This window comes from Martes martes, assembly GCF_963455335.1.
Source record: "Martes martes genome assembly, chromosome: 6".
Taxonomy (NCBI): Eukaryota; Metazoa; Chordata; class Mammalia; order Carnivora; family Mustelidae; genus Martes; species Martes martes.
The window spans coordinates 100,701,271-100,845,449 of record NC_137893.1 but is presented as its reverse complement, the minus strand read 5'-3'; the positions used below and the strand labels follow the sequence as shown (position 1 = coordinate 100,845,449).

The 144,179-nt window shown below is 35.8% G+C and overlaps 1 protein-coding gene across 1 annotated transcript; it reads left to right on the top strand.

Moving 5' to 3' along the window:
- Positions 1-30,049: 30,049 nt before the first annotated feature.
- Positions 30,050-141,296, top strand: BMP5 (bone morphogenetic protein 5; the record flags this gene model as incomplete). The annotated part of the gene is made up of 7 exons (XM_080807099.1): positions 30,050-30,539; positions 85,755-85,947; positions 103,947-104,095; positions 124,489-124,683; positions 135,627-135,703; positions 137,039-137,149; positions 140,731-141,296. 7 exons carry the CDS (start codon positions 30,050-30,052, stop codon positions 140,878-140,880), a joined length of 1,365 nt encoding a protein of 454 aa, XP_080663225.1. The 3' UTR covers positions 140,881-141,296.
- Positions 141,297-144,179: the final 2,883 nt, after the last annotated feature.

Sequence of the window (144,179 nt, the reverse complement as noted above, 5' to 3'; positions counted from 1 at the left end):
CTGAGCTAAGTGGTTTACAGAGTAGTTTTATAAGAAATCTAGATTTACCAAATAATAATCCCTTCTTCATTTAGACAATACTGTGTGTTATGAATCATGCTGCAGACAGTCAATAAAACATGTTTAGGATAGGGGCCCTCGGATCAGAGACCTGGGTTCAATTCTTTGTCTGCCAAGGAGTAGGTGTGTGACCTTGCATAAACTATTTAACAGTTTGATCCAACAAATATTTTTGAAAATATACATGCCATTATTCATTTTTAAATTACCTTAAAATTTTTTTTTGAAGATTTAATTGTCAGAGAGTGAGAAAGCACAAGCAGGGAGAGTGGCAGGCAGAGGGAGGGAGGGGAGAAGCAGGGTCCCCACTGAGCAAGAAGCAAGGAGCAGGACTGTCCCCTGGAATCATGACCTGAGTTGGCAGATGCTTAACCCACTGAGCCACCCAGGCGTCCCATAACTTAACTTAAAATTTAAAGTTGCTTGTTGAATGTGTAAGTTTCAGAACTTAAGCTACATCATTAATCCAAAGAAATGATAATATCTAATTCATAGAGATATTATGGAGAGTGAGTAAGATTATACACGCAAAACATGTAGATTAGTGCTTGGCACACAGCAGTAGTCCATAAACTATAGTTACCTCCCCCTACCCCCGCAGTTCTCAAACTGCTAAATTCCTGAGGTCAGGAAACTGCCAGAATCTCATTCTTTGTGCATCACAGTATTTTATCAAAACGTCTAGCATTAAACTGCCTGGGATAGAAAAAAAAATGGAAAGTTATAATAAAATGATAAAAAAATAATTCATATATATATTTAATCAGTCTTAAGACAATGTCCAAATGTTTATACTTTTCCATTTCATTTTTTATTTTTCAGATAAAATCATTATTTTATCTGATGAATTAAGTGGTTAATCATGGGTCCGATTCTCTCCTTTCTGGTAAAATTTAAAAGGCAAAGGCATTCAAGATGTAGCAGAGCTCCTGGCTAGTCCCTCAGAGTGCTGATATTTTTAGAATACAACAGAAGAAGGGCATTATAAGCTTAGAAAATTTTGAGAAAAGTAGCCTAAGAGAGTACAATATATTCTGATTTATAATGATATCAGGAAGCCCTAATCTATCAAGGAACAAAGATGAGGAAGCAGTTTTATTATTTTAGACATCCCACATGTAATTATTAAGATTAGGTCCAAATTCTTAGCACTGAGTTCAAATTTCCAGTCTGCTTTCTTTTTTTTTCTTGTTTTTTGTTTTTCGTTTTTCCACACAGCACACCCAGGTGTGGGACCTCTTGCTCCTCCAGGAACATACTATAAAAGTTGATGCTTTTGAAACTTTGCTTATGTGAGGCATTGGGTTAAGACTGTCACCTTCTCTCTTACTACCCCCCCCCCCCCCAGTTGTCCTTTATCAACAGTTCACTCACCTTTCAAATCTTAAGTCAGGGTTGCAACCTCTGCTTTTTCATTTCTCCTCAGCAATCCTAATCTTCATATTTCCACAGTAGTTTTGTCAGTATCTCTAGCATAGCATTTACTTGAGTCTCTCTTTTCTTATGATTTTTTATTTTTTTAAAAAGATTTTCTTTATTTATTTTCCAGAGAGACAGAGAAGAGAGCACAAGTAAGTGGAGGGGCAAAGGGGGAAGAAGTGTCCCTGCTGAGCAAAGAGCCCGAATTGGGACTCGATCCCAGGACCCTGGCTGGGATCATGACCTGAGCCAAAGGCAGACGCTTAACTGACTGAGCCACCCAGGTGTCCCCTTATGATATTTTAAAAATAGAAAATCTGAGTAGTTTATCACCTTGAAAGAAATTAAATTATTAGTTATTCTCTCCACAAACAAAATATCAGATTTAGGCAATTTTATGAGTGAATTCTCTAAACTTTCAAAGGAATGGATCATTTCAGTTGTATAACATTTTTAGACAAAGGAAAACCAGGGAATACTCTTCTACTCATTGTATAAATAACCTTGATATCAAGATTAGATGTAGGCAACAAAGAAAAGTTAATAATGGACAAATCTATTCCTGAACATATATGCAAAAAAATCCTTAGCAAAATATTAGCAAAATGAATTCAGAAGATATGCAAAAAGTATTAACTGAAATACTTATATTCCAGAAATTCAATTTGCCTTGGTATTAGAAAGTATATTAATGAACTTGCTGCTTACCAGATTAAGGAAGGGAAAAATCTAGATGCATTTCTCAATAGAAGTACATAAATTATTTGATAAGAATCAAAACCCCAGGAACCTGGGTGGCTCAGTGGGTTAAAGCCTCTGCTTTCGGCTCGGGTCATGATCCCAGGGTCCTGGGATAGAGTCCTGCATCGGGCTCTCTGCTCAGCGGGGAGCCTGCTTCCTCCTCTCTCTGCCTGCCTCTCTGCCTACCTGTGATCTCTGTCTGTCGAATAAATTAAAAAAAAAAAAGTTTAAAAAAAAAAAGACCTTAGCAAATTGGGAATAGAAGATAGTATATACTGACAGTCTAGAGCAAATATTGTACTTAATGGAAAAATGTTAGACACATTTGTTTTTGAATCAGGACTAAGGAATGCCCAGTGTCACTGTTTATATTCAACATTGTGTAAAATCTCTAGGTTGTACATCTAATTGTACATGATAATTCCCACTTAGAGCACCACATGTCCCTGCCAGGATCTGGTAACTGAGGTGTTCTAGGGTGGAAAACCAGACAAGCCCAACTGCGCTGTATTGAGTATCTTTTCCTACCTCAGTTTTCCCATGAGTATCAGATGTCTAGCACTGTGCTGTGCACTGTGGCAGCTTTCACGCACATGTGGCTGTTCAGCACTTAAAATGTGGTTAGTATGCACAGAAATGTACTGTAAGTGTAAAATAAAACACTATATTTCAAATAATGTAAAAAATGAAAAATATCTTACTAGGAATTTTTCAATGACATGAAGTGCTAACATGTTGGATATATCATTAAAATTAATTTTACTCATTTCATTGTGCCTTTTAAAATTGTAGCTACTAGGAAATCTGAAATTATGTGTGCAGGTCACAGAGTTGCATTATGTTGCTAGTGGACAGCTCTGGTCTAGAATAAATCCAAATTGAATGATGCAGGGGTGGAGATTGGAGAAATCCTGGCGGGATGGAGGAACAGCCCTGCTCTCCCTGTGATGGCAGCAGCCATCACACCTGGGAGGCTCCCAGCTCTACAAAGAGAAGACAGAGCTGGGGACACAGGAGTTGTCCAATGGGGGATTTCTGGTTCCTACCTGGGTTGCTGATTTGGTGCCACCTTGGCTGCCTCAGACTGCAGCCAGCTGGAGACTGTAGTGTGGCCATGACTGTCATCTTTGGTGACTGCCATGAGCATCTTATGTTTGGTACCAGGCCTTTGAGACTGAAGTGATAAGTGTCCTGCTATTAATAACTTCTTGTCTCTCTCATTAAACTCTACGATTCTTGGAGAGGTCTTCTGTCTTACCATCTGTCTGTTGCACACTGTGTAAACACAAGATGTTTCAGATGTAAAATATACTCCAAACTTATTTTCTGAATCAAAGTCAAATTATCTCTTAGTTCAAAAACTTTCCATGAGGCTACTATTCTTAATCTTCTCATTTGCTACTATGTGTCTCAGGATGATAAGCAAGGATGCTTTCTTTAGGTCTGCATTTCCCAGAGGACACAGAGTCCTTTCACAGTGCACAGGTCCATGGTGCTCTTAATGTATGTTGCAGAGCCTACTGTTAATATCATTATTATTCGTGTATATTGAATTCATGTTTTTAAACTGATTTTTATGGTTCTAATTAAGAAGGCTTTGTGTAAGTGATCTATGAAATTCCATCATCATCATCATCATCATCATCATAATGACATTTGAATGTCTCAGTTACTGAATAGATAGTAAACTAATTTTTTTTTTTTTGCAACTGCTTTTTTCTCGACTCTTCTTGCCTCATACTGCTAACAAATGGACTCACATATTTACTGGTGTTTTTGAACATGTACTGTATAGGGGAAGCTCAGTTAAGGCTGCGAGATACACTAGCCATGTTCTCTATCTCTAAACTGTTTACTGTCTCACAAGGGAGTTAAACACACCAATAACTTTAGCACACGCTGTGTGTGAAAAGTGTGAAAGGAGCTATCAGAATTCAAGACTGTCAGATTGGGAAAAAGGGATCTCTTCCACTTGAGGAGATCAAAAGCAAATATCATTGTTGAGATGATGTCTGGACTGGGTCTTGTATGGTGAGTGGAATTTGGAAAAGTGGGGAGGATATTATCTCTAGGCAGAGGGAACGGTATGACAAATGGTAGAGTCTTGTAAAAAATAAAGTTTCACCGTATGAGCTGAGCAATAATTTGGAGGTTTTTTTTTCTCCATAAGTGTCGTGTTTGTTTTATGTGATAGGCAATAGGAAAGTACTGAAAAAAAAATGTGAAGTTGTGTGAGGTGATCAAAGCAGTACTTTAGTAAGATAATGTAAACTTGTTGTGTAGGGTGATTTAAGGAAGGTTAAGAAGGTATTCCACTTCAGAAGAATGTTAATAGGACAATGAAATAAGCAATGCGAAAACTGCTTCCCAGACAGAACTGACAGAATTTAGCAAATGATAGTGATATAGGTAATGTAGAGAATGAAGGGATGGTAACCAGAGATCTGAAACTAATATGCTGACTAGTGGAAAAAATGATGTTTTGCAATTCTAAATGCAACCAGAACGCTCCAACTTTTTTTTTTTTTTATCTTAACGTTTCCTTCAGTAGCAGACCTATCTCTCCCCTTCTTTTACACTTCAGATTTTTTGTAAAATAGTTGCCTTCATGCACTATTTCATTTTCTATACACTCTGAAATCTGTTTTCCATCAAGGCCACCCCACCAAAATTTTGTAGGTAAAGGTCTTTGAAGATCAATCTGTGGCTTAATACAACAGGCAATTTCTATTCCTTATCTTACTTGACCTCACTGAGCTATTTGAGAATGGTAATTAATCCATGCTTTTGAACCCTCTGGTATCTTGGGTTCTGTGATACCACTATCTCTTTGTTTCTTTTCCCACATATGTGGCTGTTTAAAGAGCAGTGCTTCCTCAACCTGTTTCATAAACTTTGGTGCTTCTAATCTTCTATTTTCAGACCTTATGTCTTACTACTCTATACTTGCATATCCCTGGTTTCACTCACTTCCAGTGCTTTTTAGATGAGAATTTATTGAGCACCTATCTTTCACAGGCATTCTGTTGATGAATCCCAAATCCACATCTCCATCTGTAGCTCAGCCCTTTCTCCTGAGCTCCAGATCCCAGATGCCTGTCTGCCTGCTTGAGTTAATCTCTTGATTGTCTCTCAGGCTCTTCAAAGATAGTGTTCTCCGCTCTGATCCTTCCACAGACCTGCTCTTATTCCTCTATCTTTTTTCTTGTGAATGGTGATATCATCCATCCAGTTAACCCAGTTAGAATCCTGGGAACTGTGCCTGACTCTGCATTTCAGTAAATGATAGTATGGAGAGAAACCAAAGGCCAGAGACCAGATGCCTTCCTTTCATGACATAGAATTAAGAAGCCCCTGCAGAAATGGGAGTACAAGGTAGGAAAATTTTGACTAGAAAGCATTTAAATGAGAAATAATGGTGTTTCCATGGTATTGGAAATGGCATACTAGCGATTAAAAATCAAGACTGAAGTGAATTGTAGAAAATGAATGTTAAAGTTTTGCCCACCTGAGTGTATGGCTTAACATTATGACTTAAATTTGTTCAATTACAATATACTTCTTCATATTTTTCAAGAGCGTCCTTGTAACCTTTAGGATAAAGGCTCAAAACTATAGCGTGAAATCCAAGACCTTTTCAGATCTGGGTCATACTTACCTCTCCAGCTTTATCCTTGGCTACAACCATCTTTGCATCCTACCCTTGAATATACATGCTTTTTTTGACCTCTAGGGTCCTGTATTTGCTCTTACATTTTCCTAGAATATTCTTTAGCCAGGGTCCATTTGGTTCTCATTAATCAATTAATTCATAAATATTCACCAAACAGCTAACCATTTACATAGCATTACCTAGCACTGAAGTCCCCAAAATGAAAAAGCAAAAAATCCCTACTTTCAAGGAGCTCCTTATCTACTGGAGGAGGCAGGCACAAGAGGTAAGGGTATTGATGGTAAGGATACTGATAGAAATATATCACAGGTGGTATCCCTGGAATTGAGGGAAAAGTTTGGGAAGGCTTTTCCTAAGAAGTGAGCATATGAGAACAGCCCACGGTAGTCTCCTAATTTTTAATGGTCAGGAATTGCTTTCCTATGTTTAGAAAAAATTTTCCCCTCTGTAATTGACCGTTCTTCTTTCCAATGAAGGAGCTATCAATAATATTCTAAATGAGTATGGAGGTTTATAGTAGAGAAATTCGGAAAGATAAAATGGTTTGAGTTCCACTGTGGCCCTGCTGAATCAAGATCTTCAGTTGGAGTCCAGGCACTTTGATTTCAAAAAACAGTTCTAGAGGTCATAGTGATATACATACAAGATCAAGTACTATGGTTAAATAATCTCAAAGAAAAATGAACAGGAGCTCTCTTAGTCATTTGCGTTTTGTTTAGAACACAGCAGCTTAGAGACCATCCTTCCAGAAATTCTTCTAGGATTATCTTAATTCTGATATAGGCACCCACAGCAATCTGGGCTAAGCTCTATCAAAATACACAAAATTGTGTACTTCTATCTTCTCTACTAGACCTAAGGGTAGAAACTATTTGCTAGGGGTAGAAGCTGTATCTTATATCTTGGTATTACTAAGTTTTCTATAGTATCAGAGTAGAGAACACTTAACGATAATGACTGTAATGTAGAACACTTAACAGATTGTGACTGTTTATGGAATAAAGGGGACTTGGGTCTTGAAGGAGAACAAATAAATTTCATTTTGCATATATTGAGACCAAGGTGCCATGAGTTTATTGAGTTTTAAATACTCAACAACCAACTACAAATGTGGGTCTTGAAGTGAGAAATAAGTCAGAACTAAAATTGTTAGTTTGGTAATAATCTTCAGGATGATATTAGTTGAAGTTGTGAAAAATAGACATTATCTGTTTGAGAAAAGTGAGTCTAAAAGAGGACACATCACAGAAATCTGGAGGAATATATATAGACATATATGTACATATTATACATATATTATAGAAATTATAAGTATTACATATATGTACACATACATATATATTTAGGGGGGCAGTAGAAGATGGAAAAAACACATCAGAAGCTTTCATAAATATACAAAGTGAAGGAGAATCAGTGGCATATAATTGAACAGATGAAAAAGTATCATGGTGAAATACTGCAATTACAGTGTCAAATGCTGTTGGGATATATCAGAAAAGCCAAGAGTGGAGGAAATCCATTCTATAGTATAAATAGGATATTAGAGTTGACATGTAAAGAGAAAGTTTCAGCTCTAGGTGGTGGGAACAAAATTTTAATACTAGCACTTGGCAAAATGCATAATGATAACTAAGTGGAAGTTTAGATAGGAAAGAGAGTGAATGATAATTTGAGGGATTGATAGGTGAACACAAGAGTTTGTATTATATTGAGACCAACGTGTATTTGGAAGGAATGTCTATTTGTCCAACAGTTGACAAAGGCAGATGGTGGAAAATATTAAAAAGGGAATTGGTGGTAGAAGATGATCTTAGGCAAAGTAGGATATAGTATGGAATCATTCCAAGTGTAGGAGATGGGAAAGGTTCAAGGCAACTTTTTGCATGACAGAGTAAAGACAAAATGGATGAGATTACAGAATCATTTTAAGATAGAAAGGGAATTAATTTCAGGTTTGTGAAGAGTTCTCAGTAAATTATGACATCAGCTGAAGAAGGTCTTAAATTAGCATGGGAGGTTGAGGTTACCAGGTTAGCCTGGAAAAGCCACTGTAAAGATGGTACTGTCAACAAGCTGGTTATAGTAATAAATGCCGTGGGGTGTAGTGAGGACAGCCCAACTGCTGCGGCGTGACTGTGAACAGAAGCAGGGAACACATTCACTTGGCATGACCCAAAGAAAGAAATCTGTGAGATGAGAACAATAAAAGTGGAAGGAGATGAGGAATTCAGAAACTTTACGAAGGGTAGTTCGGAAGCACGTGATCATTTGGACTGTGATGAGTAAGACAACAGTGAGCGAATGGGTTGAGAAATAGGGTATAGGAATCAAGGGTAAATGTAGAAATAATAGGTTTAGTAGCTGTGAGGGTAACAGTAAAATACCCAAGTTAACAGGCAATAGTAGTGAAAGGAGAGTACTTTTGTTGTTTAATGAGTATTTTTTCATGTTTTCACTCCTCTAGTGGCCTATATGGAAGTCTTATCATTAGATTCTGTGTGATTCCTAGACTTTTTGATTTCATAAGCCAATAAAATTTCTAATTGTACTGATATAAATTTGCCAGCTTTCAAAATTTTTATGTATTTTTGACAATTAAGGACAATAAAAAAAAATTCCTGCCATCTGCTAACACTATAATGTGCTAACATAAAGTGTACTTTCATATTATAAAAATGCAAGAAAGGCAAAATCTCAGAATAAAAAAATAAAAGCAGTCTTTCTCAAGAAAGCACATCTTGCGATTACAGTAATGCCTATGCTTAAATTTATATACACATGCATATGCATCTATCCATCCATCAATTTATTGATCTGTATTTTTGTACCATGATTACCATAGCTCCTTAGCTAATGTTCTATTTTGTCATAAAAACCTTGTCATGGACTGGTTCTAGACTGATAACCAGCATTTGGGTCCCGAGAAAGTGGTATTTCATACAAATACTGAGGGAATGGGCATAATTTCAGTGCAGAGATATATTCCAGAAGAGTAATCCAAGAAGAAGGATCAGCAGAGTAAACGTCCTGTGGCAAGAGAGAGTATGGCCAGTTTGAGGAGCTGAAAGCGTGGGAACACGACCGAAAGGCCAAGGCTGGCATAAGATGAAAATGTAGAACTGAGCCAGAAAGGAGAGTGAGGAGTCAGGGGAGAGGTTGAAGGGGAAGTGACCAGAATGTTTTCTTCTCATTGACTGCTCACCTCCTGCACCACTACCTACCTTCTCTGACCACTCTGGGAATTTAAATGGTGGGAAGTAGGGGAGTGTATGGGGTTCAGTGGTGTCCTCCAAAATTCATGTTCACTCAGGACCTCAGAATGCCTCTTTAGTTGGAAATAAGGTCTCTGTAGGAGTATTTCATCATAATGAGGTCATACTGGATAAATCTAATATGACTAGTATCCTTATTAGAAGAAGAGAGACACATACACGAGGGAGAAATCTGTGTGAGGAAGGAGGGAGATATTGGAGGGATACATGTACAGACCAAGGAATGTTGAGGATTACTGACAACCAGGAGAAGCTGGAAGAGGCAAAGAAGGATCCTCCCCCTACAGACTTTAGAGAGAGTAATGGCCTTGATTTTAGACCTCTAGCCTTCAGGACTGTGTTGTGTGCATTGTTATAAACCACCCAGTTTGAGGTAATCTGTTACAGCAGCCTTAGGTAACTAATGTAGGAAACTAAGAGCAATAGATTGCAAGTTTCCATGTGCTTGCTTCCTGTTCTCTGGGCCTACAGATGTTCAACATGGACCCTTTATTTTTGAAAAGCACATTTGTGTATTATTTAGGCTGCTGCTACTGTCCATCACCAGGGACCTCTCACTTAATATCTTGATGTAAGTGGTGCTTTCACTTGTGGTTTCTTCCTTTTGTAGGTGCTGAGAAGACTGCGGTGGCTTTTAAGTTCTACTGACTGTAGCCAGGTCATTCCTTAGGTAGCCTTTGTGGTCTGGGCTCTAACACAGCTCAGCACCCTGACTCTCCCCCCTGTGGCCCAGATACGGTCTACAGAAAACCCACAAAATATCGTTTGCTTTATATCAACTTCTGGGAATACAGGCCCATCTCAACTCAGCCACCTCCCTTTGCCCATCCTCAGAGGGGTTAGCCTGCAGATTCTTGCTTTTATGTTTTCTAGATCATAGTAGTGTAAGGGCCTATTTAGCCAGAGTGGCCCCACCTCGGTTGAACAGCCATTTTGTTGTTTATGCAGTAAAACTTAAATTGACCCTGCCCACCCCCAGGGGAACTTATTTAAAAGCAAGTCCGCAAAACCAGTCCCAGGTAACAAAGCCCAAATACAAGGGTGGGTCAGGTCAGGTAGAGATAACAGCCCGAATGCAGGGATAAGTTGGGTCAGGTGGAGACATCCAATCAGTAGAGCACGCATACTGTCTCCCTAGCTACCAAGGAGTGTGGGCCCCGCCTTTTGGGTGCCCATTCTCACCAAGGTGATAGGCTAGTACAAATGTCTACTATGGGGTGAATTGTAGTTCAATTGGCCACCCATGTGTGACCTAGCATGGCTGTAGCTTTCTCTGTGTATTGCAATTTCATTGGCCACCTGTGTGTGGCCAGGCTCAACCACATGGCCTTTGCTCTATAAAAGTTCGTCTGTGAGGCAGGGAGGGGTCGCACTCTCTGTAAGAGGTGGCCCTGACCGGTCTGTTTGACGGTCGGTTTGATTCTTGATGCTTGGTGCGAAATAAAGCTTTGCTTGAACTTCGCTTTGTATCAGTCTTGCTCCTTTGACCATGGACCCATTATTGGGGGACCCAACATTGGGGACCCAACAGTAGAAGACCGGCGACTGTAACTGTCAGCTCTAAGGCATACAGGACTATGTTCTCTGAGGGGATTCCCTGAAATTCTTGTAATTAAGTTTGATGTTAGAGGCAGACACCCTCCCCAGTTCTCTCCCCTAAAAAGGAGGAGAAATTCACAACACACCAGCAGGTTTTTTTTTCAACTTTTGATCCTTGTTGATTCCTAAGGTAAGGGACTTATGGGATGTTTAACTTGTTTTTATAAACCTCCTTTGAGAATTTTTATATTTAGTACTTCTTGTTGATGTCTGATATCTGCCATCTTAAGGTGTTGGTTAAAACTTCCACCTTAGTTTTTTTTTTTCCCTTTTGATCCATGTTTAATGTTTGCTTGTTCCTTAGACAGCTACTTCTGTGAGAGCAGACACTTTTTTTCTAACAAATGTATTCTCAGTACCAACTTAAAAGCTTACCTTATGGTAGGACAATAAATAAATTATTTATGGTATGAATAAATGAATGCAATTATGGAATAAACATATTTCCCTGGTACTAAATTTTATTTTGTTTTGTTTTTATTTAAAAAAAATATTTACTTATCTTAGAGAGAGAGAAAGAGAGTGTGTGTGAGTAGGGACAGGGGCAGAAGGAGAGAATCTTTAGGCAGACTCCCTGCTGAGTGTGGAGCCTGTCCGGGGGCTCCATCCCACCACCCATGAGATCATGATCTGAGTGAAACCAAGAGTCCGAAGCTTAACTGACTGAGCCACCCAGGTGCCTCCCTGGTACTAAATTTTAAAATAAAAATGTTATGTGATGTTTTAAATAGGGACATATTTAGATGGAACAGCATTTTCAACATTAGTGTTATGGAAGTTCTAAGCTAACATTCTAAGCTTACTTCATACCATATCTTTAGATTAATTTTTTAAAAATTTTCATTAACATAGAATGTATTATTTGCCCCAGGGGTTCAGGCCTGTGAATTGTCAGGCTTACACATTTCACAGCACTCTAGATTAAATTTTCTAAAGGAATATATGGATGGCATGTCCTTTAGATTATCTTTTTTAAATAGTTTGTTTCTTAGCCATTTTTTAATAGAGAAAACAGATTTTGGTACTAATTTCTTTGACGAGTAAAAAATGTTGATATATGTAGCTCTTTCCACCATCTTTCTGCGCCACCATACTGGTGTGCATAAATGTGCTGGTAGACGCTCTCCCAAGCATTAACAATGCCATAAAGAGAGGTAGATGCCAGAGTCTTATTAGGCCATAGTCCAGTTTCTAACTGTGATATTGAATCTTGGTTACATGGGTGAATTTGAAATTGCCAATGATCACTAGCTGGGAAAATTGTGGTGAACCTCATGGACAGGTTAAACAAGTGTGGACTGTTCAGCCCCTGATTTGATGCACAACTCAAGGTTTAGAAAAATGGCAGAATAATCTGCTCCTGTCCTGCCAGTTTGGTTTTCATCCCTGACAACCTCACTGGCATCAAGGATCATGAAGAAACAAAACAAAAACAGGAGGGAAAATCTCGGGATTTTTTTTTCTAGGAATATAATACATGCAAATAAGATGCTTCAGGTGAAAAAAATTGTTAATATCTCTAGAGCTGATAGATGGCAGACCCATATTCTTGAGAAACTGGATTATCAAGTATTGCCATTTAACATTCTAATATAAATGTTGAGATACTGATACCAATAATTTTCCTAAGTTAAAGGAAGTATTACTCATGTAAGAATCAAGTTAAATGCAATCTGTATCAAAATACCAAGAACATTTTTCAGAGAACTAGAACAAACAAAACAAAAATGTGTATGGAACCACGAAAGACGCTGAGTGGCCAAAGCAACCTTGAGAAAACAACAACAACAACAACAACAACAAATGACAGCAAAAAACCAAAGCTGGAGGTATCACAATTTCAGATTTCAAGACCACAAAGCCATAGTAATCAAAACATTATGATAACTGGCACAAAAATAGGTCCATAGATCAATGGAACAGAATAGAGATCCCAGCAATAAACCTATGCTTGTATGGTCAATTTATGACAAAGGAGGCAAGAATACACAAAGGGGCAAAGACAATCTCTTCAATAAATGGTTTTGAGAAAACTGGCTGACTACATGAAAAAGAGTGAAACTGGATCACTGTCTTATACCATACACAAAAATAAACTCAAAATTAAAGATCTAAATATGAGACCTGAAACAATAAAAATCCTAGAAGAGAGCACAGGCAGGAATTCCTCTGACATTGGTCATCACAGCATTTTTCTGGATATGTCTGCCAAAATAAGGAAAACGAAAGCAAAAATAAACTATTGGGAATATATCAAAATAAAAAACTTTTACACTGCAAAAGAAGCCATCAACAAAACAAAAAGGCAACCCACTGAATGGGAAAAGATATTTGCAAATGATGAATCCAGTAAGTGGTTAATACTTAGAATATATAAGGAACTTATACAAGTCAACACCAAATAGATAATCTGATTAAAAAATGGGCAGAGGACTTAAACAGGCATTTTTCCAAAGAAGATATAGAGTTGGCCAATAGACACATGAAAAGTGTTCAACATCACTTAACATCAGAGAAATGAAAATGAAAACCACAGTAAGATACCACCTCACACCTATCAAAATGTTAAAATCAAAACCACAAAAAATTGCAAGTGTTGGTGAAGATGTGAAAAGAAGGAACCTTTGTGCACTATTGGGAATATAAATTGGTACAGCCATTGTGAAAAACAGTATGGAGGTTCCTCAAAAAATCAAAAATAGAAATATCATGTGATCCAGTAATTCTACTATTGGGTATTTACCCAAAGAAATTGAAAACATTAATTCAAAAAGATATATGGACTGCTATGTTATTGTAGCATTACTTATAATAGTCTTTGATAGATGAATGGATAAGGAAGATGTGATGCTTGTGTGTGTATATGTACGTATGTGTATAAACACACATGCACACATAAATGCACACATATCTATACTGGAGTATAATATAGCCATTAAAAGGATGAGATCATACCATTATGACAACATGGATGGACTTAGAGGTATTATACTAGGTGAAATAAGTCAAACTAAGAAAGACAAATAGCCTATGATCTCATTCATACATAGAATCTAAAAAAAAAAACAAAAACAAAAACAAATGAAATAACAAGCAAGCAGAATCAAATCTATAAATACAGAGAAAAAACTGATGGTTGCCAGAGAAATGAAGGATAGGCAAAATGGGGGAAGGGGAGTGAGAAGTGTAAGATTTGAGTATGGAATGAATATGTCACAAGAATAAAAGACACACATAAGTCAATGGTATTGTAATATGGTGATAGATGATAGCTACACTTATGGTAAGCATAGCATAACATATAAAGAAGTTGAATCACTACGTTGTACACCTGAAACTGAGTACGTTATATGTAACTAATGTGTAATTTAATGTATTTAAACTAATGTATTAACTACTATATAAAATTAATGCATTAATTATACTGAAATAAAAAAATTAAAAAAAGAAGAAACTATCCATTGCTACATAATAACCCCCAAATTTAGAAGCTTAAGACAACATTTATTATTTTATACTTTCTGTGGGTCAAGAATGTGATCCCAGCATAAGGAGATTCCCGTGGCTCAAGGTCTATCATGAGGCTGCAGCTGTTGGTGGTACCTGTTGGTGGTACCTGAGCTATCATCCAGTAGTTTGATGGGGATGGATGGAGGGGAGAGATTTGCTTCCAAGATCATTGATGTGATGTGGATAGGCCTCAGAAGATCTACTTCCAAGTTCACTCATGCAGTTGCTAGTAGGCCTCAATTTCTTACTTCATAGGCTGTGTGAATGTCCTCACAATGGGATGGTTGGTGTTTCACAAGAGAGCTAGACAGTGAGAAAGAGAGAGTAACCCAGATAGAAGCTACAATCCTTTTTAAACCTAATATTGGAAGAAAGATCCCATTACTTCTGTATTTTATTCCTTAGGAGCAAGTCCATAAGTTCAACCCACACTGAAGGTGATGCTTATTCAAGGGCATGGATACCAGGAAGTTATTTCTGAGGCTGTCTATCATACTCATGATGACCTAAAGCAGAAGCTAGAATTTTCACAAACAATTCAAGTTTCTCCATTGTAGAATGTGTGAAAATTCTTAACTTTAGTAGTTTGAAATCCATGTTTACTATTTGACAACTTGAACATAAAAGTTTTTCTACAATTATTTCAAGCAATATTTGAAAGTATAATAGTAGTGGATACTAGGATAGTTTGTCTTGAAATTGGTTCATAAATATTACACTGAGACATACACCCTAAGTTTGTTGAAGAGAAAGCTGCCATTATGTTTTGCAGAGATATCCACTGCTTCATTTTTATGTATCTTCTTTTTCTTCTTCTTCTTCTTCTTCTTTTTTTTTTTTTTTTTGTAGTATAGATGGGTAAGCTTCCTAGATCATCTTGTTAAATTTTTCTTTCAGCTGTGTCCATTTGGTCATTTAAAATCACTCATTCATTTTTTAAAAATTTTGTTTAAATTTTTAAAATTTGTTTAAATTTTTTATATTTTTTGTTTCTATTAATTTATTTTTTAAATCCTCCTCCCCCTCTCCCCCCCCCCCCACAATGTCCTGGTGTGTATGTGTATAGATTGTGGTTTCTGGTTCTTTTGTTGTCTCTATTTTAAGCATAGTTTTGTTTTTGCTTTTTTTTAAGATTTTATTTATTTGACAGACAGAGATCACAAGTAGGCAGAGAGGCAGGCAGTGAAAGAGGAGGAAGCAGGCTGTCCGCTGAGCAGAGAGCCCGATGCGGGGCTTGATCCCAGGATCCTGAGATCATGACCCAAGCTGAAGGCAGAGACTTTAACCCACTGAGCCACCCAGGCACCCCTTAAGCATAGTTTTTAAAATAGTCTATTTCAGATGATTTCATTGCCTCCAGTTTTGGGGTATGTTATACTACTTGCTGTTTTATTTGTTGACTCCTGCTTATGTTAGATCATTTCTTTATATGGTTTGTAGTTTTGATTTTGAAGTTTTCTTCAAGAAGGATTTTACTGCCTGTTGGAATACTGTGGACTGTAAGTTGTTGAAGGGATGCTATGTACTCATAGCATGTGTTCATGTTTGTTCAATTGGTTTAGGACTAGTTTTTAATTTGTTGACTTGAGGAGTCTACTACCATCCTGAAAGGCCACCTTGAAGTCTTCGGTTTTCATCTCTAGAGGAGAATTTTATTCCCCCCCCTTAGATCCTCAGGCTAAATTTAATATCCTTATTACTTCTCCAGACTTCCCTAGGTGTAGTGATGCTATTTGTCCCCTCTACCATTCAGGAGTCACTCTTCGAGTCTTTAGCTTTTTACAGGGAGTTCAGATTCTACACATAACCTCATATAAGTCCCAAGGTCATGTTCATATCCCAAATGGACTTTTAATCTTCAACCCCGAGAAATGAGGCTTTTCCTGAGCCTGATAAACCCTTGAACGTTCACTGTGTCACTTTACAGATCTCTGATTTTACATTTCTTCTCTGTTGCTGGCACCTAAGATTTTCTACATCTTTTATTTAAACTCACATGTATATATTTTTTTTCTTATTATCTCGACTATATGTTATTTACTGTTATTCTACTTTTATAGCCGAGAGGCTGTTTATCAGTAGAGTCAACCAGGTTGTGGGAACTAGACTGAAAAAAAAATTGTATGATTCGCTGTTCAACTAATTCCTTTATTTACCTTATTTATTAAGGTGCTGTTTGTTCTCCCACCCTTAATTCTCCTTGTTTTGTTTTGTCCCCAAACTTAGACATCAAAACTTCAGATCTTGCCCTAAATGAAATCTATGTCTATATATAGCCCTTCATTTCTTCTCACCTACCAGTTATTCCTTATATGTGTCTAGGCACCTACTGTATCATTTTTTTTATCCTATAATTTAAAACTGTATACATAGAACACTTCTGGGGTGAGAAGGCATAAATCCTTCTAGCTGAAAGAAATGCAATTAGTGCTTTGGGGAATTTGAGTGTGTCACTGCAAAATCCTGTTCTGTAAGGTAGTGGTATGGTTTGGTATAAAGAGAAGTAATAGAAATGTTCAAGACATGGCCCTAGGATATAAAAGTCTCTTTGTGTTTTTCATTTTGAGGTCATTATTCGCCCTTTACAAAATAAACAGGAAGAATTGTTTCCAGGTACTAAAGTTCAAAAGTTTGGGGAAAAACTTGCAAAATGAAAACTGAAATACTTAAAGAATTACAACTGAGAAACAAAAATTTAAAGATGGGTACTTTCATATCAACAAAGATAGGATTACTACTTCTAAAAGCTGCAAGTATGTCTAGATATTTTCATTGAAAAACCCTACAGTAAATGTCTGCAACTTTACAATTTATGTAACCAAAAGGTGGCAGTGTTCCATTTGGTTTCCTTTGGAACCTCATTTGCTAGAGGTATGAATTTAGACATATACTCTGCCTCTAATTTGCTTTTAAAACAATATTAAGTAATACTGCTATTATCACATGTGCCAAAAAACTAATTATGATTAAGAAGACAAATATTTTTGGCAATAGGAGTTTGAAGGAATTAATTGTATCAAACACTTTAGTTTGAACAGCCCCAAAAGAGACATTTCCAAAATCAGTATATGGGTGTTTCACATCTCAAAATATTTCATCTGTTGTTAGATTATCTCTTTAATGTTCTACTCTGTCTTGACTACTGATTGATATGTTTCATAACACTATGCAAGCATTGAATTATGTTCAGCTCTAAGTAATTAATGAGGGAAACAATGTGGGTTTTGTGTTCATAGAAGATAATACATTTTTATCAGTACAACTAAAAGTTGTCATGGAACAAATAAATATTTATGGCCATTGATGAGTAGGTTAGATATCTACACAAATATATAATCTTATCCTGTTAGTGTGACAATGAAAGCTAAAATAAATGGCTGAAAAAGATTTCAATCCCCAATTTTAAATCTGGTCCAAAATCTTAAATGAAAGCTTACTTGAGGCAAAAATTCTCTTTTACAAGTATATCCTGGCAAGAACTGACCTAACAGTCAATTATTATAAACAAAGTCCAGGTTTCTTAATTAAAATACAAAATATTGGCTCGCCTGCTTCGCCTGAAAGAAGTTATGTCTTGAGGAGACTGCAATTATGGTGGCGCCTTCTAGTGCCACTGATGGTCAGGGCCTGTCAGTGTTTGTATAAAACCCCATTTTTTCCCCTTTTTTTTTAGCTTTGCAACAGTGCTGCGGATTGTTACTTCATTAGCTCAAAATTGGCATCAAAATTCTAAAACAGAAGTTGAGGGATTTTGTTTTGAGTTTGGTCTGGACACCGAAAAAGTTTCATTTTTATTCTCATAAATGTGGGAAAAAATAAACTCTTCCATTTATTATGGTTACATTTTTGGACTTGGGGATTTTATCTCCATCTGCCTACTGTATATAAAAGTTAGAATTGGCTCTATTTGGCAAATAACACTAAATACAAATTAGTGGACTGTTCATGGCACTTTAAACTTTAAAACAACTTTTACAGAAAGTCTTTATGTGTTTGAATGATAGCTATTTTTAGCTGCTGAACCAAAATTTGTTTTTATGACTGATTTTATCAAGATGAATAAAAACTCATTTTTCGGTTATCTGTGTTAGTGGCAAGGACTTCTTAAAGGGGTTTATTCATTCCTTTAAATCTCCTTTACTGCCTAACCTAGGAAAAATGTCATGGATAGGACAGGTTTGACTAATTTTAATTCCATCTTTTCTATTCCCTCTCCATCCAATGGAATGAATGCAAAGGGCAGTGAAGCTGTCTCCCGCTGGTCAGTGAGAGGAAAAGGAAGAGTCACGAACTGATTGTTTTATCTTGGGCTCGTATTACGGTTGTTTACTTCCACATAGTATTCTCAAGACATCTGTAATAACGTGAAAAACTAAAACTGTATCTCGTCATTTCCAGAAAACTGCTGTTAAAAGCACATACTTCTAAATTCATATGTATTATAGTTCATCTGGTGAGCTTGGCTAGTGTTGTTATGGGTCACATCGGCATGAGAAAATGTCTTCCGGGAGATCAGCATTTTGACCTTTTTTGTTTTAAATTGCAGGATGCGTTTTTTGAGTTGTGTTATCAATGTAATAGCAGTCTGTGTGGACCTGCAATTGTGACTACATTTCTTAGACTTTAATACTATGTTGGTAAAGTGATAAGATATGTGAATATTTACTAATGTTTCTTTAAAAGTGGGTGTTGTTTAGCTACAGGTAAATGCTTAGTAAATATGTTTTAAATAAATGAATGCGCATTAACTCTCTTGGACATCTATCTGCCAAACACTGTACTAGGCAGGGGGATACAAGGATACATTAAAAAAAAAAAGTCCTGTCCTCTAGGAATTAGTCACTAAATAGTGAAATCTAATGGTACCTGGCATTTGTTATGTGCCAGGCCCTATGTTGAGTCTTTTCACATTTATTAACTCATTTAACATCGTAAAACCCTGTGTGGTGGGAACCGTTATTGTCCCCATTTTAAAGATTGGAAAACTGAGGTTGAGTGCGGTTACATAGCTACAAGATAGGGAAGCCAGCATTTATGTTCAGTCTGGTTCCTGAGCATAGGCTCTTAGTCACTGTTTTATCTTGCCTCTCCAATTATAACATACCAATTAATTCTTTCCCAAAATGTGCTAGTCGAAGGTCAGTCCTAGGATGTGTTTTACCAAATAGCAATCATTTTCTTAAATAAGTGACTCCATGATAAAATTTGCTTGGAAAATACTGTGTACTACCACCACTGCCATTAAAATATCTTTATTTATTCTAAATGTGTACCAGCAAGCAAGTTCTTTGGACAGTCTTATAAAAATTGTTCGGTATTCCTCTCAGTTACAGTGTTCTGAATATTAAACTTGCCAAATGCTATCATAACAATTGCTTTGCATTTATGGAAGAATATTCACATACTGTGTCATTAAGGAATCATAACAATATTCTAGAATACATGTTGTTATTATTATCCCAGTTTTGTTTTGTTTTGTTTTTTAAGAGGGGCACTGGTGGGGAGAGGGAAAGAGAGAATCTTAAGCATCCTCCATGTCTAGCACTGAGCCTGATGGGGGGCTTGATCTCATGACAGGAGCCGAAATCAAAAGTTGGATGCCTAAATGAGCCCCAGGCACCCCAATATCCCACTTTTTTTTTTTTTTTTTTAGATTTTACTTATTTATGAGAGAGTGAGAGAACACAAGCAGGGGACCTGACAGAGGGAGAGGGAGAAGCAGGCTTACCACTGTGCAGGGAGTCCAGCCTGGGGCTTGATCCCAGGACTCCGGGATCATGACCTGAGCCTGAGGCAGACGCTCAACTGACTGAGCCACCCAGGCGCCCACTCCCACTTTTTTAAGATGAAGAAACTGAAGTGGAGGTGTTGAGTGTCCTTTCTTACATGTAACAAAGTAGGCAGAACCAGAATTACTGCTTGAAACCACTCTGATCAAAATCTAATGCTGTACATTGTGAGAAGTAAATGTCCCCATAGTGGAATACATTTTTATAGGCATGACTATATCCTTTGGACCATCCTTTTTCCTTTTCATATATTGCTTACTCGAGTCAAGGCTTAGCAGTCTAACTCTTCCCCTCTTTTCACCCACCAAGTTCAGATGTGGACTACCTGATTAACACTAATGAAAGACCTCAGGGTAGATATGCGTTTAAAACGTTCTTCCTTAAAAAAAAAATAATAAAGTGTTCTTTCTTGTACAGTGGAGGAATAGTTAGTTAATCAAACTTATTCTTCTGCCACTGCAGTGGTCTACCACAAGAGCAGATTTGAGATGGACTGATAAATAAGAAGGCAATATCACTACAGAGAGATATGCTTTATGATCCTCAAGATGTTAATAGATTGTGCATAAAGATAACAGCATGAAATTCCTGGCTTTGTCTAACTTGTCTATCTGTAGACATAACATCTGTAGACATAACATTAGGGAATAATATTTTCATGATAATTTTTAAGTCTTTTTCTCTCCATCAAGAGACTAAGCAGGAATATAAACACTGAATCTCAGTGTATCAGTGAGGACCAACCACTGGAGAAGCTTACAGGAATCTAAATTCTACTGTGCCATGTGCTTATGATAATAAGCTACAAAACACGCTGATTTTTATGAAACAGTTTCTCCTACAGTCTGTCATTTTTTTTAAAAAGATTTTAGTTATTTATTTGACAGAAAGATCACAAGTAGGCAGAGAGGCAGGCAGAGAGATAGGGGGAAGCAGGCTCCCTGCTGAGCAGAGAGCCTAATGTGGGGCTTGATCCCAGGACCCTGAGATCATGACCTGAGCTGAAGGCAGAGGCTTAACCCACTGAGCCACCCAGGTGCCCCCCAGTCTGTCATTTTAATGGGTTCAACAACCCCATAGTGAGGTATTTTTCCCATTCACAGGTGAAGAAACTTAGATTAACAAAAGTAACTCCATCCTGTTACTCTTAGTCATATGATTGCAAATGACTTTTCCAAGGTTATTCAGACAGTAAGTGGCAAAATCAAGATATAAATCTAGTTTCCTAGTTGACATTCTTCGAGTACATGCTAAGTGATAAGGTGTAGTCAGTACCTACTAGAAGATTCAAGCATCCAATTACAAGGTTACTTGCAAGGAAAACAGTATACATGTTATAGGGCAATGAGTTATAAGCTGATACCCCATGATTTTACTGATTTTATTCTTATAAGTGATTCTGATTCAGTATATTTAGATGATTCAATAATTATGTTTGGTAGAGGAATCACACCCACGTATTTTTGGGCTATAGTTGTAGAATCAAGCACCCATTGATATCTATAGATTTAGAACAGAAAAAGCTCAGACTCGCCAAACTGTTCCAGAGTTCCATGGAAGTTAAGTTTTACCACCTAGAGAGTGCTTGAAAACTTGACCAGTTGTGAATGTTGACATCTGTATCATTCTGTTTAAGGGACATTATCAGATTGGTCTTTGTCCAATGAGTCTTTTTCAATGATTTAAGAAGCATGTTTGAAAATATATGGAAATGAGTAGCATATCCATATATGAGGAATTCCTGAATTGCATTAGAAATTATAGATGATTTCACTTAATTTTATTTACTTAAAAATGGTTGGAGGATAACATATAATTGATAAGCATTATTTCTAGAGAATTTTCTAGAAGTCTTAAAAGACATTTTAGAAGACAGTATTGAGTAGTACTGCATGTTGGATTAGAGCCTCCTATTTAGAGAGCTGTGTTTCATGCTAAGAATATAAAATGTTGAGAGTAAAATGTTCATACTTTGGAATCAAGGTAATAATCCAGTATGCTAGGTGTGGATTAGCACCTGGATATAATTTCAGTTACTGGTTAGGTTATTTATTTATTTATTTTTTGTACTTTCAATGTAAGGCTGAATTTTAATATTTCATTAAAATTCCTTCATTTAATATTTCATTAAAACTCAGTTATTATTCTTGTTATTTTTTGGCCATGAATGTTAAAAAGTGAATGTTTCAAAAGGATTTATATATGCATCTGAAAACACCAATCTAGTGTTGAGTCGATAGGCTACATATTTGCATCCATTTCTACAGAAGCAGTTTAAACATTAAATGCATTTATCGATGGAAAATGTATTATTGTACTGCAATTTGATGCTATCAATGCCTTGATAATAAACATGCAGTGATAGAAAATGCAACTGTTCCAGAAGGAGGAAGAAGGAACTGGAGATTAGGAGGGGGAGGTAGGATTACCCTGAAGGAAGAGAGAGCTGGTGAAAGGTGAGAGATAAAGAAAACAGTTACACACTTGAAGAGAGTTCTAGATAAGAGACCTAGGAGGATAGGCTTTTGAAAATGGAGACACAGATAAAGAGTTTATTGTAAAATGGAGGAACAAAGATATCAAGAGAATGCCAGGTTGCAGAAGTGAAAATCAATAGCATTTAAATATAGAAAGTAACTGGGGAACAAAGATGGAAAGGAGATCCAGTGCAAGAGGGAACTTCAGAGGTACACATGCACACACGAGGTGCATCCAAGCACGCACACGCATGCGCACAAACACACAGGCGCTTCTAAAAACCAAGGAGGTAGGAAAGTTTGCTAACTGAACATTTCCAGTGTAGGCAGGAAAGACACCTGTTATGTGATCTCAGGTGACTGTTTTAGTTGAATTTAAAGAGTTATGTTGTTGTGGTTCACACTATGTTACAACCCAAGAAAGAGCTGCATGCAGGGGCACCTGGGTGGCTCAGTGGGTTAAAGCCTCTGCCTTTTGCTCAGGTCATGATCCCAGGGTCCTGGGATTGAGCCCCACATTGGGCTCTCTGCTCCGCAGGGAGCCTGCTTCCCTTCCTCTCTCTCTCTCTCTGCCAACTTGTGATCTCTGACTGTCAAATAAATAAACAAAATCTTTAAAAAGAAAGAAAGAAAGAAAAAGCTACATGCATAGAAGAGCAAAGAGGACCCTGTGATCACAGGTACCACTTTAAAGAATATATTCTTATTCCTTCTGTAATACAATAGCATTTTCTGTATTAGAAATGGAATTTTAGTCAGGAGCCTGGGTGGCTCAGTGGGTTAACGCCTCTGCCTTCGGCTCAGGTCGTGATCCCAGGGTCTTGGGATCGAGCCCCGCATCAGGTTCTCTGCTCAGTGGGGAGCCTGCTTCCCCCTCTCTCTCTGCCTGCCTCTCTGCCTAGTTGTGATCTCTGTCAAAGAAATGGAATTTTAAGCTCGGTGTCCAAATACAAATATCTAAGGAGGTTGTTCTAGAAACAACTGACCTCTAAATTGGCAAGAGGAAGGATGGCGTTTTATTATTGTAGTAGGTGCTGAATAAGCTGTACTTAGTGTCTAATGAGTGCAAATGTTTTCGTGGATATAAGCATTGTGTATTTGTTTAAGGAATTTATTGCTTAGGAGCAATCAAGGAAAAATCAAAGGTCTTGTTCTAATTTGGAAACACTATTATGACACTGAAACATACTCTTAATATGTGTGTAATGGTTTAGATGTTTCTAAGACTATTTGTTAGTGGTTCTTAACTCTGGCTACGTATTAATCAGTACTAAAAAATACTGGCATCTGGGACTGTCCTCGAGTTATGATTTAATTAGTCTTTGTTGTGGTCCAGTCATTAGTATTTCTTAAAAATTCTACCCGTTCCCCTTTGTGATTGTCATGTGCAACTTGATTTGAGAAACTTTGCGTTAAAGGAATTTTATATGTTTATAACTTGAATATTGATAATGGTTATCTATCCTCCTCATTATCAGTTATATTTCCTCAGCATGTTATGTCTTAGGAAAAATAGTTCATATCCTCTCATGTTACAGAATATTAATGGGTTTTGGGTGACAGATGCACACATTTTTTCTGTTGCTAATGGACAATTTTTGTGATACTGTTGGAGTTAATTTATTAGGCTCTAAATTTACCCTAAACCTTTGGATGTGGATTCTGTGAAATACTGTCTGTTTTGTGGGAAAAAAAAAAGATGTTATGGATAAGTAGAGTCATTTATTTAAAAGCATTGCAGATAATAGTAAATATGCTATCGAGGCAATTTTGCATTAGGTAATTTTAAAATTTCCTTCAGATTGTTTTATTGGACATATCATGACTAGCACCACTTATGTATTTTATTTTTCACTGAGGGTTAATTTGCTCTTCATGAGAATTATTGGGGTAAATTGGCAGGTGTGCTCTTCCTTGAACTTTAATACTCCCACAGATTTTGCGTCTGTCAGTATACTGGTAAAGTTTTTCATCTGCAAAAGTGTAAGCTGTAGAAAGTATGAATTTAGGGACACTTGGGTGGTTTGGTCGGTTAAGAGTCTGTCTTCAGCTGAGGTCAGGGTCCCAGGGTCCTGGGATTGAGTCTCCTTGCTCAGGGGGGAGCCTGCTTCTCCCTCTGCCTGCCTCTGCTTGGGATCTCCATCTCTCTGACAAATAAATAAATAAAATCTTTTTTAAAAAGCATGAATTTAGAAACTTTTATTTTGGTATTCTCCAACTTGTCTTATCTAGTACCTTTCCCCATGTCCAGGCTTTTTCAGATCTCACCTCATCCCAGAGTCTCCTGTGTTTCTCAACTCTGTATATACCTGTTTAAGGCTTAGCAGGGGTAGTGTTAATGGTTAATGGTCACTTTCAGGGTCTCTTGCATTACAATATAGGCCATAAAAACAGCACACACCCAAAAAAACAAACCACCTGAAACAAAACAAATAAGCCATTGCAATTCAAAAGAATGAGGTATTAATTGACCAAAGTTGCTCTTTTGGGTCAAGGACAACATTAATTTAATAGACATAACCTAATCAGCTCTTTTGTAATGATAGACTGAGGCATTTTGCAATTGTTAACGTAATGATGCTTTTCCTTCTAAGTCACTTTGATTGTCTAGTATTGACAGAAGTTTGTACTTCAATTTATAACTGGGAGGAGGCTCCTAATAAACCAATTTCTTCATGAAAGTAGTAACCTTTAGTGTATCAGGCGAGCCTACCTACTAAGAGATACAGTGATTGCTCAACTTACGTGCCTAATGAATCCTTATTCCTATGTTTCCAGAGAGCACTGTTTAAAAAAAAAAAATCTCTGGAATATTGTTCATCTTTGTTGAAAGATGTGTTGTGTGACCTGTATTAATTGAGTTGTTAGTATGTACTATTTGACATTGGTGAACCAAGTAAACCAACCCCCTACTTTTACACAACATTCATTCTAGTTAATCTCTCAAAAAAGGTAGAAATAGCTTGATTAATAGCCATTTTTAAATAATTTTATGCTATTAAATCAACTGAAATGATAATGTATGATTATCAACTCTGAGGGGACAAGAGCTTTGTTTGAAGTTTTTGATATATCTAAAGATAGAGCACACAGTAGTCACATAGTAAGCATTTAGTAAATATTCATCAAACGAATAAATAATTCCAAATGGTGGGGTATTCTGATGGAGTTTTTAAATTCTAAATTGCTCTGCCAATGAAGACATTCTTTCATGGCTAACTATGTAACTAACTGCTTAATTGTCACCTAACTACTTAAAATATTCTGTCATATGGTTGAGGGATAAAACATCTAACCTAATTATCTTGACCGGTTGTTCTCAAGTCAGTCAATTGGGAGTCTATTTGTTAGATACAGTCCTTAGGCCTTACATTAGTAGTGTTTGATTCAGAATAGTTAAATGTTGGTTTGTTTTCCCTTAAGTAACTATTAGGAAGCCTACTCATGAAATGTTGCAAAACAACCTTAGGAATGTATAATAATACAAAGCATATTGAAAAAATCCTCTTTTCACTTCAAAATATTCACTAATTTCATCATTTATTAAAAATAATACTAAACGTTGAACATTTCTGGTGACTGTATTTTATTATTAATTTCCAAGTTTTCCTTAAAAGATATTCCTTAGACAAAAAAGTGTAGGCTGCCCATGATTGCAACCCCTTTCACTTACTGCAGGCAAATATAAGTCTGGTGGGGGGGGGGTGGTGGTGGCGTAGCACCACTCAGGACCACTGCTATGTATGCCATATTCTCTCTTTTACATGTGCTATGTTTTTTGGCTCAAAAAGAGTGAGCTGAAGGCAGTTTAATATCACAGAAGCTGCTGTATTCTGCCCGTGCGTGTGTATTCACCAAGAAGATTCTAGAAGGAGATGTTTTACTGGCAGTCTTTCCAATCTCCTCAGCAATCTCCTTTCCACCCTTTCTCCTCACGCCCTCCAACACGATCCAAGATAGCTGCTGCTTAAGGATTTTATGATTGCATTAACATTATTTTGGACTATTTTCCAAACTTGAAAGATAATTTAGGAATGCAGATATCATGTATATTGGGTATCTGTCTTTAACTGCAGTCATGTCTTTCACAGAGGAACTTTTGTTTCAAGGAGAAACCAACAACGAAACCAGAAGTGAAATATAAAGACCCTTCCAGACAAAACAGATTTACAAATGTTTCAACTTTCTTTTGAACAAGTTTCTTCTGAAGCTTGTCTATTGGATGTAGGTGGTTTACATATTCGTGGACTAAATGCGTCAAATTTTGGTGAAGGAAAGAGAAAATGAACGGAGACAATGACAGTGGAGAAGTACCTCTTAGCTGGATTCAGTTGTCTCTGTACCCCTCCAGAAGGTCGCTCCCATTAGTATATAGCCCAGGCAAATATTACATTATGAGAGGTAGGTTTCTATGCAGGCTCCTCTTCTTGAAATGTAATTATCTTTAGGAACAATTCTTGAGATGCTTTGGGTGTTTCTCCAGTCCCAACTTCTTTCTCAGCATATATTTATTCAGTATGTTCAATGACTTATACAACTTTTAAATACATACTCTGAAATTTGGAATGTTTATACTTTGCAGTTACAGATACTTTATCTTTCAAATTGCTCTCATGTATATAAATACACATCTACCTGGGAATCCAAATTATGTAGTAAAATACATTTAATTGAAAATGAATCTGGCTTTTCATTTGGTGGTTAGCATTTCCCCTTTATTCCTGGCAAGTTTTTTTCTTCTTTATTTTCTTTCTCTCATTGCACATGTTGATCCTTTTGAAAAATGAATGTTTGCCAAATCTAGTCTGAGTTGGAAGGGAAGGTGGGGGGAGGGTGGATACTAAAGATTCTGACCAGAAATATTGGCAACTGATTTCCAACACAGAGGTAGGCTATATATGCCTGGTTAAGTGGTTAAATCACAATGACACTGATTGATATTATAAATCATGCTTTGGGAAAATGAGTTTTTGTGACTCGTGACACCTAAACTCACTTTTATTTTTCATTTGTATCTTAGGGGGGAAAAAGCATGTGTGGAAGATAATAAACGTTGTTTCTTCCTCTAGTGTGGCCAATTTTTACTTGTAACTTTATGCTGTACTCTAGAGACATGAAGCATATTCAGAACCTTGATCATTTATTTAAAAATGTAGAGAGAAACTGTAGGCTTTAGTTGGGATTGGTTTTCTAAACACAGAGAAAAAGGTTTTTGTTTTTGTTTTGTTCTTTTTTTGGTCTCAACGTACTTGATTTGAATCCATAGCAATGACCAAAAATTCTTAGGTTGGTTTGGATAGGAAATAAACAACTTCAAGAATTTTAGTGGTTTAAACCCTTTCTTAATTGAAATAGTATTCCTTCACTTGCTAACAACCTGCACTATCACTCTCCATGTGATATCGATTTTATAAAGGTGCTCCATGTATATTGGTTCTTGGATCTGCCACTGTGTGTCCGACATGGCTGCTAATAAGGAATCTTCAGTAGGGCAAATATGAAACAGTATTGTCAAGTTTTGGGGCAGGGGTTTGTATAAGAAAAATGAGGCACACAATAAGATTCTGCCAGCTCTTTCAGATATCTTGCCTTCACCAACAAACTGAAGACTTGTGAAAAACACGCCTTCACTTTAGACACTCAGAGGAAATATTTAAAAAAGAGATTAAACAAGAAACCAGGCGCCTCTAGGTAGAGTAAAAGAAAAACATTAAAATTTCATAATAGTTCTAGAATTTGCTCGATAAATATACACTGGTATCAGAATAATATCCCAGACAATGAAAGTACTGTGAGCCCTAAGGTTAAGTGAGAGCTTGTAAGGAAAATTATAGCTGCACGAAAACATTGTAGACTTCTAAATTTTAAAGGCATTAAACATAAAGGATAAACACGTACTTTGCTCATTTCCTTGGATTAAGTATGCTATTTTAGAAAGGTGTGCACTTTCCCCATTATATCCATCAAATTTTGAAAATGCAAATTTCAATCTGCATGGAGTCATAGAGAATATTTGACTTGTGTTTATTTGCATGGGTTAAAACAAACCAAAGTACTGAGTATAACTTATGGGAAAAATCTAATTTGTAAGTCTGTTTACATTTCAACTGAAATGACTTAGGAGTTAAGAATCATGACACTGTATCTTGGGGTATTTGTCTTTCAACCGTAACTGACTTAATAAGAGAAATGGAAATATATTTTTCTGTTTAAAATTTTTGTATTTAAAGATCATTAAAGCTGGGCTATCTCATCACCATTATTAAATTACTATAACTACTGCTTTGGGAGCTAGAATATATTTACTGCTGATTAATTCTCTACTGTATTTTATTCTAAAAAGATCTGACTGTCATCAAGAAACAACAAATTAACCTCAATTTACAACTCTTCCTTTTATTTTTTAAGAAGTAAATTTTAGTAACTCATAAAAGCTAGAAATAACCTCAAATATAGAACTGAGATTTATGTTAATTTAGCCACAACCTGAGACTTAATATAAGAGTGTATTAAATGTGTACTATGAAAAGAAAGATATAAAAGAGTACTCTATAAAACTGGTGGCAAAAGTTTCAGTGTGCTGCTTAAAACTGGCTTTGCCCCCACCCCAGGACTTCTATGCCCCATGTATCACTGTGCTGTGTTAGATGCGTGGTTATAAAATTGTGAAAATGAAGACTTTTCTGGTAGCAAAAGGGTTAAGTTCTTTTTGCTTTACCAGTTTCAAATTACAATGAGAAGCCTCTTCTTTCCCAGCAGGGTTGTGCTTACATTACTCTTTAGATCTCCCTTGAAGAGGGCTGGTATATTTGTGCCTGCTGGAGGTGGAATTAACAGTTAGAAGGAGAAAGGGATTGAATGGACTTACAGGAAGGTTTTCAAGTAAATTCAGGGAAACACATTTACTTGAATAGTACAACCTTGAGTCTTATTTTACACTAAGACGACACAAAAGATGTTAAAGTTATCACCAAGCTGCCGGACAAATATATATTCCAACACCAAGGTGCAGATCAGCATAGATCTGTGATTCAGAAATCAGGATTTGTCTTGGAAAGAGCTCAAGGGTTGAGAAGAACTCAAGAGCAAGTGAAGATAACTTTGGGAACTACAGTTTATCAGAAGATCAACTTTCCTTGATTCAAATACCAAAGGCCTGATTACCATAAATTCCTATAGGAATGCATAGGTCATCTGATCAAATAATTTTATCCGTCTTCTGCTACATCAATGCAGCAAAAACTCTTAACAACTGTGGATAATTGGAAATCCAAGTTTCAGCTTTCTTAGAAATAACTACTCTTGACATATTCCAAAGTATTTAAAATAGGACAGGAAAATCAGTGAGGATGTTATGTTCTGAAATGTCACTGTCATGAAGAATAGGTAAATTTGTTTTTTCAGCTACTGGGAAAACGCACCTCCTAGGAACTTAGATTTTTTTTTTTTTTTTTTTTTTTTAAGAGGACAAGAAGGACTAAAAATATCAACTTTTGCTTTTGGACAAAAATGCATCTGACTGTATTTCTACTTAGGAGTATTGTGGGTTTCCTCTGGAGCTGCTGGGTTCTAGTGGGTTATGCAAAAGGAGGTTTGGGAGACAATCATGTTCACTCCAGTTTTATTTATAGAAGACTACGGAACCACGAAAGACGGGAAATTCAGAGGGAAATTCTCTCTATCTTGGGTTTGCCTCATAGACCCAGACCATTTTCACCTGGAAAACAAGCTTCCTCTGCACCTCTCTTTATGCTGGACCTATACAATGCTATGGCCAATGAAGAAAATCCCGAAGAGTCGGAATATTCAGTGAGGGCATCCCTGGCAGGAGAGACCAGAGGAACAAGAAAAGGATACACAGCTTCTCCCAATGGGTACCCTCGTCGCATACAGTTATCTCGAACGACTCCTCTGACCACCCAGAGCCCACCTCTAGCCAGCCTACATGATACCAACTTTCTGAACGATGCTGACATGGTCATGAGCTTTGTCAATTTAGGTATGTTGTTCTTTTATTTGTTAAACGATGTTATTACTAAGTGGAAGTTTTTCTAATAGCAAAGTAGCAGCCTGGTAGGTGGTCATGTTTATATAAAGTCATTTTCTGTAACTCTCTTCTCCAGCTTCTGTTTCCTCTCTTTCATTGATACAATGTAAGACTTTGCTTTAGGCAACAAAGTCATACACACAGGTACATATATTTAATTTTTTAAATATGAAAAGCTAAAATTAAACACTTACAGTTGGGTATATTTAGGTCCTTGAAATCTTGTTAAAATTTCATTCATGCTTTAATGTATGAATAAGTAAGCAGTAGTCTACAAAAAAGGAAAATTTATGAGGATAGCTGTGCTATGGGCAAAAAAATAATAATACAAATAAAAAAGGAACAAGCGTTTGCAGATTGAAAACTAAAGTGTCTTTTTGGAACATTTTTTTGTTAGCAATTTAACAAACATGTAAGTATACATTTATTTGCCACCTAAAAACTCTCATTTGGGCGAGTCAGTTATTGTGAAAATATTAACATACAATTAACTAAGATCAAATAATTCTGTAAAAGATTACTATCAAAGATTTTCAGGGAGAAATTCGGAAAGTGTGAAAAATACTTTGGAAAAGAAGCTTCAAACTAACATTTCTTAACTTCTTAATGATGAAATGATATTATACCCATTTGATTGTTTCCAGAAGCAAGAGAAATATAAAACATGCTATGATGGTCGCTACTTATGCAAAATCTTCCTTTTCCTTTAGGATAAAAAAATGAATCAAAAACTTCTTTGATTAGCAGCATTATTAGAGAATACTTTTTAAAAAAATTATGTTTTACTCAAAGCTGGTATTTTTGTGGCAGATTTAAAATATTGACAATATCAAATGGTAAATTAGTGCCCAGTATTTCATCTCTTAAAAATATTAAGGTGTTACCAATTTAGAGTGATTTCACAGGGCTGTGTTTTTAAAAAATGTTTTAGTAGAGGCTAAAGATGAAAATTCGCTAATCTTCAGACATTCAAAAAAATAACATGGTATATAGTCAGTTTTGAAGACAAAATTTTATGAACAAATTTAATCAACTTGAAAGAATTAGAAACATTTTAATGTAAGAACTTTCGAAACTTTGAAAACTGCAATCTGCTTTGACTTAAAATTGACATGTTTTATTATACTTAATTAAAAACTTCCTTGTATAACATCTCAAAGAAAATAGTCTTTGAAAAGTCAGATAGCAACAAATTCAAATACATGAATGCTTTTATAAGACATGTTGCTTCATATGCTCTGTTCATTTGCTCATTGCAATCCTAGCATGAAGGATAAGGTGCTTAATAAATCAAGATTCGTGTTGCTAGAGACAGAGCTCTCATTATTATAAGTTTTAGTAAGTCATCATTGGTTGCCCTAATCAGGTGTCCTGGAGGCCTTTTCTTCTATATATAATTAACAGGTTTCATTTGGAACTTTCAAGCCATTGAAATATGGCTTAATTCTAAATTAGTTTGATTGCTTTTTCCTAGTATAAGTGATATGCAATGTGGCTCATGGGATATTTTACTTTGTTGCAATTTCTAAAACATTATTCAATAATTTAAAGGAGTTTTAATATTCTAATAGAAGAATTTCAATCTAGCATGATTTACATATGCATAAAACATATCACTGAAAAAATTAGTTCCAGTCACCTAAAATCTGACAGGGCAGAATGTATCATGTATTTTAAAAACAATAGCTCAGTCATGAATCTGTTCTAAAATATATATTTTATTGAAATCAAATATTTTGATCATTCACAAAAGAAATGTATTTGTTTTAGGAAGGAATTAGGTAGGATTTTTGAATCTGTGTGCCATTACTTTTTATACATTTACACAGAATAAGAAAGCCAAAAACAATAATAAACAATTTTAGTCAGTGACTTTTAGGACCATTTTTATCATTAAAGTATATTTATACTTTTAAATCAATGAAATTTTGGTTGTATTGTTTGGATTATACCCACAAAGCAGTTTACTAACTATATCATGAAACACAATTATTTATTTTACTCTAGAGAAAGAATATTAGATATAAACTTCAGAAGATATTTATTTTTATCATGCTTGAACTGCTGAATAGTGATTTCTCCTCAATAATGAATTGTATTGTTTTTTCTCTATTTAATAATACAAAACTAAATGTCTCATGTGAAATTACTGACAAATTGATTCTGGTACTGAGTTTTTCCTAGTAGCCTCTGAGGAAAATTGAACCACAACTTTATTTTAACCTTAGACTGTGCCTTCTAATATATCCAGAGCTTACAACCAAACACTACTTAGTAAAAGGTTTTAACTTCTGTATTTCTTCCATAATAAAATAGGTCAAAGCAGACTTAGAAAAGGTGAAAGGGTAATATCATGATTAACTGCACTAAGAATGCCAGTGGTTCTTAATGTAACATTCATTGACAAATAGTATTTTTTTATGTTCTTAGAAGACTCAGGAGGATTTTGTTCATTTATTTATGTTAGTATCTTAAAAGATATGCATACTGTGGAAACTAAGGGCAAATGATCAAATTAGCCATAAGCAAGGGATTTGTATTGAGGAAGTCACCACCTGGATATTTAAATATGTGAAAAGAATCTGTTGACAGTTCCCATAATAAGCTGAATTACACTAAAAATATATGTCCTTTATATAAACACAAATCTGTGTCATTTTCAAGTCAAATGATGGATTTTCTAGAATTACCTTGTCATTCAGAAAGACATTTTTTCTAACGTTAGTTTTGCTCATCAAGAACAATTAAACTCTGAATCATTTAACAAAATATAATCTATTTTTAAAAATTTCAGATGAGATTAATTTTATTTTGTAAATGAAAAATAGATGAGAATTTCCTAAAAGAAAAAATAAAATGTGAATAAATTGCCTTAAGACTGATGTAAACAACTAAACATGAAAACAAGCACCTTATTTTGACCTTTAAGTTGTTTAAGTGATTTGGGCACTCTGAAGAGACAAATATTAATTATTGTGTGAAGAGAAACTTTCCACTCTATTGGATTCATTATTTTTAGGCCAATTTTTGTCAGTCTCTAGTGTCCAGCTTTTACAGGTTGACTCTTCTGCTTTGTCCCTAAAACTGTTGACCATTCCAGGCGTCCTTGCTCAGTCAATACCACGTCATTTCGTTGAGAACAGAAATATCTTTCTGGTAAATCTTTTCTTTTTTAACAATCTTTTTCAAAAATGTTAAGGATTAGTTTATATATCAGATACCTGTGCAAATAAAAGGAAAGATTAGGGAACTTGTTTGCAATTTTTAAATAAATCTGTTTACATTAAGATAAACATGTAGTGTATTCCTAAGATCTTTTACAATTTTGTTTGATTACTTGGCCATAGTACAATTAAAATGATACAACACTGTGGATGTTTTAGAGGAAAGCACAAAAAACAGTGAACACAGGAAATTTACTTTCATGGTGTTCCCTGTCTACATGTATTTCTCTGGTAAAGATGGAGGGTTGTTTTTTTTTTTTTTTAATGGTTTCTGGTCAGTTGACTTGGAGTCAAAAACTTCTTAGATATATTTTAAGAACATGTATTAATTCTAAGGGATGAAAGAACATGAATGTGTTGCTTGGATTTTTTCATATTTTATAACAACATATTTAGCATGTTAAGATATGAAATAGAAAAAAAAATACTTTCAAAACTTTGAGTTAAACCCTTCTCCTCTTACTTCCCCAAATCATTAAACTCTCCCGGTACTGGAAGAAAAAAATGCTTATGTTCTCGTTTGACAGGTTTGAAAGACATCATTGATATTTATTGTTGCTTTTGGCTGACTCAAGTGCCCAGTGGAGAGGAATTTATACACAGATCTACCTAAAGATGCCTATCTGTGTAGTCTCTCCAACAGGGTTATTAACACTTGTGTAACATAAACTTACCTATAAACACATGCAAGATTTTTGGGGGGAGGGTGCAGTGATGGGAAGGTTGACAAGATGGTCTAAAACCATTATAGTACATATTCATAGATACGCCTGGAATAACAAATGCTAATATTGGGTGAAACAATACTTCTTTTACACCTTTAACTTTTGAAGAGAAAAGAGGCTTAGGAGGGTGGAAATCTTTTTACTCTCTTCTTTAACAACCTTTTGCATTCATGATTGTGACCCAAGGGATTCTTGTTCTTTAAAGCCAGATTATTGTCAAATGATGGGCATGGGTGGAGTGATAGGTATAATCATATAGTTTAATTAAAAGATTTTTCTCCTGTTAATAGCCACTCACAAATAGCCAGTTGTCAAAGTTTATTCAGAATTAACAGCTGGAACTGTGAGGGTATGATAACATGAATTCAGAGGGCATGGGGTGGCCTCACCCACTACTTTCCCTCCTTTCATCCATTTTTTCAATATTGCCTCTCTCTCTCACCCCCGCCCCTCACATTACTTGGCCTTTCCTCTTTAGTTCGATGTTCTCTACCTCCAGGCTTTCTTGGCACTCCTCTCTTTCTGTCCCCACCCCTTCCTGGGGTCCGCTTTTGGTCCTTGTTTCTTCATAGCTAGACGCTGAGATTAGCTGAAAATCAATTAGTTACAGCTTGATCATTTAGGTATAGTCTCCCGTTTCTCTGGAGTTGAGAAGGAAAAGGTTATGATGTGCCAATTGCAGCCTCCACCCATCAGGAGAAAAGCTCCCCAGGGCATCAGAACTTCTCTGGCTGTTGCCATCCCCTGGAATTGTTTCGCCACCATCCCATTCTTCTTTGACTCTTCACCTCTCCCTGAGGATCCCATTGACAGAACTTTATTGTGTTTGCCTTCCCTATTTTATGACATAATTAAAATTTAAAAGGGGAAATGTAAGGGAAAGTAAGAAAAAAATAAGAAAAAACTGCAGCGCTTAACAAAGACGACGCTAAAAAAATGCAATTCTGTTAGTTTATGAAATGCTTTAGCTTCCGTCATTTTTATTTCACACTCATGGCACATCCATGAAGAGATTAATTCCTTTCTTTGAGTTGAGAAGAGATGATGAGGGAGGATAAAAGGATCAAGAGCAGAGAACAATGAGGATGAGACAGAGAAAGAAAGAAAATACAAATTTTCTTAAAAAGCCCTTGGGAGAAAGAAAATGAATGAAATGAGTAGTCAGAGGCTGGTCTTTGGGTGTGCAGGTGGAGGGCGTGTTGGGAAATCCTCAGTCCACCTCACACTGACACAGCAGCTAATTCCACATCCCAACCACATCAGCTCCAGGGGAAAACCCTTTCATCCTTCCACACTAAAATACCAAAGTGGGGAAAAAGGAGGGGGCCCTGTGTGTGTGTGTACAAGGAGCATACAGACAAGCTACTCACATTTACAGTCATAAATAATGTAGTGGCTCAGCTTGAAAAAACCACAGGTTAAAGGAAGAGGCTTCCCTGACGCACGGAGAGGGGCTGAGATCAGAGGAGCCACTGAAAGGGTTGGAGCCAAACAATGAATCCCTTGTTCGAAGCCATATTTATGAGTGCTTCTTTGCACCTTAAGTTCATATTTTATTGGCTGGGCTGTGGGGTTTCCCCATTTGCTCATCTCTTAAAATAATACCCTTGGCTGAGATCTCCTTTAAAATGCAGCAGTCAGCCCTGACAAATGGCTCATTTATTTGGGGGAAAAGGGGATGGTGTTGTGATTTTTTTTTTGATGTCTGATTGGAATGTGTAAGGTCCAGCTGTGGATCTTAAAATGGTGACAGTAAGATAAAAATAATAATTGGAGTAGTTACCTGCCGTTCTCCAAGATGTCTGTAAGAGTCCACATAATCAGGTAGTCACTCTTGACTGGTAGGAGTCTTGTCTGAATTAGTACAATTATAATGTCTAAATGAGTAAAATGGTAAAATTATAATCTAAGAAAGTGAAAACAAAATCTATTGAAGTGTGCGACATTTAATATGAAGGGAAAAAAAGGTCTCTGATTAGTCAGAAGGATCTCTAGTGGTTTTGGGAGAAGGAAAATGACAACGACCCTCCATAACCAAGGAGAGGAAGGCAGTGAGTTGCGTAAACATTACATTATAAAACCTAAAAAGCAAGACCTTGTCTGGTTCTAAATAATTCGGTATAGAGACTAAACTAGGGTATGCACTGTTTTATAATTTCTAAACACTGAGGATCCTTGTCTTCATGATGATGTGGCCTTTCATTTTTCTTTTTATAAGCCGCAAAATATTGGTGCCTGCAGGAGAAGAAACAACCCTGTATTTTAGAAATATGTGAATCTAATTGAACTATCTCTTAGTGTGTTTACTTCTTTCTGGAAGTCAATAACTTTTATTGTTCTTGTTGTTTCCCAGCTTTCCTCAAGTTGTTAGGAATAAAGAAAAAATATTGAGAAAGGCAAGATAAGCAGATTTAAGTCTCATCTAGATTTTACTCAGAACTAAGAGGACAAAAATCAGAGGATTTCTTAACATTTACAAACCTGTTCAGCTCTTCTTATGCTGTATGGCATGAAAAATTCAATTTTGCTTGCTGTGTGCAGGTGTTCCATCCCTGTTGTGACTTTGTGATTAGCCTTCCTATGTAGGAGACACTGTTATTGCCAGTCTTAAGTCCATGGCCTATTACGGCTCACATGGCTTCAGAGTTTAATTATAGGTTAAACGTGATTGTGTTCCTTTCGGTGTTTCTATCGCCAAAGTAGAGTAGCAAAGAAGAAGCTCCAATGCCTGGATTGGAATCCCATATTCGACACCTTCTAGCAGTGTGACCTTGGGCAGGTTGCTTAAATCCTCTCTGCGTCCCTGGTTCCTTACCTAAAACATGCCAACAATGAGCATGCCTTCCTCATTGGGGGTGGAGAGGATGAAATGAATGAATATGCATGTAATTTTAAGAATAGCAGTTGGGACATAGTGAGCCCTCAGCCGAGAGTTGTTACTGTTACCAGCGTTGCACTTATCCCAAGTCGGCTGTGGCATCTGCAAGAGTGGCTAAGTAGTCTGTGGAGCCCAGTGCAAAATAAAAATCTGGGGCCTCTTGTTCAAAAATTATCGAGCATTCCAACCTAGTGGCAGCAGATCATAAGCTCAGGCATGAGGTCCTTCTGAGTGTGGGGCCTGTGCAACTGCCCAGGTGACCTTCCAGAGAAGCCAGCCCTGCGTATTTGATTACATGTTGTGACGGCAGGAACCATGCCCTATTCATCCTTTCTTATCCCCAGGGGTGGATCAGTGTCCCAGAAGGAAAGAGAGAGTATGCGCGAGCTGAATCATCTGAGGAGAGTTTCCCGAATGCTGTAATGTTGATCATGCTGTGGGTAGAGCTTTCTGGCAAAGTGGGGGATAATGCAGCTCCGGAACAGCAGAGGAGCCTTCTGTCAGTCCTTCTGGGCAGGGAGCAGAAACCATTACCAGAAAACTCAGAGGAGAGCTGCGTGGGGAAGATATCCTGCCAGGAACTGTGGCATTTGTGAGAGGGATGCCATGCAGTCAACCCTTAAATACTCAGCAGGGAGGGAAACCAAGGACTAAATACTCAGCCCCTGCTTTTCCGCCATGTTCTCTTTGGCACCAAAAGCCACATGGCAGTCAGCTTCCTGGTGCTGAGAACAGAGGAGAGAAAAGTGGAGAGTGGATCTTGAGGCACGAACTGAAGATCTCTGGCACAAATCGGTAAATGAATATTAAGCGTTCAGTCAATGGAAGTTCCAGAATCACCTCAGTTTCAGTGCAAGTTAGTTATATGTTTGTGTGTGTGCATATATGTATGCACACATATGTTAACCTTTGCCCTACTAATTTATTATGAAATTCAAGATATAATCATGATTTCGTGTAGGAGTTATTAACTTCACTGGTTGGTGAAGTGGCAGAATAGACATGATGTGTTGAAAAACTCTTAAATTGTATAGAGATCAGCAGGATCACATGATACATTAAAACTATTTTAGAACAAACTGAAATTAACAACAAAAACCAAAAATCCCGGGAGAAGTAGCACTTGCAGATCCCATGACAAACCGTGGACTGCAAACGCCAAACAGAAAACTCCAAACAGAAAGCACCAGTTCATGCAAATGCACAGAGCAAATACCAAGAACAGACGATTTTTTCAATCTTTAGGTCTGCTCGTTCTCAATCTTATGTCTTCCTTCCTGAAGTGACCCATGACTGTGTGTTAAAGCCTTTTGAATTCCGGGTACAATCAGATGATCTCCTCCCCAGGTAATGTAACAGGCAGAAATGTCAGGATGAGGCAAACTGGGATTATTGTTGTTCTTTGCTACCCTCAATCTCTGGCAGCTTTCTTGGGACTCACAGCCACACGACCTCATCGCCCCCATCCTTGAATCACACACAAGCACACAGGAGAAAGGTGCCTTTCCTGTATTGTCTACGTTCCCCTTCTAAGTGCTAAGGATGGCAATGTTAACCCGATTTTACATCTGTAATTACCACAAGCCGTGGAAGAGAGGGTTCAACTTGGAAATTGTGTAGGCTCTTCTACAAATAACCTTGATGCAGACACTGAAGACTTATTTAGTGAGGAAGAAGGAAGGTCGTCAATTAAATAGGCTTTATGGTTCCTGTCTTATAGATGTTTTCTTTGCTCAGAGGGAACAGAGATCATTTAGTTCTTTAACTGTCTCCGTAGGGTGTAAGTGTAGGGGTTTTGGGGATACCAGCTTTGCACGCAGCTGCATATCCTTGAGCAAACTAAGTCGCTTTACTGGGACTGTTGCCTTCTCGGTCAAGTGGAGATCCTAATGCAGAATTGTACTTAGTGAGGTAAGGTTATAGGCCTGTAAGCCTCGTGAGAGAAGTACTCAATGCACAGCAACCACTCTTGCTACAACTACTTGTACTAGAATTGAGTCTATGGTGTTCTAGTGTCAGAGGAGATTGACACCCAGGCTGCCAGACTGACAAATAAATCCTTGCTGGAATTGTGAAATATTATGCACATGACGTTTCCTCTACCCAGAAGAAAATGAACTCTTGAATTTCCCTGACTCTGTCTTGGAGTTGGACTGTCGGTAGATTGCATTCCCTCCTCTGGGTATCCTGGAAAAAGAGGCCAGTCCTCCACAGAGCCTATAGGTAACTGCGGGCTTTCCCTTTGAGCCCCAAAGGCAACAGTTTCTGTGATGTACCACTGAGAGGGGCTTTTCATGTTACCTTTGCTCAGATTCTTTGAATGAACCCATGGTTTTACTTTAGTTCCAGATACTACCTGTCCTATTTGTTCGTTATGGGGAAGGGGAAACTGATTGCAAGTCAAAGGGATAATATACAATTTGAAAATATTTGGTTGTGAAGGCATGGGCACTCTCTAAAAGACCCTTTGAAAGAAGGAAAAAATGTCTTGAGGAGTTTTAATGCTAATTTTCATAAGTCAACTTTTTTTTTGTTTTAATTTTTTAAAAAGTTGATTTATGATGAAAATCTCGGTGAATAAACTCCTAAACTGTGAATAGAAAAGCCACTCTGTTCAAATGATCACTCAATCCAGGAAATTTTCATATTGTATGTAACTCAAATCATGTTTGAATTTATGTTTTTCTAATTTGAGGCAGTTCTTATTACTATTTGTATTATCGTTATAATTTTGTTTCTATTTAATACCATTTAGCTTTAAGTATTTTGACTTTCCTAGACTGGGCTGTTTTGTTTTGTTTTCAGATGACAGTCACATCTTTTTATTACTTTTCTTGAATTGCTTTCTGTTATAATATTTTGAAGCAGGATGGGAACTTATGGGTTTAATCAGAAAAGTTGAACAAACAGCATACATGTTTACAATATACATATTGTAAAGTCATCACATTGACTTTTGATATTTTATAATACATTGAGTGGGGAAATCTGAATTTACTGTTTTTTTTTCATTATTTGATAGCATGCTGAAGGATGATCTAATATTTCATTGTGATGAGTAATGTTCTTAAAATAAAATATGGATTCTAACTATATATATATATTTTGATCTATTCAAATCAACATGTAAGATTTTTCTTTTCCATATTGCTGTGTCAAAACAGTTATCATTCTACTGTTAACAGTTACTTTGAGGAAGAATTTATCCAGATTAAGCAAACCATTATCATTCCAGCATGTGTACATGTGATACATTTAAAGTATAGGACATTGTCATATCCATATCATTTAAATTATAGTATAGTTGTAGCAGTAGTAATTAAAGCAACAAAAACAACAATAAATATAATTCTTATGCCAGAAACTGGACTGAGTGATTTGCATACATTATGTCAGTTAATTTGCATCTCAATTGTATGCATAAATATTTTTATTCTCCTATTTTGTTGATGTGAAAATTGAGACGTGAGCAGAGATTCAATAACTTACAAAGGTCACCCAACTGAGAAATGGCAGAATCCATACTGGAACTGTGATCTGTGTGGCTACTAGGATTGAGCTCGGTAACCTACTTTTGAAAAAGGTGTAATCTTTAATCGCAATGACGATAATGGTTTATACTTCTGGAAAGCATCATTATGTACCTGATTTGGTTTTATCTGCATCGTCTAGCCCTCGTGGAAGTAGATACGATTCCACAGTTGACAGCTCTGGAAACTAGAGTTCTGAAAGGTCATTCATTCAGTCGTTGGACAAATAGAAGCTGATTACCTACTATGGGGCCAGGCACCGTGCGAAAGACTGTGCCTGTTTCGCTGCCAACATCACAAGGCAAGAGGAGCGAGGTCTAGGCCCAGAATCCCTGGTTCTTATGCCAGGATTTTTTTGCTCAATATCACATACTTTGCAAAAATCCACACAAAAATTCCAGCACCTTGTACAATTAAAAGCACTCACTGACACTATCTGCAAGTATGTGTTTTATTATTTAAATAACCATGTATAATGAACCTTCTGGGTATAGGGAAAATATTTTTTCAAATCTCAATCCCTTTACATTAATTTAAAATAAACAAACAAATTAAAAATAAATAAAAGCCTGTTGCCAGCACACAGAACATTAGGAAGACTGTTAGTCCAAAAGGTATAGAACACAGGTAGAACCCAGCTTCAGCAAAGCTTGGGGGCTCTTTCAGAAACCTGTATTTTTTAAGCTGTGGGCTTTTTTTACTCATACAGAGGCTCTGGTGATTTTAAAGGTAGTATCTAAAAGCACTATTTGCTTCCTGCACATTCCAGAGCATACACTGGGCTTAAGCACTCATCGTTTTGTGTGTGTGTGTGTGTGTTGTACTGAGGAAAGAAGGGCAAAATGTCATAGAGTTTTTCAAAATGAAGTTGTTTGATCTGGGCTACATCTCGACCCCTGACCTTCACTTACTTCCTTGTTTGTGTGCTAACAAGGTTGTGTCCAGTGTTTACTTTGTTCCTGTACACACTGAACATGATGTGGATTCAAGTGATACTCTGAGTCAGTGGAGACACATTTTCTAAAGTCGAAATGGGTAGAGAGTTCCAAGAATTGGTATAAAGACCTCTTTGCTTCCATTGCTTTGAATTTACTCATGATATTAGGCATTAGGCAATTATTGCTTCACGTTTGAAGGGATTATGAGGGAAAATGGATTAATTAATATTTTACTAGAGGGTTACTCTTCACCATCAGGCTGCTGGGCCCGTGGAGTAAATATTGCAGCATAACACAGATCCAAGACTGCTGGCCCACCATCACGGGAATAATCATCATAGCTACAAAACACCAGGTTCTCCAAGTGAAATACTAAGAAGAGGAGAAGAGCTCAAGGCAGGTCATGATGTCTGCTCTCCTTGAAATTCGTGTCCCCCAGGTAGCCCGTGTCCAGGGCTTGGGAAGTGCCAGAGAGGGCGCTAACAGCATTTCAAGTGTTTACCCAATTAACTCTCACAACATGACCCCAATCAGAGATGAGGAAAGTGAGATCCAGCGATGTTAAGTCATTTGTCCCAAGTCCCACATCTCTTAAGAGGAGGAACTGGATTCAGAGTCCAAGCTCTTCACTGCTGTGCTGGGTCGTCTTTGTGAATGCAATGGGGAAGGCTGTCATTGGGACATTGTTTAACCTCCTTGTAAAGTTCTATATATTTCCCCATCATTTCATGTATTGGGATATTTCCACTTCATTGGTCATGTTTTATATTTTAGGGAAAAATTGTGAAATAGTGAGATTGCCAAGAGTCTTATCCCTGGAGGTGGGCTCTTCCAGGCCTTCCTCCGAACTGGGATGCTGTGGCCTTTGGAAAGAGGCAAATACTCACAATACTCACAGGCAGAGGGACAGGCAACACTCTGCAGACACCAATGGTACCGACCCTGGAGCCCTGCAACCAACTGAGGGAAAGGAAAGGTCATCTGTGTTGCTTCCCAACTTCAGAAGATAGACTTAGCGTGAAGAAGAGTCACTCTTAGCAAAATGGAAGAGAGGCAGAATATCAAAGTTACAAACAGTAAAAGACCTCAAAAGCTGATGTCGGAGACTGGCGCAAACCAATAGTGGGTTCATTTGGATGCTGGGCAACTACCAATTTGCTGGCCAGTATGAAGGCCCCTGGACCATGGTGTCCAGGCGTGGATAAATGTCCTTGGCCTACCTTTTCTGACCCAAGCCTGTATTGGCCAGAGAATCTCATGAGAAGCCTGCTGAGTGAAAGTTTGGGCTTCAGGACCCCCTACAACCTACAGATTATTAGGAAATTCCTCTTGCTGTAGATAACCTTGGCTTTGTCCTACTAGTTATGGCTGACATCTCCTCTGTGTTCTATCCAACATTGAACTCTCCATGTTTAATACATATCTCTTAATCTGGGTAGCAGCTACAACTTGCGTGTGTAAAATGAGCTCACTCATTTCCCCGAACCACATGAAGACTAAATACATTCTTTCTCCTCCTCGGGTGTATTATGAATTAGAGGCTAAGGCCTTGAGATAATTAATTTTTTTTTCCAGAAGAAAATATTTTGGGTTGACAACATTTCTCAAAGCAAAGTGATAAAGCTCATGAAGACAATTCATTTTCAGCTCTCCTCGGCAATCAAGAGGAATTGTAAAAAGCAAGTATCATACCTAACGTATCAACCTGCATCAAAACTCCTGACCATTAATCTCAGCTTTTGCAAGGCAAGCCAAGTGGCAGCTGCACAGTAAAGAGGAGCATTTAGGATACCACTTGCTAGTCTGTGTAACAATTCTGTCTCTTTATCTCTTTCTCTATTTGGCTTTACCTGACCGCACGTACACAACCTATGGATTGTAATATAAAAAGTATCAGTGGTCTCAGTATTTGATTTTTAATTATTCAAACAGATGTACTTAGGACGACATGTGATAAAATGATTGCTTAGAAAGAGGTCAAAAATCACGTTTAATTTTAATTCATCTTCATTGACGGTGACTAAATAACTAAGGCTCATGTTGACTCCTAATTATTTAAATCTCTTGGGCACTTCAATCACAATCAGACTTCTTTGTCATTTTCTTAAATGCACTTTTTTTTTTTTTTAAGATTTAGTTATTTGAGAGAGAGTGTGAACCAGTGGGGGGAGGAGCAGGGGGCAGAATCCTTAAGCAGACTCACTGCTGTGCACAGAGCCCCACGCAGGGTTGTTTCTCACCACCTGTGAGATCATGACCTGAGCCAAAATCAAGAGTCTGCTGCTTAACTGACTGAGCCATACAGGTGGCCTTCCTAAAGTGTATTTCTTTGAAAGCATTGCCATGTCTTCTTAAGAGTTGTTATCTGAAATTTGATAGTCAAATCAGTGTGGACTTTGCTGAGAAATGGTAATTAAATCAATTTTGATATTTCCGAGAGGAGACTTCTCAGTATCTTTATTGTGCTGATGAGCATTGTGAATCTCTGCAAGGAGGGGATGATCGTATGGTTTCACAAGCACATTATGCTCTGGGACTCGCCTAACAGAGCACCATGAATGCCTAGTGTAATGGAGAACTCATTCTGAGAAATGTTCTTGCATGTGGAAATACCAGTTCATAAAAACCATTTTGGAGATAGGGCAAGCAGGACATTAAGATAATATATTTGTTGATTCTGTGGTTACTTTATATCCAAATTAAAATGAAGCAGGAGAAACATTTTAATACCACTGTCTAGAACCAACCAACCATTCTTCAAACTTTTATTTATTTCCTTCTATACTTTAAAAAATACAACTTTTTTCATCAGGTTGAACAATGTTTATATAATGTATTGTACCCTTTGTTCTTTAAAAGGCTTTTTTTTTTTTTTAAACCATTTAAGTATCACGAATATACAATGTTATATTAGTTTCAGGTACAGGATATGGTGATTTACAATTCTATACATTATGCAATGCTCACTACAATAAATGCAGTTACTTTCTGTCAACATACACAGTTATTACAGTATTATTGACTGTCTTCCCTATGCTATATTTTTCATCTCCCTTGACTTAGTTATTTTATAACTGGTAGCTTGTACCTCTTAATCCCCTCACCTATTTCACCCATCCCCCCACACCTCACCCCTTTGGCAACTACCTATTTGTTTTCTATATCTCTGAATCTGTTTGTTTTGTTTTTTAGATTCTACATATAAGCAAAACCATATGGTATTTGTCTTTCTCTGTCTTATTTCACTTAGCATAATACCCTCTAGGTCTCTCCATGTTGTCATAAATAGCAAGATTTCATTCTTTTGTGTGGCTGAGTAACACACCACATCTTTATCATTCATCTGTCAGTGGGCACTTAGGTTGCTTCTATATCTTGGCTATTGTAAATAATGCTCCAGTGAACCTAGGGGTGCATGTATCTTCTTGAATTAGTGTTTGCATTTTCTTTGAATAAGTACCCCGTGTGGAATTACTGGATCATACGGAGTTTCCATTTCTAATTTTTTGGGGAACCTCCATACTGTTTTCCATCGTAGGTGGATTTACATAGGGAATTTACATTCCCACCAACAGTGTAGTGGGGTTCCCTTTTCTCCACATCCTCACCAATAAGTTTTATTCCTTGTCTTTTTGATACTAGCCATTCTGACAGGTGTGAGGTAATACCTCATTGAGGTTTTGATTTGCATTTGCCTGATGATGAGTGATGTTGAGCATCTTTTCATGTGTCTGTTGGCCATCTGTAGGTTTTCTTTGGATAAACGTCTGTTCAGGTTGTCTGCCCATTTTTATTTGGATGTGTGTGTGTGTGTGTCAAGTTGTATAAATTCTTTACATATTTTATTTTTTATTATGTTCAGTTACATATTTTAAATGTTAACCTCTTATTGGATAAATCATTTGTGAATCTCTTCTCCCATTTTTTAGGTTGCCTTTTTGTTTTCTGGATGGTTTCTGTAGCTGTGTAAACTTTTTTATTTTGGTGAAGTCCCCATAGTCTATTTTTCATTTTGTTTCCCTTGCCTGAGGAAACATATTCGTGAATACGTTGCTAAGGCCTATGTCCAAGAGACTACTGCGCATGTTTTCTTTTAGGAGTTTTATGGTTTCAGGTCTCACCTTTTAGGTCTTTAATTCATTTTGAGTTTATTTTTGTGTATGGTATAAGAAAATGGTCCAGTTTCATTCTTTTGCATGTAGCTGTCCAGTTTTCCCAGAGCCATTTATTGAACAGACTGTCTTTTTCACATTATATATTCTTGCCTCTTTTGTCTTTTTGTCCATAAGCATGGATTTATTTCTGGGTGCTTAGTTTTTCTTAATTTTTTAGTATATGATTTTTCTTGTTTGTTCATTTGTTCTTTATGAGCATATTTTTGATGAAAAATATTTCACCTCAATAATTCAGCATTTATATAAACATTCTTTCATTACAGGACATGCAGTTTTTCCAGTTTTTACTATCATATACTCTGTTACAATGTTTATCTGTATATGTAAGTTTTGTAAACATCGCTGACACTTTCTGATCATTTTCTTAAAATATGGTCTTAGAAAATGAATCATTCAATCATTGTTTTTAAATCTCCTGAAATATATTACTAAATTGTTTTAGTAAATTTGTTTCTTTTATACATGCAACAGCAAGTAAATGCTAATGCTATTTTTATCAAACTGGAACCTAAATTATATATGATATATTTACATTTTTAATAATCTAAAACTCATGTTTTTCAAAAAATTTATATTTCTTTTAAGATTGATTTTTTTTACATGTCTGTTATCCACTTATATTTTCTCTTTGGGAAGGTCTATGTTATTTTTGTTCCTTTTTTAATTTTGCCTTATTCATGGTTGCTTATGCTTAGAAATCCCTCCTGTGACTAAATATTTAATAATTATTCACCTTTTCCCCATTTTTATGCTTGATTTTTTACTTTCCCCCTAACTTGTCATTTGCATATAACAGTCACATAAAAACATTTTCAAATACTTAAGAGTTTGTAAAATCTATCTCCCACATTCCATTTTAGAAAGAATTGCTCGAAGGCATGCCGTGGCAGATTACTGAAATAGAAATTAAGAAGAATGGGGAATTCATGGTCTTTGAGGAGACACAGTTTGAGAATTAAAATCAGCTGAGCAAATGGATTTGATCTAAATAAACTTATGCCCAAATGCTCTGTAATTTAATTATAAAACATGCAGACACATATGACCTAAGAACAATTGGAATGCTGAAGTGTCCTAAGTATCTCATAGATTATACTACTTTAAAGACTCATTTTGGGATTGCAGAGAAGGAGTACTAAGTACATGCATGTATTATGTTTTAATGCACAAGCAATTGCCAACATTTGGCCACAAATTACATACCCTAGTTTAGTATCCAAGTTTGATTTTTGAGTCTGAGCCTTCATTGCTTATAAGAAGCCTGAGATATTTCAGAATCACTTTTTTTTTTTTGTCATCTGCAGTTATTGAGATGATCCCAATAATTGTGGAATATTCACAACCCGATTTCATAACCTTGCCCTCTTTTGCACCTTCTAGGTTGAGAGGGATATCTGAGGTTATGGAAAAATCCCAGGGTACATCTGTGTATTTGTTAGAGTAAAATCTGGTCTCTGAATTCATATTTCTTCATTATACACATTCATCATTTTATCAACCTCTCTTAGCTTTGAAAAGTTTTCCATCATACATAGTAACTTTTTGAGTTCTGACACTGTAACATGGTATAGTTTTGAAAAGACATTTCAGAAACAGGGATCCAAATTTAGATATGATAGTGTGCTAACTACAATAGTAATTGGACTGAAGCACAATCAAGTAATTAAATTCTGAATCAAGGGATACAGACAGTGTCTGAGGGCTGTGCAAGTAGAAGAAAGCAGGGGTCAGAATTTTATGATAGCAAGCCTAGAATTCCAAGGAAAATAAATAACATGAAGCAGAACCAGTCACTATGATCACAAACCATATAAAACTCAACCAAGCTTCAGCACTGTTCTTCATAAGGAAAGTGAGAAATCAAAATGCGTAAAACATCCAATTCTGGAAGGATGAGTATAAGTTGGTAGAAACAAAATTGTAATATGAACTCCTACCACACATTTAAAACTGCATAGTAGAGCACATATACAAATATAAAGTAATGATATACTTGAATAATGTAATAATGTAATAATATAATATAATAAAGTTACATTACATTATTACATTTGACACATCTCAAGGATTGCACTTTGAAATATATTGATATATGTCAGATGGCAAAAAGATACACATTTTTTGAGAATCCATGGGATGTTTAGATAAATCACTAATCCTATGATGTACAAATTCTAAAATATAAAAGTTATGGATATCCAGAAGCACCTAAAACCATGTTCAGCATCATCAGTCATTAGGAAAATGTTAATTAAAACTGCAGTAAGAAGCCACTATGTGTCCTAGAAATGGCTAAGATGGAAAAACGAAAAAAATAAAAAATAAAAACACCAACCAGTGTTGGCAAGGATATAGAACTCTCATAAATTGTTGGTAGGAATGCAAAATGATAGGACTACTCTAAAAAAAATAATGAGTTTCTTGTATATTACACATATACTTGCCATTGTGATCCAGAAATCTCACTTCTAGATATTTACTCTAGAGCAGTATTATCCTAGGTCACAGAAAAACCTATACATAAATGCCAATAGAAACTCTCTTTATCATTACCCCAAAGCAGGAAGAATTAATTGTCCTTCAATAACTGAATGGTTAAACAAATAGTAGTGCATCCATTCAATGAAGTTCTCAACGTATAAAGGAGAGAACCATTGATAAATAGTTCTATCTGTTTACCTAAAACAGATAAATCTAAAACACATTTTGCTAAGTGAGATATATCAGACCCAAAAGACTACATATTGTATGGTTTCCTTATATTAAATTCTGGATAAAGCAAAACTCCAGAGATGGGGAACAGATGAGGGTTTGCCATGGATTAAAGGTAGGCAAGGGATTGACTACTAACGAGCTTCAAGGCAGTGACGGAACCATTCTGTATTTTGATTGTGGTGGCGGTCACAGAACTCTGCATTTGTCAAAAGCCATAGATCAACTAGCTTGTTTCATCTGTAAAAGTAAATTACAGGGAGAGCCTGGCTGGCTTGATCTATAGAACATGAGACTTTTGATCTCAGGGTCCTGAGTTCAAGCCCCATGTTAGGTGTAGAGCTTACTTAAAACAAAATTACAAAGAGATAGGCATTTCATATGTCCTATTTATAATTACATATTCGTAAAATATACATTATCTTTTTAAAAAATAAATCTTTTGGCTAAATTAAGAGAGAAGTTAAATGTTTAAGGAATAAGATTTAGAAAATGCCATAATACGTGAAAATTTATCAAAACAACAGTGGTTGCCAAAACTAAACTCCGTGATAAATTCATGCCTTCAGAGCTTGTGTCCTAAAAGGAAAAATGGAAATATATATAGATAAATAAATTAAGTATTTTAGAGTGGCTCAGTCATGATCCCAGGGTTCTGAGATGGAGCCCCACATCAGGTTCCCTGGTCAGCGGGGAGTCTGCTTTTCCCTCTCCCTCTGCCCCTGTTCCTGCTCTCTCTCTCTCGCTCACTTTCTCTCAAATAAATAAAATCTAAAAAAAAAAAAAAAAATTAAGCATCTATTCAATTTACCCCATAAATCCTAAAAGAGTGACATATAGAAATAAAGACAAAATGTACTGAATGAGAAAACAAACTGTAGAAGCAATTCATCTAAGAGCTGTTAGTTCAGAAGACCAAATAATCAACAAGCTTCTGGCAAATATTAGCAAAATAGAAATGAAAAATAATACAAAGAGAAATAATATATAATTATAAATATTGATTTAACACTTTATAGATTACTACACTAACTCTATGCTAATCAGCTGAAAATCTTAATGAGCTACCTCTGCAATTGAGAAACATGAATAAGGGAACAACATTGGTAATTATTAAAAGTTTGCCCAAAACATTATTTTTTCAAAGGTTTGAAGCTTTGTCATTCGTGGATGGGTGAAAAAAAAAATGAAACAGAAAGTGAATGCCACGTAAACTGGCCCAGAATGCTAAAAATATGGCTACCTAGAAATTTTTAATAAATCAGCATACTTGGATAAGAAGATAGGAAAAAAGAGAGAGCTCCTTTACTGCATGGCAGAAATCTTAATTAAAATTACTTGCAAATCAAATTAAAAAAATCCTGTGACAAAATCTTAATTAAAGTACTTGCAACATGAAAGTAAGTGTAACTTCAAATAGTCATTTAACTTTACCAGTTTAGCTTGATCCTAGAAATGAAAGAATGATTTAGTATCAGGGAATCTGCAAATTCAATAAATTATATGATCTTAGTTGATGGCATACCTAGAAGGCTAGACACTCAGAGTAGATCATTTTAACATCTTGCTTCTCTCTGTGACAGATTATTTTCAGTAATAATTGTGAAATGAATCCAATAAAATAAAACCACAAAAATACAGTAAAACTTTTCTTATTGAATGACATATATATGTGTACACACACACACACACACACACACATTTGTATATATGTATGTTTGCCAATAGGATGATTTAAAAATTACAGTATAAGAAAAGAGATACTGAATTAACATTTATAAATCATATTAATGTATTTTTTGGAATAAAAATAGAGAAAAATACTGACCAATATCAACATATTGGTCAAAGACACAAAATATAACATTAGAGTTTCTGTTTTCAAGCTTCTGCAAATGATTTTTTGAAAAAACTATCTTAATTATGTTTGGCAGCAGTATAGTTATTTTTGTCAATTTGTTTTCACTCCCACTTGATTGAAGAATAATTTCTATAAATTTTAATTTTGAGAAGTTACATTTCATACAACAGACATGCAAATAGTTAAGGAAAGTCATAAACATATGGTTAAATCTGTTTGAGATTCACAAAAATCCTATTTCACTTTTCTAGAAATTACAACTCTATCCATCTGTGTTTCCTTGGATTACTTCTTCTAGTGGCTTTCAAGTGTTGCCATGTTTGAAATATTTCTGCTGAAATATCTTCCCCAGAAAATTCATAATAAAATTCTGTTATTTGGTAAAAACTTCTGAAGTTCATAATGGTTGAGAATCGTTTGAGCTTGCTCTGGGTGCTATTTGTGTCACCAAGACATGTGGCACTATGTATTTCTGCATTTAAACAGATTAGGTATAAATAATGGAAGCACAGTGATTGTAAAGGAAAAATATAACTGAACTTAAATTCTTACCCATGTGCATCGGGGTCGACTATCTAACCAACAGTTCTCCATATTAACCTCTACATAATACAGTGTTTATTAAGGGATAAATAATAAAAAATGTGCTAATTTAAAGTTTACATACATATTAGGAAAATACAACAGTAACAATAGCAACTTTTTTGAACTTTGATCAACACAAAATTATTTCTGGGAGGAATATTTTATCACTCACACTGTTTAGAGTTGCGGAGGTCTGGTGATAATAAGAACCAGAGTGACTTAGGGTTGGTTGTATTATTGTCTTTAATGAATCCCTTTCTTTCCTGGCCCTGGTGTGGATTGCTTCAACTGCCTACTCTTGGGACACTAGTGGTCTTAATAGAAAGTTAATGGCACACAATAAAAAGTCAATCCTTGATTTTGCTGGAGAGAGAAAGCTAGGAATGGAAAGATATTTTACTCACATGGCAAAGTCTATCACAAATTGACAGTACACATTTCAACACGAAAGACCTGTCTATTAAAAACAAAAACAACTAAACAAGATGACAGCATCGCCATCAGTAATTAACAGGTCTGGAAGTCCTGAAAAATGCAACAAGTCCAACCATATACAGTTAACCTTTTTGTTTACTTTGGGAATCTACTGAAATTGTACTAAAATAGATTGGTTTGGCTAAATGAGCATACATAATTCTAAAACTAAAAACACACAGAGTTCTTGAATATAAACAACCAATTAAAAATCTGATGAGAAAATTACATCCCAATGACAGTGGAAAAACTAACATAAAGACATGAAAAGTTTAATTGGAACTCTTAGCAAGAACATGTACAACCTTTATGACTAAAACTTTACATAAATCAAAAAGCTTTAAATAAATTCAGAAGCAAACCATTTTCCAGTGAGAAGAGAGATGGAAAATATTGCCTTTGTAAATGAATATGGATTTACTATTATTCTGATTAAAACTCTTAACTGAATCTTTCTTGGATTTTGACCAAACATACTCAAATTCATTTTTTTTAAAAGATTTTATTTATTTATTTGACAGAGAGAGATCACAATTAGGCAGAGCAGCAGGCAGAGAGAGGGGGGGAAGAAGGCTCCCTGCTGAGCAGAGAGCCCAATGTGGGGCTCGATCCCAGGACCCTGAGATCATGACCTGAGCTGAAGGCAGAGGCTTAACCCACTGAGCCACCCAGGCGTCCCATACTCAAATTCATCTTGAAATGAAAATTAGCTGAGATCTAGTTGAATAGGAAGTCTAGGAATCTTCTTATGATATCTTAACATACATTGTAAGGCCTTATCAAGTATTACAACACATTATAATGAGGTAATCATAGAAACAATGCAATATTTGTATACAGTGGCGTATATATCCATGAAACAGAATAGTTAAGAAAAAATCATTACTATGCACAATAATTTAGAATACAATAAATGTGTACTTACAAATAAAAGTGGCATTAATATTTATTCATTTAATTAACTTTATTTTGACAGATGACATCGTATTCATTTTAGTTGTGTAGCATGATTTTCATATATGTAAATATTGTGGAATGATTGCCATAGTCTACTTAGTTAACCTCTGTCACCACATAGAGTTACTCATTTTTGTGTATGTGCTAAGAGTTTTTAAGATCTACTCTATTAGCAAGTTTCAAATATACAATAGAGTATTTCAACTATAGTCATCATGTGGTACAGGCTAATGTTTATTTTGAAATATTCATTAGGGGAAAACTTCTACATTTAATGGAAATGGAAAAAATTTTGGAAAAAGGAGATAGTTTTTACTATTTCACAAATGAGCATTGTTTCCACCTAAGAAGAATAGAATTAGAAGATCAATATCAACTGATTAAAAAAATTGTAAAAAGCAATAAATAAAATATAAATGTTACAAATTAAATGTATAATGAGCTTCTATAAATTAGCACAAGCACAAGGCTCTAATAAATAAAATAACAGGGAATATAATAGAGATATGGATCAAAGTACTGTTAAGGAATAAACAACCACTTATGCATGTGTTTTGAAAATCTATCACAAAATTCCCAGGAGGAAATGACCAGTTTCCTTCAGAGAACTTTTTCTCTGGGAATTTAATCGGTAGTGATTTTCTAGTTTTCTTTCTTGTATTTGCTACTGGATTTCAAAATGGCATATAATGATTATGTATTTTTATGATCAGAAATATATCTTATTAAAATACCTATACCAAAATTTCTTTACTTTCTGTATTTCATATAGGCTCCAGAATTTTCTGCATGCCTTCAACTCTTTCTTATTGAGCACCTATTATTTGCAGATCAAGATTTTTTATGTAGCCGGCTTCCTGAATTGGATCAACTTCAGTAGAGTGAGGGTAGATAGATAAATAAACAGAAAAATTTGCTGAATTTTCTTAGGAAGTGCTTGATACATTGAAAAAAGTTTATCCTTAAAGACTTTTTTTTGGTAGTAGGAAGTATGAAAATCTGGGTCAATGCCTTTTTTTTTCCTACATTTACTGGAAAATTAATAGAATCTCCAACTCTCTTGTAGACTTATGCTCAAGATATTTTTGCTCAATATGGTATTTTGCTCTTATATGTGCAAGATATTTTTGCAATGAAATATACTTCTTAAGGATCTGATATAGCCCAAACTTAAACAAAGAAGGCTTTTCATTCTTTTTAAGGCACATTTCCTTATGATTTACTGGAGGAAACAGGTAGAATTCTTCTATCAGATGCTTTCTATGATATCTGATCAGAGTATGAACAGCCATACCTAGTGTTTAAAATTAACAAGTACTTTTTGTAGTACTTGATCCTTTTATGTTGATCTTCATTTTTATCAGAATTATACATACATATGTTTTAAATCATGACATGAAGATTTGTTAAGAAAAATAAGAAGTACTCTCTATTTTCCAAGCCCACAGATTCCTTTAAAGTTTGATGGCTTTGCTACCCATATTCCTCTCCAGAAATATTCTAATAATATTCCCTGGGTTTGGAAGCCTGCTTTCCATACCCCTTCCAGAAGTAACCCCATACCTTCAAGGAGGAACTGGTTTTGGATCCCCTCCATAGTCTTGGGAAATCTTTCTGTTCCATCTTGTTGCTCCTATCTATTTCCCCCAAAACAAACAAACAAACAGCAACAACAACAAAACAGAAAGGGAGGTTGCCTACAGGCTACCTCTGTTTTCTATCATAGAGCACAATCATCCCCTGAAAGAAAAGATATTGCAAAGACCTATCTGGCTGTTTGGAACTGGGAAAGGAAGATTAAGAAGAAAATTATAAACAGCTTTCTTTTTTCTTACTCTATTAAAACTAGTCAAAGATGCAACAAACTGCAACACTAACAGTTCTTGCCACACTACGCGTTCTATGGAATATACAGAAGTATGCGACACAAACCTCCTTAAGGAGTTTATAGCCTGTTAGAAAGGTTAAAACAATAACTCTGGTAATAACCACCTAATACTATGTACCTACATGCTTGCACAAAATGCTGGAGGGCTGTGTGTACATTTTATCATTTAAACCACTCTACACCCTGTCAGGTGAGTCCTTTTTTTGACTCCCCATCTGCGGATGAGGAAGTCAGAGCTTGGAGACGCTAAATGTGCAAAGTTGCACAACTAAGAAGACGACGAAGTTGAAACTTATTCTACCAACCACCATATTAGACAGCATTAGTAGATGCTAAATAAGTACTGAGCATGGATATTTAATGAAAGAATTTGTGATAACAAATATGTAGCTTATATGGCAGTGCTGTGGTCAAAAAATAAATTATTGTTGTGAGAGTTTTTGTTGGAAAACAGCATGATCACTGTGAGTGGAGAGACAAGGGGTGATGGAAAACATGCGCAGAATAAGGCTCACACAGGATAAGGTTTATATTGTCTAGAATTTGGGACTGCAGATCTCTGTGGCATCGAGTAATGGCTTGAGTAGTGTGAGGATATAAGAGCATGCATGTATGATTGGGGTCCAGAGCTTCTGGTTATGGAATTGTGAGGAGGAATGTTGGAAATGCATATATAAAGTCAATAATGCATATGTATAATCTATAAATGAATATATGTATGCCTGAATGTGTATATGTATATATGTGTGTGTATGAGTGTGTGTGTATGTGTATAGATATTTTCTGTAAAGTGAAAACAGTTAACTTTTTTTGCCATTAATGAATATTTTATTTTTTATTTTTTGTTTTTAACAAATATCCTAATCTGTGAGCAACCAAATATTTTTTTTCTTTATAGGCATTAACTCTCTTAGTTGAATTTCTATTTAATTATGTTATGTAAAATACCTAACTTTTATATACTCCTTGCCATTCATCAGGCATGTTCTAAGCAATTTCTATCTGTTATCTCATTTAATCTTTAGCAAAAAATATTTTTAAGTACTACTATAAATCCCATTTTATGAATAAATAAAATAAAATATACAAAAGTTAAATAATTGGTCAAGGTTGTACAATTAGTAAAGGGCAGATGGGATTTAAATCCAGGTTATCCAAAACATGGTGATGTACTAGAGATAAACTTGACATTTTACTCTAGGTCAAAATCTAGAATAAAAATACAGTCCCGGCAGATTTTGACAATTACTTTGTGTACCATGAGAGACTCCAAGATGTTCTTTGGCCTTAAGTTCAGGAGGAAACAAGTTAATAGGCCCACCAGAAAATGTATTGCAAGTTTAGACATTATTAATAGATTATCAAACGTAGGGTGGGGCAGCTGGGTAGCCCAGTCGGTTAAGCTGCCAGCTCTTGATTTTGGCTCAGGTCATGATCTCAGGGTCCTGGGATCAAGCCCTGTGATGGGCTCCACAATCAATGTGGAGTCTGCTCAAGATTCTCTCCCTCGCCCTTTGCCCTTCCCCCTGGTCACTCACTCTCTCTCTCTCTCTCTCTAAAATAATTTTTTTTTGAAGTAGGGTGGAAATAATTCTATTCTTTCTGTTGGTCAGATCAATCTAGGATTGTTTTCATTAAAATCCCCATGATTTAAAAGACAGGTAGGGAAAATTCAGTAAGTTCACGTAGGGTGAATCTAAGTTCTGAGGGTCATTATCCATCCATCACTTCTAGTCATTGTTATTGCAGTTTTCACCACTAGAATATGAACTCGATAAGGACAGGAACTTTGTCAGTTTTGTTTCTTGCCATACACCCAATCCCCAGAACTGTGTCTGGCCCATAGTGGGCTCATAATAGATATTTACTAAGGGAATAAATGATGACCATTTAGCCCGGAGATGGGAAAATGCAGTGAGGTCAATTATTATCATCACGGATTTGAACTGAGTTTGCATAGAAGTGTGGTTAGACATAATCTGGAAGAGCGCTGAGTGATTGGTTATCACATTCGAGCTCAAGATGAGGAAGCATTTTGTAAGTATCCCAACCACGCAAAGATATAATAGGCTTTTACAGGTAGTGTTCATTCCGTTACCAAAGGTACTCGAATAGTGGCTACGTAATTTCTGAGTTAAGATTGAGAGGGGATCGTGGGCAGACTAGAGGCACTTTAAGAGCAGGTTTAACTCCGCATTCTTTCATGACCAAAAAAGAAGAGAAAAATGACTCCAGCAGCATCCTTTGTCCCACTTGATGTGTGGCCCATATTTAGAATCGTAACATTTTGGGGTTGACAGACACTAGAGATCTTATAGAAAATGAAGTTGAAAACTAGGAAATGATATTATCCCCCTGCAACAAGCCCTCTGTGGTCATCCACAGACCACAGCATAAAGTCCTAGCTCCTCAGTCATCAGCAAAATATTTATTAAGCTCCAACTACATACCAGGCACTGTTTTCAACCCTGGGGTCATAGCAGGAAATGAGATAAACAAGGACTTTCTTCTCACTGTGATGCCATCCACCATCTGGTAGCTACACTTACGTATATGTGTATGAATGTATGTGTGTATATATTGAATTTATGAATAGTATGAATATATTGGACCATGAGTAGTGTGCCAATCAGCTAAACTTTGTGTATTCCTTAATGACAGAGATAGAGGATAAAATGTAGTGACTGGGACGCAGGGCTTTCTTTGTTTACAAATTCGCATTCTTTTGGCCTTTGAATGATTATACCAAAGTGACAGCACTTGGTCAACCAGAAACCAGGAGTCAGCCGAATTTTTGCAGGATATTTATTCATACATTAGGGTGGTCTTCCAGGAAACAGAACAACAAACAGAACGTTTTACAAGCAGTGTTATAGAAATATACACAAAGAAGCATTCTGGTTGAAAGAAGAAACTTTTGGCCTTACACAGGGATGTCTAAATGTAGCAGTTTTGACTAAGAAAGTAAATAGGAGTCTTTAGAAAGTTGCTTTAAAAGTAATGGCTTAAGAGTCAAACTGGCTATGTTCAAATCATTTATCTTTATAAAAAACCTTAACTGGAATATAATTAAAAGCACTTTTCATTGGAAATATTAATGATCTCTACAAAAACACTCTAGTAGTGATGTGATTTGCCCTAGGAGTCCTTTTCAAATTTTGGAGTGCAGTCTTTAGTTTCATAATGTTTTTTTTTAAAAGATTTTATTTATTTATTTGTCAGAGAGAGCACGAACAGGGAGAGCAGCAGACAGAGGGAGAAGCAGGCTCCCCACTGAGCAAGGAGCCCGATGTGGTACTCAATCCCAAGACCCTGGGATCATGACCTGAGCTGAAGGCAGATGCTTAAAGGACTGAGCCACCCAGGCATCCACACATTCACAATATTGAGACATATCACTGATATTTTGTGAGTGGAGTATGAGACACTCAATAAACATTTCATACAATGAAGAATTTTCTGCGTCTTAACACAAATTTCTGATCCCCTATCAGATATGTCCTGTAGATGAAAAACTCAAACCTAGATTCTAACCACATTTAACATCAAAATACAAAATACTTTTACATTTTTACATAGGTTGGTTTCTTCATTAGTATATTTACTTTTTATATCAAAGAATGATTGTACTTGCTGGTCTTTGTTGGGTTCCAAATGTTCCAAACATTCCAAAATGTCCCATTTTGATAAATACCAGGGCTGATGACAGTGCATACATTTGAGGCTGTTGCATGCCTGGTGATGAGCCCTTCTGACAGATTCTACTGGAGAGATAAATTACTGTATCATATTGACTTTATATTGATGTTTTGGAAACTATGAAGGTAGGTGGGATACAATATCTAAGAGTTTTATTTCAAGATAGAAAAGGACACATTACAACATATTTAGCATGAAATGAAACGTTGGGTCTGCCTGGGCAGTCACGCACGAAAATCCTGGGCCCCCTAAAGAAGACTGCAGGGGCTCAGGTGCATTTTAGAATGCGTTGACTGAACCCAGTTCCCGTATTTTCTTGCTATGCAAACTTGGGCAAGTCAATCTCTTGGGGGCCTCATAATTCACATCTATAAAATACGAATTGCAATTCTCACTAAGTGAGAAAGTAGAATTGTAGCTATACAGAGCTTGGGACAGATCGGGTCCAGAGTTAGGCCCTGGTGGCTGCTATTTCTTTCCCTGCTTTAGGCAAGGGATTTCACCTTGGAACTACCTCTTAACTACAAATATTTACTTTCCTGAAGTGAATATTATCAAAACAATACAATCTACCTACGCCTAATTATAACATCAGCTAAGACTTAAATGTAATATAATGGAAGAATAAAACATAATTTATTCTTAAATATTATATATTTAAATATGTAATGACTTGGGGTTTACTTCAGTAGATGAAATAATAAAATAGAAGCTTGTACCTGCTAGGAATGAAATATTGAATTTAAGACACATAATATCAAAAGCCATTGTAGTCAAAAAACACACTGAAATAAGAGAGCTGACATTCAGGGGAATCTGAGCATATAAACTTGTGTTAGGGTAAGTAACGAGAGTAGTAAGTTAGGGTATACTGATGTTATGAGACTTTCAGGTTGCCATCTTTTCTAATCTCACTTTGGGCAGCGTTTTTCTCTAATAATATAATGAGGACCAACCCAAACAACTATCGTGTGTCTTTGATAACATTCAACAAAATATTAACAAAATGAAAGTTACCCAGTCAGTATTGGTATTTCCCTTCCCATTTTATTTACTATGGACATATCACATTTAAATTATACATTGGCTACAGGATAGAGTATCAAGTAAATAATTCAATAATTTCAAGTCAGCACCTGTATTCCACTTATGCTTCCCTGTCTATGTTGAACTTTTGTTGAATTAGTCATATTTTCATATAAGTTCTTGTGAAAACTTTCAGTATTATTATATACTAAAGAATGGCCAGTTTATATTTATGAAGGTTTAGCTTGGTGGCCATTCAAAGACAATGTGGGGCCTGAAAAAATTCTTCCCTGTGAGAAACTCTTGGGTTGCTCTTTCTGCTAAATGTCTAAGCTCTGTACATTTCTCAAGCTCTCTCTAGGAACGGTATTGCTTCCTCTGAGATTTTTTGTACATTAGAACATTGGGGATTGGGAGTGGAGTTGGGGAGGAGAGGGAACTGGATTTGGTGTCCTTCTTCCCAAATACATTGTTCTATAAAGGTAAGGGCATGAGGAATTAAAATAGCTGCTTAATGGTACAATATATGTTTTCCAAGAAGACTGACATTGGAAAATTTGGTAAACGGAGCCTAAAGGCTTCATAGCTTATCTTCCAAGTCCGGGTGGGACAGAAGCACCACACCTTGCTCTGTGAATGACAGAAGACCAGTTCTTGCTTCCCTGTGTTTCTCTGAAAGTCTTCTTGCTGTGGTTTTATGATAGCTCAACCTCATATTTTAATCCAGGTACATATGTTGGCTATTTAAGTAATTTTAAAGAACACTATTACTATCACCCATAGATCTGCCTAGTAAATAAAAAAAGCATCTTAAAGCTAGTGGGAGACACTCATCTTTATAGTAGATGAAGTGTTGCATATTCACACATTCCATGGAAATCTCACCACCTTTTGATTATATCGCTGTATCAAAGCTTCCAGACCATAATTTTGTTTCAAGAGTTGCTCCACAGACCCATTTTAGGTTTAAGGTGAATTTTCTGCAGAGTGATTTAGTTACTTGCAGATGTCAAGTAATTTGTATGGTAAAATCATAGCTTGGAATAATTCATAAATTTCCATGTTTATTTTTTATTGTCTCAGCATATCTGATTTGTTGTGAAACTCAAGTTTCTTGGCAAAAATATAAATCTCATTATAAATATCCATTGAAGTAAATATGACAGCTCTGTTTCTTATTATGTGCATGTGCAGTGTAAAGATATTAGCCATAAAATTTGGTGAATGTCCTCTAGGGGATTTCAGATTTTAGTATGTTTTAAATAACTTGGAGAATAGCATTTGTTTATAGTTTTTCATGTGTATAGGAAATAATAAATACAATTGACAGTCATGTACATGGTGAATTAAACTGAAGCTACATAATATATATAAGGTGTCAGTTTTCTGCTTTTGAAATGAACTTAAAATGAATTTAATGTGTCAAAATCAATATTTCAAAATGTGCATTTTTTTAGCTAAACATCTAAGTCTTTTAGAAAATATTTTGGTAGGTGTTAAACAGCATAGTTACTTTTTTCTTACATAAGTTTTTGTCTTGAATATTTCACTTGTTAGGAAATCATAAGTACTTTTCTGTGTAATTTCAAAATTATACTAGAGTTAAAATGTATGTTTGTTAGGTTTTACAGGTCAAGAAAACAAATTTTCAGTAGATTGTGTAATTTATGAAATTATTAACAAAAGCATTGGTATTCTATTTATCAAATACACATTGAATTTTAGTGATCTGCTGCAACCTATTTTGGAGTCTGAAGTTTGGGGAGAAAATAGTGTAATCTGCTAATGTGTGGACCTCACAAAATAACCCTAAAGCAAAAAGTCTATTCTAAAAAGGAAATTTCTTCCAGTTTAAATATATGACATTAAAAGCGAGTTCACAAATATGCATAATCTGTTATAGCTATCACATGGCATAACTTCATGATCCTTTATCTTCCCTCTGCTGATAGTTTTTATTTTTTAATTGAAAAAAAAAATCCTTGCTGTCTTTAGATTGATATTACAGGAAAGAAAACCTGACAATGTTTTTATTCAATTTTCCACATCAAAATTTGATTAATGAGGCACGATGACAGCAGTACTGTTAAAAGAATTGATAGATTACCAGTGGGCCATCTCCAAATACTGCTGCTTTTCCTTTTCTGACTGCAAAATCTTTCTGGGGGAAATAGCTTAATGGAATGGATGGCACAATCAACTTCCAGGCTCTTGCCGTGTTCAGATGCTTTATCCAAAGGGTGGTGGAAGCTTCATTAAACTCAAAGCAACTCATCCTGTAACACCAAAACTGATTGATATGTGGGCTTCTCCCTCAGTCCCTTTCTCTCAGTGTATATGTTGGTAGAGATGTGAAGGGAGCTGTACATGGTCAAGTCTGACTTTTTGCGAGAACCCCGGGACTGATACTTATTTAAAATTTAAGAACAATTCATTTGTAGTCAAACAAAAGTGCCATAATCTGAATTTTAAAATTATTCAGAGAATTCAAGTTTTTTTGCAGGATATTAAGGCTATTATTTAGGGCAGGATATTAAGAGTACCATTTCTGGAGTCAAGCAAACCTGACTTTGCATCTTGGCTCAGACAGTAGTGGAAAGCCTGGTTAACTCATTCAATATCCATTTATTAAGTGAATACCATGGGCCAGAGATTGCATTTGATATGATACTGTGCCAGATAAATCATTTCTGCTGTTTCAGATTAATTTTTTTCTGATTATCAGACTACTCTGCTGTACAGTGTAATAATTCCTCCATCCTATAAAATGGTTATATAAAACTTCACTGCAAAGCTAGTATTTAATTTTTCTTATCATTGGAAGAAAAGAATTCCACCAATGTAGAATCTAGACTATTACTTATTTCAGTTTTTCAGTTATTAAAGTTGAAATAATAAAAACCAAAAAACAAATGTAACAAATTCATCAGTGTGCTCAAATTACCTTTAGGTAGTAACCTAACTTATTACAGATCCTTTTACCTAAAAGTATTTACAGCTTATTTGGCTTTCACTATTCCTAATGATTGTGCTTGCAGAAGAGCCATCTAGTTCTTTAAAGAGATAGAGGCAGGGGAGCCTGGGTGGCTCAGCTGGTTAAGCTCTGGCTTTGGCATAGGTCATGACCTTGGGGTCCTGGGGTCAAGCCCCCTCCTCCTGCTATGAGCCCTCCAAGGAGCTCCCATGAGCCCAGGGCCTATCTCCACACTCAGCATGGAGCCTGTCTCTCTCTCTCTCTCAGTCCCTCTTCCCCTTCCCCCAGCTCATGCTCTCTCTCTTTCTCAAATAAGTCAATAAAATCTTAAAAAAAAAAAAAAAAAGATAAAGGCAGGCTGATCAGTGTGACATCTAAGGGCCTATATGTTAGGGAACTGCACGAATAAATGGAACTGAACTTGGAGGAAAAAAACATTAAATCAAATATTATCAAATGGTTGACAACATGCAAGTTTTTAAAGTTTTTGCTCCAAGTACTTAAATACCTGATGGAAACAATTTTTAAATTTTATACCTGCATCAGGCAATCTAATGAACCAGCCAGTCTGCTTTAAAAGCTAAACGTTTGGGGAACCTGGGTGGCTCAGTGGGTTAGGCCTCTGCCTTTGGCTCAGGTCATGATCCCAGGGTCCTGGGATCGAGCCCACATCGGGCTCTCTGCTTAGCAGGGAGCCTGCTTCTCCCCTTTCTGCCTGCCTCTCTGCCTACTTGTGATCTCACTCTCTCTGTCAAATAAATAAATAAAATCTTAAAAAAAAAAAAAGCTAAAGAGTTATCAGTTAAGGCTAAAAATCATTTATCCTAATAGGGGTTACGTAGAAAATAAAGTGTTTTTATATGGTGGAATGTAGTCATGGACGTTATGTATTTCTTATTTGATAGGCCTATAAAAAAAGAAAATCTAGACAAGTCTTACTTTATTTTTATTTTATTTTTGGCCTTTAAGTTTTCATAAGAATCAATGTCAATAGTTAGAAAATAGATTTAATGATGTCAATTCTTAGGAGATTGTTTCTGTTACAAGCAAGCAATTCATTTATTTTTAGTTTCATAACAAAAATTAGATGAGTGAGGAAAAATAATTCTTTAAAGTTGATATATATTATTTTGGCTCAAACAAAAAATGATAAATAATATTTTTTCTTCTGACTGTGACAGACTAACAGTCTTGGTCTTGAGTTTTCAATGTTAAAAAACAGAACAAAACCAAGCAAAATAAACTATGAATCTGGAAAAACATGTATGAGGCAGTTTTTCTAGGCATCAAACAGTGGGCAGTGGAGGCTTATAATCTTCAGTGAATGAGTACATGTGATGTGAGACCCATACTGGCTCAGGTTTTCTACGTGGAGGCATTCTGGGGAATCATAGAAGGAGATAGAACCTAAGCTAAGAGCAGCAGCTGCTGAGTTGAGGAAGTAGCTGATTGGAGTCTGGGGCTCCTGAAGCAGTTGGGAAACTTCCTATAGATGAGGGAACTTTGGCGAGGCACTACTACCCTCATGAACTTGGTTAAGGGTTGGGCTTTGCATGTACAGATTGAGACTCTGTGAGGCCTAGCCAGAGAGCATCCGCTCCAGGGATGACAAACATGGTCAAGTGATGGGACTTGCAAGAGACCCACCCTACTCTAGTCCAGTGGGAGTGTGGAGAAATTGCTGTCTTTGGACATGCAGCTAGCAACTCAGAGAGACCATACCGTAGAAGCAAGGATATGTAAGATAGGGCATATAACTAGAAGTAAAGATAAACTAAAACAGATCTACTTTGAAGAAAAATCATAATTTATAGGAGTGTGGGTGGCTCAGTTGGTCAGGCGTCTTCCTTTCAGCTCAGGTCATGATCTCAGTGTCCTGGGATAGAGCCCAGCGTCAAGGTCCTTGCTTAGAGGGAAGTCTGCTACTCCCTTGGCCTCTGCCCTGCCCCCTGCTCATGCTCTGTGTGTCTGTCTTTCTCTCCTCAAATAAATAAACAAAAATCTTAAAAAGAATAATTTTATATTAATGAAGGCTGACAGGATTAAAAGGATTAATCAGAAATGTAATTGTCTCTCAAAACAAATCTCAACAGATTTTAAAGAATGAAAATGTATGAACTCTCTACAATATAGCATTCATAATCATGGCTAAAATAAGGATGTGCTCTAGAGGAATGAAAGTGGAGATATTTCAAAGCAAGGCGATTTGCATTCTAAGAAACTCTAGAAGAAAATATTCAAGGTCAGTCAAATGAAATTCATATTGCAAAGGACATCTACATAAAAATCTCCAGTTAACATTATACCGGGAGATGAAATATTGAGTCATTTTCCTCCGAGATAAAGAATAAGGTAGGGCTGCCTGGCCGGCTCGGTTGGTAGAGCACACAACCCTTAATCTCTGGGTTGTGGGTTTAAGCACCACGTTAGGTATGTGATTACTTAAAAATAAAATCTTTAAAAAGAAAAAGAATAAGATAAGAATATCTATGCTTATTATTGTATTAGAGTGCTTAGCCAGTAAAATAAGTCAGGAGGAATAAAAGATACAAAGACTTAACAAGGAGAAGTAAAACACTGTATTTGCAGACAGCATGTATATGTACAAAATCCTTTAAAAAGTTCTACACAATCACTAACAAAAATTAGTGGATTTAGCAAAGTCACAGCATACAAAGTCAATATAAAATACTAATTGTATTTTTATATCTTGGCATCAAATGATTGGAAATTAAAATTTTAAAACGCTATTTACTATAGCATCAAAAATAAATTCAACAAAGTATATACAAGACCTTTATGCTAAAAACTAAAAAACATGGCTGGAATTAGTTAAGGATATTTAAACAAATGGAGGGATAGATTGCCTTCATGATTCGGAAAGCAGCTAATTTATACATTTAATGCTAAGACAATTAAAAAACCAACCATCTTTTAAAAAGATCTAAATTGATAAACTGCCTTTAAAATGCATGTGGAGGGACGCCTGGGTGGCTCAGTTGGTTAAGCTGCTGCCTTCAGCTCAGGTCATGATCCCAGCGAACTGGGATCGAGTCCCACATCGGGCTCCTTGCTCGGCGGGGAGCCTGCTTCTCCCTCTGCCTCCGTCTGCCTCCGTCTGCCTCCGTCTGCCAGTGCTTGCTCTCTCTCTCTCTCTCTCTCTCTCTGACAAATAAATAAATAAATAAATAAATATTTTTAAAAAAATGCATGTGGATATGAAAAAGACCTGGAATAGCCAAAGTAATCTTGGAAAAAGAAGAACAAAGATGGAAGACTTGTGCTATCTAATTTCAGGATTTAGTATAAAGTTACAATGATCAAGACAATGTGCTATTAGAGTAAGAACAGGCAGATAAAGCAACGGAAGAGTACAGAAATTCTGACAAACCTGCAGAATTACATTCAAAGAACTGTTGACTAAAGTGCCAAGGAGAAAAGGAAATTCAATGGGAAAGGAAAGTTTTCCCCACAAATGGTGCTGAAACAACTGGATAAATGTACTGAAAAAATGAACCTCAACTCCTACCTCACACTCTACATGTAACTGTGAGGCATTGTATGGATTCATAGCATGAATGAATTCATAGAATCCGTACAGATGGATCACAGAATTAAATGAAAAAAATTATAATGCTTTTACACCAAAATAGGACAATATCTTTATGACCCTGAAAGAACTAAATAACTTGTAATACTCTCTCCCTCCTTTTCTCTTTCTCTCTCTAGATAAATAGATAAATTGAACTTCACCAACATGAAAAACTTCTCTTCATAACACACCATTAAGAAAATGAAAAGTAAAATCGTACCCCAGAGTAAACATTATCAGTATACACATCCAGCCAAGGACTTGCATCTAAAATGAATACTGTATTCCTACAAACAGTTAATAACAAGCTAAACCAATTTTATAATTAATTAATTTTAGTTAATCAATTAACTAAAATTAATTAACTATTTTAGTCAATTAGTTTTAGTTAATTTTAATTAAAATTTTAATTAAAATTAATTTTAGTTATTTAATTTAGTTAATTGATTAACTAAAATATTGATTAACTAAAATTAATTAACTTTTAGTCAATTAGTTTTAGTTAATTTTAATTAAAATTAATTAATTTTAGTTAATTGATTAACTATTAATTGATTATTGTGTTTAATTAATAAACACAATATTTCTTCTGATTTGATTTTTTATATCCCGCAAGTTCCATATAAGAAATGTGTTTAAACTGTAGTGTGAGTAGGTATTTCAGATAGATCTATGAACTATGATCTATGAATCTATGGACCAAGAAATTACAGAGGTACAGCAGGGTGAGTCCAGAATTGTCAGCACTCTCTGGAACGTGTTAGTTGGCAAACCCCAGTCTGGGGGTGGGAGGGCAAACTAGATAATCTGGGAGGTCTCTCCATGATACCTACTTAAGTTTGTGCATGAAGGGGGGTTAAGATCTCTACATCTTAGTGACGATCAACTGGGAGTCTACAAAGTCAGTAGACAAAAATCTTATTCTTACTACTATTCATCACAAACTAGATTCACTCAGACTTATCAAGTCAGATTTTTATGCCGGACAATGAAACTATTACTTCTAGCCCTTGATCCCTTTAGAGTGATGGGGAAAGGTTTTTGTTTGTTTTTGTTTTTGAGGTAGGCTCTCTATTCTTTGAAAAATAATTCTCTGTATGTACATGTTCCAGGATTTGGTTAATGTTTACTCCTTCTTGATGTTAATAATTTTGTTGCAAAAATTCAGTAACAATCACTTTTAAAATTATTTTGAATTTTAGTTATGGACTTTATTTAGTACTGAATTTAAAAATGCATTGGGGCGCCTGGGTGGATCAGTGGTTAAGGCCTCTGCCTTCGGCTCAGGTCATGATCCCAGGGTCCTGGGATCCAGCCCCGCATCAGGCTCTCTGCTCAGCGGGGAGCCTGCCTCCGCCTCTCTCTCTGCCTGCCTCTCTGCCTGCTTGTGATCTCTGTCAAATAAATAATAATAATAATAAAAAATCTTTAAAAATGCATTTATAGCCCTTAATTCATTGCATGGCAAATTTTAAAGTTCAATAAATACCACCTGTAATTATTTATTAATAATTGTTTATTCTCTGCTGTTTTTATGAGTGTTTTTAGAATCTTGATCAAGTTCACACATATATTAATTTTATTTTGTTTTGTTTTGAAATTGAGCCGTGTATCCTACACGTCAATAGGTAAAGAAATGATTTTTGTTTTTTTTAAAGATTTTATTTACGTATTTGGCAGAGAGACAGAGAGAGAGGGAAGACAAGCAGGGCGTTTGGGAGAGGGAGAAGCAGGCTGCCTGATGCATGGCTCAGTGTGGGACTCAATCCCAGGACCCTGGGACCATGACCTGAGCAGAAGGCAGACGCTCAAGGACTGAGCCACCCAGAGGTCCTGATAATGAAATGGTCTTATGCATCTATTTAACATTTACTAAAGAAAGAACAAATTAAGTATTTAATGGTGCTAAGACCTAGTGAAAACATACCCACAGTAGTGTAGGTTATATGCCTATTCTTTAGTTCTAAACCAGTGCTGTTTAACTTTAAATTTACCTCTCACTTTGGTTTTAAATTTAAATTGAAACTGTTTGTAACACTTTCCCCCAAATAGTTTCTGACAGAAAATTCCTTTCTTAGTCCCCTGCCACTGAAGTGTTTTTCAAGTGTTACAAATCTGCTCTATCTTTTGCCTTTCCTCTTGAACACAATGAAGGCTATAGTTGGGATTCTAGAAGGGAAAAATGGGTTACTAGAAGTTGGACAGAATCCAAGCCTCAGACAGAGAGATGGAAAAATAGAACTATATAACCCTGAGCCCTGAACAATGCAGTTTAATCTTAAGCCCCAAAAATAGCGTCTACAGTATGTATTCTGTTCCCCCTTCACAACTGCAAGCTGACCACTTTGTATAAAATAAGTGCCACTAAATACGAAGATTTGCAATTTGAGTTTATTTGCAAGATAGTATGTTGTGTAAAGGTTAAAGCAACATTGCTTAACCAAGTCAATGTTTTCCTGTACATGTGCATTTTAAATCAGTTAGGAAGTTTTGTCCCATCCATGTTACTTGCTTTTGTAAGGTTTTGATGAAATCTTGAATTTTCTTACCTTTTCACTGTAGGGAGTTTGGTGGTGTGGGGTGGGGGGGATTTGTGGAATGGGTCTTGGTTCTCCTGCAGTTATATTTTAGATGGTATATTAAGTATAAAGTAAATGCTTCCATGCAAATGGAGTTGTGTCAAAAATACTAAATAGAGATTTCTGTTCACAAAAAAAGTTACCTCAAACGAGCTGCATCCTGATTTTTATGCCATTTGTTTGGTATATTATGAATCTGTTTCTGAAATCTCATCTACGCTGTCAATTTCACATGGTCTTTTATTTTAAAAATGTTATCAATGAGGGTATATAAATTATGAATTTTACTTTTCTTGGAGAGTTGTTTTCCCCATAACACACAGTATAATATCTACCACATGCAAAGTTTCAACAACATGGTAGTTGATTGAATTTTTTAGCCATAATCTCAGTGAATGGAATATAGACCTGAAAAAAAGAAGGACATGGACCAGCTGAGTGTAAATTTTCCTTTGAGAAAATTCAGAATCTTAAAAAGATAAAGGCAGCCTTCTATGTTAGCGACAAGAGGCAAGCAATGTTAAACACCTGAGTATGTCATTTTACTTATCAGACTGATGTAGATAACATATACTTTTATTTAATTCTTTTCTCAGAATATAAATAGGAGTAAATGAAAGGCGGGATTCAAGGAGAGGGGAAAGAAAGTACCTGTTCTTGAAATCTAACCATTTAAAAATGGCTTTAAGAGAACCAACAATTTCACATCTTATTTTTTTATTTTTTAAAAAAGATTTTATTTATTTATTTGACAGAGATCACAAATAGGCAGAGAGGCAGGCAGAGAGAGAGAGGGGAAGCAGGCTCCCTGCTGAGCAGAGAGCCTGATGCGGGGCTCGATCCCAAGACCCCGAGATCATGACCTGAGCTGAAGACAGAGGCAGAAGCTTAACCCGCTGAGCCACCCAGGCACCCCAACAATTTCATATTTTAACAAGCAAGACGTTAATCATTGATGGAAAAAGAATGCTCTAATTTAATTAACTCTAATTTCATATTACTTTCTGCGATCTTTACTTTTTTCCAGAATCCAAACACCTCAGAGAGCAATTAGCCAGTTGCCTATAGGAAAAGAACTTTCTTTACTTCCCCTGTCTCCCCTCTGTTCCCACCACTATTCTCTACCTAAAGTGGTGGCTGGATGATAAACAGTCAATAAATGCTAGCTGAATTTCTCTTCCTTCTTTCACAAAATACATACTATATTAGACAAGACGTTATACATTTAGCATAATGTCACCTACTGTTTTGTGTTAATTATTATAATCTTATAATCATTATCATTGATTCTCCAAACATTCTAACATTATTAAATATCTAAGCTTCATAAATTCATTAGGATTTTATGACTAAATATAGAATATCCCATATGACTTTGAGTAAGAAGGAGATACACTATAGGTTCTAATTTCTGCACCATCATTAATATATTTAACATCACAGACTTCACTTTATTCTTCTGAGGTTGCTCTTTTGCCTACATGTTCTGTGACATCCCTCACTCGAATTCATTAAGAAATGAATATTAATGGATTTGCCAATTCCTTGCTCTCTCAGATGTCTTCAGTGTCTTTTTCAAATGAGTCCTGTTAACTATTTCCATTATCATTTTTAGCTCTCGCCTATTTAATGAAGAGTCATATCACTGTTTTTAGCTTTAGCACGTTTCCTTCAAAAGCAAAAAGGAACAAGTCTCGCTATAACTGGAAATATGCGAACCATATCTGAGTGATGAGATGGCTTTTATTGTCACTGTGTATTAGGAGCAATGTGGAGCAGACCACTCAATGATGTTCATATGCTTTCAGGGTTATGCTTGATTTTCCCTTGTGATCACATATCAGGGGGTGAGAAAATAAAACGGAACTTGAAGGGTATTTTCTGTTTCTAAACAAGAGGAATTCGTGGTATACTTAGATATGATTGTAGAAATAACACTAGCATTTTGCAGAGTCTAAACATCCCATACAGTACTCAATGCCATGAGGATTACTGAAAATGTTCCCTAGCTTCAGATATTGCAAATCACTATGATTTATTTGTAAAGGAAATACATCCACAGGAAAAGTGAGAGACAGTAGACTTTTGAAATTAGTAAGAACACTGAGGCAGAGCATAAATATAAAATTTCAAAAAGAAATTTTGTAGCTTCTTGGAATGTTTCTTAAGAAGTACCCTGATGGGGGCAGATCTCGATTTGAAACTGTGCATCTGGATTACTACTGTATACATGAACTTAGATACATTATTGTTTTCCTAATTACATATTTTATATTTTATCAGCTGTATTTCACATATAAGTAAACATAAAGCCAACTGCTATAAAAAATAAGACAAAGCACCATGCTAGATATTTAAGTAAAATGTTTAGGTAAATGTTTCCAGAAGTTGAGCTAAACATAGCCTCTGAATAAAATTGTGGTTTAGTTTGTTTGACAGTTTTTAAAGGCCCCTTTTTGAGGAGATAGTGCCCTGGGAATTTGTTGGGGGGTGGTGGAGTGTAGCAAGGCCAGGTCAACTGAAACATAATGAGAAGGTATGAGCTTTTCCATAGTCTCAACATCTAGGCCCACCATGGTCAGCAACCAGCTCTGAGGAATAAGTTAAAAAAAGAAAACAAGGGGCACCTGGGTGGCTCAGCGGGTTGAGGCCTCTGCCTTCGGCTCAGGTCATGATCCCAGGGTCCTGGGATCGAGCCCCACATTGGGCTCTCTGCTCAGCAGGGAGCCTGCTTCCCTCCTCTCTCTCTGCCTGCCTCTCTGTCTACTTGTGATCTCTCTCTCTCTGTCAAATAAATAAATTAAAAAAAAAAAAAAGAAACCAAAAGACAAAAAAACTTTACTGTGAGAGGAAGTGACTATTCTCAGAGGACCCAGGCAGTGGGACTTTCAGGAGAGAGTAGGAACTTTATATGTCAAGAAAGCTACTTATAGGTACTAGTCTGGTTTGTCAGGTTCAAATAACAGTATTAATGGGAAATGCCATCTTTGCAAATGTTAACCTTCATGTATCGTCCTGTTGAGTCACACCCAAGATGGACTGTTTCCTAGTGCCTGGAGCACAGCTGTCATCCTGAGATCTCCCTTCAAAATCATTCTGGAAATCATCTTTGGTTCTCCAAAGATGTTAAACCTCCTTTTCTGGTGGCCCATGCTTTCACTTTCTTTCTGGCTTACTTCCTCATTTTGGTGGTACAACTTGTATAGGACATTCCAAAGAAATTCTTTGGGGAATCAGATTTTTAATATCTTCCATGTCTTAAAGTATCCTTATTATACCTTCATATTTGATGGCTAATTTAGTTGAGTCTGGTATTATAGGGTATAAATAACTTTTCATCATGATTTTGAAGGCATTTGCCCCTTTGTCTTCTAGATTACAGTGTTGTCTTTGAGCAGCTGGCATCCATTTTGATTCATGGGTTCCTACATATGTGATTTGTATTTTGTCTCTGGGAGCTCGGAGAATCTTTCTTCACAAAGCAGACATTTTCAGTCCTGAAACTGTTATGCTTTTGATCAGTGAACTGAATTAATTCTTCAATAATTTCCTCCCTTCCCCACATCTCTCTTTATAGAATCATGATTATTGGGACCAGTTCTGTACTCATCCTTTTCTTTCTCCTTCTTTAGTCTTCGTCTCCTGTTCTGTTTTGCACTCCTTTGACTTTGACTAATTGCTCTCCTTTCTGAAGAATTTTTCAACTTAATATTTCAAACTGAGGTTGATTTTAGCCTTATTTACAAGAGATATTTTAGCAATGACTATGTGTTTGTTTTACAGCATCTTCTTGTTTCATGAATATAATATCTTCTCTTATCTCTCAAAGGATATTATGGTAGCTTTTTAATAGTGATTTTTTTTTAAGTTCCTTCAAATTCCTCTTTCAAAGAGCTACTTTGTCTCTCTATTTGACGGTAAAGAATTTTCTCAGATACCTAGCGATCTTTTTGTTTCTCTGCTTTTAGTAAATAGTGAGAGATTAAAAAGCTGATTAGAAGATTTTCACATATGGGTGGAACTTGTCAGTATCATTTTCTCTTTATGATATTCTTGTTTGCCATTTTGTGGAGACTTAGTCCTTCTTCTGGAATGGCCATATTTCAATGAGAGGACTCTTCAATTCTCTTGTCTGCTAGTTACAAGCCTGGCTGTCAGACATTATGGGAACCAAATAGGGGAAAGAGGCCTGGGAACTCAGCATTCGGTATTCTTAAGTTTGTCTGGTTTCTCTGTTTTCAGTATGCTACCACACTCTCACTATACTACCAAACTCTCACTGTGTCTGGGGATGCCACCATTTCCTCTTGCCAGGAAATTTCCAAACTGAGACTCAGTGGGGAAGAGCAGCCACTGAGCAGCGCAGATGTGGAGAGCAATCTAAGAGTCCACCTCCTTCTTAAACATCTAGTACTCAGGTGTCCTTATTTTAACCCAAACTCATCATACTCATTTCTGGAGGTATTAGATAGTATCAGTTCCTGACCTTTTAGAGTAATATGTGGTTTAAATAAGCTTGGTCTTTAGCTTTTCCTATTGCTGAATTTGGTTCTTTATGAAACAGTACATATAAGTTAGTTGGATGGATTATTAAATAATATGAGGGACATGTCAAACTTTTAGCAACAAAAATGTTAGGATACAGACCTTCTGATAATTGATATAAAATTGGATTGGAGACTCAGGAAGTTGTTAAATTTGAACCTAAAATGAGACTGTCTGCCTTGGATCTCAGAAGACTTATTGTTCCTTCCAGGTGTGCATCTTAAGAAACTTGGAAGGTTTGTATAGTTTGAACTCAAAACCCGATATTGCTCAGTGATGAATTTTGCTCTGAGTTTTGTGGTTGACCCCAAATCCCAATACAAAGGAGAAGCCCAGGAGTGTGAAACCAGATCGACCAAAATATGAGACTGTTCCTATGAATACTCTGTGACCTGAGACCGCTAAGGGTCCCTTGGCTCTAGTTACAGTGTGGTCTCCTTCAAGAAATGTGGGGAGGTTGTATGATTTCTTTATTGATTTTGGCACCTGTTACATCTTTATTAAATCTAACACATGTTCTGAAGTAGGCCTCCAATTATAGAAAACATCTTTTAGTTCAATGTATAGATTCATCTAACACCATTTTAATAATGTGCTATAAAGAAATGTTAAGCAAGTTATGTACTATCTGTCAATGTACAGATGTATGGAATAAACTTTAACTTTCAAGGAAGATGTTAGACAAACATAACAAACATAACAAACAGCTTTTATTTAGCCGTTAGAATATTTATTTTTTTAATAGAAACGTAACAAAAACAAAACATATTTTCAAAGGGAGCAACTATTTTCAGTAATTTAGAAATAAGATTAAACAATTATGAACATGTTACCAAAGACTTGGTTATATACTTTATATATATACAGTGGAAGAATGAAATTCTTAAGCATTTTTATAGAGAGAAAAATCAATGAGAATATATGAATTATATTCAAAAACTACATAAATATTACTTATAAAGCACATGATTAATTCTGGAAATTCTTTTCTTTTCTTTTTTTTTTTAAGATTTTATTTATTTATTTGACACAAAGAGAGAGAGATCACAAGTAGGCAGAGAGATAGGCAGAGAGAGAAGGAAACAGGCTCCTTGCTGAGCAGAGAGCCCAATGCGGGGCTCGACCCCAGGACCCTGAGATCATGACCTGAGTCAAGGCAGAGGCTTTAATACACTGAGCCACCCAGGTGCCCCTGGAAATTATTTTCAATACAATTTTATTAATAACCATAAAATGAAAACAATGCTATTTAATTTTTCTATTACCCTTTTCTCTTTCCCCAAGAGTAATATGTCCATTTAAGAATTACAGAGATTCTATTAGTCTAGCATGTATTTTTAAGTTTTAAGATAGCTAGTGAAAACTGAAAAACAAATATATGGCATTGAGATTCTAAGTTATCATTGTTTACTTGAATTCCTTGAACACATTGTTAGGAATAATACTATATTGTAATATTGGCAGGACTCATTTAAGAATAAATGGTTGAAGGATTCTACTTTTGGCTAAGTTGGAGTAACAGGGTCTACATACTCTCCCTCCTGAAACAACCAACAAACCAAAAAGAGAACCAGAAGTTGACTATATATTCCTATATTCATTCATTCCACGTGTCTATTGAACACGTACTATGTGCCAGAGATTGAGGTAGGAATCGAATGTACGGCAATGAGCCAAGCAAAAGTGTTGTTGTTATCAAGTTTAAAATCTAGTGAGGGAGACAGAGAGCAAATAAACACTTCTTAGGAAACAAACAGGGGCCACCAAGGCTCCTTATGGTTCTTGCCTAAGCAGACAGATAGATAAGCTACTCTTATATTACCTAGAGTACATGTGTAATATATTCTTATATATCATTCTATTCCTTTTCTTAAAAACCTGTAAACTATGTAGTTATGTCTCTAATAACCTTATATGTCATTAAATACAATCACATTTCTCTGTGACCTCTTTCCATCTACCAAAATTCACTGATGCAACCCATTTCGTGGCAGCAATTCAATTTGCTTTTGTTTCGAAATGACAGACTGAACTGCAGATTGAACTTGAGTGAACTCTATTAAAGGTATTGTATCAATTTAAAATCTAAAGCACTAAATTTGAGAAAGACATTTATATGTTCAGCTATAAAAATTCTCAAGTCCTTCATAGTCTGTAAACTCTGCTTTAAACTTCATTTTACCCCCATAGAGAAATTCCAAACGAATTTATTCTGGTTTTTCTTTCTTCCCATTAAATATAATTCTTTTTTGCTGGATACAAGGTTTCTAAAATTCTCCGAAAGGAGCAATGAGTACATTAAAATTGCGATATGAAAAAAAATCTTTATTATATAAATAAAGCTATGAAAACCCTGACAATTGGTTCACTTAGGGTGAGGGCCTTCAGTTTGACATCATGTGTACAATGAAATCAAAATTATGTCTTAATTATAACCAGAGGAAGTGAGAATAGATTTCAGGCTTGGAGAAGGGCTGTTGAAGGGATAATAGACTTTTGATGTCTGTCTTGTCACAGTAGCACAATAGCTAATTCCTGTGACTCCTGACCTTTTAGTGTCTCCTAACCAAGTATTGACATTAATCTACTGCTTATCTGTCACCCACCACATTGTATAGTTCCAGTCTCTGTTTTCAATTATCAGTCATTAGAGAAGGCACTGAGCAATTTCAGAAGAAAACTCACAAAACCTTTGACCTGTTTTTGTCAGATAACCACAAGCATTCACTGTAGATAAACTATCATAGCGTTGTAGTCAAGATGTAAAGGAAGGTTCTTTGCTGTATCCCAACTTACTGTAACCTCTGTCACCTTCGGATGGCTAAAAATCAACTGTTTTATTTTACTGATGGAACAGAAGAATTCACGAGGTCATTCAGTGAAATCTGGTGAGATTAGAATGGTTGACCTCTAGCTGCCAGGCAATCTATAAAACCCACAGATTTTTCTACTAAAGAAAACATGAGAACTAAATATTTACCAAGAGGTGATTATCAGACAGCTGGGCTTTTCTGTTGAGTTCTTATAGACAAACACAAACTTTTCTCAAATATTTGTACACAGTGTGATGGAAATCCATTATTTATATACTAAATATACACACTCATCACTAAATAATCATTTCTTATTACACAAAGTGAATTAGACAGGTATTCTGTATTTACCCTAAACAATTTTTGAAGTTAAATATTAATATTCAATCCACAAAAGATGAACATTTGTTTTAAATTCCAACTCATAATTTCTTGTATAAAAAACTTCTTATAAAAACAATAACAAAATATTTTCTGTGCTTTATGATGTATTGTTGTCCTCAGGGGGAAAAATAACTAAGTGACTCTCAGACTCCCTTAAAAGAGAGGTGTCAAAATCAGTAAATTTGATTAGATTATGGGTAATATGTGAATGTCAAAATATGCACAACTGTGTTCTTTACTTTACACATGTGAAATAGCCAAGCAAGGTATCAAGTAAATACAATTATTTTCTATCCACTCTTGTAAAAATCTAGCTCTAACTTGAAAGTTTTTAACTCCACTATAATGAATTTTAAAAACCCATAATATTAATCCCCTTTATTAAGATACCTATATTCCAGATACAGTGACATTTTGATAATCAAAAAGGCTGTGTTTTTTAGGACAGGTAGCAAATTTTCTATACTTAAATTTTATCTACCATTTCCCATATACAAAGTTCTGTTTGGCATTTATGCAGGAATATAAAGATAAGAAACAAAAGAAGAAGAAAACATGGATATTTCTCTAAAATGTCTTACCCATGGGTGACATAATAATTACAATGCACGCGGAAAGTGATTAATAGGATAGCTACCGCTTTTTGAGAACTTGCTGTGTTCTGGACACTTACACTCAGACTCTCTCAAATATCATTTAACTTTTACTACACACTGAAGTAGACCTTTTTGTTATCTATCTCCATTTTAAAGATGGATAAATAAAGGCATAGGAATGTTGAGTCACTTTTCTAACATCACACTCTTTACTAAGTTAGGTAAATAAGATTGAATTCAAGGTTTTCTTACTTCAAATCCAGCACTCCTAATTATGTCATGTCCATTATCTAAAGGGAGGTACGGAAAAAGTGTTATGGGGTCCTCAGCAGGAGAAATTAACATGGACAGAAATTTTCAAAGTAGTGTTTGTGGTATTAGAACTGGAGATTTTATTTTTTTTAATAAATTTTTTTATTTTAATAAACATATAATGTATTTTTATCCCCAGGGGTACAGGTCTGTGAATCGCCAGGTTTACACATTTCACAGCACTCATCATAGCCCATACCCTCCCCAATGTCCATTTCCCCACCACCCTCTCCCGTCCCCCCTCCCCACCGCAACCCTCAGTCTGTTTCTTGAGATTGAGTCTTTTATGGTTTGTCTCCCTCCCAAGCCCATCTTTTCATTTTTTCTTTTCCTACTCCCCCAACCCCCCCCCGCCTTGCATCTCCACTTCCTCATATCAAAGAGATCATATGATAGTTGTCTTTCTCCGATTGACTTATTTCGCTAAGCATGATACCCTCTAGTTCCATCCACGTCGTCGCAAATGGCAAGATTTCATGTCTTTTGATGGCTGCACAGTATTCCATTGTGTATATATACCACATCTTCTTGATCCATTCATCTGTTGATGGACATCTAGGCTCTTTCCACAGTTTGGCTATTGTGGACATTGCTGCTATAAACATTCGGGTGCATGTGTCCCTTCGGAGCACCACGTTTGTATCTTTAGGATAGAACTGGAGATTTTTTAAAAAAGATTTTATTTATTAATTTGAGAGAGAGAAAGAGTATAAGTAGGGAGAGATGCAGACTCCCCACAGAGCAGGGAGCCAGACACGGGCTCCATCCCAGGACCCAGGGATCATGACCTGAGCCGAAGGTAGATGCCACCCAGGTGCCCTGGAACTGGGGATGTTAAGTGAAGGTGGATTTGAAATTCTGAAAATGGGGAAAGCATCTTAGAGAACAGGGTCAAGAAAACCATCAAGTTAGGACAGGGAGAGGATTATTAAGGCATCATTAACTCTTCCAACTTTCTTTCAAAATTGAGTGTTGACTATATACTTGCCTATGATATCGATTATAAAAATATAAGTTCTTGTCTTTAATTATTAGAAGACATAATGCACCCAAAGGGATGGGAGGAGTGGAAAACATTGATCCGTTCTCAGGAAACTGTTACTATTCCTCAGATCCCACTGCTGACCTCCTAGACTCCATATTGTGCAATGACAATGAACTATTTATTATTTATAACTTTGGCTATGGCCTTCAAATCTCTTTCCATCGAAATGAACCCTTTACTTGATGAAACTTCTTTGAGACCAAGCTCAAAATGATCTCCTCCTGCAGCCTCCTACATACAATGTGTTGTTCTTTACTTTTTTATACTGCCTTATATTATACACATCCCCGGTAGCCTCAACACAATTGTATCAAAATTGTACTTTTCTGTGTCTTTCTTTCTCATCCTGAGCTCCTATCTCTTTTCTTCTTATATCTCCTTAGCTTTTAGGATTTGGCCCATAGCAGTTGTCCAATAAATATTTTGGGATTGAATAAATGGAAAAGTAGCCCAGTAGCTATTTTTAGGATAATCAAGATGAGTATATGTGGAAGACAAGAAAAAGAAAAGCAGTCCTCTGACAGCCAGGGGATGGACTGCATCCAATAAGGGAGAAGGAACAAAAATTTGAAATATATTAATAATATATTAATTTTATCAAATAAAAAATGATTTAACTTATTGCTATTATAGTTTATCATTATACAATATATCCATTTTCATGCCAATGCTTAATCTGTAAAGCTATCATTGTAGTAATCTAGATAACTACCGAGGGCTGAGTGCTGGGTTCCTCCAGTCTGAGGGCAAGTAGAACACACATCATCTTCACCCCAGTTCCAAGCTCTCTTTGTACAAGATTGTGTTCTTTGTGTTCCTAAGTCTCTTATGTTTGTTAAAGCAAAATAACATTTAGATATTGGATGCTTAATTAAATTTTATAAATTTCAAAATTACATGTATTCATAATTGACTCAGGAAACCAATCTGTTTAGCCATTTCATTAAAATATTTAAAGTATTTAGCCATCTTACCTTTCTTTTGAGATTTCCTTCTCTATAAAACTGAATTCAGGAAGCATTTATGAAAACAAGTAAGGGCGTTTTAACTATAGAACATGGGAAAGCCAGTTGAATTGTTCTTTGAAACAATACGTTCAGGGGGACAGTTTTCTCTCCTTCAGGTCAAACATGACTGTGGTGTTAAGAGGCTCTTAGGGTTTCTGGAATCTGGAGTTTACCACACTCTCTGGAATGGTTATCCCTTCAAAGGACCATGTGTGTGTGTGAGCTCACCAATCGCCAATAGGCCTTTCTAGGACCAGTTTATGTTTCTCACTGGACTAGTCTGTGAAGGACGTCTTGTGAAGTGATACTTCTGGGTAGTCACATGTTATCTTTGCCTTTTTTTCCCCTTTTACTTTAAAATGCATCGCAGATAAGTAATAATTCTATGAGTAATCGCTTAATGATTTTTTGCACTCAGCAGCAAACCATGATCTGTGCTCTTTCAACAGCTGGTGAGGCTCCTGGGAGGACGCTATCTTTGCCTTGCAGCTACTGATTCTATTTGTGTCTTCCGTGTTATAGCCCTTGTGTGGGAGATTGAGACTGATTGCCCATGAATGCATCTCTTGAAGAGGGCAGATAAATCACTACAGAGATAAAACTGTAATCCTCTGACAATTAATTCTACTCTTCAGATATGGTAGATATGAAAATCTTTAATCGGGACATTTCCATCCAATCTCTACTAATGATAAAGACCTTCAGAGAGGTGTCTGTTTGGGAGTGAGAGGGACTGCAATCAGTCATGAACTTCCGTTAAGTCATACCTCAGCAATAAAAGGGTCCCATGTCTGTCTTTCAACATGAGAAGCTTAATCTTTGCGAAACGTTGGCGATTTAGAGCATTTAGAATGTAGTTTGGTGCTTCTGTTTCTTTTAACTGTTTCTTTGTACTGTCAGCCCGTGAATTATGGAATGTGAATCTTTTGATTCATATTTTACCTCTTGGATGCTTTGATGTGGCCATTTTTTAGAACCAAATAATAATAATAAATTCTCTGGTTCTGTCAGCATAGGGGAGCTTCCGGTTGCTCCAGGCAGTTCACGTAGATGCAAGTGTTTGGAGTAGACGACAGCCTGCTTCCTAGAAGAGAATATTCACCACCATTGTTGTGATTGTGTTTTGAATGGTAAACTATCAATTTTGCTGAATTCTTGGTGGTTTCTCTGAGTTTGCACATATATATATATGCAGGAAAGCAACTGCTTTTAATTTTTGCAGAACACACTATTGACAGCCATCATGTTACATAAGTAAACAATCCTATGTTGGGAGATTTATTTAACCTTTATGGTGACATTCATTGGCTTATACCTAGCAATCTTCCAAACAAGCATGCATCCTAACTGGCAGTGGGAGAAGAGTGGGTGGCACTCGTGTACTACTCTATGACCATTGGCAAAACATGGCCTATGGACCTTGTTAGATATGTAGGCAGATATGAAAATAGCAGTCTGGGCAGGTCACTGTGTTCTCCTTTTAAGTGCAATTTTCATAAGTGAATTGATTGATACAGATGTGCATTTTTAATCTACTTATGTGTGTTCCCAAACTCTCCTTTCCACTTCCTAGCAGAGAAATGGCGTCTGTGGTATGGGATAAAGGAATGGTCTTCACTACAGAAAAGGGTCAACCTCCTGACCTCAGTATGTTTTAACATGTGTAATTCTATCCCCTTGACCAATCTGGATCTGCTTCCAATGATTGAAACCTCCTGCCTTTGTTTTTGTTTTTTTGTTTGTTTCTTGTTTGTCCAGTGATTAAGAGAGTCTTTTCTAGAACGCAATAGGAATGTAATTATGATTTTATGGAGTCACATATTTTAACCTGGCAATACAGATTTTATTAGAAATGATGATGAAAATGATTGAGGAATCTTATGGTATTTAGTGGGTTTAACATTCAACTTAAAGAGTGATTTGAGAGAACAAATAGTTAATACAATATGAATTAAAAAAACAAAAATCGTATGTTTCTGATTTTTTTCTTGTTTACTTGTTTATCTTTTAAGCTTTCCAAGCCATTTATATGTGCAGTGGGTTATAATACACTGCATATATGGTGAAACAATGCTTAATATGTACCCAAATCATCAGATATAAACACAGCAGGGATATCACCTATAAAAAGCTTACACTTAAATATAAAACATGTCTGTATGTTCTTTTTCATCTATTTTGGGAGGGTAGTTTTGGTAGTAGGCCTGGTGGAGAAAATATTAGAATATAGAAAGATCCAGTTGGTCAGTTACATTTATTTTTAAATATGGTTGTAGTAAAAGGATGATCTTGCATACTAATACAGATGTTACATAATATTAATTCACATTATAAATACAATCACATGCTTATTCATAAAAATTTCCTTAGATAAGAAGAAATGGCATCAGTATTAAATAACTGAATATAACATGACATTTACTACAATAAAGATTGGAGGGACTGAGTTCTAGAAGAATGAGCAGAATCCAGAAAGTATGACATCTTCTGTAGAATAGGAGCAACATAGAGGATAATGAAAGCTTCAAAAGATCAACTTTGCTGAGTGATAATGAGATAAAACAAACAAAACTACATCCAAGAAAAACAAACAAACACAGTGTTATGGGCTTGGGAACTGAATTTTTTTTTTTCAATTTTATTTATTTATTTGACAGAGAGAGAGAGAGAGTGAAAGAGCACACACAAGGAGGGAGAGCAGTAGAGGGAGAGGGAGCAGCAGGCTCCCCGTTGAGTAGGGAGCCTGATGTGGGGCTCGATCCCAGGACCCTGGGATTGTGACCTAAGCTGAAGGCAGATGCTTAACTGACTGAGTCACCCAGGCACCCTGGGAATTGAATTCTTGACTGTGGAATGAAATTTGTTCTCTCCCAATTATTCATATAGTGGGCTTTTGGGCAAGTTATAGAAACTTAGAGACATAGTAAGGTCTGAGATCAAACGAAGCACGTGCCAAACAAATGAGAGTTAGAGAAATTATCATGCCTTTCCTCAATAGGTAATGCGGCAGGACGGCACTTAGTGAAGAGATAGAATCAGATTTTCATCCAGTCATACAGTCTTCGGTTCAGTATTTCTTAGACTTCTTTGGGTCAAGTGTTGTTTGTGTTATGCTAATTAACCATTATTGATCAAGCCCTTATTCTCCAGCCTATTCTCCACCTTTTTGCGTACTGCTTGAGAAACATTGTATAAATATACTAGCTATGAACTAGTCTCTAAGTACAGAACAGTAGGATGTCATTACCTAGGTGGTATGGACATTGAGCAAAGATTTATAATAAGCTTTAGAAGACAGACATCTGTTACCACCTAGCTGTCATCACCCAATTTCTTATTCTTAAATTAGGGGTATTAATATTTGACACCTCCCTAGCTTTGCTCTTTGAGGTAACTGAGATTACCTTGTGAATATTGGTGAGCATCATTAGGAGTGCAAGGCTGTATAAATACACATTTTATGCCATTATTCACTCCAACATGTCCCATGAAATTTACTAGTGCAATTATAATTCAAAGCAATAGGATATAGGAATTTGAGTCACTGGACAAATCTGCACTGCAACTTTATTTTGTGTGGTATATTTAATATAGAATTTTATTAAACTCTTTGAAAATTTGCCCCCTTAAGGGGTTAGGTTAAATAGCCTGGATTAGAAAACTGAAATTTTAGAGTAACAGCTGAAATTCTAGCTTTCCACCTTATTATACTAACATCTCACGGGGGATTCCAGAACAGTAGATGACTTTACATAATATGAATTCAATACTTATTTGCATTATGCAGGTGCATGCTTTAGAATGGACCCTAACAAACTCATGTCTCAGGCTTTATTTTGAGGACTGTAAGTTTGGGTTTTTGGGGGGGGGTGTCTAAATTTCAAATATAAAATTGATAATGAAAAATCACATGGCAACTGTTATTTAGAATTTTAAATATTGATTTTCAGAACAGAAAAATGTATTTTTGAATGGCTGGTTGGTGCACTTATGAAAAAATATGCAACTCCTCAAGCAGAGTCTGGAGCAGGGCAGTCTAGTCAAACATGAACGTTTCTGCAGCAAAGCAATAAATATTTATATAAAGTAGGATAAATAGAGACTTTAAGTTGCCTCAGATCAGCTAATTTCCAGTTCTCCTGCCAAATTAACTTGAAGCCAAACATTCATGTTTCAGAGCTTTTTGAATTTTCGGCTTGTGTATCTGGGATTTCAGATTTCATTCCTTGGAGTCCTCAAATGCTTGATTCATATTCTTGGGTATTTATTCTGTCTCCTCAGTTACTCATCTTCAATGTGAAGATAATAGTAGAACCTACCTCACTGGTTGTTACAAAGTATAGTATGTTACTCTTAATACAATGCTTAAAACAGGACCAGAATATAATGGGGGCTATTTAAATACTGTTTTATAATATCATCTACTTCATTTAAATCAGGATCAGAAAAGAACAGGTTTGCAGTGGATTAAATTCAGTCCACTGTAAACAAAAGCTGTGGCAAGTTTTAACATGACAAGTTTTAAGGTGCTTTCCGTTAGTAGATTATCCAGTTTTTAGGCATTTTCTACCCTTGCACTTTCCCTCTCACACAGCCAAGTTGGGAGAATGGGCAAATAGAGACATGGGAGAGGTGTTCATACCAGTCTATTCTATTGGCAATAGAAGTTTAGACAGAAAAGAGGTTTAAATTACAGACTAAAATAGCATCCTAAAAATGAGATTATCGGGGCGCCTGGGTGGCTCAGTGGGTTAAAGCCTCTGCCTTCGGCTCGGGTCATGATCCCAGGGTTCTGGGATCGAGCCCTGCATCAGGCTCTCTGCTTGGCTGGGAGCCTGCTTCCTCTTCTCTGCCTGCCTCTCTGCCTACTTATGATTGCTGTCTGTCAAATAAATAAATAAAATCTTTAAAAAAAATGAGATTATCTTCCTTATTTAGGGAAAAGTTGATGGATGATCTCTCTGGGAGTGGACCTCTCTTAGGACCAAGATAGTGATATTTAAAAAAAAAACAAAAAAACCAAAAACAACAAAACATGACTCATATGAGGTGATGTCAGCCAGAGAGCCCAAGAGCACCATCCTTGCCAAGCTCCACAGGACAAAAATGCCCCCAGGCATAGCTTATATTTTTCTTTGCTGGCTTAGTTATGGGAGGTAGAGGTGGAGATGAGCTCCTTGCTCTCCTAAACAACCTCCTACTCCTGGGGAAAATAAACTGAAGATTTTTTTGAAGTATATAAGGCAACAAATCATGCATTTCTTTGTCATGAGCTTCCTCACAGACATGGAACCCATCTGGCCGTGGAACACAGAGTTCTAGCATCCTTGGCTTCCACAGTCATTCCTGGATGGTCATGACCCTCTTCTCTCTTCCTTAATATTAATCTTTCCCCTAGTTTAAGACCCTAGGTTTCAGATATTTATAGCAGTGTTGATATGATTTTAATGAACCCCCTCAAGATATTTTCATATCTTCATGCAATTTTTTCAACTTGAGAATTCATTTATAGAACTTTAACATTTTTATCTTCTTATAACAAATTTTTGGCAATGAAACATCACTGAGAACATGCACAAATGCGATTACAGGCTGTAATTATGAGATACCTCGTGCATAGTGCTTTGCAGTGAGATTTTTGTGATCCTGTCTTACAGTATCCTAGATAACGGAGATTTTGAGAAAGCTACCAATATTGAGAAACATAACTCCATCAAATGATAGTGCAATACTTAAAAAAATGAGTCCTTTGAATAGATAATTCCTTAAGAAGGTGTTTGGTGCCCAGTGGCTATAGACTGTATGAAATGACACTCTATTTTACAAAGCCAGGTTATATAATAATATGCCCGACACTTACTGTCCTGAATTCTTCAACATTCCATCATGTTCCCAAGAGGAAAAGTTCTCTGACTTCATTTAGCAGGAAGGTTGTTGAAGGGGGAAAATATGTTTCCCTGTATTTTGAGTAAGAACAGACAGAGGTCTTTGGACGGCTTTATGCTGCACCATGGGTAAGGAAGTTGTACTAAACAATCTATAAGAAGTAATAAAAGTGCTATTTTTTAAAATAAAAGAACATTTTATTTGCTAAAAGGAGAAAAAAAATTTCTGGGGAAGGCATTTTCGGAATACTCTTTCTTGTGAACGTGAATTTGTTTTATTTACTTGACCTTTATAATGTCAAAAACATGGTCCTTATGTGCCTGCAGTTTCTCAGTCCTTCCTAGTTTCCTCCCTCAGGTGTGCTAAATCTCATCACTGACTTCACCTGGATCCCTGGGGGTTTCTATAACTTATTTCTAATTCCTGTATGAACCCTTCTGTGTTCTGGTACCTGATACATGTTAGTAATCATTTTACAACCTTTGCTTTTAAAAATATTTTTGGATAGCCTTTCTATTTATGATCCAGGAATTTGTATGAAGCCACAGAGGTTATATTGCTTCTGAACTAAAGGTTGTTGGTTTGTGGAATTTCCTTCGACTGGAAACATGTATGGGTCTGTGGCTGTAGTGTTTTCCCAGTTTTATAATATCCTACTTGTTTGTTTTCATTTTCAAAGCTGGAGCATTTACCATTAATTTCCATATTTTATAAAGGACTAACTTTTTTCCTTCCCTTTTTTTTTTTTTCCCCCTTCTTCAGTTGAAAGAGACAAAGATTTTTCTCACCAGCGAAGGCATTACAAAGAATTCCGGTTTGATCTGACTCAAATTCCTCATGGGGAAGCAGTGACAGCGGCTGAATTCCGAATATACAAGGACCAGAGCAATAGTCGATTTGAAAATGAAACAATTAAGATTAGCATATATCAGATCATCAAGGAATACACCAATAGGTAATGACTTTACATCTAACTTACTATGCAAATACAGGCTAATTGTAGTAAAAATCACTGATAACCCATGTGATCTATCAAATCATCTTTTCTTTGGATGTAAAGACATTGAAAACCAGGTATAGACACATTGAAAGTAAGAGTAATTGATCTGAAATGTGCCTTCCACATTCCCTAGCTTTTCCTTCCTCTTAACACCAATCTGTATACTAGATGGTCTCATGCTTCCCAGGCCCCTTGTTTCATTTTGTAAATGAGAAAACTTCCATTTTAGCATGCACACATAAAATTGATATTTAAAATGATTTAAATAACTTGGTGTTTTGTAAGTTAGAGAAGAATAGCTTTATTGCTCGCTGGCATGAATGTAAATTGTCTGTGTGTATTTATGTGTATTTTGATATAAGGCATTACATTTGTAGCAGGTTCTGACCATTAACCTTTATGTCTTCTGTCTGTAAAATGCTTAATTCAAAATGGTGCAAAAATGAACAGATAACCTGAAATACTAAATATATGGAAACTTCAGTTGATAATTACCGCAAATGAACCATCGAACAGAAGAGTTGAAAAGAAAGCTTAGTAGAGTTCTCTGACCTTTCCCCCAGTGAAGAAGTCTCTTGGGTAACAACTTTAGAGGCGATAAGCTACCTTTGTTGGACAGTTCTTCTGTTATCGTTGTTTTTTTAAACTCTTTTTTTTTTTTTAAGATTTTATTTATTTATTTGACAGGCAGAGTTCACAAGTAGGCAGAGAGACAGGCAGGGCGGGTGGGGGCAGGCTGCCTGCTGAGCAGAGAGCCCGATGCAAGGCTCGATCCCAGGACCCTGGGATCATGACCTGAGCCAAAGGCAGAGGCTTTAACCCACTGAGTCACCCAGGCGCCCCTGTTTTGTTTTGTTTTTTTTAACTCTTAATTGATATGTCATATTCAGGTGACATCTTTCTCCAGTAGCTTGCATTCATTAGATCTAGATCTATCCTTTGGTGAAATGGTATGTCGTTCTTTGATGAGATAGATATTTAAAGACAGCTGTCTTGTCCCCTCCAATCCTCCTCCCTCTCCTTGTTGAATATTTCTAGTCCCTGATGTTAAGATTTTTCTTGGTCTTTGAGAATGCCAGAGTTCCCAGTGGGTGCTCAATGGGACAGTAGCCCCTCATAATGCTCAATGAAGAAAAAAGAATAAAAAGCTTCTGAGATCAAATCTATTTGAAAATCCTACCTGTTAAACCATTCTCTAGGAAGTTCACATATCAGAATATTAAATTCTTAGGGGCACCTGGGTGGCTCAGTCGTTAAGCGTCTGCCTTCGGCTCAGGACATGATCCCAGGGTCCTGGGATCAAGTCCCACATTGGCCTCCCTGCTCAGCAGGAGGCCTGCTTCTCCCTCTCCCACTCCCCTTGCTTGTGTTCCCTCTCACTGTGTATCTCTCTCTCTGCTAAATAAATAAATAAAATCTTTAAAAATTATTAAATTCTTAGAAAATGTTTAGAGTAAAGCAACCTAGTCTTCCTCAAAATTATTTGACTATGAAATCTTTTTCTTTGGGTATATAATACTTAATATCCATGAAACAGTTTCAGCCAGACAGACTTTAATAAGTGCTGATCTTATTTTAAGAGCAGTAATTCCAAGGTAGATAAATCTTGTGTTCGTTTCTTAGCTCAAACATTTACTAGTTATTTGTCTATGGGTGGATTTTTGTTTGTTTAAATCTCAGTCCAGTGGTTTCATTTGTAAAATAAGTATACTAAATTTGGCGGGGGGGGTTGTTGTTTTTGTCAGAGACAGAGCCTGGCATACCACATTGTTTTTTTTAATACTAAATAATGATGGTGCCTTTAAAAATTAAGTGATGAGAGGGGGCACCTGTGTGGCTCAGTCTGTTGAGCATCTGCCTTCGGGTCCTGGGGAGAAGCCCTATGTAGTTGGGTTCTTAGAGAGGAGTCTGCTTCTCCCTCTCCTTCTGCCCCTCCCCCTGCTTATGTTCTCTCTCTCTCTCAAATAAATAGATAAAGTTAAAAAAATAAGTTTAAGTGATGAGAAGGCACCTGGGTGGCTCCCTTGGTTAAGTGTCTGCCTTCAGCTCATGTCATTATCCCAGAGTCCAGGGATCCAGCCCAGTGTCAACTTTTATTTAAATCTATTGTTGTATATGTTCAGGATATTATTTTTTAAAAGATTTTATTTATTTATTTGACAGACAGAGATCACAAGTAGGCAGAGAGGCAGGCAGAGAGAGAGAGAGAGGAGGAAGCAGGCTCCCCGCTGAGCAGAGAGCTGGATGCAGGGCTCGATCCCAGGATCCTCGATTATGACCTGAGCCGAAGGCAGAGGCTTTAACCCACTGAGCCACTTGGGTACTCCAGGATTTTTTTTTTTTTTAAGATTTTTTTTATTTGTCAGAAAGAAAGCAGAAGCACGGAGAGCTGCAGGTAGAACAGGCAGAGCAGGTAGAGGGAGAAGCAGGCTCCCTGCTGAGAAAGGAGCCTGATGCAGGACTTGATCCCAGGACCGGGGGATCATGACCTGAGCTAAAGGCAGATGCTTAACTCACTGAGTCACCCAGGTGCCCCTGGTCAGGATATTTTTAAATGTTATCCACTGAACTAGCCATCCATTTCACTTTCTTTCATCTCTATTTTTTTAAGTATGTGAACTGCATAATTTAAGACATAATAAACATGATTAAAAAAAGGACTACTAGAAGAGACTATTGATAATAATTTATAGATTGATTCCTGATCAATCCATGCTGATTTTTATGAATAATACATGTGGGAATATTTGTGGGTGTTGATGTCTAGCTTATCAGATTTCACAGTTTTGAGAATTTTAATTTCTTCAAACAACGAAACATTTGTTTATCTTGAAATTTTGCTAATTCTTTAATTATACCTGGTTTGAAAAACATTGCTCTCAGTGTTTCTACAACTGCATCTGCATGTTTTTTCAGTACTCTTGAGTATAATTTGGCTAAGTCTTTACTTATTTTAACATGTGTTTAGAGCTATTCTAAGATCTAAGATTTCCTAACATCCTTGATATTTTCCCTAAATCTTTGAGAAATGATTTCTAAAATCTAAAGTACATGTATATATTTGATTGATACTCTCTTGACTTGCCGTTCTAAACTCTAAGATAGTATAGATTGCAAAGGTTTCCGTCCAATTTACTGAATAGCATTTATAAAAGTTCAGTTCAGTAAATTCAATTCCACGTCAATTCAGTTCACTTAAGTTGACATTCTTGAAATCTACTATCACGTATTGTTGCTGAATTGTCCTGTAGGTTTATGCTATACTTACTGTTTTCTGTGGGTTTTGTTTTTGCTAATATGTATAGGCTTTTTCCCAGTTATCTTTTTCAATCTCTGAAACATGCAAACTCACACACGTATACCCTGCATTTCAATTTTATATACTATTGATCAGCTGAAAGAATCGCTGGCAAAATGCTTTCCTTGTCTTTGAAATAGGCATTCATCCATTACTAGAGGCTCGTTAATCCAGTGTAAGAAAATGCCTTGTCTTTGTCATATATCCAGGACTCACTTTTTGCACTCCCCTCTTTATTAAAAAAAATTAAAACATATATGTGTGTGTGTGTGTATATATATATATATATATATATATATATATATATATATGGGATGGATGATATGGAAACAGCACATGTGCCTCTTAGAATATTTCAGGTTTCCATGTGGGATTTCAGCCACCATAGAAAATAGTGATGTATACCAATAAGAGCATGGACTTTGGAATTCCTCTATGGGGGAAACTGCTGTATATCTTAGGATCTCAAGTTTACAAATATGAAAAGAATAAAAACAATAATAAATATTTCAGAACAGTAGAAGTATTGCAGATGATTTGAGAAGAACTAGTGCTTATCACAGTACAAAGACTATAGCTGATACTTTATAAATACATTGGTCAGTATATACTCATATAGCTCAGTAGGAGTATCTATTTTGTTAGGGTTTAGAGGATTATATCCATAGGGGAGCCAAAAGTAGGTGGTTATTACTGTAACAATAACTACCATTTATGGATACCTGTTTTTATGTACAGACCAAGTAAGTAATATGATGCCAGGTGCCTTTACTTAATAAAAAACAACCAGATCTTTGATTTATAAAAAAGCAATTGGTACATTTTTAAGTTTAATAATGAAATGAATATCACCCAACTTAACAGCAACGTCATGGAAGCTATCTCTGAACTTGCCCCTGAAAGCATATGTTAAACAAATAATCAAACTCTTCTTTGAAATACAGTTGAAGAGTGATGGAGATGGGAGACTAGTTATTTATGAATTACACAGAAATATCAGAGATGTAGACAAACTGGACAGATTCACACATAAATGTTTACTACAGTATTATTATTTGCAATCACATAACTTGTTAAACAGAAAATGTCATACTTCATTTTATGGAAAATGGAGGTACTATACTTTATATAACAAGTAGAAATTGTGTTTTAAAAATATTTGATAACACTGGAAGGTTCTCAGACTATAACATTAATTGATTAAAGTATGGGGCATAATTATACTATTTTAAATAAATTCATATGGAAAACAGATCAGAAGGAAGCACTAAGTGTTTATTGCAGTCTTGTGGGTTTGAAATTTTAATTCTTACCCTTTTGTGTACTTTCTAAATTTTTATAGCCAACATTGTTTTTATAATCAGAAACACGTTTAGTTATAGTTGAGACAAAGACAGTAATGAAACAACCTCATGCTACAGATTTCTTTACAAAATAGCCTTCCCAAGGTGCTCTTGCCAGAGGTAGAGGTAGGCAAAAACCAAAGCAAAACAAAACTGAATAAAACACTAGCATTTAACAGCAATTTCTCTTACTTTTAATTAAGCCATAGAAGTCACTTTTCCCCCACAGAAAATGAAGATAGCTAAGTAAATCTATATCTTTCCTTTCCACTAATGAGAAGTTATTGTGCCAACTGGGAACCTTGACTTTAAGTCTCTGAAAGTGAGGAGGAACAGATTAAAAGTACTTCATTTACACATCATGTCATCACAGTTCCAACAGAAAAAAATTCAATTTTAAAAAGTACTACTGAACTGGATGTTATATGTAAATGATGAATCACCAAATTCTACTCCTGAAACCAATATTACACTATATGTTAACTATCTAGACTTTAAATAAAAACTAAAAAAAAGGTACTTTTGAAATCCAATTATTATTATATTTTGTTTAGTATTATCTGTGGCTTCATACACTTTTTAAATCAAGAACTAAAATGGAAGTAGGAAAAGAAAAAGAAACTAATACTTCTGGCCATTTTCAAAGCTAGGGTCACCTCTTAAAATTTCTATGTAAAACTTCTATCTTCAGACTTGTGGGTTTTATTTTACTTAGTGTTTTGAATTAAACTCAGAAACTGAACTGTCAGTGCAGACCGTTCTTCAATACAGTGCACTCAATGATGCATCTATATATTTCACATACATAAAGCTCACTTTCCCTAATGTTATTATTGAGGAGTGTTGTGGTGGGGATGCTTGAGGTAACTCAGACTGATGTTTTGTAGCTATGTTTTACATTCAAGACATTGTCTAATCTATTAACCATCTAATATATGAATTTTTTGACAGTGTTAGGCAATGAAAATTTTTTAAAAGACCCATTATGTCATCTCTTTCACATGTATTTATCTTAGCGAGACTTAAAAGTCTTAAAATAGTATGTTCTAGTTCTACCATCTCCCACCTCTCCCATTTGTTCCTACTCATATTTAAATGTGTGCAATTTAAAGGAGCGTTCTGATATTTATCCAGATTTTTATTTTTCTTGGTAAAAAGTTAACACACTTTGCATCATTTCACTTATTTAGCCTTTCATATAAGGCTGACAGCCCCAGATTCTATATAGAAGGCCCTACTCTTCGGTCACACCTCATATATCTGGCATTATTGGGAAATGAGGTTTCCACATGATTGAATTTTCCAGATAATTCAGCTGAGGTCGGCATGCTTTTGCTGAGCGCCTACCATGTAGCAAGCACAAGGGACATAAAGCCGAATAAATAAAATCTCCAAAGCTCATAGCCTGGGGGCTAGGGGCTGTGGTGGGCCTGCCGCACACAGACTTTAATAACTATAATACAATGTGCTAAGCACTATGATGTAAGTATGCACTAAGTGTTGTGGAAACATAAATGAAGGGGAAATTAATTCTTCATGTGGGAAGGTGAGGGACCTTAAGGGAAGCCACTGAGAGGAGTGCACCCTTGAGCTGGGCCTTTCAAGATGAGTAGGATTTTCTGTAGTCGGAGGGAGAGAGACGTTGAGAGGGAGGAGGAGAGGGAGGGACAGAGAGACAGAAACAGAGAGAGGGGTCTGTCCTAGGAGAAATATCCCTGAGTATTAAAATGTTTAAATGTATAGAGAATTAAATAATTCAAGTAAAACTATCAGTGCCAATATCACTGTTACTAAGAATAGCAGCCGGCAATTATCCATTTAATGGGCACTCACCATGGGTCTGGCACTGTGCTGAGTGCTGTACTTGAATTAATTTTTTCACACACATATGCACATGCATATGCATGCATGTGTATGTACATGTATGTGCAAGTTCCTATGCACATATACGCACACATGTGCATATATATGTATAAATGTGCTATGCAGAACTCAACCTTTTCCTGATGTTCTGCTATGAATATAAATTTTTGTATTCCATTGTAAAAACATTTTAAGCTAGCCTGCTCGATGTCATTAGCCACCTTCGCTACTTGGATATATTTAGTTAAGCTGTCATCATTCCAGTTCACAGTCAGCTTCATATTTACATCATCTCCCCCATCCTGTTTCGCTAAGATTTGTGATTCTTCTGTGGACATGCTTCAGAATGTACACTGACAATTTCCACTCAGGAAGATTTCATGGGCTCTTGAGAGCAGGATAGCAGAGCAGGACGCTCCACGGCTGGTGCCATTTTCTCTATACAGGCCAGCACACGAGCACAGCTTGCGTCTCTTTGGTGTGCAGGGATTCATGCTCCCTTTCCCTGGTTCTCAGCGAGGACAGTGTGGGCTCCAGGGAACATTTCGTAATGTCTGGAGACATTTTTGACGTCACAGTTGATGAGGGAGGGAGGATGGAGCGCTAGTGGAGTCTGGTGGGTAGAAATGCTGGGATAGTGAGAGATGCAAGTAAACCTTCTGCAATGGACTTCTCCTCCACCCAATAGAGAGTGCCCTTTATGTCCACAATGCTGAGGTTGAGAAATCCTGTTCTATTTAAAAGTTTAAGCTATAAATTTTAAAAATGGGCACAAAGTGCTAGTCCATCAGTTTTTTCTTTGACTAATTTCATATTTTGCGTCCTAAGACTCATAGCACGGAAGAGCTTTTCAAGTCCTAAGAGCTCTAGGTGCATGGCTTATTGATTAGGAGGCATTAAAAGTGGTTGGACTATCTGTAATAGTCTTACTTCTTTGTTTCTTGTTGCATGAGGTGGCCTCCTGTGTATATATATATCTCCAGTAGCACATGTTTAGATTCTCTGCAGGGGAAAAATATGGGATGATATAATGCCAGGAAACCTGTTAAACATTAACAATATCTTAGCAATTAAAAAAAAAAACTCTGCAGAAAGAAAACTGAATTTTCATAGTGAGAATTCAACTTGTTTTTCTATTTTCCCATGCTTGTCATTCAACTTCATATAATATTATTATTTTACCAGTTTACATCTGTACCCTTGAAATGTAAATACAACATTGAGTCAGATATTCTGGAAATTGATGCTCTGTGAGATTCATAGAATTTTATTATTTCACATTTGTTTTGGTAGAAAAAAAATCAGTTGAAAATATCAGTCAGCTGACAGAGTCAAATTCTAACACTTTTAAGATAATGTTGTTCCTGAAAGAAACTCTTGACAAAAATTCCAGAGAATATAATTTATTAAATTGTCCCTTGTTAACATGTTCCATACTAGAGTTGTACATTGGGCTCCTTAAATGTTGTTGTGATATATATGTCAAACGCCCAGAGAAAGATATATGCTCGGTCCTTGGGTGGCTGTCATTGCATTTTTTTAGACTTGATAAGCTATTCAAAGGCAAAGGGTGATGGAAGGAGGTGAAATACTTGTAACAGTAGAAATTTTGTAAAGACTGGAGAAGTCCTGCAGACTGTAAGGTTCATGTCTTATAGATATAGAGGAACGCCACTTTTCCTCCAAAGTTTATCTGTGTATCTTCCAGACAATTTCTGAAAGCTTTTCTTGACCAAGTTTAGTGCTTGTGGTTAGATTATAGAATGATTACACTCTTGGTTAACTACTTCTTCTCTCTCTATATTATATAATATATAATGTATGTGTACATGTATATATACACATACACATGCATAAATAAATTTAACTGAAAACATATTGACCTGAAGAATATTTCTCTTTTGTTACCTCTTAATACTGATTATATAAATAATTTTACTAAAAATACATTATATGTTTATTAAAATAAAAAAATTTAAAAAAAATGAAAAAAAAATAATTTTACTTCCTTTTGATAAGTTCTCAACTTAATTTTTCCCCTCTGATTTAGGGACAAAGATCCATTATGAATTATATGCATCAATAAATGTTACTAAAGTTAAAGAGAATGAATGAATACCTATATCTAAAATTTATAATTATAGGTTATTGAAGAACTTTTACAGTAATAATTGCATAAATCACTTCTGATTCTAATTATGCCACCAACCATAATATATACTACTTATTAATATATATACTTACATGTGATAAATGTGTTTTGGTAAGAAAATAGTAATTGTAAAAAAAAAAGAAAATAACAATTTTAGTTTGCATAGCATTTCTTATTTGTGCATCCTTTCACCTCTGCAATATATTTTTGAGATAGATGTTATTTTAATCTTTACTTAAAGAAGAAAAACAAGTTCAGAAAGATGACTTAAAGGGCATAATTATTCTAAGGAAAGCCAATGTATAGCAAGTCATTGTTGAAATTAAGCAGATACCAATTCCACCTACAACTATGATTCTTTGCTTTATAGAAGTATAACTATAAAGAAGATCATTATAACTTTGCTTTAAATCCTCTCACTTTCTTGTATTTATTCATCCCTCAACTCCTGCAATTTGATTCTCATAATTCCATTCTACTGATTTATCCATCAACATCATCCACAGTCTCCTTGTTACCAAATCTTACAGACACTTTTTCATTCTTTGATACTGCATACCACCTCCTGTTTAATATGTGAAACATCCCAACTAGAGAACTGTATTAGTTTGCAAAAGCTACTGTAACAACTTACCAAAAATTTGGATGGCTTAATACAACAGAAATTTGTTTTCTAACAGTTTTGGAGGCCTGAAGTCCAAAGTCGAGGTTCTGCAAGGGCCACATTCCTTCCAAAACTTCTAAGAAAGGTTCCTTTCCTGGTAGCCCCAGATATTCCTTGGCTTGTGTCAGCGTAATTTCCATCTCTGCCTTTGTCTTTCTTTAGCTATCTTCCTGTGAGTGTGTCTATCTGTGTCTCCTCTTATAAGGAGAGCAGCCATACTGGATTAGCCCCACCTGATGACCAAATCTCAACTTGATTACACTATAAAGACCCTATTTTCAAATAAGATCATATTTATAGGTGCCTGGGATTAAGACTTCAACATATCATTTTGAAGGACACAATTCAATGCATAGCAGGGAGTATGTCAACTAGTGTTGGGTGAGAGCAATAGAATCATATATGTGATAAAGAATAAAGGACTTATAGTGATTCGTCTTTCTGCCATCGTGGGACCTGGTTAAAGAGTTCATGTGAAGCTGTTGCTTCTGCATCTGGTGATGGGTCTGAAGTTTGTAGTACAGGCAACTGGGAAGGGAAATGGATGTGGGGTAGGAAAGCATGAAGAGAACTAACACCTGTGAGGATAAGCTGGAACTCCAAGGGCATATTGGAAACCATTCTACTTCTCAGAAAGACTCAACTTCAATGATGTGAGTGAGCTGTAGGGTAAGCTGGTAAACTTCACCATGAGCTCCACATACCCCTTGTTTAGGATGTGGAGAAGGTGAAGGGGATGACCTGGCAGGAGGAACTGTGGGCCAGGATTTGGAGAAACTGATGTTATTGAGATCCAATGGAAGCTGGAAAAGCACCAGACCCAGCTGCTCCCCACAATAAGGTGAGCCAGCAGATCAGCAGCAATGCATGTGAGCAGGAGGAAACCTGGCACTTTACCAATCTTCCAAGCATAAACTTGGCTGCTGCTTCCCTTCAACTCCTGCACAGATTTCTTGTATGGCTAACCTTAACATAGATGCAAATAGGGAAGAGAATTTTGGGAGCCTGGGTTTCAGTTTAGCTGATTTGACAAAATATAAAACCACAGCAGTCCATCTTTGTCAAACTGACACTAACACATATATTTTTAAGTACTCATACTTTCCAAAAATATAATAGGCAAATCATTCTCTGATTTTTTATCCATCTTTGGACATTATTCAATACTTTTCTAGCTGGGTCATATTGCCCATTTGATATCCTGTCACTTCAATACAAAATATGAAGTTAGCTACCATCAAAACTACTTATACTAGATGGGAAGGGAGAAAAAGAATTGGTTCATAGGGTACAAATACATTAATATCAAAATAAGAAAGGAATACTCATAACTGTTACAACCCTCACTCTGTAACTGGTCACATGGTGGTAGTTGGTATTTATAATTTCCTTTTTCTGCTATGTAATCTATATCCTTTTTGTTTTCACCAATCACTACTGCCAGTCATTGGTCCTTATCTAGTGAGGTAAAAGAAATACTCATTCTTGAAGTGTCTGGGCCATTAGTAGTAATGCCTGCATTGAGCTCTAGTTTTCCACTGACTTTTATCATAGGACATGGGAGAACGAAAGTGTGTTTCAGGTGATAGCTTATATTTCAGACATGCTCCTTTCTCATACTGTGGTAGAATCAACCTAGTTTCCTCTTTGATACTGAGGCTTGATCGACCCGCATACTATAGCAGCCCCTTATCAGCTTGTTGATTCACTGGCCTGAAGAGCCCAAACTGACCACATGGATGTCTCAATTTCTAACTTAATGGAACCACTGCTAAGCTACTAATGGTACCATTCTACTATGGGGAACTAAGAACTCTGGACCAACAGAGCCCAACATTTTGGGGCCAAGCAGCAACATTTTTGCTCATTGGATCAGGAAGAGTGAGTAAGAGGAGCCACTCCTGTGTCCACCCCTTGATTTCTAGACTCAAGAGAGAGGGCTGTGAGAGAAATAGTCATATACCAATTGCTGATATGGAGCATATAAATCTTCCTGAGGATATTAGTCCATTTGTCTAAGATGCTGATGACCAACTGGAGGCATAACAGTCTTCAAAGAGACCATTTCCTTGTCCTATCAGGCCATCTGCTACAAGGCAATGGGTAACATAGTAAGACCAAAGAATTCCATGAGCATGAGTCCATTCTGCACTTCATTTTCTGTTAAATGAGCTTTTTGATCAGAAGCAGCTTTGAAATTCCATGATAGTAAATAGGGTATTCTGTCATTTCATAGATAGTGATACTGGCAGAAACCTTATAGGCAGAGAAGGAAAATTCATATCCACAGTTCCTATTCCAGTGAGAATCAGTACTGCTCTTCTATGATGTAAGTGGCTCAATATAATTGACCAAATACAAGGTCGCTGTTTAATCCCTCTGGGGAACGATACCGTAAGAATTTATTGTAGGGATTTGACCTTATGCAACTGTGGAAGTTAGTTAACAGTCTATGTAAGGCTGTTACTCTACATTTGATGCTGGGCCTAAGATCCTCAGAGAAGGCTAGAAGAAAAGATGGGCGAGTTGGGGAAAGGAAGGACAAAGTAGAGCCTGAAATGACGATCTGGAAGGCATGAGGACAAATTGGAACCTATCTTCCAGCCTCCAATTTCAATGATGCAGATAATTTCCTTGCTATCAAATCTTTCCTCGTAGACATGTCCTCATGTCTGACCTGGATTCAGAGAAATTGAACAAGAAGATTCAGTGGGATCTGAAGGAGCTGCAGGCTCACCTGCTGCCCCACACCAAAAAGGTGAACCAGCAGATCTCGACAGTATGCCTAAGCTATAATAACACTTGAACATGTGGAAGTCTTCCAAGCATAAATATGGCTACTACTTCACTTTCACTTTCCAAATCTTACCTAAATATCTTTTGTGGCCAACCCTACTCCAGAACTTTACAAGGTAGTTACAGTTTAGTTAAAATGATACAATATAAAACCCATACTGGGAGTCAATATATGTTAAATTGAAAGAGTGAGTTAGTGAATGGATGGATGAATGGATTTACAAAATGTCTCAGGTCACTCCTTGGCTCCAATTCTACCATCTTGTTTTGGGTTGGTGGCTCCACTTGAACTTTTGGTATTCCAGTCCAAAAACCAGTGATCTTTTGGTATAAGGAAAACAGTCAAAATATAGTTGGAATTAAAGAGAGCTGCCATTATATGAAACAAAGTGTTCTGAAAATGATTCATGGAGAACTGAGATCTGCTCTCCCAGTTGGCTGTGTAACCATAAGAAATAATTTGATCTCTCTTTAAATTTTCTCATCAATAAAATAACAGTTTGGCTCAGTAATTTATATCCCACTTAGTTTTAGTATTCTTTGATCAATTTTTGTTACCTTCAGAGGTAGAATCCCAGACTAATTAATTTCACATCAGACATTTTTTCATCATAATTTTTTATTCAGTTTTAAAATAAGACTACTCCCTTTAGTCAGCTATTTAGACAGTAGAGAAACTTAACATTTCCAACGATCAAAACTGCATCCATACTGGGCATGTCTGCATACTATATATGCCTGATCATACGGAGAACATATAATCATGATATGATCATATAAAGATGATATCTGTTTTAGCCAAGTAAAAGATCCAAAAAATTGGAGAAATTGAATATTTATATAATGGATTTATTTATAAACACAGCTATATAATGACTGCAGTTAAATAATACAAAAAAGTTTACTCATATAATTATGTGTAAAATATTTATATAGTCATATTCCTTGTTTACTCTCAAAATATATATGTGAAAGCTTTTAAACTTTTTACATGCAGTTTGACATCATGTCTATCACAGTATTTTAGGTCATGTATCACAATACTACAAGCCACATCATCTTCAGGTCCATCTATATTGTCTGAAAAATAGCATTTTTTTCAATCTGTGTATGATGCTGGCATTGGAAGTAGTATGTTATCAAAAGCACCAGTACATACACATTTATTGTTATTATTGTTTATTTTTAGGCTTTTCTAGAAGGATATATATTATATCCACAAAACAACTTCTGATTCTATGCTTATAGAAGTGATTTTTAAGAGAGTGACTTACAAGACAATTACTGGATTTTTCAAGACAACACACCCAGGAAGAGTCACTGAATTTCCTTGTGTGTCTTCTTTTTCTCTGCCTCCTTCTTATCCTCTCCTCCTTGCTCCCACCCTCATTCTGCTCCTTCCCTTATCATTGTTCTTCCTCCTTTCTCCTTTAGTTGCAACCAATTCTATTGCTACCATCTCTAAGAACCCCCAAATAACCTTGACTCAGGTCATTTGATGGTAATGTGACTCTACAAATAAAACTTTCCCAAATTTCACAGGTCAAAATTAAACAATTTAGAGCCATCTGTGTTATGACATACCAAGTAAAAATTCACCTGTAACTTTCCTCTCGTGCATAAACAATGAATTTTGGAACACTGAAAAAATAAAATTAAATTAAAAAAAAGATATTCAGATTATACTACATTTGGTTTTTTAAGGAGGGGTTACCATACTATATTTTAAACATTGTAGAAACTGAGACAGGAATTCCTTAATTGTTCAAGCTCTGTCTGATCCCCAGATCCTTTTTATCTTTACATTACACTGATATCTACATAAAGATAGTAAGATAAATTTTAGCTCTTCTGTTGTCACATTCTTAAATATATAACCTTCATTTTCTCATTCCATCAATCTATATTTTTGAGTTGTAAGTATGATGACAATTCGAAGCTTGTTAAATTTTGGCTCCTGCTGTTCCATCCTTAGTGAAGTACCTATGCTTCCTACCCTTCTGGTATTTTCAGACTCCCAAGGCACATATGCAAAACTCTTTCCTCTCTCAGTAAAATGAAAAGCACCCTTGCTAATCAATATCTACAGTCCACCAATTCCCATTACTAGACATGTTTAAGCCTTTGGACATGATTAAAGTAAGTTCCATGCAAATGTGTACCAAACTGTAAATGTGTGTGTGTATGTGTGTGTGTGTGTGTGTATACACACACATACACATACATATTATTCACCTTTGAGTAACTATTTTTAATATATTTATATATTTCACTATTTCACATGTAAGAAGTCTATATGCATGCTATGAATCCTTTATCTGTTAAGTATAACTCTGTACTTAATACTTGCATGATGACTTCATTTAGCTATATAAGAAATTGTTATGCTGATTTATATCATAGTCTAGACAAATGTTCAAATTCTTTCTGAAAAAGAAAAAACACAAATTTTAGTAATGATGAATTATTTTAATCAATATAAGTTTACTTTAACATATTTGTTTTTGAAAACATTTCAATGTTGATAATTGTTGTAACGTAAACATAGAACATTCACATCTAGGATAATTTCTGCTTGTAAACAAATATTTTAAAATAGTCTTATGGGTTGAACTGTACTCCATCTCTCCCCCAATTCATATATTGAAGTCTGAACCTCCAGGACCTCAGCATGTGACCTTATTTGGAGATAGGGTCTTTAAAGAGATAATTAAATTAAAACGAGGCAATTAGGGCATCCTAATAAAAAGGGGAAATTTGGACCCAGAGACACATGGAGGGAAGATGATATGAAGACACAAGGAAAAGATGAACAGCTTCAAGAGACAGTGGCAGGTCTAGAACAGATACTTCCCTCATCGATCTCAAAGGAACCAGCCCTACCTACACCTTGATTTGGACTTCCAGCCCCCAGAACTGTGAGACAATAAATTTCTGTTATTTAAGCCACTCAGTCTATGTTACTTTGTGATGGCAGCCTTAGAAAACTAATACAATACCACTGTGAAACATTTGTTTATACAAATCCATGTAAATGGACTTTATTGCCTTTGCTATAATGTAGATTTTAATTTTAGTTTCATTGTTATGATTATAAACAATATACAGAAATTTTATTATGGTTTTATTTCTGCTTCAGGTAAATATATTTTGCTACATATCTATTTTTTCTCTTCTGCATTCCTTTTAAGTGAATTAATATTTTAAAATATCTCTTATTAGGTATTTCAAGAATTTCTATAAAAACATCAGGTAAAAATAGTAAGATGAGACAACTTTAACAGGTTTATTTTATACTGTTCATTGGACATAGTATTTCTACTATTTCCAGTGATGTAAGTTCCATTTTTAGTGGAGTAATTTTGTACTTCAAAAGAAATCACATCTAATTTTCTACAGAATGGGTAGGGATTTATTTTTAAGAGACTTCTATGAAAGGAACTACATGAGTGAAATTGCAGAATTTTTACCGTTGTGTTGATTAATAATAGACTTCATTCTTCCAAAGTGTATTCTGTTGTTTGTGGGTAATACAGAAGAACTTCTAGAAGAGGAGAGAGGAAAAATTAAAGAACAGAATTTATCAGTCAAAAATAAAATAGCTTTGGTCAGGAATAGAAACCATGGAGCTTATGAAAGCAATCAAAACTTCAAAACTTTTCAGAGGGGGGCTAGACATGTATGGATTTTTCAAACCATACCGTCTGCCTAGATTTACCTTCCGATGAATTGCAAGTTGCATCTCTGAAATTCAGATATTTAGGGCTTGCTTGAATCCTTTGGCTGAGACTTTTTCTAAATATATCCATTAAAACTGAAACCATTTTCTTCACAGACGTGCTTGAAAATTTGGGTACCTGGATGTCGATAGTTTGGGGATATTTCTTTCTGGAAAAATACCACAATCTCAAAATAATAGAAAATATTACCTGGATAACTACTTAAAGATACTTGTTGCTTAGTGGAAATTGTTCTCAAATTTTACCTCTTTGTTCTTTTTTGTTCTTCAAGTGTTTGTTTATTTCAGGCCAAGGTTGGCATTATAAACTCTGCAGACTTCAGTAGAACTTTTATGCCATATTTCAAATTGAAAGCAGGCTTGACAGCAGGGTAGCACTTGAGTATTTCCCAAGCTACAGGGTGACTCCTTCTGTTTCAGAACCCGATATTGTGATTAAATTATTCCAATATTATAGTTTCAAAAGATATTTACCAAATATCTCAAGGATTTAAGGATAATTTGTATTTCTCAAGTTTTGTTTACTTGATGAGTTTTCCACCTTAGGAAGAAGAGGTGATATCACTTGACTGATATCCCTTCACAATATGAATAGAATGGGCCCTGAAAATTCAAGTGAGAACTAATGGAATATTTTCATTGCATTGTAGTTTATGCTTGCCATATGTCTTTGGTATCTCAAACTAAGTCCCATGTTGGATATGAAAAGATGTCTGTATCCCTCTTTTGGTAAACATTGTGACTAAAGCTGTGAAGGAGAATGAAATTTGCATCATTGGGATTAGGGTACCTGGATGATTTAAATAATCATAGTGCCTTTATTTTAACTTCTCTAAGTTAGTGAAAGAATGAAATAAATCAAGTTGAAATAAAGAGAATGAAGATGCAGCTTTTAAAATATTAAGAATCTTCACTTTGTTAAAAACAGTTAAATTTTCAATGATAATAGAGTTTTCTCCTTAAATCATATATATATGTATATACATAATTTGTTTTTACTCAAAATTTGCTTTTTATATATATTGTAAGCCACCTTTGAAGTGGCTTGTGTGATGTAGCTAGATGGCAAATGCAGAATAGTATTTAACATGGGTGATTATGACATAGCTTTGCCTTTCCTCATATAAATAATATGTCCCTAAACAGATTCAGCACAGTATCAAAGTCATAAAAATACATAATAGTGTATGTCTATGCTACTTTGAAGAAGAGCTGCTGTAAGGATTAAATGTTGGGCATATGTAACTTTTAGATCAGAGGCTACCTGTAGTAAGGATATCATAAATTCAGCAGTTCACTATAACTCAACAAATATTCATACATTTGGAAATTTAATGCTATAGTTAAGATTGATAAATGTTAATCACAGTGACCCTGCAGAGACTATTCTCAAACATACACATTTGTAATTATAGCTGATGTTAAAGCAAGTCAGGGTGTATCTGCTGCTCAATTTGTGGGATTCATCCTTTAGTCCAATGGTGCGGTCTGAGAGCCTCTCTTGGCCTCTGCCATCCGTAAAGTAACTATATAATCAAAATGGAAAATGAAGTAAAAAATAAAGATATATATTATATAATGGGGAAAAAAAACAAGTATAATGAAAATGAAAAATAAGGGAAAATTATCTCTAAAGCAGATGCTTGGCCGCCCTTGCTCCATGGCTTTGACCGTCCACATTCATCGAAATCAGAGTAGCCACTTTCCTGTCCATTTCTACTCGGTTTGATCTTTGCTAGTGAACTTGCTAGGAAGGGCTACTTACAGACAGGAGTTTCAGGGAACACTGATTATCAGAGCCCAAATCTCGACCACTAAGTCAGTTTGTAAGGGCCAGCAAAGAGCAGGAAAATGGAAATTACTTTCAGATATTACTAATTTGCGCCAGACTTGGGTTGCGGGCCCACCAATAGGACGTTCTGTATCTTATTACTCATCACTTGAGTCACCTGTTCCTCCTGTTCTTTAATTAACTTTCGTTATTTTTTTTTAACTCTTGTTATTTTAAAGAGTGCCTTTGGAATGTTTTCACTTAAGTATAGGAAATGATGGTCTTTGTTCACACTTTTAACTTTTTTTGTTGTTCTTTTTCTCCGTAGGGATGCAGATCTGTTCCTGTTAGACACAAGAAAGGCCCAAGCTTTAGATGTGGGTTGGCTTGTCTTCGATATCACTGTGACCAGCAATCATTGGGTAATTAATCCACAGAATAACTTGGGTTTACAACTCTGTGCAGAAACAGGAGATGGTAAGCAATGAATTTCAAATATTTTTTGTGACACTAGTTTTGACACATTGAGAGTTATAGCTTTCTATACAATTTGACCAAGATAGAATAGATTGTTGTATACTTACGATGGGCAAGGTAGCACTGCCATAGAATAGTGCAATATATTAATTAGTTAATTGATTTATAAGCATATTTTCCCAACACACGTTTATTTTAAGAATTTGTAGTAGGCATAGAGGAGTAAAGAAGAATTAGATATTGTTTCTCGCTCTCAAGGAAAGGAGTTTCTAATCTAGTATTGAAGACCAAACAAACAAGTAGGACTACGGTAATATAGTAGCTCCAAAAGAAAGCTATATACAAAGGGCTATGAATCTATGTCCTGATTGTGATGGTAGTTATACAACTATGTAGTTTGTAAGAATTTATAAGCTGTGCATTGAAATAAATATTATTATGTGTAAAAGATATCTCAAAATAACTAAAAATAACAGTTATATATAATATATATATTATTACACACGGCTTTATATATATAATATGTTATATATATATAGTATTATACAGTGGTGCTAGGGAAACAGGCAAAGGAGCTACTAATAATACAAGGGGTGAAGGGAAGATGGAGATAGAAAGAGACACAAAACCCTGCAGAAAATATCATTGTTAGGTCTTAACATATTCCAATATTGGGTCAAAGACAACAGCTCCAGGATCACCTGTGGGGTGGAAGGGTTTTTAGGAAATCTTCATTTTGAAGACACTCCAGAAATTTTTCCTGTGCTAACAAGTATTCATTGAGCACCTGTGTGTGGTGTGCTTGGCTAGATGCTGGAGATAAAATGGTAAGCAAGTGCAGATTCTGCCTCCTGACACTTTCAGTTGAGTGAGGCTCGAGTAGTGATGACTTAGTCATATTAATGAATGGGTGATACTGCCTCCTGAGATGAGCCCAATGGATTTACAAGTGTAGAACTGTGAGTGAGTCTGAACTACAGTCTTAAAGATCAGGAAGACGTGATTAGGGGAAAAAGTCAGGGGCAGGCATTTCAGACAAATGTAAGAGAATGGGCAAAGACCGTGGTGAAAGGGGTCTTTGCACATTCCAGCAGGAGGCCAGGGAAGTAAGGCCAGTTTATTCAGAGCCTTGCTGTCCTTTGATCACTCAAAGAGTCCAAAAAGTTTAAATCCGAATCTGGACTTTCAAGTCATTTAAAATTACATTTCTCATGATAAGAGGATAGAACATAATTTATTTAATGATTTGTGAGTACTTTTTATCTATTTAGAAGTAGACCTAGTGGATTTACATTGTGCTCTTGCCCCACATCCTGCAATGTGAGTACCAGGCCCAGGGAAGGTAGTTTATAAAAGGATGATTAATTAGAGGACGTGCCTTATTTAAGCTTTACTGCCTTTAGTTTTCTGCAGGCTCAGGCAATAGACACATTAGCTCTAGAGTTTGTCTTACTCCATCCTCTGCTGTATTACACTAAAGCCTTGTTTAAAAAATACAGAGTTAAGTAGAAGTTGGGTCTGACTTGGGTCTCTTGCAAAGGGGTTTATTGCTATAAGCAATAGGACCTCACAGTAGCATTGTTTTACCTCTATAACCAGATTTACAGCCTAAGAATAATACCATAACCAATGTTGGTACTCCAAGGATTGCATATATGAAATGAGGTTGACAGATACAAATTAAATTTATTACAGAGTTCATCTAGTGAAAGCTTCATGCTTCAGATCTTGACCTAGAAAAGGAGTTCTTGGTGTTATTGATGAGTTTCAGACATTTTCCCACTACATCTAGACTTTTCCATAGATTTCAATTACAATGCTGAATTTTAATTTTTTTTTTTACGAACAATTCAAATATTTTGAATTGTTTTTTTTTTAATTCTTTTTTTTTTAAGATTTTATTTATTTATTTGACAGACAGAGATCACAAGTAGGCAGAGAGGCAGGCAGAGAGAGAGAGAGGAGGAAGCAGGCTCCCTGATGAGCAGAGAGCCCAATGCGGGGCTCGATCCCAGGACCCTGGGATCAGGACCTGAGCCGAAGGCAGAGGCTTTAACCCACTGAGCCACCCAGGTGCCCCTCAAATATTTTGAATTGTAAGCTATTTTCCAATTATGACTTTGAGATTACCATTAAGGATTTTCAGAGTTCAAGCATTATAAAGGAAGACAGAGAAAAGCCCATATTTAAATAATTTGCAAGAATTCTTACAATGTTAAACTACTGTACATTTATGGTCAGAAATGTGACTGGGAAATCAGTACTGTGGGGGTGAGCAGTCGTTTCTTCCCTGGTATGTGGCCCAAACAAGAAAAATTAAATTAGTGGTGTGTGCTTCTCCCAGTCTTCTCCTTGGGGAGATGCTTGAAATGTTTAACTAAACAACTCAAGAGATCTGTGAAATATGATCAGCCTTTTCATTCCCTACCCACTCATACCTCACTTGAAAATTCTGAAATTTCTCTCTTGTTTTTAATCTCTTCCCAAGAATATGTTATATTTTGGAGTTCCTTTCCCCTGATTTATTTCTCTTATATATTAATTTTACTTTAAATTATTTTGGTATTATTTATGGGAGGCTTTGTGTTTGCTTTTGAACCTAAAATGAATATTTCACTTTTTTTCAAAGGCTTCCTAATCCTTTATTTAAGAGTTAGGTTGTCTATTGCCTTTGTTGCTTTTATCTCTTTAATATTGCCTGATATGAAAATATTAAAATGGTTAAATGTGTTAGGCAAGCTGGCTTTGTGCATTTAAGCAATACTTAAAATAGATTTTCACCAGAGCTGGAGCATATTTGGCCTTGAGAAATAAAGTAACCCCCTCCTGGCACCTTAGTTTTATTAACTGCAACTTCATGGAGAATCTACTTGTGACATTTCTCTGTAAATATGGAGAACCAGATGCTTCAGCGTGTTATTGCTTCATTCATTGCTACTGCTGATATTCTCAACATGATATTGTGATATTGCTTCAAACAAAGCAGACAAAGCCGATTCTGCATACATCCATTTGTTGATTATCTACTTATCCATTTGTTTGACGTAAAATTATTGAGTACCTATACAGGGAAGACATGTTAAAGGGCAATATAATCTTAGAGACGGACATAGGTAGCTAATTTTAGAAAAAGTAAAGTGCCTTAAATGCTAAAAATAGTGGTATCCTCAAGACACTCCAGGAAAATGGAAGAGAGAGGGTTAATTCCAAATGGGACAGAGCCTAAAGGTCTGTGGTTCAGGTAACTTTTAAGCCAGGTCAGTTGAATAAGATTTTTTTAAAAAATGGAGATGAGAAGAGAGAGTTGTGGAAGTGTGTGGAGTGGTGGTGAGATCAGGAAAAGAGAACTCATTCCTGGATGATGAAACAATGAGAGTAAATGCAGAGAATGGCAAAATGGCATGGTATAGTCTGGAAAAAGTCAATAGTTCACAGTCGGCTAGAACAACATTCACGTCTAAAATATGACTGCAGATGCTATTAGGAAAGTGATTTGGAGGCAAATCATGGAGGGAAAATGAAATCTCACTTATGTATAATATATTCTTGTTGCTTGATCACACGTCATAAAAGAACCAGACCTGCTTTACTCAATCACAGCAACACCATCGTGATTACATGTTTGAATGAATGTCAATCTCATGAGGTCATAGGATGTGTATTGCTCCTTCATGGTTGTGCCCTCTGTGCTTGGTATAATGTAAGTTGTGGGTAGGCATTAAAAATGTGTATTGAATCATCACTGAATGAGTTTTCGATTTAAAAGATTTTTAATACATCACCTGCCACTGAACATGTTACTCCTAGAAGACATTCTAAACTGTAACTTTTGGGTGATTATTAACCAAATCTGTTTGGTGTAACACAGGGGCAGAATTTTGTACCCAACTCACAGTATAGTAGTTAAAACAGTTTCAATCGTAAGGTGAGAAAATCAATGATGTATATTATTAAATTTTGATTATCCTGCTCCTGAAAAAAAAAAGAAAGAAAGAAAGAAAGAAAGAGGCCGAAGTTTATATTTTGGAAATCAAAACATTGCTGAAATCAAAAATTGCATGATGATTCCTCAGAGGAACTGAAAAAAAATGCCAGTTTATGAAGTACTTTTTTTAGAAATTTGACAAATGAACTGCTGTGGATTTGGCAGGAGAGTTTAAGGATATTCTATTGATTTTTTTTTTTTCATACAGAATAATTCTCCAAGCTCCACATGTTTGTTTCAGCAAAATAAAGCAAACATATGAGCAGGCTAACCAAAAAGAAATGCTGCTGCTTCTTAATGGTCAAATCTGGAGATTCCAGACAAGTGGTTGGATCCACTTGTGCAAAATGAGTTTCAAAGTTCTCAAGCATTCGCTCATGGTGGTTAATAAATCTCTGTGATTAGATAGTTACTCTTTTTTTTTTTTTTTTAAAGATTTTATTTATTTATTTATTTGAGAGAGAGAGCATGAGAGGGAGTAGGTCAGAGGGAGAAGTAGACTCCCTGCTGAGCAGGGAACCCGATGCAGGACTTGATCCTGGGACTTCAGGGTCGTGACCTGAGCTGAAGGCAGTCACTTAACCAACTCAGCCACCCAGGTGCCCTAAGCCCTAAGTACTCTTTTTTTAATAGCAAATGAGTAGGCTTAGGTCTGTTTTATAATTTATTGTAAGATTTTCAGCTTACCAAATTATAAAAAATTTATTAATTATCTGACTTATTAGGTCTTTATTAAGATTGATGATAAATCTATGGTATCATTATCCTTTATACATATATACACACACAGTTATTACACAGATAGCAATTTAACTGAGCTTTTAAGACTTAGAATTTCCCTCCAAACACTATAATTTCCCACTGTTTGATGCTTTATATAGTTTAAACCTTCCAAGTAAATTAATTCTTTTTTCAAACTTGGGTTTATAGAATAATTAGAGATGGAAAAACAAAAGAGTATTTTTGGGTTCATTAGAATGTCTTTTAAAAAATCCTATGTTTTCAGACATTTTAGGTTTGGCAATACTCAGATTGAATTTTGCCAATGACTTTTTTTCTTTTCTATTCAAACCCACTTATACGTCAAAGAAAATTCAATCCGTATGTTTCTGATTCATTTGTATTCAAGTCATCAAAATGTTGTTTTGTCAGACTATTGTTTAATGTCCAAGAAACATTATAAAGTTCTTTTTTTAAATAAGACATATCCATTTTTCTTTGAACGAAGTTGTGGCATAATTCTTAAGTATATCAAGGTAAAAATTAAGATTTATAGATAGATATTTCAAAGTTTCACTTAATTTTATAGCCAAATCAAGAAAACAGATTTCAGAGGTTTTAAACTTTCAATTTAAATTCCATTGTAATTGATACTTAAATATAAGATAAATAAACTTATTATTATTGTTACAGATAAGAGAGTGTAAAGTTTTGATTCTTATTTTTTGATATTTAATTTAATTTAATTAAGGAGGATAAATAAAGAGAATAAGTAGTTCCAATCTGGAAATACAAATTCTAAGAAGAAATCATTAGGAAAACTAGATTCAAATCTTGGCTCTGACAAGGTAGTTCATATTCTATCCATACCATTAATAAAATCAGTGTAATAGTAATAACTTGCAAGGACAGTGTGAGACTGTATTAGGTAATAGTACCTGGCACATGGTAAGATAGCAATAAAAGGTCTTTATGCTGAATATCAGGGTGAGAGAACATACAGAGACTTTGCACTTACTCCAGGGGGGACTCATTTAATTTAGAATAGATTTCTTCTTTTTTCTTTTCTTCTTTCTTTCCTTTTTTTTTTGACTAAGGAGGTTATACAGATGACTAGATGATTTAAAGGAGTTTTAGATAAATTTGCAAATGATAGTCCACTGGAAAAAGGCAGGATTGTTGATATGTTCTTAAACTTCGAGTTGGCAACACAGTGTATAGACAGCTATGTTATTAGGCTCATGTCTAATAACTTTGGCTATTAAAGTGATTATTGGTAGGAAACTTTTAGATATATTCCTGTCTGGGATATGAAGTCAATAGAAATGAGCACTCAGAGATGAGTATCATGACTGATTGATTGCTTACATTGGTTAGATATTTATATGTACCAGAGACTATCAAATTATCAGTACTTAATGTAGTACCTTTCTTGAGTCCCAGTCATCTTATTCTTAGAAAATGTAGATATTTGGGGGATAACTAATTGTTTCAATGAAAATAAGGGAAATAAGCTTTTTGTCACTTGATAGGCTTATAAATGTAGGGATAACTGATTAAAGGCTGGTCTATTTTACCATCAGAATACATTTCCAGGAGTGCCTGGGTGGCTCAGTTAGTTGAGCATCTGACTCTTGATTTCAGCTCTGGTCATGATCTCAAGTCCCATCTCCAGCTTTGTGCTTGGCCCTGAGTATGCTTGAGATTCTCTTTCTCCCTCTCCTCCTGCCCCTCCCCCTAGCTGGTGCACGGATGCTCACTATCTCTCTCTCTCTCTCTCTCTCTCCCCCTAAAATAATTAAATCTTTAAAAAAAGAAAAAGAAAAAATTTCCGACCGAAAGATGCTTCAGTATAAATTACTAGCATTTGGCTTCATAAGCTTATTAGCATCTAGATGGGTTCTTACAAAAAATGTAGAATTACAAGCAGTATTTTAATGTTTGTAGAAGATGTGGGTAAAGAAATATTGGTAGTCTTTGCTAAAGAGTCTTTTCTAAAGATGTTATCCTGATATTTATAGCACATTGCATAAAATCCCCACTATATAAATGCCATTTTCTATAAACTAATTGGAATATGGAAGGTATCTTATGAGTTCATTGGAAGAACATCAGAGAAGATCTTCCCGAAAAGTCAAGAAACAAACCATTGTCCCATGCTAGTCAGTAGTTATATTTCCAGACATCATAAAGTGTCAAAATTAGAGCATTTTTTCTGCTTGTTCGTATACAAGTATTTTCTCTGTTCTACTTTTAGAAATTACACATATCAGAACTTTTCTAAAAGCAAATTTAATCTATTATTTTCAGCATTATTGTGCAGACAAAAAACCACATTGACTTTACTTATCAGCACTATTAGATTGAAAGTGGGTATTTTTGAACTTTTATTACCCAGGGTTCTAACTTGTGGGCTTTTTGTTGTTGTTGTTTACTGCTTGAAATTGACAGCTGCCTCATGTACATTAATAATAAGGAATGGAATTAATCATTTTTTCTACAGCCTTGAGGTGTGTGCTAATTGCTAATTTTTCTTACTAGGTGCAGAGTAATTTAACCTACTGATAAAAATCATCTTCAAAATTGGACTGTCCTGTAATTTCTTTTAAATATGTTGTGTTAAAAATTGATTTTCCTAAAATTCCATGACATCTTTTGAATTATAGAATATATATCCCTTTTTTTTGCTTTTCAAACTTTCAATTTTAAAATTTTTAATTGAAATTTAATTAACATATAATATATTGTCAGTTTCAGAGGTAGAGATGAATGGTTCATCAGTGTTGTTTAATTCCTGGTACTTATTACATCACATGCCCTCCTTAATGTCATCAACCAGTTACCTCATACCCCAACTCCTGTCCTCTCTAGCAACCCTCAGTTTGTTTCCTATAGTTTAGAGTTTCTTATGGTTTGTCTCCCTCTCTGATTTTGTCTTGTTTTATTTTTCCTCTCTTTCCCTAAGATTCTCTGTTTTGTTTCTTAAATTCCACATATGAGCGAGATTATATGCTAATTGTCTTCTTCTGGTTGACTTATTTCACTCAGCATAATACCCTCTAGTTCCATCCAGAATATATATTCCTAATTAGGAAAATATATCCTAGTCCTCATGTCACTATATATTAAACAAATGTACAAGGTACTAACTTAAGATTCGTTTACCTTTGTGGAATGCAAATATGTTTATGTGAGGCAATTGAAGAGTTCTTAATGTAATATCTTCTTAAATTTAATGTCTTGGAATCTGCTTTCTTAAAATGGAAGTATTTGGTTATATAAGTTTGTTGTGTTACCCTTAGGATTCCTAAGAGTCGTTTTTACCTCAGGGGAAAAATCTGCAAATTAAGCCCCTGTGTTGTCAGATGACTATTTATCTGTGTCAAGGATCAGATGATCTATGTGGTTAGTTAATCTGAATATCAGCTGACATAGTGCTAATAAGTAGCAGAAGAAATTCAGAGATCAAGGGTGATATTTTTCTTTTTGTCCTGCTGTTTTGACTACAGTTTCCCATTATTTATCTAAGTTCAAAAAGTTGAATTATGTCTGCTTATCAGAGGATCTTTTAAACATTTTGAGATTTGATAATATTCTCTTCCCTTATCTGAACTTTGTCTTATAAAGCAATTAAGTCACTTTTGTTCATAAAACCATATGGCTCACTTTAGCTGAATTTATGATGATGACAATTGGTTTCAAATAAATAAATGAGTCTCCATATCCAAGAAACTGCAAGAATCACATATCTTGCTAAATGTTCTGAAAATAAGAAGGAACATATACCCCTATGATTTGTTCTAGGTAAATATTAGTATAAATGAAGTAGTTCTTTATATACTGTTTAATGTTAAGGATAATTAGAGCATACTTGCTTGACTTTTAGATGAATATATAAGAATAAATTAGGAAGATAGTTGAAGAATAGTTAATTTCAAATACTTACATAAATAAATAAGTAAAATTGAACTTTTACTCCACAGTCCAGAAATTAAATCAATGTGGAAATAAAAAAAAAATAGCTGATTTAGGTACAAGGAAAAAAATGCCTAATAAACGGAAGTTGATGACTATAGAATAATTTGTACTGTGAAGGAATGAGCTACATGTGACTGGAAGAATTCACCATTTATTTGACATTTTCTGTAGGCATCATGAGATTGCATGAAATAATTTATCAGGTAACTGTAATTTATGAGCTTAAATTTATATTTCAACCTTATACATATATAAACATTATGTTCAGAGAGGGTGCAGTGAATAGAAATGTGCCATCTTACAGGAGATCGATATCAAATAGTTACATTCAAACCAAAACTCAAGATATATAAAATCAGAGATGGAGAAACTGGTAAGAGAAGCAAGAAATGTTAGACATCTCATGAACTTTCTTTTGGGGTAAGTGCGTGCATGCATGTTTGTGTGTGTGTGTGTGCGTGTGTGTGTGTGTGTGTGTGTGTGTGTAGAGAAAATATTCAGTCATAAACACATTCTCAAGGAGTCATGGAGTCAATCAGATATAAGTTCATAGTTGATAATCTATAATTATTAATTTCTAGAGTGGTCTTGTGACAGAATTTAGGAAGATTGTACTTTCTTTTATTTTAAGGGCCACAGTAACATTTTCAGTATTGTAACAAAACATAAAACTTAATCTAAATTTTTCCAGAATATTTTCTTTAAAGTGGCTTCTGTTTCTATCATATTTCTACAGAATTTCAAAAACATTAAAACATAAGTTTATCTATGGCAGTGTATTAGTTTCTAAAAATCATTCTTTGTATGAATCAAGCTGTGGAGTGATATTTATAAGATGGCTAAAAGAAACAACTGCATTGGTCATTTTATGTGAATGTTTCAGAAAAGTTCCCATTGAGAAGAATTCCACATCTTTTTTACCATATCTTTATGGTAAAAATGACTAGATGTCTACTGAAAATAAAGATGACATAGATTTCCCTTGGGGTTTAAAAATCAGTATTGTTAATTTTCCAAACCCGTGTAAGCTGTGACCTATGGGTTTTCTAACCCATGTAATGTCTTAAAGAACATCAGAGAGCATATATCTTTCCTGTAAGCTTCAGAATTTTTTCTATTTTCCCACAGCATAAAAACGAGCAAAATCATCAATACGCTTTTCATGACCAGGATAACTAAACATAAATATTGGAGCACTGGTAAATTTGTGCTTTGTTCAACCCAAGACGTTATTAATTCTCTTATTAGTCATATACAGTTTTCATAAACTATACTTCATGTATTTCCCAACTCACTCTATTTATCAAAATTTACTTTCTATCTATATAAGAATCTGTTTTTTTTTAAAGATTTTATTTATTTATTTGACAGAGATCATAAGTAGGCAGAGAGGCAGGCAGAGAGAGAGAGGAGGAAGCAGGCTCCCCGGCGAGCAGAGAGCCCGACGTGGGGCTCGATCCCAGAACCCTGGGATCATGACCCAAGCTGAAGGCAGAGGCTTTAACCCACGGAGCCACCCAGGTGCCCCCAAAATCTGTTTTTTTAATATCCTGATTTTCACAGTGTTTTTTACTGACATCAATTATTCTTTCATGCTAATATTTCATTTTTTTTAGTTCTTTATGATTAATCTAAGTTTTACTTCCTAGATACATCTTTAGTTCATTCTAGATAAATATTCAAACCATGTGTTTGCTGTGATGGTCAATTGCAATAATATTAAAAACTAATGGAAACTAACATTTACTGAGAGCTTACTGAATGCCAGGCATTTTGCTAGCTCTTTAAATGGAATGTCTACATTATCTTCACGATTATCCTATTTTGTACATGAGGAAACTCAGCCTTAGAAAGTTGAAGAATTTTGCCCATGAATCTAACAATGACTTATTTTCAGAGCCAGCTTTAATATACTATGACTTTCACAAATTATACGAATTTTGTACAAATTCCAAACTGAAAAAATAAATGTATTTTTGGAATTTCCAAATTTAAAAATACTATTAATAATGATTGTTATGGGACAAAGTTGAACTTTGTGTTGGCTCTGTTAGGAATCACTTTTGGGTTTTTGTATTTTCTGTCTGGAATTGAATTGTGATCTGCCATACAAAAGGTAACAGCATTTTAACCATATTTTTTGTTTTCTAAATCTAACTACTTCAGCATTTCTTTCAGCCCCTTACATGATTATAGTTAATTTGATAAATTCATAAATTGAGAAAGTAACTTTTCCTCTGCCAGTGATTCACTTCAACATGTAATTAAATTAGCCAAATTTAATTTCTTTATTTTGAATTTAATAATGAACATCCCTTTCCCTTATGTACAATGTCTTTCACTAATGTATTTTGATAGGTTCTCCTCCCATTTTCTCTCCCTTAATTCATATTCCCCATCATGGAATCCTCATATCAACCTCCCTCACCGCCCTTTTTAATTGCCAACTGGTGCTCAGGTTTGTGAAGCCAGGGTACAGCAAAGTCACCCTGAGGCCAGTCAAGCATGCAGTTTCCAGATTTATTAATTTACTATTTTATAAAAAGTCAGTGTGAAGTTAATCCTTTCTCCCATCTCACCTTCCCATCTTCCAGCATCAAAGTTGACAGTGAGTTGGTATTGTTTCAACCCTAAAGAGATCTTGGACTACCTGAATTGTGTTCTGGGAGCAATACATTGGGGTAATTCTTTCCTAGAATTTTGAAAGAAAAAAAAATCCTCTGGCAATGAAAGATGTTTTTAATTGTTCGTGTGTTTGTTTTGTTTTTTTCCCTGTAAGTTGAGCTTAATTGGTGATGTGCTTTTCTAAAAACCTTGCCTTTTGACCAAAATAATTAGAATGTAATTTATAGATCTTTTCATTCTGCTGGAAATGAAGAATCATGATTCTGGTATCTTTTAAAATATTACATCTTTCTTTGATATCTATATTTTTTTCTCTGATCAGTATCCTGAATGGGCCTCTTGTAGCCTAATTTAGTCTTGTATAAGGATTTGTAGAGAGAAAATGATTTTCTTTTATAAGTAGATATTGATTATGGAATATATTCAGTAATAAATGGAAAACCTTGAATATGCTATTTTACCATGGCTCATATGTTTTAAAACTAGGTTTTAATGGCAGTTTTCTTTGTTTTAATTTATAGTATGTATATATTTCAGTGAGAGACACATGGTAAACATAATTTGCTTATCCAAATTTTAGCGTCGTAACTCAAAAACATACGTGAAGAAGAGTTTTGAAATCAATGATTTAAAGTAGACAGAGACAAACAGGAGTTAGTTAGTCTTGCTTCATTATCTGGTGAAAGATGTATTTTACCATTTTTTAGATTTCCCTTAATGAAAAGGGATATGGAAGTGTTTGGCTACATCTGTATTTCTGTTTTTGATTTTCCCTAATTCAGAACAGTAACTATGGATCACCAATCTTGCCAAACAAATGCCAATGTCAGGAACATATGCCAGTTTTGTTGTTATATTCCCTATTCTAGACTCTAATTCTGGTTTAACTAGTGATCTGAGGGGTAAATATTTTCATGGTAATATTGATTTAGGGCCATGAAGAATATGAGATTCTCTTTATTCTCACCATGCATTGGAGTTAACTCTGTCTTTGCCATTGTTCTTTCCATTGTGAGTTTAACTTATTGCTGATCTGTATTTCTCAAAGACATATATAAAAATAACAGCAGAATGGGTTTTGCATTATGATCAGAGAATACAGTGGGAAGAAAAGAGAAGCTTTAGTTGCTATAAGGCATGCTCAGTCACCATGTTTTGTGCTGCTGAGGATTAAACTTTGGCACACCTGGTGTGAGCTCATGTGCAAGAGAGGAAAACCAAAAGAGACACAAAAGTGTATGACAACCAGGGCCCGTAGTTATGTCACAAGAGGTGATCAAAATTTGTAGAGGAAAATACCTTGAGAGGGAAATTACACATTTCAGCTCCTTAAAAATGCATGCTAATTTCTCTGTAGCATGACAAGTTTTGATTTGAATGGAATATAAACTGAGGACATCACCTACCCTTCCATGGCTGGCAAGTCGTGTTGAATCCTTATTTTCTTGCTTACTAAGGAACGTCTGACCTTGAACTTAACAAAAGCCGCGTCTATAATACTGTTCTTCCAGACACCATGTGTGTATCACTGACAGATCTGAGATGGATGGTTTTCCTCCAGTCTTTTCTAGGTGGAAAGCAGAAACTCAAGACAAAGCAACAGCCCCAACCAATCTTTAACAAAGGGGTACATTATGTACTTAAAGGAATAGCATACTACTTCAGGGTTCACAGGGCTGAGTTAAAAATCTGATCCTTTTCTGGGCCTTATTTATTCATTTTTAAATTGTAATCCTTGCCTTATTGTACAGAGTAAATATGAGGCATATGAATCTTCAATAGATGGCAGCTGTTTTGTTGTTACAAGTATTGAATGAGCTAATCTTCTCAATTCCCAATTTTCTTGATCCTTTGGGAGGGCATTCTTATTACTACTTTTGGGTACCTGTTATATTTATATGTGGAGGTATTTACATGATTTCTCTCTGAAGGAATATAGCTGATAGAAATATAAAAGATTTACATAGGCTATGAAATCAGATGTTGCTGCTGAGGGTGACCAAAAGGTACCACTCTTGGGACCCAGCTGTTACTTTGTATGCGGTTGGCTCAGAGGGATGCTTTTGCTCTGGGGTACATCATGGCATCCTGGTGGTGTGACTGGTCGTTTATGTGAGGCAGGCCAGTTTATATTTTTGCCAGAGCCAGAGACATGAGAACCCGGTGAAGAAAAGTTCTGCTTTTGTTTCACTCAAATGTATGTTTTGTGATCCAGCCTTCATATGTGAAGGGAAGAGTTAAATCCCAAATGTCTTTACTCTTTTTTTCCCCCTCAAAAGTAGACACTGATGATAGCATATGTATATGGTATCTGAGTATCAGTTCTTCACTGCAGATTTTGGAAAATATCTTTTACTCTCTTCACTCTCTATTATCAGGTGTCCAAATAAAATTCCCTTTCATTTTGATGGTATGGAGTAGCCTAAAGATTCTGGAAGTGGCTTGTGATCATTTCACAGGTTCATTTATCAAACTGAAAAGAAAGATCAAACATTTAACGAGCCATGCTTTTCTGTATGGTAACAATTCTTTTGAATCATATATCATCTAAGCTGGTCAAAAAGTGTTTCTTTAAGACACCCATCAGTTTCTTAAGTAACTGTATTAAGTTCATTTCAAAGGCCACTTTCACCTCCTGGAGATAAAATGAAGTGTGAAATTAAATTAATTTCACTGTTATCAAACAAATTAAAATGAGTTTGAATTCTAAAAGCTTTTTTCACTGATATCTTAACACATCGAAAAAGTTTTTAAAGACTTCTGGGTTGATGTCTGCTGAAACTCTGCTTTGTTAGAGTTTTACTTAAATCTATGATTTTAAAGGAAAGACGTGTGTGTGTGTGTGCGCGCACATGCACTTTTTTATTTTTAAAAGTCACATAATAACTGGAAAAAAGGCTAAAAATAATTCACCCCTTTCATGGTTTTGTGAAAAGAATGTTTCTGCTTTCTTAAAATAAATGAGGACTGTAAGACCAACTGCTAACCAATCTTTTGGGAGCATGTGACAGATGATGTCTGTAAAGCTTGTAGGGTCTCAGGGGAAAGGCACTATATATAAAGCAAAGAGCTATTAAAAAGTAAGTGCTTACGTGAAGGTAAACTGCAGTTCCTAGTTTGAGATTCATATTTCCACCAGCTGAAAACAAGGCCTGAGTCAGAGACATTTGTTGGGCTCGTCAGACCTGGGACAGTAAGCCTCCTCATCTCGGAATGATGTCCCATGGAAGGAGACCAATCGTTTCCATCACCTCAGCTCCACTCTTGGTGCAATAAAACACTCGAGTGTTCTGGACAGCTTCCACAACTAGGCACAAACCTGGCCCTGATCCTTTATGGTTCTTGGTCTCTCTTTCTCTAGGCCCTCCTTCCCGGAGTCTCATGAGCTGCAGTTCTCAAGTTTTTGTATCCCCCTCCCCAGCCCATCATGCCTGCACTCATTGTGCCAATGCTTGTGACCAAATAACCTACTTTTTTCTGCTAATCTCCACCACTTTCTCAAACTGTGGGACGTCATAGAGCCTTCAACAAAATGTTTAGAAAAAATTTCAAGTCTTTAAAAGTTGTGTGGGGTTTTTTTTTTTGTTTTTTTGTTTTTTTTTTAAGAAAATGAGGGGGGCTGGGGGAGGAGCAGAGGGAGAGGGAGAGAGAGAACCCTAAGCAGGCTTCATGCCCGGTGTAAAGCCTGATGCAGTGTTTGGTCGTACGACCGTAAGATCATGACCTGAGCAGAAACAAGTCAGAGGCTTAACTGACTGAGCCACCCAGGCACCCCCCAAATTTCAACTCTTTAAAAAATATCTTCCTCCTTTAAACTTTCTAACTTTCAGTCATCCCAGGTATAGAGGAAAATGGAGTTCTTCTACTGCTGGTTTACCAGGAATGGTAACCACATTTCTTGTCTACAGGTAATTTTCAACTCCTAGTTTATGTCACTGTGTCAGGATATGGTTCTCAGTTGTCCTCTGTGGATTTCAGTCCTCTGATGTGTCTTTTTACTATCAGCCACAGAGACCTATCCTATTCACATATATTATGACATTTGTCCTTTTGTTTTTCACAGCTTTTCATAATGAGTGTATAATTATAAATATATAATATTTAATATAAAATAAAGTGGTTATTTTTAATTTACTCTTTTAAATGTCAGTGTAAAAAAGAGAATGGGGACATCTAGCAAAGGCATTACATGAAAAGCCCAGCTTGTTAAACAGAGTCTCAGAATTACTTTGAAGAATTAAAGATCTTACTACCTTGCATTCATTCTAAAGTTCAAAAGCTTTTCCAGAAATCTCTTAACAATGAGTTTTCAGTATCACAGATTTTCCTTGCTTTTGTTTGAGGTATAAGCAATGGAAACCATCTTGAAAATAAGAAAGTTCTGAGCACAAACATAAAATTCTGTTTGTGATACTTCAAATCTGTGTACTTATATCTGGCAATATGCCAGTGTTTTTACTATAAAACTAGAAACTATGGAAATGTTATCAAATTACAACAGAGTTGAAATTTATAGCTAGATTACAACCCACTTAATTTAAGTTAATTTGAGTTTAAATGTGTATGGAATTTAAATAGACAAAATCCTGTCTTCCCTGCATTCCTTAAAATCTGATATAAAGATGATTTAGTCTGTATTCTTAGTAGAGAATTCTGCACATTTTAAATCATCTGTTTCTAAAAAGGGTAAAATTCCAGTATAATTTAGAGTCACAGAAACTATAATTTAAGAGCACCAGAATCAAATTTAATCACAGATTGAAAATAAATGCAGATCAGAAGGGTATGTGGATTGGAAACAATGCACTGGTTTGTCTTCTATGAAATAGTCCATAAAGGATGCTGCAAGAGTCTTTTTCAAGATGAAGGAAAGGTAATTTAGGCACAAGTTCCATCCCAGGTGTTTTGGGTTAAGCAGTCAATTACTGTGGGTTTACAGGAGGGAAAAAACTGGAATTTATGCAAACATCTCAGAGCGATATCAACGTTTAGACTGATAAATCCTCAAATGCATGTTTTTCAAACTGTGTATTCTGCAGGGAAACTAAATGCTCATATTTGGAACCACTTATCCTTATAGTATCAACATGCCTCCAAAGAGCTGTTTTATGTCAGAACCTCCTTTAATAACCCTATTTTTAAAGAAATAAACATTTTCAAAGTCACATTTTCCAAAAAGAATGGTCTGAAATGCAAAACCAGTAGGTTTGGGATAGATCTTTTGTTTGCCACTCTACCTTACCGATGACTGTACATTTCAAATAGTTCGTTGTGCCTTAGGCACATGTGAATACAATATCCTGACCTCCTTGCTTATACAAAGGCATGAGGGTCAGAGTGGCAGGTCTGGAAGTCTCCAATCTCCAGCTTCAGTTATGGCAAAATTGAGCAAGTTAGAGCCCCAGACTCAGATATTTCCTTCTTGATTTTTGGGTGAAAAGTGTAATCATTTCTTCGGAAGATATCATCCTAAGCCCATCTTTACTCACTCTGTAGTTAATGAAACTGAGAAATAATATCCCCATATATTTGCTGCTCAAATTGTCTCTTTTCCACTACACACCCTGGGGCATTGTTCTGAATTTATACTTTCTGGGTTCTTTCCCGTGATGTTGTTCTATGCTCTGTGCTTGGTGAAATAAACCTAGCAATGTTCTGGCTATGCCTAAGCATGCCTAAATCCTAAGGGGATGAAGCCTGGGCCCAAGCTCATCCCCCTTCTATTTAATATTCTTTTCATTACTCGACCCCATTTCCATTTTCACCATATATTCGATCTTTAATCCTTCTATAGCTATAGGTTTTAGTTAGAAATCAAATGTAAGGATCACCTTTGAAAAATAAAACCACAGTGATACACACCTACATATAATTTTCCTAAATCAAAATGTTTCAGGTAAGGCTTCTTTATACATTTGCAATATCTAAAGCACACCGTACATTTAATAATAAAATTCAACATACTCAAACCAATTTTATAAAAGACTCACTATTTTCAATACATGCAATATAGTCCTCCTGTTAACACTTTTAGCAAAAACAACTGCTCAGCTGTTCAAAAAGGCTTGGTCTCATAATCGGTACAGGTATATTGTGTCTGAAGGCACAGGAGCTGAAGACCAACAGTGACTGAGCAAGCATTAACTTATGGAATCTTAATAGTCACCTCATTGCTGAAGTAAAAAGGAAACCAAAAGGAAACTTAATAATATCAAAAGTTGTTTTAAAGGGAGTTCACGTTGGTTTGAAGACTACTTTGCTTCACACACAATATCCACCTTTGTAAAACCCAAGAAACCCATATTTGTAACATACACACATTTTTACAGTTTTCAGAACATAAACCTTTTAGAGCAGTATTATTTCTCCACAGATTAAAAATTACAATATTGAAAGTCTTTAGAATGACAATAAAAGAAACTCTCTTGCAAACCCGGGGAAACTTGGAACTTTGCGTTAAGTGCTTGTTTAACTATAAAAGGGGCTGTGTGTGTTGTAATGAATGGAAAACCCACTTTACCTCTATTCCATTTGCGAACATCTTGTGGCAACCTATTTTAGTATTAGAGAGATCATATATTAAAAATGATTTCTGCAGTCATGGATGTACACAAGTAAAAATTTAGTTCCTGTTAAATTAACACTTCATTAAAAAATCAAAATAAAAGCTCAACAAATACATTTTATGTTGTACTCCAAGAGAGAAAAAAATTATTTTTGAAGAACAGATCGCCAGTTATTCTATTCCATAACAGTCAAGTTTCTCAGTTCTTTTTTTTTTTTTTTTTCTTTCGCTGAGCTCTCTGTCACTGGAAACATCTTAAACCAATTTCAAGTGCTGCACCTGAATAAATATGTTGTAAAAGTGTTTATGTATTGAAGTGGGTCAGTTCAAGGTATGGTATTTGGCTGGAACTTCTAATTTCTCTTTTTACAGCAAAAGGGCTGCCAGAAGGAGGAAGTCTGAGCTGAATTAATACATTTGTTACAGTGGAAGTAGAATGGAAACTGCTCTGACCACAAATCAAACTGCCTCTTTCATTTATGCCAGTGATAGAGTTTTTCTAAGAAATATAGACTCTGGCAGAGAGCCACTGTAAGTTTGCATTTAAAAGAGAAACCTATATGCTTATTTGTTTAAGGTTTACTGCCTTGATTATTTGGAAGTTCTTTCTTCGGTAGGATTGGGTATAGTGGTGTTTGCCAGGCAGATCCCGCCCGTATTAATAATGGTGGGAACCAAACGAATTTTCCCCGATACGTTGTAGAACAATTGATGAGGCCACGGATGCTGCTTGGATCAGCACACACACTCCTTTTTTTCCTTTTTTTAACCAATACCTCCACATTTAAAGGACCTCTGTGTCCCTCCCAGCAGCTGCACAGCCTCACATGACACGGTCTCATTTTCTGACGGTAGAAGGTCTCTGCACAATACAAGTATACACAAAAGTGTTTATGCTGCCAAAATAAATTTTGTTAAGAGCAAGAGTTTATTTGCTAAAATGCCATTGATGCCGTTTCAAGGACTTGTTTTCCTTTTCTTGCTTCTAAGGTGGGTCAGGTCTTATAATGGACTGAGGTTACTCCACAGTCTTTACTGAATAAATATTTTAAGAAAACATGCACATCTCTCAGGGGGCAAGGCAGAGTCAATCATGCACATATTTCAAACCACATTATATATGACTCTTAAAAGATTGGTAACTTCTGTATCTAGAGTAGAAACTTTGCGTGAGCTTTTAGTAATTCTCAACTAAATTTACAACCTAAGGTTAAATAGTTCATCCTCCTTGGGTGATTTTCATGGAACTAGATACCAGCCAATGAGAGATATACATATCTCGGATAAAATATATATATATATTTATAATATATAATGTATATAATATGAATAATTAATATAATATAATATATAAAATATATGTGTATAATATAGCCACAGATATATATATATATATTTTTAAAATTCAGTGATTTTTTTTAATTAGAAGAACATAACTAGAGTGAATTGTAAAGAGGGGAAATAATACTACTTAACTTCTAAAGTATTTGTAGAACCAAATTAAATATTGCATGGCAAACACTTAGAAAAATACCTAGCACATACATAGCAAGTGCTCCAAATACCTTTGGCATTATTGTTAGTATTATTATTACTACCCAGTGGGAGAGGTTCTTTATTAACAACTACTTCTAGTCTCTACGACACCTCGACCTCTAACGCATCGCTGCGCAGGCTCTGGCTGCAGTCATTCTCTGATACACAACCACACCAGCGGGCTCGGAAGGGTCTGGCATGCAGACTGGTTTAAAGACAAAAATGAGTCTCCAAACTGACCTGGAACGTTTCTTTCTTAGAGTCTCTAGGCTTGGTTAACAAGTTTCAAAATCTCTTCAGTAAACATTCAGGTGTGTCCAAAACTCGGAGAAGGAGGAACTCTGAAATTGCCCTGATTACTTCAAAATACTTGGCATTGAGAAAGAACTGGAATTTAAAGCAGAACTCCATCTCCAGCAGGGCTTCTAGAATGACCTGTGATGTGAAGAGCTTTAAGTAGAGCATAGCTTTGTAAAGTTTGCTGGGCACAGGCCAGAGGTGAAGGGGAAGCCTCTCAGCACTAATTAACACTTGAAAGGCTTGAAAAAGCTGAAGAAAGTAGAAACACCCGGGCAGCCATTCAGCTTTTATCACTTAGAGGAAAATTATAGGGCATTTAATGCAGAAGAGTCCATAGCTAATATTTTTGAAATTGTTATTTAATGTGGACATTTCCAGGCTGATGGTAATCAAGCCTTTCCGTCTGAAATATCGCTGACTTCCAGGTCTGAGAAGGATCAGTTAGTGAAGGCAGCCTGAGGGCGTTCTGTGGTGAAGAATGATGCAAAATGTAAGACCGAGCATGGATAATTGTCTGTACCGGCAAACTTTCCATGTTTACAAAAATCTTTGGCCTGCAAGGAAAACATTCTGATAATGTTTTCAAAAAGAATGTTCCTTTTTCAAAGCACCCTCAGAATTCATTCACATCAGGTAAACCTTCTTTCTTCCTCGTAAACCAAGTGCTTGCGCTTTCTGTTCCAGGACGCAGTATCAATGTGAAATCCGCGGGTCTTGTGGGAAGACATGGGCCTCAGTCCAAACAACCGTTCATGGTGGCCTTCTTCAAGGCAAGCGAAGTTCTCCTTCGATCCGTGAGAGCCGCTAACAAACGGAAAAATCAAAACCGCAATAAATCCAGCTCTCATCAGGACTCCTCCAGAATGTCCAGCGTTGGAGGTAAGATTAAGCCGGAGCAACGGTTATGCACAGAGAGTTATGGGGTCATATGTTGCAAATCAAGTAGCCACAGTAAATCTACCCTCTGGATATACCTTCGTTTGGTCTATTAAATCATCTGGCAATGTTTCGAACATCCTCAGAATGTTTCATCAGTGAATCACTCAGTAATTCATTTCAAAATAAGTATGACTTGCCTTTGTATGTTGAAAGATTCAGTTCAAATTAAAATCAAGCTGGCGGTAATAAAATTATGAAATGGCTACATCAACAAAGTCTAGTCAAAACTCAACTACACAACTCACTGAGCTGACTTCCCCGGGGCCTCTCAGACGTGGATGGGCAACCAGGTAACTCAACAAAAAAAGATTTCTTCAGTACTTGAGACGACACATGTGAAGCATGCAGTTTCCATTCTCTCTGACAATAAAAGCAGCAGAGATTATATGGAAATTGAGGTACTGTTTACATTTCCATTAATTATTTGGAAGACTATTATCTAGATAATCCGCTTTGTGTGTGTGTATATACATACACACCTATGTATAAAACCTAGTAACAAAATATTACAGATGCACAACGATCCCAACGTGCTTGCAATTTAATCCATCAATTGATAGAAAAGGAGATAAAAGTATAGTCGATCTGAATGAATCCAACTGCCAAAATCTGAAGTTACAGAATCATTTTATTTATACCAGTAAGTACCTTGTTTAGTCCAGGCTGCAGACAGACTTTCATAAGCTGTTCTTAGATGAAAATGATGGCTGTTTTATTCCAAGAAATTTTCTTTATCTCTAAAAAGTAAATCTGTTTGAAGGGGAAAATTTATCCTAGAACATCCCAACTTAGTACAATATGTTTGTTCATTTGAAAAATATGTGTTCTGCGTTAATGGCCACCATATGCAGTGTACTTGCCAGGCCCAATGGATGAGCTGGTGAACAAAACAGACATGATCCCTGCATATGGTATTCAAGCAAATTAGAATGCTTTACCCTTCCAAAAAGACATATTCAGACAGTATTTGCCATTATTCCTGAAATCTTCATCCCCCCCACCCTGCCCTGGCACTTGAAACTGATAAATCATACTGTATTTTTTTTTTATTACTCAAATATGTATGAGTATTAGGTAAGAATGATTATAAATAAAACTATATACATATCTATATGTGTATGTGTGTATATATATATATTTTGCATATATTTTGCATGCACCTGGGACTCTGAGCAAAAATACCAAATTGGAATTCATTGGAATCTTCCTAAAATATGGGCACCAGGGCAATCATGTTAGAAGTCTTTTTGATATATTTAGTAACAGAAATGAGGAAGATTTCTATATGAAATTACATTATACTGAATTACATGCTATATAGAGAGTAATATTGTAAAGTAGTTTTCCTGAACAAATAAGTTTAACTGTATTTTTCACGTGAAAGTAAAACATGATATTAGTGCCTTGTTACAAAGCTATTTTATAAAGATCTTCACAAGGTATTTAGCTTGGCAAAAATTATAATTGCTGAATATGAAAGATGGAGAAAAATAACTTTCTAAGACCTTTTCTTCCTTGTAAATACTAGCCTGTCAAAGTTGTATATTTTTCTTTTCATGTAGAATGGTTCTGAAATTGGTTGAAATGTTTTTAATTTGATGTAACAGACTGCATTAAGAAAAAGGTTTGTTAAACCATGAATAGAAGAGTGAATAATTTTTGAGGAAATTACAAAGGGAAAAGTGTAAGTCGCATACTTATTACTGGAGCACATAAGGACTGTGGCAGTGGCATTCCAGAGACTGAAATCATCCAAGTCCTTTTCCCTATTGGTGAACTCTATTTATCTTCTCTCTCTGACCACAAGCAACAAATGTACTTCTATAACTAGAGATGAATAAAACACATGGAACAGAAATCATGTAACTTTTCACCAGTTTCCTAACACCATTTAGAGTACAAAATTTATTCTACTATAGACCGATATTTTCTTTTTAAAAAGTTTGTCATTGGCAGCCATTTCTGTGAAATAGGTGGTAGATAGTTTTGGAGCATGATCATATTTTGGTACTAAGAAAGAAAGTAGCTGGTTTGTGTCTATGAGACGTAACCTTTCAATAGGTAGTAATCAAGCAGCTGGGAAAAAGTCTCCTAGGATTTGGCCTAACAGACAGGGGTTTAAGGAAAGGGAATGCTAATATAAACAAAAAATTTGATACTTAGGAAACTTGAAATGCCAGTGAAATTTTAAAATTATTCAAATATAAATAATAAATGCTGTAATAGTACCAAGCCTTTATAATAAAATACTATTTGAAGACTACAGGGCTAAGAGAGAAGCCAGTTGGGGGGGGGGGGGAAGTTGTATTAGGTGTTTGCATGATTACATTTTTTTCTGTATGTGCCAAATGTCGAAAGTCTCTGTTCAGGAGAATTAAAATCCAGGTCATTTTTGCTTTCTTTCCCCAATTTTTTCCCTATTTCAAAGAGTCTTACCTTCCAGCTTCTCAATGATCCTTTGTTCTTCTATACTCCTATGGAAAATCTTAGAACAATGTCTAGCACAAAATAGGAAATGGTTAAATAAATTAATATATCCGCTGAATGGAAAAAAATGAAATTCTTCTTTCAGATGAATATGCAGAGAAAGTGTCCCCAGATTTTCTGTAGAAACTGTCCCTCTTTGTTCCTCTTCAGATATTTGGCAAGGAGACTGAGCAAACATGTTGTGTGAGATATTGCTTCTTTCATGAGGAGGCAGCACAGTGGAGGTTTATTTGAATTTGGGTAGGGAGGAAAGGAAATGGAGGTGATAGCTAATTTTTTAGTTAACTTAAAAAGGCTTTAGGTACCTGGGTGATAAGATCTTAAAGAACCTACTGAGAGCAAGATACTCTTCTAAGGACTATATGAGTGCTGAAAAAAATAGAGTACTAAGAATTTGGAAGAATTAATAAGACAAATGGCAAGTCCTGGTTTGCTGTAGAATTGCTTGTAAAGATCGCTGACTGTGTGCTGAATATTAGGGACTGTTGAAGGGGAATCCAATCCTTAGTGGCCCTGCCTGACACCATGGTGATTTCTTAGGCCAAGTCTTTCCAAGAGTCATTGAAATGGAAACATTCTCTACTTACTCTCGACTCTGATAGGTAATATCTTTTGCCTAATATAGACAATGTAAACTCATGTCTCTTGGACAAACAGGTGTTAATCAAAATCAGAAAGAATAATTAATTATAACTACTTCTTTAGAATATTTTATATCATATAATTAATACATATTTTCATTATTTAAAGATAATAAAATCATCAATAAAACTAAAGTTCTCTTTTGAACACCTAAATCCTTTTGTGATAGGTTACTCGGATACACTTATATCCACATAGTACCTATACTCGCAAATCTTTATCTGTCTATCTATCTATCTTTTGGGGAATATATTTTATTATGTGTGTTTAATCACATGAGTGATATAGTGTATGTATTTTTAAGGACTATTTTTTTGACATACAGCGATTACAGGTAGGCAGAGAGGTAGGCAGAGAGAGAGAGAGAGGAAGGGAAGCAGGCTCCCTGCTGAGCAGAGAGCCCAATGCAGGGCTCGATCCCAGGACTCTGGGATCATGACCTGAGCCGAAGGCAGAGGCTTTAACCCACTGAGCCACCCAGGCGCCCCATTAAGGACCATTTTTTAAAGCAATTTTAGGTTCTCAACAAAATTGAGAGGAAAGTACAAAGATTTCCCATATACCCCTGTCTCACACTGCCTAGCCTCCCCCATTATCAACATTACTCATGAGAATGGTGCTTTCTTACTAAGGATGAATCACAAGGATGAATCTATAATTGTCCAAAGTGCATAGTTTACATTAGGGTTCACTCTTGGTGTTTACATTCTGTGGGTTTAGACAAATATTTAATGACATGTATCCATCATTGTGGTATCATACAGAGTACTTTCACTGCCCTCAAAACCCTCTTTCCTCTGGCTCTTCATCCCTCCCTCCCCTTAGCAACCACTGATCTTTTTATTATCCTCATAGTTTTGACTTACAGGAGTATAATAGAGTTGGTTTTATGGATTTTTTTTAAACAATATATCTCAAGCATCTTTCAAATTGAGTGATCTCATTCTTTTTAACCGTTGCAATATAGTCAACCGTGCTTGTATCAGAGTTTATTTGGTCACGCCACTCTTAAAAGACATTTTGGTTGTTTCCAAATTGGGGCTCTCAAGATGAAGGCTGAAGTGAAAATCTTACAAGGTGGCATGTGTGAGAATGTTTCTGATCCACTTGATTTCTATAATAATTAACACTAAAAACTGTTATTTGTGCCCTGAATCCCACAAAAGTTTTGGAAATCCCGCCTAAAACAGCAATTTTGGTGTCTATATTATCTATCTGTACATTTATTTACCTATCATCTATTTCATTTTGTCATTTAGTCCTAGGTCCACTACTTACTATTTGTATAATGTTGGACAATATGTCACCTTTCCCTGCCTCTGTTTCTTCATCTATAAAGTGAGAATATTAATAGTATTTGCTCCCTAGGATGAGATTACATGAGTTGTGAGGATTAAATGAATTAATATGTGTAAAGAACTAAGAACAGTAAGGTATGTTTATTTCATGTAGCCATTAACATTGTTATTTCTGAAGTGAGTTCATGTGGTTTGGTTTTTCAGAAATGGTACATAAAGAGTTTAGACTCTTACATCTGAGAAAAGTAGAACTTCTCTTCATAAAAAGTACCAGTACTCCTGGTCACTTAATTGGAATTTCTTGGTCTTTGGGACTTCAGAAGAAAGAAGGATGTTCGAAATTTTAACTGATTTGGCCAATCTACCTGAGCAATTTATTATATAATATAAAATAAATGTGTCAATAGACATTAATGCATTGTGTCTGTTGCCAAGTCTCTGTCTAGAGAGGAATCCTTAGAATTATCTGGGCATGATTTACTGTAAAAAAGATTTATTCAGTATTAAATAAGCACCCTTTGTGTGATATGCACAGTATTAACTATACACTGAGAAAAGACGGATAGCTGAGGATCTTGCTTCTTAAAAAATACTCCCACAGACAATAGGAAAGACATGAGCGTTAGTAATTATTAAAAGGTCAATTCTATTAGAGTAGGTATAGCGTACTGAATAATAGGAAAGATAGAGCACATAAGCAGCCCTGGTTATGGCTCCAAAGACTTCATGAGGAACTTATGGAAAATGTCGATAAAGAGATTTGGAGGGGTGGTTGAAGGCATTCCAGACTGATGTGCAGTTACAGAGCCATGTACCCATGTTCAATCGCTGGGCATGCGAGTTTTCTAGTATAAGAGGTGGGAGAAAAGCTAGAGAAGTATGGAGGGACCAAATTATAAAGACTGGGGTACGCAATAGGAAGGAACTATGGTGTCTTCATGTAGGCAATTGGAAAAAGGAGTGCCATAACCAGATATGCATTTTAAAAAGTTATATTTGACATCAGAGTGAAGGATGGGATGCCAAGAGGGGAAATTGAGAGCCCAAATAATGATTAGGAATCTAATACACTCTAAGCAGTGAAGATTATAAATTGGAGAAAGGGGAAATGGAAACCAAATCATGTGAGATGAGACCAGCAGAGGGTGAGAAGACAGGACTCTGGATTTGGAGAGTCAAGAATAAGTGGACGGTATTCGGAAAAGATATGGACGTGAGCTTAAATGAAGCAAAGGACTTGACAGTACCATAGAAAATAAAAGAAAAGAAAATCAGGAATGCAGACTCCCATGGAAGTTTAGTCCTTTAAGTATATGCAAGGAGAAAAAGCAATTCCATAAAAGAGACAAAGACTTATGGTCAGAGATGGAGGAGGGAGAGCAGGGGTGGACTGTTACCCTAGGACAAAGTTACTGGAAGAGGATTTTGAGGAAGTATGAGGTAACCAAGAGAACAAAGGGCTTCCAACAGGTTATCTAGACTAGAACTCAGTCAGTGAGTGGACTTTGTGGACCAGTTTAATGGTAGGACATGAGAGAGGATGAAAGAAAGTCAAGAAACTTACCAAATGTTCTTACTTGGGTCACTAGATGACAGGTGATCCTGTTAACAAAGTAGCAAACATCTAAATAGTGCAAGGTTTGTGGGCAAACCTTTTGTCAGTAAGCTCAAAGATGAGGATATTAGTTGGATCATCCTTGTAGGCACTTTGCTAACCAGAGTTAAGCAAACATACCAGATAGTTGTTATTTTGTGGTATCTGTTCTTCATCAGACATTTCTACACATAGACAAATACAATTATTCATATACACATCAATAAAAGTAATTCCTAGTGGGTTGTACATAAATTTCAAGCAAGGAATTCACTGGATATGGAAGATGGTGATTAAGATAGAATAGTAGTAGCATTTTTTTTTTTTAAGATTTTATTTATTTGTCAGAGAGAGAGAGCGAGAGCGAGCACAGGCAGACAGAGTGGCAGGCAGAGACAGAGAGAGAAGCAGGCTCCCCGCTGAGCAAGGAGCCCGATGTGGGACTCAATCCCAGGACGCTGGGATCATGACCTGAGCCGAAGGCAGCCGCCCAACCAACTGAGCCACCCAGGCGTCCCTAGTAGTAGCATTTTTAAGTCCCTCATCTTTGAAGGGATTGTTAGATGCTTGGGGTTTATCATGAACTTCTCTACCCCCAGGGCCATATCAAAATTTACATTATTAATAGTCTATGATAGCATTATCCCTGCTTCTTTACCACTTATACCTTCATCTATTTGTCATTTCCACTTTCTATAAATTAGCAAAAATCCCCATGCTTAGGTGCTGACTTCCTTTGTCTCCCTTTTCTGTTGGGAACTGATCATGAGAATGCTAACACCTCTTTTGTTTTTGAAACACAGTATCTCACCGTATTTGGTTTGTTTAAGCTTTTGACATGCCATTCTATTTTGAATTTTCTTTTCTTTTCTTTTCTAAATATATCTACATTTCATCCCTTAAAGAAGCCAATCTTAGATTTGAAAAACTAAAAAATGAAATCCATATTAGTATGTGGAGTTGTCTGGATTTAATTTTTTCCCCCCACTTCCTTGCTAAGCTAACCCATGTCTATTTACTTGGTTGTCTGTTTTTCAGAGACTGGTGGACAGACCTTTGAACTGTTATGTAGAATTCAGACTTTTTTTTTGGCCGGGGGGGGGGGGTGGCACTTTTAACCTCTATGTAGTTTTTTTTAAGCATCTTTTTTTCTACAACAAAATAACGTTTTAAAAGTTTAACTAAGAAAAGGATTAAATTTGTACTGTTTAGAGAAATTGATCATAAAGAAGTTTACATAAAGTATTTAACAAAACTTTCAGTATTTCGGCCCTGGTTTCCCCTAGTGTTACCATTAAAAGACAAAACAAAGAAATGCTGCATTTAGAACATGGGCATTTTGGTTGAGGAATGTCAGCATGGTTCTCTACTGTGCTTATAGCACCAGAACATTTTAGTAATTTCTGTTAGAATTCTTCATTTGTAGGCAGGTTAATCTATGATAGGTGGCATTATGTCCATTTCATGTTAATTTTTGAGGGGCTATCAATCACTATTTTTTAGAGGTACATAAATTTCATTTCCTTGCCCCTCCTCCTTTAGTTTATTCTGCCAACCATTTATAGTAAACCTAACTGCAGACGTTGCTGGTTTGGGTACCACATTTACTTCACTCATCCATTAATTTTTATTTCTAACAGAATAAGCATATGGTCCTCATGCTCTATGAAATCAGACTCTTGGAATCAGATTCTGTTATAAATTTCATTGCTCATTACCTTTATGTGATGTTACATTATATACATCACTTAGTACGAAAAGCTGCCTAGATGGAACAGATCTATTTTGACTTTTAAGTTGTACTTTATTTTTTTTATAAACATGGAATTCATATAACTATACACGTAGTTTATGGCTTTTCATATATATGTGTATGTGCTATTGGCTACAATGTCTTTATTCGTGTTCAGTGTTTTTAGTTAAGACAAGGATGAATGAATAAATATTCCCATTATTATCTAATGCAGGGGCTGGTGAAGCAAGGCCCTGTGGTCTATTTTTGTATGACCCAGTTACTGAGAATGGTTTTTACATTTTTAAACGTTTGAAAAGACTCAGAGGAAGGATAACATTTTGTTTCCCATAGAAATAATATGAAAATCAAATTTTAGCATCCAGAAGTAAAATTTTATTGGAATATAGCAATATCCATCCATTTACATAGTCTATGACTGCTTTCATGCTATAGCGGCAAAGTTGAGTCATTGCAAGGAAAGACTCCACAGACAATATTTACTATATTTAGAAAAAAAAAAAAAGTTTCCTGACCCCTGGTCTAATGCATAGCTGACTTCTTTTTCCCTCTAAATTTCAAAAAGTTTAATCAAATAATCAAACTAATACCAGCATCAATAATTTCTTTTCCCTAAAAGTGATATAGGGAACTTGTCCATTTCATGTTAATGTACTTAGTGTTACAATATGCTTGTCCATTGCCTGGGCAAAATTAACTCCTTGTGCTAGTCTGATCAGGGAAAAAGTTTGTCCAAAGAATAAGAGTGAGGCACTCCAAATAAATTCTCTTTCTCCATTTTCCATCATTAGCTACATATTTAATTTGTTTTAATGAAGCTAGTTGCAGAGCATAACTGTGGTATAGAAGTAAAAAAGTCTGAGTTCAAGATTAAATCATTATTTTGTTTTCAAGACAGAAATAATTACTTGAAGTAACTGTGAAAGGATGACAAGAGCCTCTAAGACAGGCTCCATGGATTTTTGATGTGCCTATGTTTTCATTAGAGGTTGAAGATAATTAAACTGGAAGGTGACATCTTAGGACACACTACTCTGCCTAGTAAACTACTACATGGGTTTGACGGAGATGACTGTCCGAGTGAATGTAGCAGTTGTTCCTAGAAGAAAAAAAATTAGTTGTCTTCTTTGAAAATAAGTTATTTTGCTGACTCCCTTACCCTATATTTTTCCTCTTTCCTATTTCGTATTGGAAATAATAAAGATGGGTTAGCTTTTAGAATGCTATTTGTATAAAGTGTGAACAAACACCAAAGAAGACAACAGAGATTTTCTATAAAGCTCTGTGTTTCTTTGGTATTACTTTAGTCCAGATGCAATATTGAGGCTCTCCATTAATCCTTAATTCTTTTTTTTTTTTAGAGTGAACAAGAGCACAAGCGGGTGGGGGAGAGGCAGAGAGAGAGCGGGGGAGAAGGAATTTTAAGTAGGCTACGCTTAGCACAGAGTCTGACGCAGGCCTTGATTTCATGACACTGGGATCACCACCTGAGCTGAAACCAGGAGTTGGGTGCTTAACCCAGTGTGCCTCCCAGGTGCTCCTATCCTTAATTCTTTTGCACAATTATAAAAGGTTATGGGTAATTCAGATTATATTCTAAAATATGTAAAGGAAATAATGTATTTCCTTCCCCTCAAGTCATTTGTGGAACACATTGGGGAATTCACTTATTAATTCCTCATATATTTATTGAGTACCTACCATGTGTCGGAGACTATTTCTGAAACTTAGGATGTATCAGTAGACCAAACAGAACCAAATAAGATTTTTGACTTCATAGTGCTGATACTCTAGAGGGAGGAAAAAGACAAGAAGCAATGCACATAATAAATGAGTAAAAGGCATAGCATATTAAAAAATAAGTGAAATGGAAAAAAATAAGAGCAAGGTAAGGGAGATCAAGAATGCCATGTTGGGAGTTGTGATCTTAAATAGGGTAGTTAGTGAAGTCTTCATTGACAAGACGGAGCTTAAGTGAAAAGCTGAAGAAGCTATAGATGTTAGCCATGTATATATATATATATATATATATATATAGAGAGAGAGAGAGAGAGAGAGAGAGATAGGCTCTAAGATGGGAGGAAGCTACCTGGGTAGAAAACAGCAAGGAGATGTCATGGCCAGAATGGAGTGAAGGAGAGGAAGAATAGTAGGAAATGAGTCAAAGAGGTAGTGGGGTCAAATCAGATAGGGCTTTGTAAACCACGGAGGATATTTCACTCTTAGTGAAGCAGGGAAACCCAGTGGGATTTCTTGCTGGGGAGTGATATAATTTGAGTTACTTGTTAGAAGGTCTACTTGATTGCGTTGTTGTAGATGCGCAAGGGCAGAAGAAAGGAGAATTAGCAATGAGGATATTGCGGTGATTCAGGAGAAAGATGATGGTGGTTTAGACCAGGACTAGTCATGGAGGTGGTAAGAATAGGTGGGTTTTAGACCTATTTGAAGGTAGAATGTGTAGGATTTCTTAATAGAATGGATGTGAGAATAAGAGAAAAAAAACAGCATATTTTGACGTTCTCTCTCTCTTTCTCTGTCTTTGCTGGGAAAGCTGTCATCAGTCAAAAATAGAAGAGTCTACATGTTGGACAGGTTTGGGGAGAAAAATTAAAAGTTCAACTTTGAGTATTCTGAGTTTAATATATTTATTAAAATAAAATCAACTCTGTAAGGTCCCAGTTGGTACTTTCCCAGTGTCTGCCTCATGGAAGATGTTAAAAAACATTGTATGAGTATTTAGTATGTATAAATATATTAAGTACCTCTATAGGATGAATTACTTAGTAAATGAGGATTCATTGAGCATCTAGTACTCAATGAATGGCAGGCATCAGATTTGTGCACCATAAAGCAGAGAGTCTAACCAAATTCTTGTTAGAACCTTGCAAAGTAAATGGTATTGACTCAACTTTACAGAAGAAGAAACTCAGGACAAGTGATTTGCCTACAGTTCACATGGTTAGCTAAGTGGCTCTATGCTTTAAGATTCAAACTCATATTTTACAACGTCAAAGACAGCTTCCATTTAATTTTATCAGTGATCTTGCAAAAGAAATAATAGAATACCTGTTAAGCTGCTGTTTGTTTAAAATCTGATTTTTATCTTCAGATTATAACACAAGTGAACAAAAACAAGCCTGTAAGAAGCATGAACTCTATGTGAGTTTCCGGGATCTGGGATGGCAGGTAAGAAATTAGGTGGTTCCTTTCTGTTTTATTATAAATCTGGAGTTAGTCGTAATCTTTGTTAGTAATCTTTCCAATACACTAACCAATTATTTTTGATGACTGTTCAGTACATGGCCTATCCACATCATTTTTATTTCCCCATTATCCTACCACCACTGAAACATTATTATCAGAGTTTACAGCAAAAAACAACTATGCTGAAGAACAAATGTAACCCAATGATATTTTAGAAGGTGGGAAAATGTGCTGTTGTTTAAATATCCCCAAGTTTTCATTCTAATACCAGTTTTTCGGATTAACTCGAACAATACCATTTGCCCCCCAGGTCTCAAACTCTAGGGCTAGGAAATAGAATCCTTGAATATAATGTCTGTCATAAAGTAGAGCCACAGGAAAAAAACAGAACGTTTTTTCCCCCTGAACCTAAGGGTTTTATTGCTGTCTTTTCCACATGTTTCATAAACACGGTGAGGAGGAGGATTTAATCAAAATAGTTTTTAATTTCCCTATGTATTGATAGTTTAAATTGAAGTATTTAGATTACATTATCCCATTACAATGGATTCACAGAATTGAATTTGGGCTATCTCATTGAAAAGTAATATTAAAATGTAAGCATTTTAAACTTTTATGATAAACCTTCAACACAATTCATTCAGTGAGTCTGCATTTGGACCAAGTTTTACTTCATGAGGAAAAAAAATCAGGGCAACCATTCCATATGCCAATTTTTTGGCTTCCCCCAAAATTTCATGTGCAGTTCTCAAGAATTTGCTCCAATTTGTTTCTTCTAAAGAGACTATAAAGTTAACACGTGAATGGAAAGAAAAACAGCAAAAGGAACAAATATTAAAGCTCTCAGAGGTTGTCAGGTTTCTAAAACCAGGAATGAGTTATTAAGGAGTAATGGGAATTATCTCAATTAAGTTTATTCTTCTTTTCCTTTCTGGTTCCCTTGAACTTTCCAGAGTTCATCATTTCCTGTTTAAACAATACTTACAATGCTACTTAATGATTATGGTTTTATTCATGAATACATGAATTAATGCATACTATGAATATCTTACATAGCAACCTCTTGGGAGAAATTACAGAGGGCAATTTCTTGTGAAAATACCTATACTTGTGTTGTAAACTTCAGCTTAAAAATAAATTAAATTAAGGGCTTAAGGGTAGCTATGTTGTTAGAATAACTACTGGGTGAAGAAGAGAAACCTAGCCAGACTAAATGTGGGTATTATTTCAGAATTACTTTATTTTTATTTTGATGATTTCTTTTATTCCTTTTCTTCTTTCCTTCTTTCTTTTTCTTTTTGTGTGTGTGCATTCTAGGACTGGATTATAGCACCAGAAGGATATGCTGCATTTTATTGTGATGGAGAATGTTCTTTTCCACTCAATGCCCACATGAATGCCACCAACCATGCCATAGTTCAGACTCTGGTATGCCTTTGTTTTTGTAGAATTGAAAGTGGTTTATGATGCAAGCATCATATAAATGTTATTTTAAAGGACAACATCCATTTATAGCTGTAAATGCATTATTTTTTCTTTAAAATTCCCTTGGCACTTTTTTTTTTTTTTTAGAGCCAAAGTAATAATTGTGGGTATAGTCAAGAAATTCAGACTGGTTTAAAGAATAGTCCTGATTCCAGAATGGAGAAGACTTCAGCTAGGAAAATTGGAGTAACCACATGAAGTGGTCACTCTGCACTGATTTCTTCGCTGTGCAATATGACTAACCACACAGGTTCCCAGGGGCTGTTTCTAACCTAGCAATTCATTAGTAACCATTGCAAAAACATTGAATAATAGCCTTACTGAATTTCATCTGAGGGCTTTTACTCTAATTATTAAAAAATGTTCCACCACAATACTTCGGTATTATGAAACTTCTTCAAGTAGACTATAAATAGAAGATTCATTTTTATTTCATGATCTTTATCATTTTTTAAATCATCTTTAAGGTGGAATTTCATCTTCATTTTTTCCTTTCTTCACCCTGGCATTCAGCAGTGATTTAATCTCTAATAACGTGGGCTTATTTTTGTGAAAGCAATAATGAAATGTTGATTTTGTGGTCCCTAAATGGTTGTACTGTATTTAACGAGCTCATGAAACCTCTTGGGAGCCTGACACACCTGCCTTATGGTGTGTGACTTACTGATCTGGCAGAGGGACAGTCTCTGAAAGACTAAGTGAGAGGCTCCTAAAAGCTGCAATAGATCATGTGATAAAATTCTGAATTAATATTTGGGTTAATAAGAACATTTTAACCATATGTCGTCAAGAGAGAAGGAAAAGGATACGTTGTTTTAGATTCAAGACTTAGTGACAGAAGTTGCTCTTTGGAGGATGCCAGTAGGAGAGCAGTAGCCACGAGGAAAAAATAATCTATCTTTGTGGGTGAGTCTTGTTTATGATCAACAAAAAAATGGAACTATTAGAATTTGTGAGTTGACTCTTAAGATTATTTTTTTCAGAATTTATTTAAAATTTAAAGCTGATGGAAAGACTATGCCAGTTTTCTTCTGAATAAGGAATGGTATATATAAATTGGCAGATTAAATCCTTGAATGACTTGATGTTTTCTGGTCTGGACGTCATAGGTATTGGAGAAGAGTTAGACACCAAAGAGGCATGTCTATGGCAACTAGAGCATGGGTATTGTCAAAAACTTTGGAAATAACCTTGGAGTAAAGAGAAACAGAGAGATAAAACAAATACATGTTTTGAAAGGCAGTCATTTATAAATATTTTTCTTTTTATTCTTGACCAATGAGATTGCCTACTTCTGTGCCATATGCAAAGTATGGAGGAAATTCCTAGGGAAATTTTAAGATTTGTTATGCTTTCACATTTGCTGTATCTACAAATAGAAGTGCTTCTTGATGCAGGATATCATTTCTGGGGGTTGGGAAAAAGAATCTCTGTGAACTGTAGCCGTCTATCCTTGCCTATGAGAATTCTATGATGACCCAAAATGCAATCACATAGAGAGAAATGCTGCTGTTTCAAGCCTTGAAAGAATGGCCATGATGCCTGTCTTTCTGTAGGGTCAAAGCAATAGCCACTGTTAGCTTATAGAGGAATGACACTTCGTTTCTCAGAAAATTCTTTGCCTCTTTGTGTTGTCTTCTTAATGACTCAGAAAGCAGACTTCTGCTTCATTGAATTTGATACATCCTAATGTATCAAAGGCAGCCTCAGGCTGAGCAATGCTTAATTATTGAAAAAACTCTGTCCAAATACTCTCCCTCTCATTTTTCTTTTTCTTATTTCTTATGAATATATAACCATGTATTGTCAGCTTTTAGGGCTATAGTCTAGAAGGCAGTGTCAAAAAACAAACATTTAAAAAAAAAATTGACATGGACTTGGAACAAGTCCCTGCTCTGCTTCACTGTCCTGGGACATGGGACATAAGTCATTGCAAAACTTGAAGCATACATGGGAAGTTTGATTTTTTTTTCCTGGCATTGTGCACTCTGTACGCTTGTTCTGTGAAGGACATGAAACAAGAAGACATGCTTGTTGCTAAAGGAAAGCATATTTATGACTAATATGTTTGAGAAACCAGTCAAGAACAATCCATTTTTTTTTTCAGAATGATTGCTTTGCAAAGCAGCCAAGACCATTGAAATAAGGGGTTATCAATCATGTATGTGTGGGTTATGGAAGATCAAGCTGATGAGGGACACAAGCCTGCATCTGAAATTTGTCGAAACTATCCAACTTTTAGTTTTGTGAGGTCCTAGGAAATTTCAAGTTCATGTCAGATCACCTCATTTTTCCTGCTGTTTCTGTCCACATGCAGGGCTCCTATATCATTTCAGCCAGGACATTGTGCAGCCAAAACTCTAAGAGGCTGTATTTGCTTTTTGTGGATCCCTTAAGACTCATCAGTGGGACTTTCCATAAACTCCTTTGGGGGAAGGGCCAGGGTAGCTGGGTGGGAAAGGGGGAACCATGTACTGGCTCCTTGCTCAATGAATGCAAATTATAGGCAGACTGTCAGTCTGATCAAAATGTGAACAAACTCTGTGCTTAAGCATTTCACTTTCAGTGTACAGCTACCTTTTGAGGCTCTTGGAGGAGAGGGATATTCAATTTGTAAACTATCTAGGCTCCTTGCTTCTGATTTAGCTGAACGTGCTTTTTGGCACTTGTCTAGGAGAGAAGGAAAGCAAAAGGGTATTAAACTCCAGCCAGTCTGGTAAAAATTTCTGTAGAGAAGAGTTGAAATCATTGCTTTAAAATAAGTTTTGGGTTATACCTGGAGTTTACTTTGCTGTGATTTTTATGTTTCCTTTACTGTGGAAAATTAAAAGTGGGTGTAACTTTTATGAGTTGTTGTTTAATTGTCCTTTAAAAAATAATTCTTAGATTCAAATCTTTCTACAGTCTAATCGTGTCCCTTCATGAATTCACATTTATAACTTCTGCATTTCTTATGAAGTAGATAGGAGTCATTCTAACCAAAAGCAACTCAGTGCTAGTTGCCATGTTCTTTCCCCCAGGAAAATTTCCACTGAATATTCCATAGAAGTTTTCCTTACTTGGTAGAGTATTTTTGAAGGCCCAACACACAATGAGAATGGGTGAGTTGAGTCTAGGTGTTCACGCCTAAAAATGCGTCCTTCCCTACCAGTCCCCAACCTCCACCCCAGCCACTGAACATAAATAGAAGAGTGATAGCTTAACAGTGTGTCCAATTGTGTGACAAAACAAGAATATTATTTGAGGGCGCCTGGGTGGCTCAGTGGGTTAAAGCCACTGCCTTCCACTCAGGTCATGATCTCAGAGTCCTGGGATCGAGTCCCGCATCGGGCTCTCTGCTCAGCAGGAAGCCTGCTTCCCCTTCTTTCTTTGCCTGCCTCTCTGCCTACTTGCGATCTCTTTCTCTGTCAAATAAATAAATAAGATCTTAAAAAAAAAAAAAACCAAGAATATTATTTGAAAGCTGTGGACAAAATGTCTATCTCGTTTCTTAAAAAAAAAACAAACATATTTTTCTTTCTCAGGTTCATCTGATGTTTCCTGACCATGTACCGAAGCCTTGCTGTGCTCCAACCAAATTAAATGCCATCTCTGTGCTGTACTTTGATGACAGCTCCAATGTCATCTTGAAAAAATACAGAAATATGGTAGTGCGTTCGTGTGGCTGCCACTGATATTAAATAATATTGGTAATAAGAAAAAGATCTGTATTAAGGTTTAGGACTATAATAAAAAGTATGCTTTCACACAAGAAGGGAATTTCATAAAATTACTCTGGCTCATTTCATCTCTATACCTATGTACAATATTGTGTATATAGTTACTTTTATTTATTTAAAGGTATATATTCTCCTTTGTGGATGCCTTAGCAATAAAATCTATTCTATAGGTCTATTACACAATAGATAGCCCAGTGTAACTTTCAATGGGATATGCTAAGTCCAATTCAGTTCCATGTCAACATTTTCCTAATGTGATTTTTATATAATTTTCTGAAATTAGAACTCCTTTGCATGTTAGTCACTGGTAAAGGACATTGAATGCGTTTGGCTATGTGGTACCTGTGAAAGTGGATAGGTTGTTTATTTAGAAATAAAACTAAAAAAAAAAAAAAAATAACAACCCAAACAAAAATGCTTGGATAAACACAATTTTTCTTTCAGAGTTTCTGCTACATTAGGTAAAGTGAAATGTTGAACTGGATTTGAATAAATAAACAGTAGGCAGAACATAGAAGCTGAGAGATTACACATAATTGTTATAACTTTGCTTTAACAGCATTGGTGTAGCTGGAGGTGTGCGTTCCTCCTTGGCTTGTGGACTGTAGATTTTGCAAAGTGCTCAAAGCTTCAGGAATTCTGTGGAGACAGGCTTGAGCCTGTGTCCATAACTTTCCAAGTTAACACTAAAATATTGTAGTACAACCTTCTTACCTCAAATAAATCATGTCTGCCTATTATCTAGAACACTACTGCTGCAGATTTTTTTTTCATATTTAAAAACAGTCCAAAATAAAGAAACATTTACATGCGCTCCACTTCTCTCCCCACAGACAAGAGTCATTGCATACATAAAACATAGCGGAGCGAAGATGCCGACAGAGCCATTTTCCTTAGCTCTCCTTTATGACTGAGTCTGCTGATTGATGTGATGCAAGGGATTTCATTTAGGGTAAAAGCACTGAAACTAAACTGAAGGAAATTACCAAAAATCCCGGAATGGCTTTGACAGAATTGCCATTTTGAAAGAACAGCTGAAATCCATTTTTCATATCTTTGAGAACGAGCTCAATGAAAACCTTATTTTGTGAGGGGATTTCGTAAACCTCCCTCCAAACACAAATAATTCCAAATGGGAAGGTTCTGATGTGTGCATGTGCATGTGTATTCTTCCCCCTGAAATTAATTTATTTTCTTTCTTTGCCTTCTAAGGCTTTTCTTTAACACACACTAACTTTTGGAAGAATGACATTTAGATGGATTACTCGCTCTTTGTCGTGGCTCTACAGTTAAGCTTATTTACAGCTCATCTAAAATATTCATAAAACACCATTAATTAATCACCTTTTTGGACCTTTCAAGTAAAACTTGTATCAGAAATAACTTCAGAAATATTATGGTTTAGCTTGTAATTCAGGTATATTACAATGTTGTTTGAGAATACAGTTTATCTCAAAGAAAATTTGGTAATAACTATATTGGGGGTACATTAAGTAATATATTTTTAAATAAATAGTGTACCATTGTAAGAAAAATAAATGGAAGTCTATTATATTATTCTTTAAATGTGCTGTTTAAATATATTTCTATATTTTAAAATGTATTAAACTTGTGATGCTAGTTTCTACTGATTTGGCTCTTTATTTAAGAGGGACACAAAAATGTAAGTATGTCATAAGCTGAGATGCTAAGAATATTAGCTGTAAAATGTTGGTGGGTTACATGATTCCTTATGTTCTTTTTAATTGCCGAAACTGGTTTTTGTGTTTTTAATAAATAATCCACTGTTAAATGGACAAAGCGACAATCCATGAATTAAGATTCTTCTTAATCTGCCCAAGAAGTAAAGACATTTTTAAAATAGCAAAAATTATACGGATGAAAAATATCTCACTTGTTCGTTTTCACTTGAGAGGAGGTAATTGGCATCAGTATTTTCATAATTTTTCAGATTAGATACATGAATATATGTACATATATGCAATATGCTCAGTTAAATTATTCTCAAATAGCTATTAGAGTAAATTTGTAGTATTACTTTAGTAATACTTAAGCTACTATCAGAAACCAGAATAATTTAGCTTGTTTTAACAGGATCCGAACAACTCAGGGTTTTTTAGCTAGTTAGGTATTGGCTTTTTGTTTGTGTGTTAGTTTTAAAATTTCTTGCTTTATATGTATTTTGCTTTGTAAAGTGGCCCTAATTCTTTCTAAAAGTAGAAGAGTATAAATCACAAATACCAAGTTCTTTAAACTAAGGCAAAAATAAATCGTCTATAGTGAACTAAAGAAATAAAGAAAAACACAAGAAAGGAAAATCCAAAATTATTTTTTTCTCAAGAACTGTCATTTTATAATCCCTATATCACCGTCATCGAATCTGAGCCAGAGTCTACTGGCTACTCTACAGTCTGGCAAATATCATCTCCCGAGACATTTACAATGAGTGATGTTTTTGATGCAGTTCCATTCAAGGCAGAAGAAATGCTCTTTCCCAAACACTAGTCACTGTCTCATAACTATTCAGTCAACTGCTCAATCTATCATCCAATTTCCACTTCAGATTATCTGCAGTTCTAGGTTTTCTCCTTTGCATTTTATTTTATTTTATTTTTTTATTTTTTCTGCCTGGAAAGTTAGAAGTTAGAACTGAAGATGCCTTCGCCGATGAAACATATACGTTGTTATGTATACACGTATACATCTGTATTTTATCAAGTTTGGTTAAGATCATAACTGAGGAGAAAGTAGGAAAAGTAATAGTCAATGCCAGTATTCTTATTTAGACAGGAAGGTGACATTATATCCAGGTTAGCAATTTAAAAAGAGCAAAGGTTCTGCAAAATTACCTCAATGTCTGTTGTAATATTTGCTAACACCTATTTGGAACATGGGTCTTTCAAAGACAGAAGAACCTGGATCAGATATAGCCTTAAAAAAAAAAAAAAAAAAAAGGAAATTTCAGAAGTTTTAAAACATGCACCATAGCCTTTGCGTCTCAGTTTCCACTTTGCAGATGCAGCTAGTCTCTCATCATTCCTCAAAGGTCAACATATATACACAATGGAGAGAGAATGGGTAGATGCACTACAGCTGCTGGAGGTTATCTATGGAAGGATGGGAGACAAAATACCGCATAAAAAGCCCCTGGACCCAGCCGTTTGGAACAGAACGGAAGCTGAGGGGTTAGTGAGGTGAGCAGTACTTTTTCCCCCCAGTCCACTGTGGCTGCTACTATGTGGTGAAACGTAATA